The sequence below is a fragment of the Puma concolor genome, chromosome B1 (assembly GCF_028749965.1).
Source record: "Puma concolor isolate L17-30 chromosome B1, mPumCon1.1.hap2, whole genome shotgun sequence".
Classification (NCBI taxonomy): Eukaryota; Metazoa; Chordata; class Mammalia; order Carnivora; family Felidae; genus Puma; species Puma concolor.
Genome location: NC_141670.1, coordinates 174,973,828 through 175,118,006, shown reverse-complemented (window position 1 = coordinate 175,118,006; position 144,179 = coordinate 174,973,828). Strand labels below are relative to the sequence as shown.

At 40.4% G+C, this 144,179-nt stretch overlaps 3 protein-coding genes, 1 long non-coding RNA gene and 1 other non-coding gene across 10 annotated transcripts in view; 2 read left to right on the top strand and 3 right to left on the bottom strand.

Annotated features, from left to right (window-relative positions):
* Positions 1 to 42,580, bottom strand: part of TLR1 (toll like receptor 1) — a 47,440-nt gene extending 4,860 nt beyond the window's left edge. The window contains exons 1-2 of one of the 3 annotated variants that reach the window (XM_086705227.1): positions 12,549 to 12,689; positions 7,428 to 7,683 (exon numbers count right to left, since the gene is read on the bottom strand). The gene's annotated coding sequence lies outside the window, so the exon portion shown is untranslated. Of the gene's footprint in view, positions 1 to 7,427; positions 7,684 to 12,548; positions 12,690 to 42,453 lie in introns of those variants that run through there. The other 2 variants (XM_086705228.1, XM_086705226.1) reach the window with 2 other exon arrangements.
* Positions 11,787 to 13,851, top strand: LOC147582042 (uncharacterized). Its single transcript, XR_015250515.1, has 2 exons — positions 11,787 to 12,394; positions 12,803 to 13,851. It is a non-coding gene; the product is annotated as an uncharacterized LOC147582042 (long non-coding RNA).
* TLR6 (toll like receptor 6) lies at positions 23,574 to 42,583 on the bottom strand. Its single transcript, XM_086705225.1, has 2 exons — positions 42,454 to 42,583; positions 23,574 to 26,517 (listed from the first exon to the last, which is right to left on the bottom strand). The coding sequence occupies exon 2, from the start codon at positions 26,447 to 26,449 to the stop codon at positions 24,035 to 24,037; it is 2,415 nt and encodes an 804-aa protein (XP_086561351.1). The 5' UTR covers positions 26,450 to 26,517; positions 42,454 to 42,583; the 3' UTR covers positions 23,574 to 24,034.
* A 9,048-nt stretch (positions 42,584 to 51,631) lies between these two features.
* FAM114A1 (family with sequence similarity 114 member A1) lies at positions 51,632 to 127,623 on the top strand. 4 transcript variants are annotated; one of them, XM_086705232.1, is made up of 14 exons: positions 51,632 to 51,712; positions 62,138 to 62,490; positions 72,967 to 73,054; positions 86,359 to 86,472; positions 86,601 to 86,701; positions 89,537 to 89,671; positions 99,538 to 99,690; positions 105,861 to 105,984; positions 112,127 to 112,218; positions 113,912 to 114,073; positions 115,262 to 115,401; positions 118,783 to 118,855; positions 123,204 to 123,257; positions 125,083 to 127,623. In XM_086705232.1, the coding sequence occupies exons 2-14, from the start codon at positions 62,146 to 62,148 to the stop codon at positions 125,182 to 125,184; spliced, it is 1,683 nt and encodes a 560-aa protein (XP_086561358.1). In that variant the 5' UTR covers positions 51,632 to 51,712; positions 62,138 to 62,145; the 3' UTR covers positions 125,185 to 127,623. The 4 variants fall into 4 exon arrangements, with proteins under 4 accessions (XP_086561358.1, XP_086561355.1, XP_086561357.1 ...); XM_086705229.1 differs by having other exon boundaries at positions 86,598 to 86,701; XM_086705231.1 differs by lacking the exon at positions 51,632 to 51,712 and adding an exon at positions 58,770 to 58,863 and having other exon boundaries at positions 86,598 to 86,701.
* Positions 59,864 to 59,969, bottom strand: LOC112859123 (U6 spliceosomal RNA). Its single transcript, XR_003223442.2, has one exon. It is a non-coding gene; the product is annotated as a U6 spliceosomal RNA (small nuclear RNA).
* Positions 127,624 to 144,179: the final 16,556 nt, after the last annotated feature.

Genomic DNA, 144,179 nt, shown 5'->3' with positions numbered 1-144,179 from the left:
TTGCATTACTTTCCATTATTTACACATGGCTTCATGCCTAACTTTGGTATTATTCAAAAGGTAATTAGATAACTAAAAGTCTCTCAAAATCCATTTATTCATCCATTTGTTTATTCATCCAGTATTTATTGATAATCTACTGGCCATGTTTTAGGAACTAGAGGTAAAGCCATGAACAAAATAAAGCCCTAATTCTCAAGGGGTTTGTTCTCTGGTGGGTAGACAGAAAACAAATGACTAAATGTAATTTCATGTAGTAGTAAATGACATGGAAAACTTAAGCAGAGTAAATGAATCAAGAATAATGGTAGGAAGGGAGGATATAAGATGGTGGAGCAGCATGAAGACCCTCAGCTTGTCTCATCTCTGCAATGAAGCTAGATCAGCACCAAACCATTTTGTACACCTAGAAAATTGATCTGAGGATTAACACAATAATCTGCATAACCTGAGCCACAGAACTCAGCAGGTACATGGTGTGGAGAGGTGAACGGGGGGAGAGAAAAGCCACAGAGGGTAAGGAGCTCTTTTTGCAGACAGAAGATAGAGAAAGGAGGAGACTGCAGTGCATCAGGAGAGTGAAGGAAAAATACTCGCCCGAAAGTAGTAGGAGAGAGAGAGAAAGAGTGAAAACACAGAGGACTGAACAAGAAATGTGTTGCCCAAAACCACTGATGGGGAGAAAGGAGAGTTTCAATAACACCAAGATTCTATAAACAGTGGAGCACAAAGTCTGAAGTTCTGGAGTTCAGTGCCTGGTGATGCTCCGGTAAGGAAGTAGGGCGAATCCCCAGATGCAGGCAGCAGCGTCTGAGGAGTCCCTGTGCGATGAGGAGAAATGGTTCCCCTGCTTGGAAACCATTTGGTAGAGGCCATAAAGCCTCCCCAAAGGCAAAGTTCCCAGCGGACCCTGGAGAGTAGCCATGTTTGCTGGGATTGGGAAAATGACTCCAGAGTGGGATGAAACCTGGCACTAGTTGTGTGTTGTGATATACCCTAATCTCTGAACTTCTGCCACTGTGTGATCTCATGAATGTTTTCTGGGGCAAGTCAGTACCTGGCCATTGTTCAGCAAGACCCTCCCCCAGAGAGTCAGTGTGGATCCAAGCTGCATAGATCTCTGAAGTGTGGGGTTTTGAAACACAACCCCATCTAAGATAAAACTCTGCAGGGTGGTGCCAGCTGGGAGGTGGATGGCTTGGACACGGACAGGTTAGAGGCAGGGAATGGACAGAGGCCTGAGACAAAGAAGGGGTGCTTGATCATGGATCAGTGAGAGCGTGAAGTTACTGTGCCAGAGAATAGGGAGCTGGGTGAAGCCATGTCCACCTCTCCCATGCATGCACATGGGCATGAGCATGCCCGCCATGCTGATCCACGCCAGTAAGCTAAGCAGCACCACCTAGTGGAGAAGGCAGATGTTACACCAAGCCCCGCCCAACTGTGCTCTCCAAGAACAACCTCTAGAAGATGAGCATAAGTCACTCCATCTGCAAAGTGTCCAGTTCTAGGACATAGTTCATAGTTTCAGTTCTAGGGGAAACTGAATTTAACTTCATTCAAGTTTCACTGTGTTTGCTGGTTCATTTATTCATTTTTTTTTTTTTGCTTAAATTGTTTTTTTTTCTTTTTCTTTGTCTTGTATAAAGAGAAAATTTTATTTTTATTTTATTTTTTTAATTAAAACGTTTAATTATTTACTTTATTCTTTATTATTTTAAAACTTTTATTCTATTTCATTTTCTTGATTTCATTTTATTCTATTTTACTACATAATTTTTTGAATTTAAAATTTTCTTAACGTTTTTTCCTTTTCTTTCTTTTTTTTCCAATTTTTCTGTATTCTATCAAGCTTCTTTCAACAAGCAGACCAAAACACAGCTAGGATCTAGTTTCCTTTATTTGATTTGTTTTGCTTTTAATTTTTTAATTTTTACTTTATTTTATTAGTTTTTTTTCTTCCTCCAAAATGATAAAACAAAGAAATTCACCCCAAAAGAAAGAGCAGAAGAAATGACAGGAGCTTAATCAACGCAGATATAAGCAAAATGTATGAACTAGAATATAGAACCGTGGCAAAAAGAATACTAGCTCGGGTTGAGAAAAGCATAGAATCACTTTCTGTGGAGATAAAAGAAGTAAAATCTGGTCAGGATGAAATTAAAAATGCCATAACCAAGATGCAGTCTCAAATCCATGCCACAATGGCAAAAATGGATGAAGCAGAGCAGTGAATCATCAATATATAAGACAAAATTATGGAGTAATGAAGTAGAAAAAAAGAGGGAAACAGAGGCAAAAGTGCATGATATAAGACTTAGAGAACTCAGTGACTTATTAAAAAGGAATAACATCTGAATCATAGGAGTCCCATAAGATGAAGAGAGAGAAAAGGGGGCAGAAGGTTTGTGTGAGCAAATTACAGTGGAAAATTTTCCTAATCTGGTCAAGGACACCAACACCAAAATCCAAGAAGCACAGAGAACTCCCATTAGATTCAACAAAAATTGACCATCAACAAGGCATATCATAGTCAAATACACAAAATACACAGACAAAGAAAGAATTATGAAAGCAGCAAGGGGAAAAAAGTACTTAACCTATAAGAGAAGACATATCTGGTTCACAGTAGACCTATACACAGAAACTTAGCAGGCCAGAAAGGAGTGGCAGGATATATTCAATGTACTGAAGAGGAAAAATATGCAGCCAAGAATTCTTTATCCAGCAAGACTGTCATTCAAAATACAAAGAGAGGGGCGCCTGGGTGGCTTGGTCGGTTAAGCGTCTTACTTCGGCTCAGGTCATGATCTCACGGTCCGTGAGTTCGAGCCCCGCGTCGGGCTCTGTGCTGACAGCTCAGAGCCTGGAGCCTGTTTCAGATTCTGTGTCTCCCTCTCTCTGCTCCTCCCCTGTTCATGCTCTGTCTCTCTCTGTCTCAAAAATAAATAAACGTTAAAAAAATTAAAAAAAAAAAAGCAAACAAAATACAAAGAGAGATAAAGAGTTTCCCAGACAAACAAAAACTACAGAAGTTCATGACCACTAAACCAACCCTGCAAAAATTTTTAAGGGGGACTCCTTGAATAGAGAAAAGATGAAACAAAACAAAACAAACAAACAAACAAAAAAACGAAAGCAACAAAGACTAGAAAGGACCAGAGAACATCACCAGAAACACCAATTCTACAGGCAACACACTGGCACTAAATTCATATCTTAAGTACTCACTCTAAATGTCAATAAACTAAATGCTCCAATCAAAAGACATAGGGTATCAGAATGGATAAGAAAACAAGACCCATCTATATGCTGCTTATAAGAGACCCATTTTAGACCTAGAGACACCTGCAGATTGAAAGGAAGGGGATGGAGAACAGTCTTATCATGCTAATGGTCATTAAAAGAAAGCTGGAGCAGCCATACTTATATCAGACGATCTAGATTTTAAAATAAAGACTGTAACAAGAGATGAATAAGGGTATTATATCATAATTAAGGGGTCTATCCACCAAGATCTAACAATTGTAACAATTTATGTCCCCAACATGAAGCACCCAAATATATAAATCAATTAATCACAAACATAAAGACACTCATTGATAACAATACCATAATAGTAGGGAATTCAACACCCCACATACAGCAATGGACAGATCATCTAAGCAGAAAATCAAGAAGGAAAGAAGGGCTTTGAATGATACACTTGACTGGATAGACTTAACAGATACAGTCAGAACATTTTATCCTACAGCAGCAGAATACACATTCTTCTCAAATGCACATGGAATATTCTCCAGAATAGATCACATACTGGGACACAGATCAGCCCTCAACAAGTAAAAAAGATCGAGATCATACCTTGCATATTTTCAGGCCACAATACTATGAAACTTGAAATGAATCACAAGAAAAAATGGAAAGACCATGAATACTTGGAGATTGAAGAACAACCTACTAAAGAATGAATGGGTTAACCAAGAAATTAAAGAGGAAATTAAAAAGTACGTGAAAGCCAATAAAAATGAAAACACAACAACCCCAATCGTTTAGGATGCAACAAAGGCAGTCATATGAGGGAAGTATACAGCAATCCAGGACTTCCTAAAGAAGGAAGAAAGTCTCAAATACATAACCTAATCTTATACCTTAAAGAGCCAGAAAAAGAACAGCAAATAATACCCAAAACCAGAAGAAGAAGGGAAATGATAAAGATTAGAGGAGAGATCAATGATATCAAAATTTTTAAAAAAGCAGTAGAACAGGTCAACAAATCCAGGAGCTGGTTCTTTGAAAGAATTAACAAAATTGGTAAATGCCTAGCCTGACTGATCAAAAAGAAAAAGGAAAGGGCCCCAATAAATAAAATCACAAATGAAAGAGGAGAGATCACAACCAATACCTCAGAAATACAAAAAATAATAAGAGAATATTATGAACAATTATAGGCCAACAAATTGGGCAATCTGGAAGAAATGGACAAATTCCTAGAAACATGTAAACTACCAAAACTGAAACAAGAAGACGTAGAAAATTTGAACAGACCCCATAACGAGTAAAGAAATTCAATCAGTAATCAAAAATTTCCAAACAAACAAGAGTCCAGTGCCAGATGGCGTTCCAGGGGAATTCCACCAAACATATAAAGAAGAGTAAACACCTATTCTCTTGAAGCTGTTCCAAAAAATAGAAATGGAAGGAAAACTTCCAAACTCATTCTTTGAGGCCAGCACTACCTTGATTCCAAAACCAAAGACTCCAGTAAAGGAGAATTATAGACCAATTTCTCTGATGAACATAGATGCAAAAATTCTCAACAAGATACTAGCAAACTGGATCCAACAATTCATTAAAAGAAATATTCACCACGATCAAGTGGGATTTATTCCTGGGCTGCAGGGCTGGCTCAATATCTGCAAATCAGTCAATGTGATATATCACATTAATAAAAGAGAGGATAAGAATCACATGATCCTCTCAAGAGATGCAGAGAAAGCATTTGACAAAATACAGCATCCTTTCTTGATAAAAACCCTCAAGAAAGTAGGGATAGAGAGATCATACATCAAGATCATAAAAGCCATATACAAAAGACACACCCCTAATATCATCCTCAATGGGGAAAAACTGAGAGCTTTCCCCCTAAGGTCAGGAACACGACAAGGATGTCCACTCTCACTACTGTTAGTCAACATAGTACCAGAAGTCCTAGCCTCAGAAATTGGACAATGCAAAGAAATAAAAGGCATCCAAATTGGCAAGAAGGAATTCAAAGTTTCACTCTTCGCAGATGACATGATACGCTATGTGGAAAACCCAGAAGATTCTATCAAGTCCTGCTAGAACTAATATGTAACTCAGGAAAGTTGCAGGATATAAAATCAATTACAGAAATCGGTTGCATTTTTTTAGTGTGGTTTTATAAAAAAAATTTTTAATGTTTTATTTATTTTTAAGAGAGCTAGAGAGACAGAGCATGAGCAGGGGAGGGGCAGAGAGAGGGGGAGACACAGAATCCAAAGGAGACTCCAGGCTCTGAGCTGTCAGCACAGAGCCCAACACGGAGCTTGAACACATGAACTGCAAGATCATGACCTGAACTGAAATCAGATGCTTATTTGACTGAGCCACCCCTCAGTTGCATTTCTGTACACCAATAAGGAAGCAGCAGAAAGAGAAATCAAGGAATCGATCCCATGTTTTTGTTGCACCAAAAAACATAAAATACCTAGGAATAAGCCTAACCAAAGAGGTGAAAAATCTATACACTGAAAACTATAGAAAGCTTATGAAAGATATTAAAGAAGACACAAAAAATGGAAAAACATTCCACGCTCGTGGATTGGAAGAATAAATATTGTTAAAATGTCTATACTACCCAAAACAGTGTACACATTTAATGCAATTCCTATCAAAATACCAATAGCATTTTTCACAGAGCTCAAACAAACAATACTAGAATTTGTATGGATCCACAATAGACCCCAAATAGCCAAATCAATCCTGAAAAAGATAACCAAAGTTGGAGGCATCACAATTCCAGACTTCAAGCTGTATTTCAAAGCTGTAATCATCAAGACAGTCTGGTACTGGCACAAAAACAGACACATAGATCAAGAACCCAGAATAGTTTTCCAGAACCCAGAAATAGACCCACAAACCTATGACCAACTCATCTTTGACAAAGCAGGAAAAAATATCCAATAGAAAAGAAAAGTCTCTTCAGCAAATAGTGTTGGGAAAACTGGACCACTTTCTTACACCATACACAAAAATAAACTCAAAATGGATGAAATCCCTAAACGTAAGACAGGAAGCCATCCAAATCCTAAAGGAGAAAACAGGCAACAACCTCTTTGACCTCAGTCCCATAACTTCTTACTTGATGTATCTCTGGAGGTATAGGAAACAAAAGCAAAATGAACCATTGGGACCTCATCAAGATAAAAAGCTTCTGCACAGCGAAGGAAACAATCAGCAAAACTAAAAGGCAACCGACAGAATGGGAGAAGATATTTGCAAATGACATATTAGGTAAAGGGTTAGTATCCAAAATCGATAAAAAACTTATCAAAATCAACACCCCCCCAAAAAAAACCCAAATAATCCAGTGAAGAAATGGGCAAAAGATTTTCTTTTCTTCTCTTCTTCCAAAGAAGACCTCTAGGTGGCTAAAAGACACATGAAAAATGCTCAACATCACTTATTATCAGGGAAATGAAAATCAAAACCACAATGAGATACCACCTCACACCTGTCAGAATGGCTAAAATTAACAACACAGGCAACAACAGATGTTGGTGAGGATACAGAGAAAGATGAACCCTTTTGCACCGCTGGTGGGAATTCAAACTGGTGCAGCCACTCTCTAGAAAACAGTATGGAGGTTCCTCAAAAAAAATTAGAACTACTCTATGACCCAACAATCGCACTAATAGGTATTCATTCAAAGGATACAAAAATGCTGATTTGAAGGGGCACCTGCACGCCCATGTTTATAGCAGCACTATCGAAAATAGCCAAATTATGGAAAGAGGCCAAATGTCCATCAGCTGATGAATGGATAAAGAAGGTGTGGCATATATATTCAATGGAATTTTACTTGTCAATGAAAAATAATGAAGTCTTGCCATTTGCAACAGCATGGATGGAACTAGATTGTATTATGGCAAGTGAAATAAGTCAAAGAAAGACAAATATACGATTTCACTTATATGTGGAATTTAAGATACAAAACAGATGAACATAAGGGAAAGGAAGCAAGAATAATATAAAAACAGGGAGGGGAAAGCTGGAGACAAAGGAAGGGTGTGCAACTGCTGGTCGGAAAGAGTACAGAGACAAACTATAAGTACAGAGTTCTGATACTAGAGACTGGGCAGCTGGGTGATGCCATCTTCACCCCTCCTGTGCATGTGCATACACACCTACAAGTGCCACAACAATCCATCCCAGTAAGCTACGCAGTGCCTTCTAGTGGAAAATGGAGCCATTACACTGAGCTCTGCCCAACTTGGCCAACCTCACTCTTCAAGAACGACACAAGTCTCTCCACCTGCTTTGTTTACAGATTATAAAGTGCTTCATAGTTCGACTTCCAGGGGAAACTGATGTAATTTCAATCATACTTCAGTCTTTTTGCTGGTCCATCTATCCAATTTTTTTTTCTTTTCTTTTCTTATTCTTGAATACAAAAAGAGAAAAAAATTATTTTTAGTTTCCATTCTATTAAAATATTTTTCTTTAATTTTTTCTACTATATCTTTTTACTTTTTTTGTAAAATTTTCAAATTTTTTTACTTCCATTATTTCATTTTACTCAATTTAATTGTATTCATTTTTTTTCAAATTTACAAGCATTTTCCTCTTTTCTTTTCTTTTCTTTTCTTTCCCTTTTTTTTCTCTAACCTATCAAGCTCCTTTCAACAACCAAATCAGGACACACCTAGGATTTAGCATCCTTTATTTGATTTTTTTGTGTTGTCCTTAATTTTTTAATTTTAATCTTTTTTACCTTATTAATATCTTTTCTTCCTTCAAAATTACAAAATGAAGGGATTCACCCCAAAAGAAAGAACAGGAAGAAAGGACAGCCAGGGACTTAATCAACACAGATACAAGCAAGATGTCTGAACCAGAATTTAGAATCATGATAATAAGAATACCAGCTGGGATTGAAAACAGATTAGAATCCCTTTCTGCGGAGATAAAAGCTAGTCAGAATGAAATAAAAAATGCTATAACCGAGCTGCAATCTTGATGGATGCCACAGCAGCAAGGATGAATGAGGCAGAGCAGCAAATCAGCAATAGAGAGGAAAAACTTATGGAGAACAATGAAGCAGAAAAAAAGAGGGAGACTAAGGCAAAAGAGCACAATTTAAGAATTAGAGAAATCAGTGACTCGTTAAAAAGGAACTACATCAGAATCAGAGGGGTCCCAGAAGATGAAGAGAGAGAAAAAGGGGTAGAACGGTTATGTGAGCAAATCATAGTGGAAACCTTTCCTAACCTGGGGAAAGACACAGACATTAAAATCCAGAAAGCACAGAGGACTCCCATTAGGTTCAACAAAAACTGTCCATCAACAAGGGATATCATAGCCAAATTCACAAAAGACTCAGGCCAAGAAAGAATCATGAAAGCAGAAAGGGAAAAAGAGTCCTTAACCTACAAGGGAAGACAGACCAGGTTCACAGCAGACCTATCCACAGAAACTTGGCAAGCCAGAAATGAGTGGCAGGATATATTCAAAGTGCAGAATTGGTAAAATATACAGCCAAGAATTCTTAATCCAGCAAGACTGTCATTCAAAATAGAAGGAGAGATAAAAAGTTTCCCAGACAAACAAAAATTAAAGTGGTTCGTGACTACTAAACCAGCCCTGTAAGAAATTTTAAGGGGGACTCTCTAAGGGAAGAAAAGATTAAAAAAAAAAAAGACCAAAGCAACAAAGACTAGAAAGGATCAGAGAACACCACTAGAAACTCCAACTCTACAGGGAACATAATGGCAATAAATTCATATCTTTCAGCACTCACTCTAAACGTCAATGGACCGGATGCTCCAATCAAAAGACACAGGGTAACAGAATGGATAAAAAAACAAGATCCATCTACATGCTGTTTACAAGAGACCCATTTTAGACCAAAGAAACCTTCAGATTGAAAGTAAGGGGATGGAGAACCATCTATCATGCTAATGGTCACCAAAAGAAAGCTGGAGTAGCCACACTTATATCAGACAATCCAGACATTAAAATAAAGACTGTAACAAGAGATGAAGAAGCCCTTATATCATAATTAAGGAGTCTATCCACTAAGAAGATCTAACAATTGTAAACATTTATGCTCCAAATGTGAAAGCACCCAAATATACAAATCAATTAATCACAAACATAAAGAAACTGATAGATAACAATGCCATAATAGTAGGGGACTTCAACACCCCACTTACAACAATGGGCAGATCATCTAAACAGAAAATCAACAAGGAAACAATGGCCTTGAATGCCATACTGGACTGGATGGACTTATCAGATATATTCAGAACGTTTCATCCTAAAGCAGCAGAATACACATTCATGGAACGTTCTCCAGATCAGATCACATACTGGGACACAAATCAGCCCTCAACAAGTACAAAAAGATGGAGATAATATTGTGCATATTTTCAGATCACAATGCTATGAAACTCGAAATCAACCACAAGAAAAAATGTGGAAAGACAACAAATACTTGGAGACTAAAGACCATCCTACTAAAGACTGAATGGGCTAACCAAGAAGTTACAGAGGAAATTAGAAAGTACATGGAAGCCCATGAAAATGATAACACCACAGCCCAAAACCTCTGGGACACAGCAAAGGTGGTTAGAAGAGGGAAGTATGTAGCAATCCAGGCCTTCTAAAGAAGGAAGAACGGTCAGAGATACACATCCTAACCTTACACCTTAAAAAGCAGGAAAAAGAACAGCAAATAAAACCCCAAACCAGCAGGAGACAGGAAATAATAAAGATTAGAGCAGAAATAAATACTATCAAAACAACAATAACAAAAAACAGTAGAATAGATCAGTGAAACCAGAAGCTGGTTCTTTGAAAGAATTAACAAAATTGATAAACCACTAGCTACTTTGATTAAAAAGAAAAAGGAAAGGATCCAAATAAATCAAGATTGAAACAGGAGAGATCACAACCAACACAACAGAAATACAAACAATATTAAGTGAATATTAGGAACAATTATATGCCAATAAAATGGGCAATCCGGAAGAAACGTACAAATTCCTAGAAACATGTAAACTACCAAAACTGAAACAGGAAGAGATAGAAATTTGAACAGACCCATAACCAGTAAAGAAATCGAATTAGTAATCAAAATTCTCCCAACAAACCACAGTTCAGCACCAGATGGCTTTCCAGGGGAATTCTGCCAAACATTTAAAGAAGAGTTAGCACCTACTCTTTTGAAACTGTTCCAAAAAATAGAAATGGAAGAAAATTTTCCAAACTCATTCTACAAGGCCAGCATTACCTTGATTCTAAAACCAGACAAAGACCCCATTAAAAAGGAGAACTATAGACCAATTTCCCTGATGAACATGGATGCAAAATTTCTCAACAAGATACTAGCCAATAAGATCCAACAATACATTAAAAAAATTATTCACCACGACCAAGTGGGATTTATACCTGGGATGCAGAACTGGTTCAATATCTGCAAAACAATCAATGTGATACATCACATCAATAAAAGAAAGGACAAGCAAGAACCTCCTCTCGGTAGATGCAGAGAAAGCATTTGACAAAATACAGCATCTTTTCTTGATGAAAACCCTCAAGAAAGTAGGGATAGAAGGAGCATACCTCAAGATCATAAAAGCCATATATGGAAGACACACTCCTAATATCATCCTCAAAGGGGAAAAACAGAGCTTTCCCCCTAAGGAACAAGGATGTTCACTCTCACCACTGTGGTTTAACATAGTACTAGGAGTCCTAGCCTCAGCAATCAGAAAACAAAAAGAAATAAAAGGCATTCAAATCAGCAAGAAAGAAGTCAAAGTTTCACTCTTCGCAGATGACATGATACTCTATGTGGAAAACCCAGACTCCACCACAAAATTGCTAGAACTGATACGTGAAGTTCAGGAAAGTCACAGGATATAAAAATCAATATGCAGAAATCTGTGGCATTTCTATACACCAATAAAAACAAACATTAAAACATTTTTTAGTGTTGATTTACTTTTGAGAGACAGAGACAGAGCACGAGCAGGAAGGGGTGGAGATAAAGTGAGACACAGAATCCGAAGCAGGCTTCAGGTTCTGAGCTGTCAGCAGAGTCCAAGATGGGGTTTGAACCCATGAACCATGAGATCATGACCTGAGCCGAAGTCAGAGGCTTAACTGACTGAGCCACCCAAGTATTCCATAAAAATAAACATTTTAAAAAAGATAGATTTAGCCTCACTTTATATGAGACAATGCATCGATACATTTGAATTATCTTTAGAGACTTTGGGGAAATTGAATGGATAAAATCCATACAATCAGTCTGGCACTATTAAGTTCGGCACCACAAATAGTATTTACAAGTCTTCTCTACACAAGGCCAACTAGCTATTAAGTTGAAAAGATCAGAACCAGTTCAAGAGTTTTTTGGCTTTGTTTCCTAAGTGGTTTTGTAAACTTTTCCTTTTTATTGTAAAGATGAACTTCCTTTTTTTTTTGTTGTTTTTTTTTTTTTTAAGTTTACTTATTTTGAGAGAGAGAGAGAGAGAGAGTCTGCACTGACAGCCTGAAGCCCAACACAGAGCTCCATCTGACCAACCAGGAGATCGTGACCTGAGCTGAAATCAATAGTTAAAAGCTTAATGGACTGAGGAGCCACCCAGATGTCCCAAGATGCAGTTACTTTCGACTCTTTTGATCAAAGTGGGTGTAGCCTGGGAAACATTTTCAAGATCTACAATTCCATCTGACTAGTAGCACCCAGAATGGTTTCGGTGGCTTGAGAAAACAGAAAAGAAGATCTTGTGGAACAGCCCAGAGAAATAAAATAAACCTGTCCATAGAGGGCTTCTAGGACAGCGCCACCTCCAGGACTAATTTACCTACACCCCCCTTTTCCGCAGCATTCTCACTGCAAAGGGAGAAACAGGGAAGGACGGGAAGAAGAACGATGCCATCTGAAACCAACAGAGAGAAGCTCTGTAAGAAAACCGTGAGGTGTTTGCGACTGGAATATTCATCCTCCAACTCACATAAGTCTCCTGAGAGCCAGCCATGCATGCGATGAGGTGTCATCCAAAGAAAAACAAAGACACACCAAAAAAACCCTTTCTCTGACTTAGGATGAGCAGCTGATAATTAAACACTAGTGCAAACCACAGTAAGTACGCATCAGAAATAACTCACTTAGAAAAACACCCCAAACCCACAGTGTCTCTTAATCACAGAGACTTTTGAGATTTTTGTGTCTGATCACTAGTTAAACCATTATTTTCTTTCTATAGGATATTAAAAATATATATATTGCTGCTTACCAACAAACCTGCCAGTCGGTCGCATTGGCAATCTGTAGGAAATTTAAGTACTTCCTGGAACATTTATTTCACTAGCAACTATATTTAAATGTTGGGGGTGGGAAGAAAAGCTCTTTTGTGCCATCTACTGAATCCCACTGAAATTACACAGGAAGTGTAAACCAATTTTCTCCTATTCATATGTAGAATAGGGGCTGGTGGGTTAATTGATAGGCCTGTATTAAAATAGAATTTCTGTGGCTCTTTCATTCTAGACAGCTGACTGCTGTTTCTGTGCAAAGTGAAAAACATGCTGTTGATAAACCACAGATGATTACTGGCTGAATTCAAAATGCATATTGTGGCGGCTGGGCTGAGAAAGGAAGAGCAGACCTGGCTGTGTCTCAGATGCTTTGCTTCTATTCTTGCGTTTTGATCAGTCCCCCATTAAAGAGGGAGGGGTCAAGATCAGCACTCTGCTAAAACTCCTAGAGAGAAGATCACTCATGTGCTAATAGAGAATGGATGCTAACTAGTCCCTTGTTTTTAACAAACTTGTTTTCCGAGACAGTCTGGTGCTTGAATTTTTTGCCATTGATATTTTCAAACTTAGTTCAAAAAGTGATTTTTTAGGGGCACCTGGGCGGCTCGGTCAGTTAAGCGTCTGACTCTTGATTTCACCTCAGGTTATGATCTCCCGGTTCCAGGGGATGGAGCCCCGAGACAAGTTCTGTGCTGACAGCACAGAGCTTGCTTGGGACTCTCTCTCTCTGCCCCTCCCGCACTTGTTCTCCCCCCCCCTCTCTCTCTCCCTCTCTCTCTCTCTCTCTCTCTTAATAAATAAACAAGTTATTTTTTAAAACTCCATGTGAGAAACATACTATCTAACAGTAAAGTCGAAGACATCTCTTTCTGGTTAGTTGTCTGCACACTCTAGGAATTCATTCTGATAGTGCCATTCTTTTAACATAACAAAAGCAACAACTGATGTGGGAAACAAAGGCAGAAAGAAATGGCAGAAAAAATTAAATTTCCTTGTAACCTGCAGCCCAGACAAATACTTGAGGCTTTTTTTCCAGGGACTCCCTATTGTCTTAATGCTAATGCTTTGCTAGAGGGAAAACAACCTTAGTTTGACAATAGCTAGGCCTCCAGTATCCTGGGAGTCTTTAGCGTATGAAAATCTCATCGGAAACTTCCCCTGGACTTTACCTCCCCCAACTCCATAACATATAACCAGTCTCTCCTCATGGTCCCTGGGCAGCACTTACTGCCCATGGGTCCTGTCCCCATGCTTTAATAAAATCATCTTTTTTGCACCAAAGACGTCTTCAAGAATGTTCTTGGTTGTCAGCTTCGGACCCCCCACCATCACCCCAAAACCTCATCAGCAACCACCACAAATGGGCAAATAAAGTTAAGAAATGCCAGCTGTCTGCCTCAGAACTTGTCCCCAGCCTAGTATTGTATGACGGGCAGTCATAGACTGGATACAATTTTTTGCTGTGATCAGCTTCTTTTTCCCCAGTGAGCAAGGCCAACTTCCCTTAACTCAGAACTTGGGGTTCTTCTAATATTCTGTGTATCTCTCTGTTTCCTCCTACCACGCCCCTACACTTTGTTTAATAGGGGAAATGTATCTATAAATATATTTCTGAAACTGCAAGAATGAACCTCCCCCTCCTCCACTCTTACCATTTCTTCCCTCAGACCCTTCACTGGAGACGAGGGTGGTTTCTGAGTAAGAATTCAGCTCCCAGACGTATTTGACTTTGAACCAGGTCTGGAGAGGAAAGCCCACAGGGCAGGAAGCAAAGCCTGTGAGCACTCTGAAGTCCTGTGATTCCCTTCAAATTTCCTCCCACCACTCTGATTGCCCACCCACCTCCTTCTTTCCTCCCTATTGCCATTGGACGAGCACACACTTGTAATCATGTACACCCATGCATTGATCCATGTGTCCTAAAGAAAACTTTAATTCTCAGGAATATAATTTCTTTGTAAAAAATTTTTTTAAATGTTTATTATTTATTTATTTATTTATTTTTGAGAGAGAGAGAGAGAGAGAGAGGCAGAGCATGAGCAGGGGAAAGGCAGAGAGAGAGAGAGACAGAATCCCAAGCAGGCTCCAGGCTCTGAGCTGTCAGCACAGAGCCTGATGTGGGGCTTGAACCCACGAACCATGAGATCGTGACCTGATCCAAAGTCTGATGCTTAACCGATTGAGCCACCCAGGCACCCCTCTTTGTAAAATGTTTAACATTTTACTTTAATAGCTGCAAAATATTATTTCCACAGGTAATCAATATCAAACATTATTAATGAGATATTTTATATGTGCTTTATTCTAAGTCTTCAGAATCCAGTGTGTGTTTTATACCTACAGCACATCCTATTTGGACTACCCGCACTTCAGGTGCTCAGTGGGCTGGAGATATTGGAAAGCCCAGGTCTAGATGGAGTGTCATCACAGCCATGCAAATAAGCACAAACCTAAGCCCAGTTAATAGCAGCCCAGAGAACTAACTTCAAATAGAGCTCCCATATCTTACACTCCAGGCCTCTCCTCACCTTCTCTCAATAGCAGTTTCTGCCCATCCCTAATTCCATAACCAGGCATTCTCTTTGGATCTAGGGCATTGTAAATATCCTGCCTCTAAGATATGACCTATAGTTGTTTTTTTTCTTCTTTTTTAAACAAAAGCTTTATTGAGATAGAACTCACATACCATAAAAAAGTTTACCCACTTAAAGTACACAATTCAATGGTTTTAAATATATTCACAGAATTATGCAACTGTTACCACAATCCATTTAGAATATTTCATCACCTTAAAGAGAAACACCATACGCCTTAGCTGTCACCGGCCACACCTGCATGTGCTCCAACTTTAGAAAGCCACTACACATTATACTAATCCCTATAGATTTGCCCATTCTGGACACTTCATGTAAATGGAATCTACAATATGGGCTTCTTTGTAATTGGTCTCTTCACTTAGCTTGGTGTTTTCAAGATTTATCCATATTAGGCTGCTATCAGTGTTTCATTTTTTATTGCTAAATAATTTTCCATTGTATGGATATACCACATTTTATTTATCTACTTGACAGATGATGGACAATTGAGTTGCTTACACTTAACAGCGTTTATGAATAATGCTGCTGTGAACATTTGGGTACAGGTTTTTCTATGGACACATTTTCTCTTGGGTATGTACTTAGGTGTGGAATTGCTGCATCATTTGGTAGCTATGTTTAGCCTTTTGAAAAGTTCTAGGCTGTTTCCAAAGCAGCTGCACCATTCTACATTACCACCAGCAGTGTGAAAGTCTTCCAATTTCTCCACATCCTTGCTAACACTAGTGATTGTCTGACTTTTACTATAGCCTTCTTAGTGGGCATGAAGTGGTATTTCGTTATGGTTTTAATTTGCAATTCCCTGATGCCTAATGATGTTGAGCTTTTTTTCAGTGTAGATTGGCTGTATGTATATCTTCTCTGCAACCTTGCTACACTTGTTTATTAGTTTTAATTAGTTTTTTAGTGGATTCCTAAATATTTTCTACAAACAAGATCATGTCATCTGCAAAATGTCATCTTCTTTCTTTCCAATATGCATGCTTTTTTATAACACGTGCTTGCCTTATTGTCATGGCTAGCATTTCCAGGACAATGTCGAATAGAGGTGATGAGACCAGACCTCCTCATCTTGTTCCTTATGTTAGGGGGCAAAGCGTGGAGTATTGCACCATTAAGTATGATGCTAGCTGGGAATGTTTCACTGATGCTTTTCACCAGGCTGAGAAAGTTCCCATCTAGTCCTTGTTTGTTGAGTGCTTTTATCAGGAAGGGGTATAGAGTATGGTTTCTTAATCAGTAAGGACAAGAACAATGCTATGACCACAGTGCCTTAGTTTGGGGGGGGGGGAGTGCCTCTGCTTCCTTCCCTCCCTCCCTACTCTCCCCCACACCACCATTCCTCCTACCCACCTGATCCTAGAGCTCAAATTGTGTCCTATCAAGCTGGCTAGGAATAAAAAATGGCATCACCTGGACATCTGCCTTTTCATTAATTCTCCCTTAATTACTGAAAGTTTTCCAGCCAAATTTTTGAAACTGTTACCTGAGTAAATCGTAGGCCAAGGCCATCCTTGTCTCTAGCTATTTACCTGGTAGGAGGTTCCCTCTTTCAGTTTCATAAAATGTCAACAAGCACTTTGTACACAATCTTGGTTGGAGTTTTCTACTGTTGTCTAGGATATATTTTTGAAAGGAATTAACAGGTTAAAGGGCAAGGACAAGTTTATGTTCTTGACACATAACTGCCAAGTGCTCTCCATTAAGTTTGTGCCAATCTGCCTGCTCCCAAGGGGGTCAGAATACTCACTCTCCACATTCTCCACAAAAGTAGCATTTTGGAGACAATTTCATACATGAAGAGTGATATCTATGTTTCATTTTTATTTTCTTTTATTATAAATGTATCAGATAGTTATTCACGTTTATTGGCAATTTGTATCTTTTAGTGAATTACCTGTTCATGTCATTTGCCTATTTCTCTAGCAGGGTTATGTTTTTACTATTTAACTATGCATTCTATTTTATGTCACTGACACTGTCTGTCAGACTTTTTGCAAACAACTTCCCCCATTGTTTACTTTTCATTTCATGATCTTTTGAACCAATAAATGCATATATTTTTATCTAAACAAGAAAACTGACTTTCTCTTTGCTAGCACTGTCATTCAGTTGTGTGCTGGTAAACCAGTTTACTCACCACCACCACCACTCCCCCAAAAAGCCTGATTGGTAGCATTTGCCAATACCTGCAGTATAAATATTTCCACTATGGTTGATTTCTAGCTGCCAACTGACATGATTGCAAAATTCCTGAATGTTTAACAGGAAGCTCTCACAATCTATACAGACAAGTTCCAGCAGACTACTGTTACATTGCTTTTAGGTTTAGAAAGTTCTTCTCTACGACAAGGTCAAGCAAATATATGTGTATGTGTTCTCAAGAAAAGTTTCTTCGTTATTTTACTTTTTTTATTACCCAAGGAATATATGTTAACTGAATAGAATCAAAAAATATAAATCAATAAAAAGGAAACAAATCAATGGTAATCTCACTGTATACAGATAAGCCAATATCATTTTTGTAGTAACCATGCAAACTTTTTTAATGTAAATGAACATGATTTAGTCTCTTGATGCCTGCTGCCAAATTGCTGTTCAGAAAATTTGTACACACACACACACACACACACACACACACACACACACACTGATAGCATTAGACTGTATGCTGTTTTGTTATCTGCTCTTCTTAATTTATAACACATTATAAATATCTTTTCATGTCAGTAAATATCTATCTATGATGTAATGTGGGCCAGGAGTGAATGGTCAAGAAAGAATTCTTGAGACACTTTTGCTGCAAAAGGTGTTTTTATCAAAGCACAGGGACAGGACCTGTAGACAGAAAGAGCTGCGCTGTGATTGTGAGGAAAGATTGATTATATAGTTTTAAGTTAGGGGGATAAAGACAAAGAAATTTCCAAAAGGATTTTCATATGTTAAAGAAGATTTACAGGATCCTGGAGATCAGGCTATTGTCAAGCTAAGGTGTTTGGCTTCTAGCAAAGCATTAAAGTTAGAGCAGTTGTGAATTCCTTGAGTGTCATGTTCTGCCTGTCTCAATATTTGTCAACGGGCTGCAAGTTGTGAGGAAATTTAATTTTATCCACATTTATTTTGCCTCTGTTCTCCTCATCATCTACAATTTTAGTACTGGCTAAATAACATTCCATTTTATTTACAATGCATATTTTTTTTTAACGTTTATTTATTTTTGGGACAGAGAGAGACAGAGCATGAACGGGGGAGGGGCAGAGAGAGAGGGAGACACAGAATCGGAAGCAGGCTCCGAGCCATCAGCCCAGAGCCCGACGCTGGGCTCGAACTCACTGACCGCGAGATCGTGACCTGAGCCGAAGTCGGACGCTTAACCGACTGAGCCACCCAGGCGCCCCTACAATGCATATTTTAATTAACAATGTATTTAACCAATCTTCTGATGTTAGGTATTTAAGTTGTTTTCAATTTTTGCTATTATAAACAATTCTGCCATAAGCAGCATCTTCATGCATTTCCTTAGGATGTGTCTGAACAATTATTTCTTTAGGATATATCCATTAAGTGGACTTTCTTAGTCAATGGACATAAATCCATGCTATTATTCTCTGCTTGTTCTTCTACTACTATGAGTGATATGTCTTTTTTATGATTATTTAATCCAAATTTAGGATAGAATTTTAAGTTGCTCATCTTCTATGTAATTCAGTAGCCCACCAACAATTTCAATTTCCCTTCCCATCTATTGGTTCTACTGATTACATAACAGGGTATTGACTGGAACTTTCCCTACGATTTGGATCCAAAACCAAAGACAAGAAAGTGTTATATACCCCTTGTTCTTAAGAGAGCTGCCAAAGGCCAAGGACTTCCACCAGGGCATTCTAAAAAGCAGCTGAACCAGACAATGGCCCTCCCCACCACTGCCTCACTCTCATACTTCCCAGCCACCTGAGAGTGCTGGGGATGGCAGCAAGTCAGCAGCACTGGGATACCAGGGTTTATGATCTTAGGCTGCACCCTCTTCTCCTCAGGGGAGAAGTAACATCCTCTCTCCTTTTCAAGCCAAGTAAAGGGGCTATGCCAGTAGAATCATTTATGGAGACTGGACAGAGAGACTAGGCATTTGTTTCCTCAGGTGAATGCTGGCTTTGATACACAAATGTGCAGGACACCCCTCCCCTCACCCAAGGGTTGTCCCTCTCTGAGGAAGCTCCCAGGGAGTTTAGGAGTGTAACTAAACAGAGGACCCGGCATCTACTCTCATGGAGGTTTCTGTTGGAGTAACCCTTGCCAACAGGTAATTAGAGACCTGTGACCATGTACCTGGGAGAAGGGGTACATCTCCACTCACCTTCCCTTGGTCCACATACTCAGAGAAAGCACAGGAGGACTTCATTCATCCCAGTGACTCCATGTAAAAAGAATGGAGGCAAGAGCTATGGAAAACAGAGCCAACTGGCCAGTCTGAGCTCTTGAATGACTTTGTGGAGTAGACACAGCTACCTATCCTAGACCTCCTGACTATATTTGTCCTACATTTAAGAAAGAAAGAAACTTCTATCTTATTTAAGCCCTTGAGTTTGAGGTCTCCTTGTTCTGTACCTTAACCAACACAATTATAGAAAAGGACATCTGCCTTCCAACCCCTCATTCCTGGTCTCTACATCAGGTCCAGAAGAGACAGCGCACGAGCAGGGGAGGAACAGAGAAAGAGGGAGACACAGGATCCAAAGAAGGCTCCAGGCTCTGAACTGTCATCACAGAGCCCAACGTGGGGCTTGAACCCATAAACTGTGAGATCATGACACGAGCCGAAGTGGGACGCTTAACCGACAGAGCTTTCTTGTTGCCCCAAATTGCACTTTTAATACGTCGAAGGGCTAGAGAGATATGAAATCTGCTTGAGATATCACTAAGGGATGAGAAGAGGAGAACTTTAGAATTCAGTTAACTGAGTGGGGAAAAATAAAAACTACTTCATATTTATGCTTGGCTCTGTTTAGATTCCTTATAAACTTACCATAACTAAAAACCTCTAGAAAGTCCCTATGGCCTTAGAAATCCCTCCAGGTCTCTTTGTGATTTATTCTCATTCTTTTCTAATCAAATCACTCTCAAGAAATCTAGACAGAAACTGACTTCCTCCTTTCTCAGCATTGTTTTTTGTGTTTTCACTCTCATTAAAACCCAGACTCTAGCCCATGTATATTCCAGTCACCCACCATCTCTTTCCCATTCTCCCCCACCCATCCATTGCAATCTCTTTACCACTATCTCTCATTTGCACCTCGGGACTTCCCAAGCTGTTTCTTTCATATTTTTCCCTCTCTCCAAGATAGCATTTACTTATTCTACTGCCACACCCAGTTGAGTCTCCAAGCCACCAGAGACAGTTGTGTCTTCCCCAGGGTGGTGGGTTGAATAATGCCCCCTTCCAAAAAAAATTCCTGTGCACTTGAAACCTCAGAATGTGGCCTTGTTTTGAAACAGGGTCTTTGCAGATACAGTGAGAAGTTAAGACAAGATCATACTAGATTAAGAAGGGCCCTAAATCCAATGAGAGTATCCCTATAAGAGACGGAAAAGAAGACAGGAGAAGGCCATGCGAAGATAGAGGCAGGGACTGGGGTGATACATCCACGAGCCAAGCAATGGCCAGGATTGCCAGCAACCACCAGACACTGGGAGAAAGGCATGTGACATTTCTCCCTTAGAGCCTCCAGAAGGAAGTAAGCCTGCTGACACCTTGATTTTGGACTTCTGGCTTCTGAAATTGTGAGAGATCAACTTCTGGTGTTCTAAGCTTTGTGGTAATTGGTTATGGCAGCCGTGGAAACCTAACACATCCAGTAAGGCTGCCAGTTGGATGCTTTCTTTGCTCACGGCTCCCTTTCAATTCCAACTTTGTGCCCACTGTGCCTTCCCTTTGAAGGGCCATCCCCGCCACAGGCTGAGGGCCTTTATGCTGAACAAGGCTTGCCCAAAACCTCTGAAGCCAGAAGGACTCCCTAATCATCTTTGCCATGTCCCATTCCTTTGAACCTGTCACCTTATTGACGTGCTTAGTTTTTATTCTCATCATGGCATTAATAACTAAAAATATATTAAGGCAAACTTCTCAACTTGTGGCAGTAGATTTGGAGCATGGAAAGGCATCACACAAATATGAAGGAAGGGGACATTCTATTTGCATGGAGTTCTAAGATAAAAATGAGGATTTCAAAAGCATTTTATGCTTGTGGCCATTCAGAGCTATTCATAAATGTGTGATATAGTTTGTTGTTTGCTGTTTTGTTTTGTTTTATTGGTTTAGAAAACAGTCCAACAGAGGCAAAGGAAAATTTACAACTTGAGAGAGGTCCTGTGAAGGAGAATTAAGTGCTCTCTTGAAAGGCAGAGGAGGGCTAATGCCAATAAAAGATGACTCTAATAAAATTCCCTTAAAGCTTATTTCTTTACAACTATTAATTATGAAACTGGTTTATTATTAAATAAACTCAGTTATTATTGAATGAGCCAACTCCAGAAGGAAAGGACTTTATTTTTTTCTCTAACCACTGCCTTACAACCAGGTTTTGTGGAATCTTTCTCTATCAGGATCTATTCAGAATCTACCCTGAATCTTGGGCAGATGCCATAGATTTTATTGACAAGTCATATTATAATAATTGCACCTCTATCTCAGGCATTAAAATGTCCAGGACAGTCCAAGTATTATCATTCTCACACCTAATTTAAAATTTTGCTTGGCTCCATCTCAGGTCTTTCTTGCAGTGAATCAGGGAATAAGTGTGGTCAGTTTCTTTTTTCTTCCACCATCTTCTCTGCTTTCTTTATATTCTGGATGTGCCCAGACCACTTCAAGGGAAGAGTATTTTAGACAAAGAGGAGCAAATATCCCTGCATTTAACTATTGGGTAAGGCAGACAAGCCATCATGTCGGCTCTTATTATGGCAGAGTCCAACTGTTGTCTCTTTCACAGGATGTATCTGTTGGTTATTCAGAGGTCTCAGGTGGATACCCCATTGCACAGTTCCTTGATGCAGGGGGCATATTCTCTGGCTGATCGCTTGCAGCAATTCCCCCCATACATCTCTTCCGCCTAACCCCATGGCTTCTATTACTATAGTCCCTTTGCAAACAGGTTGCCCTGGTAGCTGAAGTCCCATCATGACAACTCAAGCCCACCTACCCTTCCCATAGTCAACATGGTCTACAAGAAATTCACAGACTTTGCCATGACAAAAAATGGAAGTCAGGTTGCAATCACTGCTTCTCTTCTCTCCTCATTTTCCCATTTTGGGCTATCCACATCAACCTCTCACCTACTGAATTCTCTAGGTGGGTAGCACTCATCCATTCATTTCAACAAAATTTATCAAGCACCTATATTTTCAAAACATTATTTACCAGTCTTTATGTGCACAATCCCCACCCCTGCCACAAAACTCCCAGGGACACTCATCAGGCTCTTCCAAGAGCTCTCACATCATGCACTGAATTTGTGTACTCTTGTTATTCTACAAGCTGCAGGCTGAGAGTGGGATGCCAGGATACTTTTATATTATGCTTAGAGACCCTCTCATTTACCTTTGGAAGAAATCCAAAGCAATTTCCCCATAGGTCTAGAACCTCTACTTAATGATATCTAACCACCCTTTTGAATCTATTCTGGAGATAGGTGGTATGTGTTGGTAGTTACAAGGCTCTTTCTGCTATTCTTTAATACATCCAGCCTGGCTATGTCTAGTATCTCCACTTAAAATGTGGTGGCATTTATTACCTTTTGTCAGCTTTGAGGCATTTGCTAAAACTAAGACAACCAGAAAACTCCTATTCAATAACCAGTTACAAATAAAGTTGTCTCGGAGTTTCCTTTGCAAACAAACAAATCCATGTCTTTGTCCTTAACAGCCTGTAACTAAAGGCTATACAGTTGACCCTTGAACAACATGGGGGTTAGGGGTGCTGACCCCCTGTGTAGTCACAAATCTGTGTATAACTTTTAACAACCCCAAAACTTAATTACCTCAATAACCTCAACTTACCTTAATAACTTCAAAATGGCCTCCTGTTGACCAGAAGCCTTACCGATAACATAAATAATTAACATACATTTTGGATGTTACATGTATTAAATACTGTATTCTCACAATAAAATATACTATAAAAAAGAAAACATTAAGAAAGTCACAAGGAAGAGAAAATATAATTATAGTACTGTACTGTAAAAAGTCCATTAAAAAAAAAAAGAACTACAAGCAGATCCATGTAGTTCAAACCCATGTTGTTCAAGGGGCAACTGTATTTTCCTTTATATATATAAATTATTATGTCATGAGTCCCCACTGGTTAATTGCATATTTGTGTGACAGCGTCATAAATTCAATAATTTCCTCTGATGTGAACAAAAATTCTTTATTTTCCATAAATGGTCTAATTTTTTCCCAAGCTCCAAAATTGAACAGGATGATAAAGCTCACCCAGAGTTCAATGAGGCTCCATAGGACACTCCAAGGGCCATTGGGTACACTTCTGAGTTTGACTTTCCTTGCTGCCATAAAGTCCCATAAACTCCTGCTCACACAGACTCTCTTTGGGAAAGGAGAAGGGAGAGGAAAGGTCCTTGAATGACCATTTACTTGTGTGTTTCCACTCAAAACTGAATGGTTGAACCAGAAGAGACTGAGCTACCTGTAATAGGCAAGTTTGAGCACCACCTCAGCCTCCAGCCTTGGTCCTCAACTTTGGTAAAACCTAGTTTTCATTTAGTCTTCCAGAATGTGTAGATATAATAGACGTATCATCTAGACAGAAACTTAAAATCATCATGTTCATCAGAATCCAAGTTAATGATGGTTTCTTAAACTGAATTTCCTGATTTTTTATAAGTTTCTGCATTATTGTTTTCAGCAATTAATGTCAACTTCATGTTAAAAGCAGCTCTAATATTAGCCCAAAAAAGTCCGTGTTTGCTCTTCTCCTTGGGCCATTCCAAGTAAGTCCGCTGTGTCATGAGAGCCTTCAGCTTGTGATACTTGCTGGGAATGCAGTTCTGTGGAATGGGTTCCAGCAAGATCAGGATTAAATTATTAGATCCTTCATGAAAGAGATTGTGATGAGCAAAGTAGAGTTCATAATGACACCATTCACTCTGAACAAAGTTGGGAGACAAAACAAAAATGGACTTGTAACTTTTCTCAATGCAGTTGATGATATTTTCCACAATGCTCTTGCCAGGAACAAAGTTTCTCTCATGGAGACAAATCCTTAGGTCTTCTTTTTCTAGGTAAGGTACCAGTTCATTCTTCACCCAGGCAGAATCGTGTTCACTGTATGAGATAAAAGCATGGAACTGAAGGGTTCTTTGGAGTTCTTCTAAGGGTAGGTTCCTTGCCCTGTGCCGGGTCTGGGTCCACTGACACACCATCCTGAGATACCAGGGCAGATCAAAGTACATACAGAGGACAGTCACAGTAACAGTCAACACCAGCACAGTGACCCCAATGGTGACAAGCAGCAGAGCTGTGTTGCAGGATAACTGAGACACATGAAAGTCCTTTAGTGGGGTTCCCTTATAACTTTCTGGATTGTCACACTTATAAGAATCAGGCCAACCCTCTACCACTTCACTTGATACTTGGCCTATATTCTGGATAAATTCTCTTAGCTCACAGGTGCATTGGAATGGATTGTTTCCTGCTCTTATGGACCTAATCTTCTGGCAGCTGTGGAAGAAATCAGCTGATGGGTTGGAAATTGAATTATGGTCAATGATCAGTACAGAAAGGCTGCTAAAAGCTCCACAGTCAGGAAGGTGGGCTAAGGAATTGGAGGCAACATTGAGTTCTTGCAAAGCTTCTAGTTTCATGATTAGTTTAGGAATGCTCCTTATTCGGTTATCATAAAGATCAAGTACCTTGACCTTAGGAGGTAAACATCTGAAAACAGAGTCAGTAAGTATATTTGAAGACAAATTTAACACCACTATACTCCCACCCCAAGTGCAATTTCCATCATGTCTATCATATTCCAAAGAATTCCAACTAACATCCAATATTTCCAAAGATGTCATATGCTTAGTCATGAGACCTATATTGTAAAGGCCTTTTAATTTATTCTTTTGTAAGATAAGGGTTTCCAATCTAACTAGTTTGGAACAGTTTTGAAATACACTGTCTGTGAAAACATTCTGGGTAAAGTTCAAAAATTTAAATGTGCTTGATGTCTGAGGACAAAGCATGTGTATAAAAGGTGTATCTGATAGAGTTAACATCATAATGTTCATCTCAGAAAAAAATGTATATAACACCGTCTGTGAATAAATAAAAACTCTGTTTGTAACATGCTCTATTTTCAATGCTTTCAGTGCCGTTTTAGAATAAGTAAAATCTTCTTCATCAATGCTTTCAACTATTATTAAATTGTAAATATTGAGATATTCTACAGGTTTGGGCCAAAGAAATTGAAAAACTCTAACCAGGCATTTCCAAGTTGTTTCCACATGTTTGAGAGTAAAATTCAGTAAAGTTGGGCCTCTAATGAGTTCTGATAAAAATTTAATTAGAATTTGACAGTTGTCGTTATTCAATTTAATATTAGTCAGTTGTAAGCACCTTAAACTGTTAACTGATATGTTCACTTGGACAGAGAATAACTGATTTGGGTGAAAAACAAGGTGAAGTGTTTTTGTATTCAGAATTTGAAGACTTTCTGTTTCACTTTCTTTTGCATAATAACCTTCTAAATCCAGAAGGATGTGACTTAGATGCAAATGAGCAATTGGTAGCAGATCTAATTGTCGTAACCTTGTACCACTTAATCCTAAGAAATTCAGTTGCGTCAAGTTGCCAAATTCCTTACAGATGGGCAGGACATCAAAGTCATTGAATGAGAGGTCTAAATGCTTGAGACTCCTGATAAGGTGGCAAGAGGTCTTCTGCAACTGATTGTGAGATAAATCCAAATATTCCAAATCCTGGTTGAACTTGAAAATGCTAAAATCGAGGCACTGGAGTCTATTATAGGAAAGTATCAAAACTTCCAGCCCTAAGAGATAGCTAATGTCAGAGATGTGAAGCTTAGATATGTAGTTTTGAGATATATCTAAGACTTTGGTTTTTGGTGACAGGTCTTTTGGAACATGCGTAAGTTTCATTTTCGACATGTCTACTGCAAATTCACTTTCATCAGAGAACTGGATTATGGTTCCAACTATTAAGGTCAAAATGTACACAAAGCAAAAGCTTCTGGTGATAGATTCTTTGTCTTTGGTCATGATGTTTAAAAGGCTATTCCCCAAAGGGTTGTGCTGTTCTTCAGGGCATCTTGATATGTGTCCAAATTCTAGAAATACAATATACATTAAGACATATAAGTATTGGATGATTGCTCTCAGACCTCCACTTCCTAACACAAAATCCCAGTGACCTTTTCATTCACTATCAGAGTCATTTCTGTTTGCATAATTAAATGTGATATATTCTCCACTTATGCAGCTTGCTGGTACCAGGGGAGGCAATACAGACCTTATCATCAAAAAATTGTGCTTCTGTGTTTTAACCTGTCTAGGCATTCTCTGAGGGATGCACTCAGGGGCTTGGCTTTGTTTCACCCTTTTCAAAACTTTCTCAGGGCTGGAGAAACCTCCTGGGTAATGTTTACTGAAAATCTTTATAGGCAAATATACTAGCCACAGGCACTGGAACAAGGAATAGCAAATGTGACAAACAGCACACACATCAAAAAGCCAGGGAAGGAAGAAGCTTACAAAAGAGATACGTGGTAGATAAGAGTCTTTGGAAATCTCCATGTGAACCAGGAAATCTAGAAAGCCACCCATGTCTAGGGCTGGATGCATGTTCAGAAAAGAGCTAAGAAAATCCTAAACTTTCACCTTTGGTTGCCCTTTGGCTCTGTGAAAGCCAAAAGTGAAAGCTAGGGCAGAGTTGTAAACAGCCTGGATAAACATCCAGGAAATGTTTCCACACAGAACCAATCTACAAAAATCCAAAGTTTTGTTTCATTTTATCTCTAGATATTTAAGAAAATCTCTATCAAAGCACTAGCTGGCCACTAAGTGAATCAAGCACAGAATACAATGGCCACACATAACAAAGAATATAGTCTTTACAAAATAGTTTAGAGCAGTCACTAAACAAACAGCCAACAGTACTCCCACGACAATCAGCAACAGCAAACCCTGGGAGACAGGAGAACCTGAGTTACCACATTATAATATTCAAAATGCCTACTTTAAACAACAGAGGCATGCAAATAAATTATAAACTATTACCCATTTGTAGGAGAAAAAGGAAAAGAACAAAATTAGAGAACTAACACTACCTGGGGCATCTGGATGGCTCAATAGGTTAAGCATCCAACCTCAGCTCAGGTCATGATCTCACAGTTCGAGTTCAAGCCCCGTGTTGGGCTCTGTGCTGACAGCTCAGAGCCTGGAACCTGCTTTGGATTCTGTGCCTCTCTCTCTCTCTCACTCTGTCCTTCCCTGGCTCATGCTCTATCTCTCTCAAATATAAAATAAACAAACAAAAAAAAAAGGAAACTGAGAAGTGACGTTACCCAACTTCAAGACTTCCTATAAAGCTACAGTAATCAAGACAGTATGATACTGGTGAAAGAATGAACAGATCAATGGACCAAAATGAATAACTCAGAAATAGGCCTACACAAATATAGCCAACTGGTCTTTGACAAAGAAGCAAAGGCAATTCAGTAAAGAAAAGATAGTCTTTTCAACAAATGGTGCTAGAACTACTAGACATCCATATGCAAAAAAAAAAAAAAAAAAAAAAAAGAGAGAAAGAGAGGATCTAGACACAGGTATTACACTTTTGACCAAAATTAGCCATAAATGGATCATAAACCTAAATGTAAAACATAAAACTAGAAAACTTCTAGGGGATAATATAGGTGAAAATTTAGGTGACCTTGGGTTTGGAGATGACCTTTTAGACACAACATCAAAAGCACAATCCATCAAAGAAAACATTGTTAAATTGGACTTCATTAAAATTAAAATTTTCTACTTTGCAAAAGACACAATTCAGGCAATGAAAAAACAAGCCACTGGCAGGGAGAAAATATTTACACAACACATATCTGATAAAGGACTTGTGTCCAAAATATACAATGAACTCTTGAATTCAGCAATAAGAAAATTACACAGTTTAAAAATGGGGAAAAGATCTGAACAGAGACCTCACCAAATAGCAAATAAGCATATGAAAAGATACTCAATATCAGATGTCACCAGAGAATTGCAAATTAAAACAATGAGATACCATTACACACCCATTAAAATGGCCAAAATCCTGAAACAACACCAAATATTGGTAAGGGTATGGAGCAACAGTGATTCTCATTCATTTTTGGTGGGAATTCAAAATGGTACAGACATTTTGGAAGACAGTCTGACAGGTTCTTAGGTGCACTCTTACCATATTCTCTGGCAATTACAATCCTAGGTATTTACCCAAATGAATTGAAAATCTAGTCCAGGGGTGCCTGGGTGGCGCAGTCGGTTAAGCGTCCGACTTCAGCCAGGTCACGATCTCGCGGTCCGTGAGTTCGAGCCCCGCGTCAGGCTCTGGGCTGATGGCTCAGAGCCTGGAGCCTGTTTCCGATTCTGTGTCTTCCTCTCTCTCTGCCCCTCCCCCGTTCATGCTCTGTCTCTCTCTGTCCCAAAAATAAATAAACGTTGAAAAAAAAAAAAAAAAGAAAAAGAAAATCTAGTCCACAAAAAAAGCTTGCATGTAGATGTTTGTAGCAGCTTTATTCATAACTCCCCAAAACTGAAAGCAACAAGATGTCCTTCAGTGGGTTGAAAGGTAAACAAACTGTGGTATATCCAAACAATGGGATGTTACTCAGTCCTGAAAAGAAATAAGTGATCAAGCCACAAAGAGTCATAGAAGAACCAGAAGGCATATTTCTAAGTAAAAGAAACAAATCTGAAAAGGCTACATGCTGTATAATTCCAACTCTATGACATTCGTAAAAAGGCAAAACTAAAGATAAAAAGATCAGTGGTTTTTAGGGTTTTGGAGAGGGAGGGATGAATAACCAGGGCACAGAGGATTTTTAGTACAGTAAAACTGTTCCTTCCATATGATATTATAATTGTGGATATATGACCTTATGCATTTTTCAAAGCCCACAGAACTATATAAAACAAAGGCTGAATCCAAATGTAAATTATGGACTTTAGTTAATACTAATATATCTATTATATAATATACCACACTAATGCAAAATGTTGTAATAGGAAAAACTGTCTAGTGGAGAAGGGGTACATGAGAACTTTCTGAACTATTTACTCAATTTTTCTGTAAAACTAAAACCGCTCTAAAAAAATAGAGTCCATTAATTTAAACAGAAAAGTATATAGAAATGCATCAAAATTTCTGTATATTAATTTTGTATCCTGTGACTTTACTGAATTCATTTATCAATTCTAGTAATTTTTGGTTGGACTCTTTAGGGTTTTCTATATATAGTACCATGTCATGTGCAAGTAGTGAAAATTGTACTTCTTCCTTGCCAATTTGGATTCCTTTTATTTCTTTTTCTTGTCTGATTGCTGTGGCTAGGACTTCCAGTACCATGTTGAATAAAAGTGGTGAGAGTGGACATCCTTGACTTGTTCCTGATCTTAGAGGAAAATGTCTCCGTTTTTCACCATTGAGTATGATGTTAGCTGTGGGTTTTTCATATAAGGCCTTTATTAGGTTGAGGTATTTTCTCTGTAAACCCACTTTGATGACAGTTTTCATCATGAATTGATGTTATACTTTGTCAAATGCTTTTTCTGCGTCTATTAAGATGATCCTATGGTTTTCTCCTTTCTCTTGTTGATGTGATATATCACACTGATTGATTTGCAAATACTGAACCACACTTAATTCCTGGAATAAATCCCATTTGATAGTGGTCAATGATTTTTTTTCAGTGTATTATTGGATTCAGTTTGCTAATATTCTATTGAGGACTTTTGCATCTATGTTCACCAGAGATACTGGGTTGTAGTTCTCTCTTTTTTTAGTGTCTTTATCTGGTTTTGATAACAGGGTAACATTGGTCTCATAGAATCAATTTTGAAACTTTTCTTCCTCTTCTATTTTTGGAATAGTTTGAGAAGACTAGATATTAACTCTTCTTTAAAGTTTGCTAGAATTCATCTGTGAAGCCATCTGGTCCTGAACTTTTGTTTGTTGGGAGTTTTTTGATTACTGATCCAATTTTATTGCTAGCAATCAGTCTATTCACATTTTCTTCTTCCTGATTCTGTTTCAGTAGGTTATTACAAATGGATTTTATCCATTTCTTCTATGCTGTACAATTGGAAATTAAGAATAACAATACCATTTATAATTGTACCAAAAATAATAAAATACCTAGGAATAACCTTAATCAAGAAGGTAAAAGGTCTGCACTCTAAAAACTATAAAACACTGATGAAAGAAAGTGAAGATGACACAAAAAAATTAAAAGATATTCCATGCTTATGGATTGGAAGAATCAATATTGTTAAAATGTCCATACTACCCAAGGCAATCTACAGATTTAGTGCAATATGCCAACATCATTTTTCATAGAACTAGAACAAATAATATGAAAATTTGTATGGAACAACAAAAGACCCTGAATAGCCAAAGAAATCTTGAGAAAGAAGAACAAAGCAGAGGTATCACAGTGTTAGATTTCAAAATACACTGCAAAGCTTTAGTAGTAGAAAGAAAGAAAGAAAGAAAGAAAGAAAGAAAGAAAGAAAGAAAACAAAAAAACCCAAAACGATACTGGCACAAAAATAGACACATAGATCAATAGAGCAGAATAGAGAGCCCAGAAATAAACCCACATTTACATGGCCCATTCATTTACAATAAAGGAGGCAGGAATATACAATGAGGAGAAGACAGTCTATTCAGCAAATGGTGTTGGGAAAACTGGACCACTTCTTACACCAAACACAAAAATAAAATCACAAAGGATTTTAAAAATTGGATAAAAAAGGAGAAGAAGTTAATATAAATGGTTTCTGAAGAAACATGGGCATTGACTTACTAGACAAAGGCTTAAGTCAACTGTCTTAGAAGTTAACTATGTGACTATGGTCTCTTTTCTTTGGACTCAGAGAATACTTTATTCTCTTTTAAAGGGCAGTCCTTTTATCCCTCCAAAATATTATATCACTCCTTTTGAGAATCTAAAATTGTACAAAAGGGCAATCAAGGAGCTATTGCCAGAAACTACAAGACATTCTCAAGAGTCTACACCAGTATTCAATTTGGCCATAACTCTGCCTTCTGCTACAACCCGTGACTGCTCATGGGTGAAGGGTTAACAAACCCATTTATCTCTTTCTCTAGTGACTAATCTTACATAGGATTAACTTTCTAGCTCTTTTCTGAAAATCTGACACATGTAAAATGTCCACTGTGTTACCAAAAACATTACTTTTGGGTAAAATGACTCTTGAATGGTAAACAGCATCCATGCTAAAAGGACCGTGTATGAACTAGAAGTACGAAAGTACGAAGCCTGTGTTGTATTTCCTCTCCTATATCTTTCTGAGAAAAATGGACCAAGTGTGGCCTATTGGGGCTGTGAGTCTGAATGACTAGGTGAGCCTGAGAAAAACTCATCATGGTCATTGTGAAGCCATGCCCACCACTGGCCAGACTTTCAGATCCTCAACCCAGTTTGGCCAGGGCAACATGAGATAAAAGGAACAGAGAGGAAGGTGGGTGGCAAGTTGGAAAGCCAATCTACCTGTGGCTTGATGGCTAAATCTCTGTGGCACATGACAGGATAAGTCCTTTTGTGAGGGTGAAGATTAGAATAAGGCCAAGTTTGTGTCACAAGGAAGAACCACCTACTCCCTCCACCTCCATGACTTGCACCTCACCAAAACCAGTTGTGGCTGGGCTGGCACAGGTGATACCACTGTTAAAAAGATATGATTAATATAGTCCAAACTGGGCATTCATGACTGGTGAAGGGATGGAAGCAGACACACCAGCCCACAGATCCCATGCTTGTGACTGAGACAAAGGGGTGGGGATATAATTGTGCAAAAGGGCAAGCAAGAAGCTAGTCTCAGAAACTAAGAAATACACTCATGAGTCTATACCATTCCAGCTCTGATCTGCGTGGAAAATAATTTATGAGCTCCTGCAGGGAACACAAGCTAGCAGGACAGATGGGGCTCCACAGCTGCCTAACTCCAACTGCAGTATCCTAAAAGAAGCAATGGCAGCTGGGATGGCCCCTGGGCAGCATCCTGCACATACACTGGAGCGCCCACAACCACACCTGCCTAGGAACCACCTACAGGTAGACGTTAGAAGTATTCTTACAAACCGGGAAAAGGTAGACAAGATAACATATACTCTACTCTTTGTGGACACAGGAATTTTTTTTTTTAGTCATAGGATCTCATTCATTGACACAATTCCCATAAAAATGGATATGTGTTTTTTCCAACTCATATCAGACCGAAAGCAACAAGTTGAGAGAGACATGATAATCTGAATACATCAAGTTCCTACAGCTGACACACTGAAAAAACAGGAAAAGATAGAGAGATATTAAAAAGTACAATGAAGAAGTCAGAAAGCATGTAAATTTGGAGCTGCTGTATATAAGAGATAACAGCTTTTCCAGAGCCCAGAAAGTTTCACTGTACTATGACAAATTACAGACAATGATATTCATGACACTGATGCTAAGTGAATGAGGAAAGATTACTGTCTGAAGGGTGGAGGCTGGTGCATGAACCCACAGACCCCATACTTGGAACTGGTACAAACGGTTGGAATGTGAGGTTCACTCTACCCCATTCAGGAGGTGATCTGCACAAGTAAATATCTAGAAGCTCCCAGGAGACAAGAGCAGACAACAACATTTCTTAAGTAGGACCTCGTGTAGCAGGAATAATTAAAAGCAGATTTTTGACTACTTGTTGCTCCGTTTTATTAACAAAAGGATCCACTGTTCATCATCTAAGGGTATATTGGAAATAGTAAAATAGTTAAGAGATAAGTAGTGTTTCAATTAACCAGTCTTTGAAAAAAGTAAAACTCTTCTGGGTTGGAGAATTTCATTACAAAATGGCATATGGTTAAAAGTCCCTCACTTCTTCTCTTGTAGAACCTCTCCCAATTGCCAGCAAAACAGCCATGAAAACACAGAAACTTTTAAAACTCACCTTGCCACCAAAAACAAAGAAGGGTAGAAAATTAATGGAGGGATCCAAAAGCATCTACACTCATGAGAGGTATCAGGAATATATTAAGGAAAACATGGTATACTCTACCTTTGTCTCAGGAAAATAGACTTCCTGACAAAGGGTGGGAAAGAATTTTATTCCTCTTTCTGTTCGCATATGTCTGTTTGCAGATGTATGATCTTTCATTTAGAGAGTCTGAAAGACTTCATAAAAAAAAAAAAAAAAACTCCAAGAACTATTAAATTCAGTAAAGTTGCAGGATACAAAACCAACTTACAAACGGTCGCGTATCTATTCATGAACAAACTATTTGAAAAAGAAAGAAATAAAACAATCCCATTTACAAATGCATCAAAAAGAATAAAATACCTAGGAATAATTTTAACCAAGGAGGTGAAAGACCCATATACTGAAAATTATAAGACTTTGATGAAAGAAGTTGAAGAAGACACAAATAAATAAAAAGATACCCATATTCATGGATCAGAATTGGTAAATTCTTCAAATTGTTAAATTGTTAAAATGTCCACATTACCCAAAGTCATCTACAGACTCAGTGCAATCTCTTAAATTTCCAGTGGCATTTTTAACAAAATCAGAAAAAAGAATTCTAAAATTCATATGAAATTACAAAAGACTCCAACCATCCAGAGCAGCCCTAAGACAGAATAAAGCTAGAGGCATTACACTTCCTGATTTCAAACTATACTACAAAGCTGTACTAATCAAAACAGTATGGTATTGTATGTTATTAGCATAAAAACAGACAAATAGTATGGAACAGAATCAAGAGTCTAGAAATAAACCCATGCATACACAGTCAACTAATATTTGGCAAGAGAGTTAAAAATACTTGATAAGGAAAGTGTAGTCTCTTCAGTGAATAGTGTTGGGAAAACTGGATATATGCACATGTAAAAGAAGTGGACTCCTATCTTACCCCACTTACAAAAAAAATTACTCCAAATGGATTAAAGACTTAACTATAAGACCTGAAATCATAAAACTTCTAAAAGAAAACATGGAGGGAAATCTTCCTTACATTGGTCTTGGCAATAATTTTTGGGTTCTGACACCATCTGCCTATGTTTTATAGGAAACAAAAACAAAAATAAACAAATATATGATAAGGGATTAATATCCAAAATATATAAGTAACTCATACAGCTCAATAGCTAATAATAATAATAATAGTAATAGTAATAATAAAAATTTTAAAATAATTTTATTAAAAAATGGACAGAAGACCTGAGTAGAGATTTTTCTAAAGAAGACATACAAATAGCCAACTGGCATATCAGAAGATGCTCATTGTCACTATCAGCAGGAAAATGAAAATCAAAACCACAATGAACTATCACCTCACACTTGTTTGAATGGACATTATCGAAAAGACAAAAGGTAACCTGTGTTGACAAAGATGTTGAGAAAAGGGAACCCTTGTGCACCATTGGTGGGAATGTAAATTGGTATAGCTATTGCGGAAAACAGTAAGGAGTTTCCATTTTAATGTTTAATTTTTTCCTCAAAACATTAAAAATAGAATTACCATCTGATCCAGCAATCCCATTTCTGGGCATATATCTGAAAGCAATGAAATCACTGTCTTGAAAATCATGCATCCCCACACTCACTGCAGCATCGTTCACAATAGCCAAGGCATGCAAACAACATAGGCATCCACTGACAGATAAATAGGTAAAGAAAATGTGAGATATTTAGAGAAAGATAGAAATAGATATAATGGAATATTATTTAGTCATTAAAAGAAAGATATTCTGCCATTTTTTACAACATGGGTGGACCTTAAGGGCATTAGGCCAAGGGAAATAAAGTCAGACAGAGAAAATAAATACCGTATGATCTCACCCATATGTAGAATCTAAAAAAGCCTAACAGATAGTAGAAAGGGAAGGGGTTGCCAAGGTCTGGGGGACAGGGGAAATGAGGAGATGTTGGTCGAAGGTTAAAAACTTCCAGATATAAGGATGAATGAGTTCTGGGGATCTAATGTGCAGCCTGGTGATTATAGTTAACAGCAGTGTATTATATACTTGAGAGTTGCTAATAGAGTAGATTCTTACAACCAAAAATAAAAGATCATTATGTGAGGTGATGGATGTGTTGACTAACGTTATTGCGGTGACCATTTTGCAGTGGTCATATATACACAATTATGTTGCAGATCTTAAATTTATAGTGTTGTATGTTAATTATCTCAACAAAACTGGGGGGAAAAAAGTAGGGAGGGACTTGAGGGTACATATTACATTCTGAGATGTGCAAGTCATACAATACTTGTAAAGGGGTTAAAGATAAGAACACTAGGGAGCCGTATCATCAGAAATTACAGTTTGTATATATAATACTCCATTAGGTCAAAGTATCAGAGAATTGGGCAATGAGAATAAAAGAGGCCACTACTTCATGCTGGTAAAAATAAATAGCCCACAATGAAAATATAACAGATAAGAACACCTACACAGTGAATAACTGCATCAAAATTTACAAAGTAAAAATGCTAAAAACACAAGGAGATATTGATAGTGAAAACATTTAGTGCATTTCTTTGGGTTACAATTAGATCAAACAGCATAAGACAATCATAGGAGGATTTGGATGAAATAATTAATAAAGGATTTAATAGAGACTTAGACTCTATAAAAAAAAGTATATTATATATCTAAGTCCCCAGGTTTCATGGAGCATTTACTAATATTGATTCTTAAGTCAAATTTTTTAATAAATACCCCAAAGCAGAAATTGTCAAAGTCATATTTTTGGGTAAAAAATAAAATTTTTTAAAAAGTTTATTTATTTTTGCGAGAGAAGCAGCGAGAGTGAGTGGGGGAGGGGCAGAGAGAGAGGGAGAGAGAATCTCAAGCAGGCTCCACACACTGTCAGCACAAAGCCCAATGTGGGGCTAGAACTCACAAACGACGAGATCATGACCTGAGCCAAAACCAAAAGTCAGACACTTAACTGACTGAGCCACCCAGGCACCCCACAATAAACTTTTTAAACCATTTTTTTAAATGTCCTAAACATTTTCTGCATCAAAAACATTGTGTTTTCAATTGCAAACATTAGAAAGTCTTTAGAGTCAACATTAGAGTCAACAGGGTGATATGCACATACTCTAATCTTCTCCTCTTGCTCTAAATCCCCAGAATGATTGTGGAAAAAATACGCACACACAGGAAGAAAAGAAAGAAAAGTCTTTAGGGAAACTGAAACCAAGAAAAGTCTCTGAGATCCACAAGCAGATTGGACTATGATAGAGTACTAACTTCCAAAGGATGTCCAACTCTTCATCCCAGAACTTGTGAATATTCTATTACATGGAAAAAGGGAATTTGAGTTGAAAATGGAATTAAACTCATTAATCTGCTGACCTTAAAATAAGAGGGTTATCCTGGATTATTCAAGTGGAACCAATGTAATCACAAGGGTCCTTAAAAACTAAAGAGGGAGGCAGAAGAAGAGGTCAGAGTGATATGATGTAAGAAGGACTTGAGCTGCCATGAGGAAGGGGCCATGACCCAAGAAATGCAGGTAGCATTCGGAAGCTCAAAAAGGCAAGTAAATGCATTCTCCTCTAGAGCCTCCGGAAGAAATGTAATCTTGTCAAGACCTTTATATACGCCCAAAAAGACTTATGTTGGAGTACTAACTTACAGAGCTGTAAGATAATAAATGTGTTTTTTAAGCCACTAAGTTTGCAGTAATTTGCTATAGCAGCAATATAAAATTAATACAGACTACTTTGGTCCACCCTCCTGATAAATAGGCTGTGAAAACAGATCAAGAAGCAGTGTGATATGGAGCCTCAACCACATTTTGGGTTGCACAATAAAAAAGCATGGCACTTACAAAGCAAACGCTATAATAGAAAGTAACCAAACTCAAGATACAAGAGAAGTTAACACCCAAGGAAACTATCAATGGTATCCTCAGATACTGAGGATTGATTGATAATGATATCCTAAGAGAGAGAGAAGAATTCTAAAAAAGAATGGAGTAGGAATCATAGAAATTAAAAACTTAATCATTGAAATAGAAAACTCATTAAATGAGTTGAATTGTAGAGTAGCAATGCTGATGTGAGAATTAGTGAGAAGACCAAGAAGAGGAATTTCCCCAAAACATAGTACAAGAAGCATAAGAGACGGAATATATGAAAGAAATACTAAAAGACATGCAAGACAGATCCACCATCTGAATTACCAGAGGATAGACTATCCTCTGAAAAATAAGCTGATAACTTTACCACCCCATCCCCAAAAAAGCCACAACAGGGATGCTAGAACGAATATTTTGCAAAGAAAGTAGGAAAGTTTATTGCTAAATTCCAATAAGTATTGATGACAAAAAATTTTAATAATGATCTGGAACTAAAATTGCCAATAATTACAAGGGAATTAGTAGACAGTGGGGGAGAGGGAAAGAGTGAACTACAAGTATGTTGTGATCCTTGCCTGATTGAGGAGAATCTATAGATAGAGACAAGTTAATTCAAAGTGTTAATTCAAGAAAAATACAAGTTTAAGTATGTATATTATAAAATTAAGAGTAATTATTAGAAAATACAACAAAAGAGGGGCGCCTGGGTGGCTCAGTTGGTTAAGCGTCTGACTTCGGCTCAGGTCATGATCTCACAGATTGTGAGTTCGAGCCCCACGTCGGGCTCTGTGCTGACCGCTCAGAGCCTGGAGCCTGTTTCGGATTCTGTGTCTCCCTCTCTCTCTGACCCTCCCCCGCTCATGCTCTGTCTCAAAAATAAATAAACGTTAAAAAAAATTTTAATAAAAAAAAGAAAATACAACAAAAGAGACAAACTCCAATCATTTGAGGGTGGGGAGAAGCTTAGAATGAAGAAACCCTAATCCATCTAGCACTGTACTGAAGGAATAGCACATAATGATTAATTAATATGTTTCTAATATTGTAAGAATGGCTTATTATTAGCAAATCTATGACAATAACACATCAATAGATAAAAGGAAAAGAACAGATGAGCATCTCCATGGATGTTAACAATTTACTTGTTAAATTTAGCATTCATCTTTGACCAAATATACAACTTTAATTAAAGTAGATATTGAAAAGATACGTTGAGGGGCACCTGGGTGGCTCAGTGGGTTAAGCATCTGACTTCAGCTCTGATCATGATCTTGGGGTTTGTGAGTTCAAACTCTGCTTCAGGCTGTGCTGACAGCTCAGAACCTGGAGCCTGCTTTCGTTTCTGTGTCTCCCTCTCTCTCTGTCCCTCCCCTGCTCACGCTAGGTCTCTCTCTCTAAAAAATAAACATTTAAAAAATTTTTAAAGAAAAAAAGGGCGGTACCTCGGTGCCTCAGTCAGTTGAGCATCCAGCTTTGACTCATGTCATGATCTTGCGGTTTGTGAATTCGAGCCCATATAGGGCTCTGTGCTGACAGCTAAGAGCCTGGAACCTGCTTGGGATTCTGTGTCTCCCTTGCTCTCTGCCCCGCCCCCACTCACACTCTGTCTCTGTCTCTCTCTCTCTGTCTCTCTCTGTCTCTCAAAAATAACATTAAAAAAAAAAAAAAAAGAAGAGATACTTTGAAAACCTGATGAAAAATATATATTAAGTATCTAACTTAAAGGCATTTCTGTTACATTCAATGTCAAAGATGCCCAATGTTATTTAACACTGTTCTAGAAGTTCTAGCCATTGCAATTAAGGTGAAAGGGAAATGAGAGACAGAAATACAGGAATGCAGAAAATAAAAATATCACTCTTTTTAGATTATATAAGAGAAGTAATGGAAAAACTGTTAGAACCAGTAAAAGAGTATGATAAAGCAGTCAGTACAAAATAAATTATTTTTTGAAAAAGAAATCTAACTGTCTAAAAATAGTGGGTTGTCAAATAAATCATTACTATCTCCATTTAACTAAATATGACTACATGGCCTTTAAAAATAATGAAAATCTAATTCCATGGGAAATTGCTACTATCTTTATGTAAGTGACATAAAGTTTATTTTTTAAACAGGTAGCAATAAATACGTGTAGACATATGTGGAAAAATTAAGATACATATCAAGATATTAATAGTAATCATCTCTACATGGTAGGATTATAAGGGAATTTTATTTTCCTTTTAGCTGTTACCTGTATTTTTTTAATTTTCAATGATCAAAATTAAGAAGAACACATTATTTGCTCAGAACATTTACCAAAAAATTCAAAATCAATAGTTAATAATATGAATTATGCCCAATCTCACAAAAAATAAAAATGCACTCTATGTTTATTGCAGCATTATTTATAAAAGCCAAGATATGAAAGCAACTCACGTGTCCAACCATAGATGAATGGATAAAGAAGATGTGGTATATTTATACAATGGAATTGTGACTCAACCATAATTATTACTTGACATTTGCAACAACATGAATGGATCTATAATGCTAAGTGAAGTAAGTCAGACAGAGAAAGACACATACCATATGATTTTACTTATATGTGGACTCTAAAAAACAAAACAAATGAATAAACAAACAAAAAGTAGAAAACAGACCCATAAATACAGAGAACAAACTGGTGGCTGATGGGCAAATGGGTGAAGTGGAGTGGGAGGTATTGTCTTATAGTTACGGAATGAATAAGTCAAGGTGATAACAGGTACAGCTTAGGAAATATAGTCAATGTTACTATAATAGGGTTTTATGGTGACAGATGGTAACTACACTTATAGTGAGTATAGCATAACATTTAGACTTGTTGAATCACTATGTTGTATGCCTAAAACTAATGTAACATTGTATATCAACTATACTTCAATTTTTAAAAATGCACATTAAAACAAAATAGGACATAACATCTAGATGAATCATGATCAGTTTAGACAGACCCAGCAAAGAAGGCACTTGAGTAACAAGGGGAGAAAGGATTTTAAGATGAACCCAGTATTAGATTCTATTAAAAAATAATAAATGTTAATTTTTTATAATGTTCTTTGGTCATGTAGGAAAATGTCCTTCTTTTAGAGATATAAAATGAAGCACTTACAGATGGAATGTTAGGATGTCTATAATTTAAGATTTTTAACCGTAAAAAGATAAAGTGAATCAAATGGGATTTTTTATTTCTTAAAGATTAAAAAAAGAGGTATTATTGTTACCTGCCAAATTTGAAATATTCAAAAATATAACAGCCAGTGTTGGCAAGTGGGACTAAAATAAGAACTCTTGTTTACTACTGGCAGAAATGAAAAATTAGTACAACCTTTCTGAAGGACAATTTGGTCACATATATAAGTTCCTTAAAAACATGCCTACCCTTAATTTAGCAATCCCACTTTTCAGAATTTTCTTCTAAAGGAATTATCAGAAATACACCTAAAAACATTGCTATGAAAATGCTCTTGGCGTGATGAGGAATTGAAAAAAATGATAATGTCTGCTGTAGAAAATAGTTTCATCAATTATTAAACCTATAACATGGGATAGCATGCAGCCTCAAATATTGCACTTTTGAAGCAATATGTTATATAAGTATAATTTCTATTTCTATTTATTTTAAATATAAATTATAAATAATATAATGTTAAGTGAATAAGAGAATACAAAATTGTACATGTAGGAGGATCTAATTTTGTAAAATGTGATAACATCTGACAAAATACACAAAGCCTAGGGAAAAAGGATGGGAAGAAATATATCAGATGTTAATAGTCATTATCTCTGCATCTCTGAATCATAGGTACATTTAATTTTCTTTCTTATACTTTTGTGTGTATTTGCAAAATTTTTAATTTTGAACTGTTTTTAACTCAAAAGATTTACCTCAAATATAGCTAATGTAAAAATATTTTATATTTAAAGAAGCATGCTTGTATTATTTGGGGTATCGACATATACAGAGAACGTCTTCCACACGATGCTAGATGGTTGACGCTGTGGATGGGAACCCACCCAGAGGTCCCTCCACGGTGTCTGTTCAGGGGACTGAAACTTAGCCACCTTGTCGGAAAGCTGACCAGCTGCCCTGTGAGCATCCTGCCCCCCAAACACAAATATTCCTCCAAAGGGCATTTATATCCTCAAGTGATTCCTCGTGTATACACTTAACAAGCCAGTCAGGAGCTTTTCTGTTTAAGAAAAATAAAGGAGAGGGGAAAAAAGGGAGCAGAAGTTCAGAGAGTTCATCATTTGTTTTAAAAGGAAGTAAAGAGAGATAAAAGGTAAACTTTTTTTTTTTTCTTTAATGCATCAAATAAAGAGGGAGAAAAAAAGACAGATGGAAGAAGCCCTGTTTCAAGGGGGAAGAAACTGTGGTGGATAGGATCCATGAAAATTCAGTCTATGAAAAAGACAAGATGAAAAAATATTAAGTGAGGTTAAGTGTGAGTCCGTAGTCAAGTTAGCAAATACGCAAGAAAGACACTGCTTTATTTGTCAACGTTTAGATAAGAGACCTGGAAGAAATCAGGGCTAGACCCGTCCCTGCCACTTCCTCCATTTAATAAATGTTTATTCAGAGGGCACTACGTGCCAGCACTGTGCCAGGCGGCAGGAGCCAGGGATAGAACTATGAACAGCACTGCTTTCAAAATACTTCTACATTAGTGACAGAGACCAAGGAACAAATACAGTGCCGTGTGCAGGGAAGATCAAATGCCCATGCCTACTACAAAAATACGTTAAGTTGAGCGGCAGAAACTGCTGCGCATGTTGCTGAAAGAGACCAACTGGAGAGAGGTGATGAGAAATGTAGACGAAAACAGAACCAACATCCTGTTTTTCCCTGAACTATGGCTGCAGTGCTAGTGACTTTTATACCTTTTCAAGACAGTCATAAAAAGACCCCCTACTTTTTATCCGCCTTGTGAATCCCAAGGACGTTCACAACATTTTTAAAAAGACACCTAAAATCATCTTGCAAATATTTCAAAGAAACATTTTTAGTACCTGTTTCCTATGTAATTGTTGATATTTTCCTGCATATGTGAAGTAATTATTCCACAATTTGAAAAAGCCATAAAAGCCTTTTTACTTACCAAGGTGTTTCCTTCTCAGAAGAAGAGAAAGTAACTTCTAAGTGATCAGGAAGATAAAAGTGCTTGACAAACTGCTCGTCCTTCGTGGAAGTAGAGCAGGACCATAGAAACCGTTTTCTGCCATCTGGTGGACCTTCCTGGAATTACTCCTAGACAGGAATTTCCCTTTCAACAGTCACGTGACAAGCATGTGGGCCAGCAGGTTTTCCTGGGCTACAGACTAAAACAGCAATCCAATTTTTAAATTCGTATGAGCACACGACTTAGGACAATTTCAATGTGAAGAAAAAATGCTTTTTCTAAGGTAATGTTTATCTGCAAAGTGTGCAGCCAGAATGTTAAATTGTCACCCAGTGGAGAAAGTTACTGAACACTGCCTGTTTTCCATGATCAGGATATTTAACATTTCCAAAATCATTGCAACCCACCATTATCAAGCAATTTTGGAGCATTATTTTAGCTGGATGAGATACTCTAAAGCAGAATAAGCTCAGGTCCAAGATTTGTTTTTTAAAAAATCAACTTTCAAGGAAAGTTTAGTAGTTGATACATAATATAGCCACATCTAGGGGAAGTTGTGAACCTGTTTCTCCACATTCTGACCACATTGGGTATTATTATCTTTTTAAGTTTATTTACTTTGAGAGAAAGAGAGAGAGAATGGGGGAGGGGCAGAGAGAGAGAGAGAGAGAGAGCTAGAATCCCAAGCAGACTCCACCCTGTCAGCAAGGAGCCTGACATGGGACTCAAACTCATGAACTGTGAGATCATGACCTGAGCTGAAGTCAAGAGTCTGATGCTTAACAGACTGAGCCACCCAGGCACCCCCAACATTTTGTATTATTAAATGCATGAATTCTTAATTCTAGAATAATAAATAACACAGATGCTGCAGGACTAAAAATCAATTTTCTAAAGGCCATTTAGTATAATTTTAGAACAATCAACAAAGGTTAATACAAAAAGAAGGTGTCTGGTTAAGCAGATACTTTAGGCAGCCAGGATATCCAATTCCCCAGACTTTCCACTTAATCAAGACTAATATGTAAAGAAATGAACATATGAGTTAAATAACCATTCTATAGTCACTGTCTGGCATTACCTCATCTATACAAAAAACAAGTTAAGACCCTACAATCTGACCCATAACGAAGTGAGACATTTGGATAAGAATCACTTCTGCTTTCAGGAGAAAGAGAAGGCCAGCTTCTTACTATTCATTCTTAGTCATCAAACATAACAGGAAGTCTTCCTAGGTGGGGAGGGTCAGCAAGGAGCCGATGGGTCTCTGATGGACCAACCAAAGGAAACAGCTAGGGAGTAGTGGGTATCTGTGACACTGGGAAACCAGCTTTGTGCAACAGGCAGAGGAGAAAGGGGCCAGCTGGGGTTTTAAGGGAGTTTTAAGCAACACTGGACTAAAGCCTTGAAGAAAACACACACACGTATTTACACACACAACACGTGCGCACACACAGACACATCACTGCAGATTTGGTCACATTGCACAATGACTTAACAAACCCTCACTAGGACATTTCATAATGCTGCTATTCGGAGCCGTTATAATTCTGAGAAACATCTTTAAGGACATGACAAAACCCACAGAAGTCAGGTAACATGGAAGACAGGACGGCAGAGGAACAGATCATACTGGGCTGAACTCACAATGCCAAATACTAGCTGTGTGGTCTTGGGCAAATTTCTTAACCTCACAAAGACTCCATTTATTTATCTAAAATGGGAGTACTTACGATTTTTAGGGAAGATAATGAATATAAAGTGGGTGGGACAGGGAACACAAGAGAAGTTACAATACTAAGGAGCTTTGGAATTCTACATAAGCCTTACATTTTTCCTTGTTGAGATGAAAAGACTTCAGGATATACTAATAAGTGAAGAAAAGCAAGGTGCAGAAGTGTATGGAGAGCGTGCTATCATTTTCATAAAATCTGGTCTATTTACTTAGGTTATCTCCTTGCCAGGCATTGTTCTGAGTGCTTTACAAATATTACCTCACTTAACCCTCATAAAGATGCTGTAAGTACTATCATTATCCTCACTTAAACTGGGGGAGGAGCAATCAGGTAACTGTCCAATCAACGTTGTGCGTGCTGGTCACCGGTGGGGCTGGGGTTTGAATCCACACGCAGTCTAGCACCAGCATCTGTGTGCTTCAGCACTACCCCAGGCTGCCGTCCACCTATCCTTAAGAGACACACAGAGGAGGGAAGGAGAGAGAGAGGAGCAGGCTAGAAAATGGGCAGAGATTGGAGTTTTGCATCAGAAACCAGTAGCCCTGTCAACACCTTGATTTTGGACTTCTGGCCTCCAGAACTGTGAGAGAATGAATCTGTTTTAAGCCACACAATTTTATGGGAAATTGTTATGATACCCACAGGAAACTAATACAAGAATCTACATACCTATGCTGATATATGCATAAAAATATTTTTTTTTCTGAGAGGATAATTAAGAAATCGTTACCTTTGAGCAGAAGAACCAACAGAGAGCTTTATATTCACCATTTTATGCTCTTTTGTCCCTTTTGAATTTTTTATTACTATTTGCATGCATTTTATTTTTTAAAAACAAAAGTGTCATAGTGGGGTAGGTAAAATAACAGTCTAAAAATGGCAAATATACTATCCCAATAGAGAAGCAAAACATTATTTTGATGATTTTTACTTTTTAAAACACTGGCCTTCCTTTCCCTGGAAAAATCAATCAACAATTACTTTTGTTTACCAACAGCTTAAAATTTTTTTTTAATGCTTATTTTTGAGAGAGAGAGAGAGAGCACGCACATGCGCGCGGGTGCACGTACACATGAGCTGGGGAGGGGCACACAGAGAGGGGGACAGATGATCTAAAGTGGGCTCTGTGCTGACAGCAGATAGCCACATGCAGGGCTTGAACTCACGAACCATGAGGTCATGCCCTGAGCTAAGTCAGACGCTTAACCGACTGAGCCACCCAGGCACCCCATCAACAGCTTTAAAAACAGGTTATATTAAAATTATATCATAAAATATACAAACCATTAAAAATAAAATTGATAACTTAAAATTGGTATTAAAATCCAAAAATGCTGGGTCACCTGGGTGGCTCAGTCAGTTAAGCGTCCAACTTCGGCTCAGGTCACGATCTCGCGGTCCGTGAGTTCGCCCAGTGTCGGGCTCTGGGCTGATGGCTCAGAACCTGGAGGCTGCTTCTGATTCTGTGTCGCCCTCTCTCTCTGCCCCTCCCCTGTTCATGCTCTGTCTCTCTCTGTCTCAAAAATAAATAAACTTTAAAAAAAAATCCACATATGCTGAATTAAAAAAAAAAAAAAGACAAGTCACAGTCTAGGAAAATTATTTGCAACACATGTAACCACAAAAGTATTAATATCCAAAATATATTAGGAATTCTTACAAACCAATAGGAAAATGAGTAATAAGCCCAATGGTGGGAAATTAGCGAAGATATAAACAGATGGATAACAGAAAAGTAAAAAGAAACAGATTCAACATATAGTAAGGAATGAATCCTTATTAGAATATGGGAAAATACAAAACAAGACAATGAGGAGACACCATTGTACACACCTGGGATGGACAAAAATTAAAACATCTAATACCAAATGTTGGTCAGATCATGAGGAAACAGGAACTCTCATACATGTTCAGAGATTCTGACTTAAGTGGTCCGGGATGGCACCAGGCATCAGTATTATTTTAAAAGCTCTCCAGGTGATCCAGTTCAGAAGGATCAGGGCACTTAGATGTAAATGTCATTCTAAACACATCGCCCTCTAGTGGCTCCTGTTTTCGTCAACTGCACCCTTCACACCTCAGGCCTGGAAATGGTGTAGGTATCCTTGACTCTCACTGCTACCTCCAGATCAGTCTTTGAAACCTACCCCTCCTGGTTGCAATTACCCACAGAGTCCCATCAATTCCTTCATTCACTGAGTATTTCAGCAATGCTCACCGTCCAAGTACAATACCACCCCTGCCATAATTCCAGTAATTCCAATAACTATGTAGAGATACTTTCATTCCACACACCCCCACTTCTTAGTTCTTTGATATTCTCTCTGCTAATGATCTTATACTGCAACCCACCTCAGCCATTCATTCCCTCATTATACCCTAAATATTATTATTGCCAATGGCTGTACCCTCTCCATAATCTCACTTGCCAGCATCCCGCTCTCCAGCTACGACCTCCCTCTGCTCTCTCCCTCTGCTGCCAACAAGTCCTCAGCCCCGCTGCATTGGACTGAAAGCTCATGATCCATCCTTTTAATCATCCCTCTACATTTACGCTCAGCTACCTTATTCCACTCTCCTCTACCCAGGTTAAATCCAACTCACCACTGGACTATACGGAGCCTGAGCAGCTCAATGCAGTTGGAGAAAATACCCATGCTGACTGTTTTACTCGAAATTCATGACTGGGTCCCAACCTCAAGAGGAAGCAGCAATCCTACTACCCTATCTACCCCCCCCCCTTTCCCAAGCCTGTTCACGCTCCCCTATCTTATACCTCCTTTCCTCTCTTATGCTGCCAACACCCCCTTCCTTCCTCTCTCTCAGCAGATGATGCTTCATTTTTCATGCAGAAAAGCAAAGCAAGCAGAAGAGCATTTCCACATCCTCCCCCAAGACTCTACTAGCCTACTTGTATGTGTCTACCTGTTGTACATGTCTTCCTTTGTTCACCTGAATGAACTCAGTCAAGAGCTTCCTCCCCATTGAGCATTGACTTCCATCCCTGCTTGTCCACTCAGGGAAATCACTCTCTCACTCTTGCAATGATCTTTTCTCTACTACATCATCATTTTTTTTTTTGCTCTAATATATGGTTCTAATTAGCATATAATGCTACAACTTCTCTCATATTTGAACCCTCAGTCTCTTCATCTTTGCTCCCCTTGAAAGAGTTGTACTCACTGTCTCTAAAGTCTCCTTCCAGTCTCTCAAACCTACTCCAATCAGGTTTCTTCCTCTATCACTCCAGAGAAATCATTCTCGTTAAGGTCACCAATGACGTCCACATTGCCAAATCCAATTTTCAGTTGGACTGACCAATTCTCAGTTTTCATCAGATCTATTGGCAGTATTTAACACAGTTAAAAGATCTTGAAAAGTTTTCTTACTTAGCTTCTGGGACCCCATACTCCCCTCCTCCATTGCCATTCCCATACACCTCCCTCCCAACTTCTTGCTAAATCACTGCATTCCTTCCCAGTCTCCTTCTGGGTTCTCCTTATCTCTCCGACTTGGCACAGCTAAGACTCAGTCCTGGGCCTCTTCTCTTCTGCAACTCTGTGCATTCTCATCCTGGTTCATAGCTTCAAAACTATTGATTTACTGATGACTCCCCAGTTACTATCTCCAGCCCCGACTTCTCCCCTGAACTCCAGATTCTTACACCCAACTGCCTGCTAAACATTTGCTAAACTTTTCTTGTTGCAAATCAAGTGCTTGAATCTTCACTACCTCAAACCTCAAACCTGTCCCTTTTGCATCCTTCCTGACCTCAATAAGTGATACTTCTGTTCTTGCAGTCATTCAGGTCAAAACCCTTGGACTAATGTATGACTTTTTTCTTTTCCTCCAAGTCTACATCCAATCCTTGAGCAAATTTGGCTGGGCTTTTCTTTGAAACATCTCCATAAGCAAAACACCCCTCGTGCCCTCCACCGTTCCAAAGTGGCCAAAACCATAGTCATCTCTCACACAGATAACTGTAATGACTTCCTAACTGGTCTGTCTGCTTCTGCCCTTCCTGCTACCCACCAACCTTCACCCTATCCCAACCCAATTACAATCAGACACTAGAATCACGGCACACTCCTACTCAAAATCTGTAAGGGTTCTCATTTCACTCAAAGTATAAGCCAAAATCCCTATTATGGTTTGCAAGGCACTGCCTTATCTGCCTTATCTGCCTCATCTTTTAGACTTCACTATCTCGATGGCCTCATTCCTTCCACTCTGCCCCATCCTCCCTCTGCTCCAGCCACACTGGCCACATTACCATTCTCTGAGTGCACCAAGCATGCCCCCACACTGCTCTTGCAGTCCTCTCTGCCTGAAACTGTCCCCACATATCACCATTGTTCACTCCTTTACTTCCTTAAAATCAACACTGAAATGTCACTTTATTGTCAAGACCTTCCCTGACCACGGTTACTCCCACCCATGATATTCTAGACCTATGGACACTATACATTGCTTTATGTCACCACCTGATATGTTACCTAGTTAGAGTCTATCTCCTTTTCGACAGAATGCAAGTTCTAGAGCAGCTAGAGCAGATCTAGGCACATACTCAAAAAAAGTTGGGTTTAATGAATGGTTGTGATATAGGCAGGCTGGGGCCATGGATCCAGAGGGGGTCCCACAGGACCAGCCAAGAGGGTCCTTGGCTACACACTGGATAGAAATAGCCAGGATGGAGTGAGAGCAGAGTTTGTTGATGATACAGAGACAGTGCACATACAGATAGAGCATCTGGAAGACTCAGAAAGGAAAAGGAAAGAGAGTCTCTTCTTTGTTCCCGGTCTGAAGTTTTTATTGAGGACTGTGGTCTGGTGTATGTGTCCTCTCAGGCATCCAAGAACTGGTTACAAGAAAGACAAGTGTCCAGGTATCCTCCATAACTCACTTATTCCTTGGAGCCAAAGGGTCTTGGCATTGAGATGCCTAGCACCAATGGTCTGGAATAGGCACATGATGGGTTTATCCGATCATTCTCTCCCAGTCCTTTCTTCGATGTTATCTATTATGTTGGAAGACTAAAGAAATCATTAACTCCTTGTCCCGTACAAGGAGGGCATGCATTATTTGTACTATGAGGAACATGTATGAGTGCAGGTACTAGCAAGAATAGAAGCAAGAAAAAAAGCAAGAAGGAGATTTTTATGGAGTCCTTCAGCTTCCCTCAGTTGAACCAACTTGGAGGACAATTTCAAGTATCTAAAAAAGGTGACCTGGCTATTCCATTTCTAGCCTGCAATATAAGACAATATACACAAAGGAGGCCATTGCAGCACTATGTGTAATAGTGAAACATGAAATACACTAAATGTCCATCAATTGGGGAATTGATAAGTTGTGGATAATCGTGCAATGGAATCCTATAAGGACTTTAAAATGAATGTACTAGATCTACAATCTATGAACATAAATGATTCTCAAAAATAAAATGGCACATAGGATGTTATTTATACAATTTTAAAACATTGAGGGGTGCCTGGGTGGCTCAGTTGGTTGAGCATCTGACTTCAGCTCAGGTCATGATCTCGTGGTCGGCGAGTTCCAGCCCCACATGGGGCTCTGTGCTGATAGCTCAGAGCCTGGAGCCTGCTTCGGATTCTGTGTCTCCCTCTCTCTCAAAAATAAAATAAAAACATTTAAAATTTTTGAAAAATATAGTATTTGTGGATAAAGAGATGTGCAGTATAGAAATATGGGTGGGGAGGATATACAACAGCTGGAGGATAGTGGTGACCTCCAGGGAAGGTGAAGAATGGAAGGGAGTAGACTTCAAACATATCTGTAACATTTTTTTTTTCTTTTAAAAGAATGCTCTAGGGGTACCTGGGTGGCTCAGGCCGTTAAGGGTCCAACTCTTGGTTTTGGCTCAGGTCATGATCTCACGGTTGGTGAGTTTGAGTCCTACATTAGGGTCTGTGCTGATATCATAGAACCTGCTTGGGATTCTCCCTCTCCCTATCACTGCCTCTCTCTCTGAAGAAAGAAATAAATACACTTAAAAAATAAATAAATAAATAAATAAATAAAAGAAGGTTCTAAAATAAATATGACAAAAAAGAAAAGTTATTCAATCTTCATATTGTCATATTATCTACTTTTTTCTTATACAAACATTTGTCCTATTATTCTCTGCTTTCCAATATGTCTTAAAGAGTATTTTATTCTTTAATACTCCCAAATATTTTTAATGAATAAAAAAATTTTAAGTTGCAAAAAATAACAACTTTTGAAATAAATCCTGGTGGGCTTAGAAGCAGCAGCATTTCAGTAAAAGAGCATAATTTGCAGTCAGCAACAAAACCTGTTGCTGGAGTTGCTTGCCCCGTATTCTGTTATCGGAAAGGTGTGGTTTGGGTCAAAGGCGAAAAGGAAACCAGCGGTGAAGAGGGAATGTTTGATCGCGCCGCTACCGTTCAGCGTAGCAGGGAGGGCAGGTGTGGCAAAGGTGCTTGCTGTCCTTAGGCTCAGAAGTCACAAGCATGGTGTTTGCGTCCATGGTTCACCGAAACACGCCTGTCACACCTCTCAAACAAAATCTGCTAACACTCACAATTGCAGAACTCAGAACGAATCACTGTTTTTAAAACTGCATTGTCCCTAACTTATATAAAATATATGTGCACGTATATATATTTACAAGAAAAGGTTTATACCATACATGACACTTTTGTAAACTTCCCCTGCCCTACACTTAATATTCGGCTATGGCCTGCCTTCTTTGCTGTCAACAAATCGGATGTAGAGTTATAATTTTTAATGGCTACAACATATCTGATTGTTTGAAGATGCTATGGTTTACTTCACCAATCCTTTATTGTGGGACAGATTATGACCGGGTTTTCTCGGGCACAAACAACTGCAATAAACATCCTTGCACATACATACTCGCACATTGGCTTAAGACAAATTTCGCAGACGTGGAACTCCTGGGCCAAAGCTACTGCTTTTGAATTCTGATCCCCATTTCCAAACTGGCCTTCTAGAAAGTGTTTTTTGCTTAGTTGGCCGATTTTAAATCAAATTACGCTCCCACAAACAAGGAAAGGGAAAGCTGTTTAACGCACAATCGAGGCATCAAAAACTGGCCGAACTTGAGCGATCCCTTCCCGGGGAAACAGTCCGCAGGGTTTTCCAGCACTTTTAAAGGTAGGAAATGGATGCGGAGAACCCCAAGACCTGCCCAGGGTGGGGGTGGGCGTCCGTCCGGCTCTTCCTGCGGCCACAGAGCTGGAAAAGCCTAGTTACCCCGCGAGGATCCCGGCCCGGCGGAAAAAGGTGCCCGGGAGCCTCGGCTGCGCTCGGGCGCTGGGGCGGGGCGCCCGCGGGGGCGGGGCTCCGCTTGGGCCGGCCGCGGGGCGGGGCAGCTCGGCCGGCCGCCCCCTTGTCCCCCCTCCCGGCCCGCCCTCCGGCCGCGTCCCCGCCGGCCCTGCCGACGTGGCGGGGCGGGACCCGCCCGGCGCTCCCGCGCGCACTCGGCCGCCGGAGCGGTAAGAGCCCCGGGCACCCTCTCCCCTTCCCCTTCCCCGGGAGGGCGGGGGAGTGCGAGGACAGCCGCATCTGGGTGATGGGGAGACCCTGCCGTCTCTCCTTGTCCTGGTCCCCAAATTCTGCCCTCCGCTTTAGTGGGAAGCCATCGATAGGGACTTGGCACCGCGCGCGGGACCCGGGAGGACGGGACTTGGGGGGGTGAAGGTCTGGGGAGGCGCGGGAGGCGCGGCCGAGGGCCCTGTGTGGGTGCGGGCGTGTGAGTGTGTGTGTGTGAGTGTGTGTCGCTCCGGGTCCACGCTCATGCACACACCCACACGCCCGCACTCGGGTTCTGCCCCCTCGGCTGGCCTGAACCTCCGCGGAGACTGCCTTGTGTTCTCAAAGTATCCGGTCGCGGCACCAAGCAAGTCTGAAAAAGTTTCTCCAGTGCCCCAGGTCCGAGTCAGAGGAGGCTGCAGGATCCCTGCCGCCAGGGGCACAGAGGGAGCAGCTCCCCATAAGGCAAAGTCCTCCATCCCGGGGTTCGCCTGTCCTTGGCCCCGGAAAACCGAGCTCTGGCCTTGACCTCCTAGCCAACTTCGGCTCTCTCTTCCTTCAGCTTCACACGCTCTTCCACCCCAGCCAACACCCTAAGCTAGTGCTACCTGGATTCACATCCCCCAGGCGGAGCCTACCCCCTGTCCCCCGCCCCTCCCCAGCCCCCCACGCGCTCACTCACTGATCTTCCACCATGGAATCTGGTGAGTATTTCCAGCCATCTCAGATCTGGCACCTGAACTTCACCGTCCTTTCCTAGAGTAGGAAGGCATCTCTGTCTGGGCTAAAAGCAGTATCTGTGCCCCATTCATCCCATCAATTCCCATCCTGAGAATTAGAGTTACAAGCAGGTGGCTTCTAAAATCAGTCTCTCTTGAACTCCAATTTGAGATAACTAAGGAGACAGCCTGTCTGTTCAGAGGCCTCTTTCTGTCCTCTTTTCCTCCTAGTGCCCCTTTCTGACCTCACCCATATTCATTCCCAGTTCTCTCTGTCCTTTCCTCCCTCAGAACCTGAGCTCAGGAAAGAATCTGCTAACTGCTTACTTACATTGTAAGCTTTGAGCGAAGGAATGAAACTTCCAGGGTGGTATTTGAAGCACAAGAGAGCCAGTGCAGAAGGAATTTGAGGGTGAATGGGGGCCTTCTAGAAAATCAGATTCAGTTCATATAGGTAGCCCTTTATTTAGAAGTCCAGCATATATCAAATATTCTTCCTTAATCAATATCAAACAATATATCTCAATTCCGTAAACATCTGAGGGTTAGAAACCAAGCTAAGTGCTTGCTGGTCACAGTCCCGAAGGAGGAAATGACACAGAAACAAATACTCCTTATAAATGCCATAGAAGTTAGTGCAAAGTATCACTGTCTCTCACACACACACACACATACAGCATGGAAGAGGGAGCAATTAGTTTTTTGGAAAGAGTGGGGCAAATTAAGGAAAATTTCAGGGTAAGAAATACACTAGACATGGAGAGACAAATAGGAGTTTGCAAAGCAGTTGAAGGTAGGGCAGCCGAGGCAGAGGAACCAGATAGGCAAAGGCATGGATGTGGGAATGTTTACAGGCTTGTTGGTAATGATGGGAAGTGTGGTGAGGCGAGTGAAGGGTGCATTAAGAGTTACAACAGGTGGAGAGATGGGAGCTGAATTATGAAGGCTCACAGATGTCATGCAAAGGTGTTTAAACCTAATGGTTTTTAAACGAGAGCAAATAGGTCCCATCTGTGTTTCAGAAAAATACGTAGGAGACAGGTGGAGGCGAGACCAGAGGACAAAGAGGCTGGGGCTCGGGCCCACCACTTGTTAAGCTTCATAGGTGGAGAACTCTTAGAAGCTAATTAACCTCTCATCCAGAGGTTTTTTGTTCCTGCTCCTTCACTGACCAGCCCCTTTAAAAATTTTTTTTAACTTTTTTTTTTTAATTTTTTGAGAGAGAAAGACAGAGTGTGAGCAGGGGAAGGGCAGAGAGACAGGGAGACACAGAATCCAAAGCAAGCTCCAGGCTCTGAACTGTCAGCACAGAGCCCGATGCGGGGCTCGAAATCACGAACTGTGAGATCATGACCTGAGCCGAAGTCAGATGCTTAACTGACTGAGCCACCCAGGCACCCCAGCCCCTTTATAAAATTGGGGGCAGTGATTTTGCAGTCTATCCTGTTACCAAACTCGTATCTTGCCAAATGAGACCATTTAAAAAAATCTATCCCCTGCACTACTATTTCATAAAATGAAAGACATTTTAATACCAAGGAAAGCATGCAGGCTAAACTTGCAAGATGAAGGCAGTCCTTTAATTTAATAAATTTAGATTGACAAAAAAACTTGCTATCTTGTCCTCATTTTTCTCTATCATCAGGAACTGGTCCCAGTCCTGCAGTTTTTGGTGTTCGGGAACCAAGTATCCAGGTCATTTTGTCCAGTTTGTCTAAGAGCAGGAAGTGAGGAAGCCCACCGAGAGTGCGTTGTGTACCCACAAAGAGAGGGTGGGGCCATCTTTCCACCTCAGAATACTGTCTCTCTCTCCCCCCACTATTCCTCCATGCTGCCTCCTAGCCCAGCCACACATTCATCCTGATTATCTAGAATTCCTTCCTGATACTGGGCATTTGCACATACTCTGATCCTATCATGCCTGAGTTACCATAGCAAAACCATTTTCAAGGTTCTCCCTTGCACAAGGTCAGTCTAATTCGGGCACATCGTTCCCTTATTGGATGTGCCGTTTTTTGTCATCTCTTACCCATTTCATGTTAGCTGAAGTTGTTTCCTGGACCTTCATTGACCAGGAATAAAATGAAAACAGATTATTCATTTTCTGAAGGGTAGTAGTCATGGCTTCCGCTTTAAACTTATTTTTGGAGCCTATGATGTTGCTGCTCCAATACCTAGCATAGTTCTGGGAGCGTTTTAGGTGATGAATGAATTTACTCATGAAAAACTAACTTATTCCCGGCCCACAAAGCCTCCTTTATATGCCACTCTTCCTCTCCTTGAAGTGTTCTAAAGAAGCCTCCTTGTTTCTCTGGGTTCAGTTTCGCTAGCATCAAAGCCACAAGACATGGCTGCAGTGATCAATGTTCCAAACCATAAATCAGGAGAGATTTATAAGTCTGATTGCTTCTGGGGCCCCCAGGCCGACATGGGGACTGTCCTAGGAAACACAGTGTGTATCACAGCTGTGGTCCTGGTGCACTCTGACAGTCACTGTGCAGACACAGCTTTCTATTTAAAACACAACAGTTTCTAATGGCCTCAGATAAGAGGGCACAGTGTTAAAACTGATTTCATCTCTCCTATCACAACACCCAGAGGTGTTATAACACCCAAAGGTCTATCAGAACAAACAAATGAAAACAAGTTTTGGTTTTGGTTTAGAGAAAATACAGACCTGTAACAGGCAGAAGTCAATATAGATTGAAGATACATACAGTTAGAAGTTAAAGGGCGCCTGGGTGGCTCAGTCAGTTAAGCATCTGACTCTTGATTTCAGCTTGGATCATGATCTCTCGGTTCATAAGTTTGAGCCCTGCATTGGCTCTGCGCTCAGAGTGGGGAGCCTGCTTGGGATTCTCTTTCTTCCTCTCTGCCCCTCCCCTGCTTACACATGCTCGCTCACTCACTCTTCTCTCTCTCTGTCTCAAAATAAATAAACATTAAAAAAAGAAGTTAAAGTAGGGTAAATATTATGGTGACCATTTTGACTCTCTAAACGGATGTAAAAATACAGTCTTTTTGAAACTTGTAAGTTGTCCATAAATATTTTAACCAGTATGGGTTCAATACCTTATAGCTAATTTGGGGCATTTCTGAAGGAATGGCTTCCTGTGGCTGGTGGAATGCAGAGCAGCTCCAGGGAAGAGAGGTTTCTGTCTCTGCAGTTTTTCTACAATTGACCTAAGGCAATTTGGCCATCAGCTTGTTCTGAGAAGCTTGATGAAGTCCAAGCTCTCTGACCTTTAAGGCCTCTGGCATGGACTGCTCTACAGGCAGGACTCGGCTAACCCAGTCAGGTTTTGGGGTTCTCCCGAAAAGCATAACTAGAAGATCTCTCTCTCAAAGACCACTAAACTGCTGAACCCAATAGACTCTTATGCCCTGGTAATAGAAGGGTGGATTGCACCTGTATGTTATTATTTGCCAATCCACATATCTCAGGCATCTTCTGTTTCACGGGTGAAAAATGGCTTCTAATATCCCTTGTGCTAATTAGCACATCCTGGGGTTCTGATTAAAGGGGATGATGGTTAAACCGTCTCTAGAAGTGGACACTGTAATTCAAAATTACAGATTTTGAATGCTAACTAAAGTCTTCTGGAGAGGACATTCCTGAATAGGGCACTTCGGTGTTACCCAGCCACCCCTAGACTGTAAATTGCAGCAAACCTGCATACATGTCACACGATATATGCAGAAGTATTTTAGAGTACGTTACGAACAGCACTGCAACACATTTAGGGCAAAGCAGAATCAACAACAACAACAACAAAACAACGCTTTTTTATTTGCCCATGAACGTTTATTATAGCCAGGTTTATCCTTACGTCCCTGTTTATAGAAAAGTGAAATAGTTTGGAGTGCCTTAATAATCCAGATTAATAATAAGGATTTTCAAATTACCTTACAAAGAAATGAAAATATCAGACAGTGTCTATGGCCAGCTATTGATGAATAAAAAATGGGAACAAAAGTGATGTTGAAGCATTATTTATTCACAGGGCCATTCTCCTAATGCCCCTAGGACCCAGGCAAGGATAGGACAAATTAAAACAAAAATTTCTAGATCATGGAAACCAAGCAATGTTCTAGACCATGGGTCAGCAAACATTTTTGTAAAAGGCCAGATAGTAAATATTTTAGGCTTTGCGACTTTATGGGCCATATGGTCTCAGCTACTCAACTCAGCTGTTGTAGTGCTAGAGAAGCCACAGACAGTACGTAAACAAATGAACATATCTGTGTCCCCATAAAATTTGATTTACCAGAACAGGCGGAGGGCACAATCTGGCCAGCAGGCTATAGTTTGCCAACCCCCAGCCCTAACCCAGTCCTGCCTCTGAGATTTTCAGGAAGATTTTATTAGTTTACAAAAGGACAGCAGCTTTTCAAGTACCATCACTCAGTTCTGCCTTCCTCCCACGAGCCACAGCAACTGCTTTTTCTGGGCAGTGGCCTTGTTTCATTCTTTACTATTTCAACTAGGCATTGGCTTAGTCATTGACACAGTATCTCCAACCTTAAATATCCTAAACTTTATATACCAGCTAAAGGGAAGTATGCTTTTTTTTTTTTTTTTTTTTTTTTGCTATTCCCACCTATAGACTTGTTTATAGGAGTGTTATTACTGAATCCAAGGATTTTTCTTTAAAAGGAGACCTTCTAGGGGCATCTGGGTGGCTCAGTTGGTTAAGTGTCTGATTCTTGATTTTGGCTCAGATCATGATCTCGTGGTTCGTGGGTTCCAGCCCGGTGGTGAAGCTCCATGTTGGTGGTGCAGAGCCTGCTTGGGATTCTGTCTCTCTCTTTGCCTCTCACTTGCTTGCACTGTTTCTAAAAATAAATAAATAAACTTTAGAAAAATAAAAGAAAACATTCTAACTTAGTTAACCTGGAGGTTAAGGAACAAAAGAAAGATGATATGGATCATTTGGAACCATTAGCTGTAAGATAGCTCTTGAGTAGTAAATGGGGTAAAGGCATTTTCTGTTTGCTTTCATTTCAAATTACATTTAAAAAAACTTTAGGGGCGTGTGGGTGGCTCAGTCGGTTGAGCGTCCGACTTCGGCTCAGGTCATGATCTCATGGGTGAGTTCGAGCCCCGCGTCAGGCTCTGTGCTCGGTTGAGCGTCCGACTTCGGCTCAGGTCATGATCTCATGGGTGAGTTCGAGCCCCGCATCAGGCTCTGTGCGGAGCCTGGAGCCTGCTTTGGATTCTGTGTCTCCCTCTCTCTCTGCCATTAACCCATTCTCACTCTGTCTCTGTCTCTCTCTCTCTCAAAAATAAATAAACATTAAAAAAATTTTTTTTAAATAGTAATAAAAAATATAAATAAATAAAAAATTTTTAATTCCAATATTGTTAACATCCAGAGTTATATTAGTTTCAGGTATACAATATAGTGATTCAACAATTCCATACATCACTGGTGCTCATCATGGCAAGTGCCCTCCTTAATCCCTATCACCTTTTTAACCCATCCCCCATCCACCTCCCTTCTGGTATCATCAGTTCTCTAGAGTCTGTTTCTTGGTTTGTCTCTCTCACTCTCTTTTTTTCTTTGCTTGTTTGGTTTGTTTCCTAAATTCCACATGTGAGTGAAATCATACAGTATTTGTCTTTATCTGACTGACTTATTTCGCTTAGCATCATACGCTGTAGCTCTATCCAGGTAGTTGTTGCAAGTGACAAGATGTCATTCTTTTTGGGGGGTTGAGTTATGTAAGTATATATATGCCACATCTTCTTTATCCATAAATCTACTGATGGACACTTGGACTGCTTTCTTGGTTTGGCTATTGTAAATAATGCTGCTATAAACATAGGGGTACACCTTCAATCTAGTTATCGTACTACTGGGTATTTGCCCCCAAAATACAAAAACACAAATTCAAATTACATTTTAATCTCAAACCTCTGAAAATATTCATCAAACAACACACATGTTTGTTGAGCTTCCCACTAGGTTCAAACAACCATGTTAAGTGCTGCATAAAATCTGAAAACAAAACACGGGAGCTCCTTGTGTTCATAGAATTTACAATATACTGTGATAGGAAAACACTCAAGTGACTCTAAACCAAAGGCAAGTATAACTGTCCAAGGTGAGGTAGTTGCAAAGCACTCTGGCAGTTCAGAGAAAGAAAAATTCTATCCAGTTGGGAAGAACAAAGAATGGAGGCAGTACTTATCTTAACTGGGTCTTGAATGTGTTAAGACAACGTATTGAACCAACAGCCACATGAGGGTCTTTTGTGAATGTCAGGCATTGCATGGATACTTACATTGTCTTGGTCCAGGTTTTGGAAGGGAATGGTGGGAGATACACACAGTGGGAACAGAGTACAGAGGTGCTTGGATGCCAGCTGAAGCTTCTCACCTCCTCCCAATAGTAAGTGGGAAACCCCTAAGGATGTATGAACAGGAGGGTGAGGGATGGGGAAGCAAAAGGGAGAGCGACAGTAGAGATCTGAGTCCAATGTTGAAGTCATCAACATGAACCATAATGAGACCCTGATCTAGAGTGGTGGCAGTGAATAGAAGTAAAAATAAAAGAAAAGGCATAAGTTCTGAATAAAGAGCCTCTAGGATTTGGGCACTGGGAGAGAAGAGGCTGGTGGCACTATAGTTGGGCTCTGACATGGTTCAAATCTCAAATATGTCACTGAAAGTGTGACTTCTGAGCCTCAGTTGCCTCGTCTGTAAAATAGAGCTCATAATATCTAACTCACAGGAGACAATACATGTAAGGAGCCTAGACTTAATAGGCGCTCAATAATGATAGGTATCGATATTACATATTCTTGAGAGAGTGAAGGTTTAGTTAATGACAGCGCTGAGGTTTTAAGCCTAGGTTATTGGGAAAATCTAGGCACCATTAAAAGGAACACAAAAGTCAACAGGAAGAACTAGTATTAACAGTAAGACCACAGGTTTCCTTTTGGATGGGAACAGTTGTCCAGCTGGCCACTAGAACTACTTATCCAGAAGTAGATTTTTTTTTTATGAATATAATTTGTTGTCAAATTGGCTTCCATACAACACCCAGTGCTCATCCCAACAAGTGCCTTCCTCAGTGTCCATTACCCACTTTCCCCTCTCCCCTACCCCCCCCCCATCAACCCTCAGTTTGTTCTGTGTATTTAAGAGTCTCTTATGGTTTGCCTCCCTCCCTCTCTGTGTGTAACTATTTTTCCCCCTTTCTTTCCCCCATGTCCTGTTAAGTTTCTCAAGATCCACATGAGTGAAAACATATGAAAGCTGTCCTTCTCTGACTGACTTATTTCACTCAGCATAATACCTTCCAGTTCCAGCCACGTTGCTGCAAATGGCAGGATTTCATTCTTTCTCATTGCTAAGTAGTGTCCCATTGTATATATGAGCCACATCTTAAAAATATGGAAGCTTCATGAATTTGCGTGTCACCCTTGTGCAGGGGCCGTCCTAATCTTTTCCGTATTGTTCCAATTTTAGTACATGTGCTGCCGAAGCAAGCACTAGAATTTTTTTTTTATTAACAGCGTTATTAACATATAACACTATAGGTTATATGTATTATATATATTCTTAATATATTGAGATATAATTCACCTACCACAAAATTCACTCAGAGGAATTTTGAAAGTTCAGTGGTCTTCATATATTCACACAGTTGTACGGCCATTACCACGATCTAATTTTAGAACATTTTCCTTGTGGACAAAAGAAATCCATACCCATTAGCAGTCATTCCCTCCTCATTCCCCTTCCCTTCTGTCCCTGGAAGCCACTAAATTACTTTCCATCTCGATGGAATGAGGTAAATATTTGAAACTCACGACGTAAGAGTGGTGTGTGAAACTGTGAGAAAGGAATGTGATTCACCAAGGGAGAGAATGTAGTACAAGAAAAGGTAACAGCCAGACAACCTTGGGGAATGGCTGTGTGAGGGGACAAGAGGGCTACATGTGCACATGATCCTAAGCCCGTACCTCCATTTGGCCAGTATGTTAAGTGGTTTCTTACATACTGTGGGTTTCGTGACAACTTGAGGGTTGACCAATTGGTAAACACTGAGGTCGACAAAAATACTCACTGATTTGACGGAGACTTGACTTCTGGTATAGTGAGAACTCTGTGTTTTCATTTTAGCCTAAGAAAATTATCATCTTGGGGCAACTGGGTGGCTCAGTTGGTTGAGCGGCTCTTTTTTTTTTTTTTTCACCGTTATTTTATTTTTTTATTTTTTCAATTTACATCCAAATTAGTTAGCATATAGTGCAACAATGATTTCAGGAGTAGATTCCTTAGTGCCCCTTACCCATTTAGCCCATCCCCCCTCCCACGAGCGTCTGACTCTTGATTTCAGCTTAGGTCATGATCCCAGGCTTGTGGGATTGAGCCCCATGTCAGGCCCCATGCTGAGCATGGAGCCTGCTTGAGATTCTCTCTATCTCTCCCTCTACCCCTCTCCCCTGTCCTCTCTCTCTCTCTCTCTCAAATAAAAATTTGTTAATTTTTTTAAAAAATGAAAATTATCATCTTGAACTAGCCTTTTAGATCTGTACTGTCCAGTAAGGTAGCCACTAGCCACACATGCCTATGTAAAATATAAAATTAAATCATTTAAGAGTTCTGTTCTACATGATACACCAGCTTGCAAACTTGGTAAAGAGTTTTCTGCTTTGTAGGTAATTTCATAATAGTGACATTCCTCATTTGACTTAATACCTTACTTCTTTCCCTTCCAATTCATCCTGTGTTTCCCTGTGTCAACTATTGTTCAGCAGAACCCAGGCCTTCACCAGCTGGTGTCCAACAAAGCACACTTATGTGTATATGTTGCTTTCTCAATGTGAATCTCTGATGACATCACAAAGCTAAATGTCAAGTCATTTTTGATCAGCTCCCAGGTATTTTCTATGCTTATTCTCATTATTGCTGTGATTATAATTACTACAGTGATATTAAGTAATTTCACAGACACAGATAATACTCATAGTTCCCACATACATATCCCTGCATACCAGGTACAAGATCCATGAAAGTTTAGAGATAGCATTGCACGGTTGCATTAGTTTCCTATTGCTGCTGTAACAAATTGCAACAAACTTAGTGGCTTATAACAACACAGATTTATTCTATTACAGTTCTGGAGGTCAGAAGTCCCAAACTGGTTTTCACTGGGCTAAAGTCAAGGTGTTGGTAAGCCTGGTTTCTTCTGGCATCTCTGAGGGGAGAAAGGTTTCCTTGACTTTTTCAGCTTCTGGTGGCCGCCCATATTTGGCCTGGCTCACGGCCCCTCTTTCGTCTTGATCACCCCAATCTCTGCTCCTGCTCTCTCCTCACCTTTTCCTCTCTGTAATCATATTTCCTTCTGCCTCTCTTGGAGGACACTTATGGTTTCATTTAGGACCCATCCAAATAACCCAGGATAATCTCCATCGCAAGATCCTTAATTTAACCATATATGTGAAATCCCTTTTGCTGTGTAGGGTAACATTCACAGGGTCCAAGGAACAGGACATAGATACCTGTGGGGGCCATTATGCAGCCTACTCCAAGGTTATGTAAACTTTCTTATTGGTAGAAGAAAGTTTATTCCTACCAGATTTCATTATTGGGGGCTTTGAACAAAGTTTAGCAATTCCGATTAAAGCAGAAAGTATTTGTAATCATGTTGACAGATATTAAAATGTCTGACGATGCCGGTGACACCTCAGCCACTGGAGACAAAGCAGAAATTACCAAGATGCCCAATAGCAAGTTTTTACCCAAAGAGACAGAAGCACACTGTGATTCAGCTACGATTCCAAATGAGCCAACACCAGCTGACGCCACAGAAGATGGGCATGAAAATGCAACCACTCAGCGTGCAGAGACTGCAAACACCCAGCACCCTGAGCCCCAACACCCCAGTGCCACGCAGCATCCCCCCAATGGAGAAGTGACTGAGGATGCGCTTGTTGAATGCATTGACTCCGTCAGCCTCGAGGCGGAACCTGGATCTGAAATACCCCTGAAAGAGCAGAGTAATCCGGTAGGAGCGGTTCATTCGATTCGGTTTAACCTGGGTTCTTATTGACACCTACCGTGGGCACAGATTTGTGCCAAGCTCCATGGGTGGGGGTTGGGGATTCAGAATATACTATGGCATCACCTCTGTCATCAAAAGTGTGTTGGGTGGTGAGAAAAGGCATACATGAGAATAATTGGTCATTATGTTATTTGCATTTTGATAATTACAGTAATACTAATAACAGCCACCAATGACTGGACACATCATTATGCCAGGCACCCCACTAGCCACTTTCGGGTCAGGTAATTCACTCCATACGACAGTTCTTTGAGGTTTTGAGATGGATATTATTAACCTTAATTTATAGATGAGGCAATCAGGATGCAGCTTAGTGAGATATTAAGCTACTTGGTAATAAATGGAAGATATTGAAATATTGGACATAAAGAGTCCAAGTTATTAACAAGCCTGATTCCACCCTAAAGAAGTCAGTGTTTCTTTAATACCACTTAAATTTTAACACATATTTACAGATCTACTGTGGGATCTTAAACATTCAGATCACTATTTGATCATCAGCTATACCGCCTTCCAAAGGACCAGAGGTAGAGCATGTTCATTGCCCCTTCCCTTCAGTGTCCACATCTGTCTTTTGAGGGATTAAGATAGACCAGTGTCTCCAAATTGGTACCTTGTACAACGTCAGTCTGACCAACGAGCTGGATTTTCTTGGCATTTTTACCTTCATCCATGTGGGGACTGGTGGGGATGGAGAGGCTCCCAGCATGAAAGAGGGAGGCAGGCCACTCCCCTCCAGTCCTGTGCTTTCCACAGTGATGGTACAGGTTGGGGGGCGGGGGGAATAGTGGTTTTCCTCAACCAGACCCCAGCCCTGCTCATCTGAAGTATGCCACCAGAGACCACCTCCGTGTCTGTCCTTAAAGGGACACTACGACATGCAATGAAGGGGGGAAACTAAACAGAGAACCAGTGCTGGGCATTCCCTCTTGAACCTATCATTAACACTATTAACTTGAGCAAGATACCTAATTTCTCTGTGCCTCAGTTTTTCCCTCTATAAAATGAAGAAGTTGCACATGAAGAGCACTAGGTATACTTCTGACTAATATTTTGTGATTCTTTTATTCAATATCAGGCTTCTTGTACCTCTGCTTCTTCAAAGGGTTTGACTTTTAGAACTGTTCTAAAATGAGATGGACTTCCTCAGGGAGGAGGGGGTTTCCCACGTCTGGAGATGTTTAAACAAAAGCAAACAGTGGTTTTTTAGGGATGTCATGGAAGGGATCTGAGGCCCAGCTGAGAGTTTTTATGAGATATGGTACACATACAAGGAAAATTGTGTTTGTGAGTTCCAAGAGTTCACAGACTTCAGAGAGCCTCCTAGACCAGAGGCTCTCAACTCTAGTTGAACATTTCAACCACTGGGAAATGTTTAAAAAAATGCTTGGGGCACCTAGGTGGCTCAGTAGGTTAAGCATCCAACTTCGGTTCAGGTCATGATCTCACAGTTTCTGAGTTTGAGCCTCGCGTTAGGCTCTGTGCTAACAGCTTGGAGTGTGGACCCTGCTTCAGATTCTGTGTCTCCCTCTCTCTCTGGCCCTCCCCCACTCGCACTTTGCCTCTCTCTCAAAAATAAATAAACATTTAAAAAATGCTGATGCCAGGGTCCGTATTAGTCTGGGTTCTCCAGAGGAATAGAGCCAATTGGATATATATTTAAAAATCCTATACCTATATATACCCATATGCCTGACTCTGGAGACTGGTTTCCCTGCACGCTTTCTATTGTGGGAAACACTGGTTCTCAGTTTTTATTATAAAAGCAACTGTTATTAAGTATCTTTGTACATTAAGAAAACCATATTTTCTGCACCATTATGACCTGACATGACCTAAAGAAACTATACTAGCTCCACTAATTCAAAGTATATATGTTCCTAATGGGTAGATTATACATTCCAATTTCAGACTTCTAATAATGATAACAAGACTGCTAATAAAACTAGTACAAAAAAAAAAACTCAGTATGCTCCTACCTATCCCCCTTCTTAATTTTTTTGAGCACACTGCTTTTGAAAGCACTTTATAAACCTCCTTCATGCCACAGGGTTAGAGCCAATTAGTAGACAGGTATTGCCCTCCTTTCCCTACATGACACTGATAGTTTTCAAGGACTTGGAAAGGAGAGCATTTCTTCATAATGAAGCATCACAAAAGTATCTGGATGGAAGTGCAAATATTGGCGGCCGGGTTGGGCCTGTGGCTCTGGGTGTATGTGTTTGGCATTGCACCAGAAGCTCAGTGAAACCAAGATGTGGGAGGAATGCCCATCAGTATGTTTGTTCTAAGAAGGTAGAAAGCCGATATGGCTGGTGGGAGGGCCTTGAGGAAAGAGGGTATTTCTTCCACCAAGGTCATATATAAACCCCAGGTCATATATAAACCCTTCTAAGTAGGTGCAAATTTAGTCTCTTTCTAAGGATTACCCAGAGAGGGGGTGGGTGCTTCAACTATCTCTCTTGGTAACCTATCCTTTTAAATTAAAATTGGAAGTCACTTTTGTGTCTTGTCTTCAAGCATTGTTCATTTGCTATTTTATTGCCCTTGTTGGATACTTATTAAAAGAAATCCTTAGCAATGATGAAAGCAACTATTTTTCTGTTGATCCAGAAGAGAATTAATTTTGCAGAAAAATCTTGAATCGAAAGTTCATTTACAAGTTGGCTGTTTGGATCTTGAACACAGGTCCCTTGAGGAATGGCGGGTCCAGTAGGAAAACACCCAAGAAAAAAGCTGACTTGATCCCAGGCATATCTGAGCCTAAAAGAATCTCATTATCCCTTTAAACAGCTTCTATGGGAAAATAACACTTTTAACAGAAGAAAAAAAAAAACCTGGCAGAATAGCCTTTGAGAATGTATAAACCAGTATCTTCTAGGACACACTGGATTTTGCAAAAATATGCTCAGATATGTATATATTTTTTCTTTAAGTGACTTGTATCTGCATAGTTATTTTGGGTCTGAGTCCCCTTAAAATCCCCATTATTAGCTTCACCTTTGCCTGAGTCAGTCCAGTGGTTGTAACCCGGCAGGTAGGGTGGTGTGACCAGGAGGGACAAAGAGAAGAGGAAGAAGCCAGTGGTTCTGCCAGCTGCTTAGCTGGCACCTCTGCTTTGAAGGACCACACCACTGACAGTTTATGTACTCAGAAAAGACATCTCTGTCTTTGATGTTACTTCTTTTTCTCATCCATTCTGATGTACAGACTAGAGGTCACTGAGTTAAGACTTCCTGCGGGATCTACTCTACAACATCCATGAGTGATGACCCCCAGACTTACTTGAACGTTGGAGATTAGACTAGACTCTCTAAGGCCTCTACCAGCCCCATGACACCACGTGTTGTGCCTAGGAATCTGAGTGGTGCAACTATCTTCAGGATGCCTACAGTCTAGTTGGAGAAAGGAGTGTTGTATAAAAGTAATTATGGCATGTCTTATAGTACTAGATAGGACAGACACAAGGGAAGCCTTAGATGGGGAACTTAAATCGGTCTTCAGGAGGTGGGGATGTCTTCAGACTCAATTTAGAGATGTTTTTCTTAAGTGCTAGTCAAGAGTGACATTTATTTCCAGAGATTTTCTGGGGAGTTATTATATACTGGCCCATCAGCTCCTGTAAGATCCAATCTAGACCAAATTTCCCTAAGCTCTGAACACCAAGAAATGTTACCCAGAGTGGGGAAAAAAGTCATCTCTACTGTTCAACGCCAATACATAAGGCCAATTATGAAAGTAAAGAATTCTAATGTTACCACTAAAGGTACTCGCAAAGGAAAACATAGACTACCACTGGTTAGTTCTCTCCCTAGGAAAGGAAAAACAGAATATATTACGAACCATAAAATTGCTGTCAAGGGAAACAAAGAAGAGAGAACATAGACCAAGACTCACAGATGGCAGATTTTTGCCACTTAAATAAGTAGAGTTTGCTTCTGTTTTTGTTGTTGTTGTCGTTGTTGTTTTCTTGTTTTGTTTTTGAGTATTTCCTCCTTGAAGACTACTCTACCTGATGGCACTCAGTTTTTGGCTTTGGTGGATGCTGGTGCCATTTGGCCGTAGAGGGCAGTACCTCCTAAATCTGGTGGTATATTGGAATAACCTGGGGAGCTTGTTAAAAATTCAGATTCCCTGGCTCTGCACTGAGATTCTTATTCAAAAGATCACAGTGGAAGCTAAGACTGTATTTTAGAAATGTTTTTTATTTGTTTGAGAAAGAAAAGGAGGAGCAGAGAGAGAATCCCAAGCAGGCTCTGCACTGTCAGCACAGAGCCCCACAGGGGGCTCAATTCCATGACTCTGGGATTATGACCTGAGCTGAAACCAAGAATCAGATGCTTAACTGAGCCACCCAGGCTCCTCAAGACTCTGTATTTTTAATAAGTTCCTCCAAATGATACTCTTGCAGTCTGTAGACCGGTGTTTGGGAACCACTAATACTAGGACATGGAAACAGCTAGTTGAAGAATTGGGTGAGATTGAGAAGATGGTGAGTTCAGTAGTGAACATGCCATGGGACATCCAAGTGAAGGTATTGTGTGGGCAGTTGGTTATAACAGCCTGGAGCCCGGGAGAGAAATTTAGAAGCCATTAATATTTGGATGTTATTTAAGAAATGGGAGTGGGTGAGATTGTCTAAGTGGTATATGTAAATAAAGAAACACAGAGGCCAAGGACTTGGCCCTGGAAGTTTCCTGCCCCTGAGCCAACTTGGCTCTTAGATTCTTTTTGATATGTCGTGGTAGCCAATAAAGTAGTTGAGACAGCGAGAGTTACCTCTTGTCTTCACGATCTTACCATCACATTCTATAAGGGAAATCAATCACAGATCTCATTGTACCACACTGACATTTTAAAATTGAACATTAATTAATAAGAAAATTAAAAACAGATTATGAGAACTGTTTTCATGTAGACTTGAGAATGTCCCATCGTTCTGTCCTTTCAGGTGCTTTGATCACCACCCTGGATGAGTTTCACTTAAGACAAATGCCTAGAATTCTAGAGGCAGGGTTTTCTTCCCTTAGAGCTGGCATCAAAAAAATAGAATTCCCTGATGTTCAGAGTTGGCTAAAACACCATTTAGCACAGGACAAAAACCTTTCTTATGTGCTATTAATAAAAAGAGAGGCTCTAAAATAAATGTAACCATTTGTAAACCTTGAATACCTTTAATATCACCATGTAGAACCCCTTTCAGATATTCAGAATGCTATTTAATAAATAGTTCATCAGTTAAAACCCACTTCTGCAATTCAGTATGCTAATTAGCAAAGCATCAGCTGTTAATAAAGACACAGATAATGGAAATGCTCATTATATATGTCTCTGGAGTATGGCTTTCATGATTAGGATGCCAGCTGACCACCCTGAACTCCAGCATATTTTATTAGGATGCGGGAAGCACTTGGATTGTAACTTAATTAAGGCATTCCCCCTAATATCACAATATGCATTTGGCGACTTTCTAACATAAACTGAAATCATAAAAGATGGACCAAAAAAAGTAAGAGTCAGAAGATAGAGCATGGAAGCCATGAGTATAGAGCATTTTAAGAAGGTCAAAGTAGTTAAGCTTCAGATGCTAGTGAAAGGTCAAGAAATAAAATGACTGCAATGACTCCATGACTTTGGCCACAAGAAAGCTATTGTGGCATTGATGAGAATGGTTTCATGAAGCATGGTGGCTGTGGGAGAATACTGTGGCAGGTGGAGTAATGGAGGGGGGTAGATACAGCAGGTAGGCACTTTTTGTAAAAAGTGAAGAAGCAAGATGTGGGGCAGAAACCAGATAAGTTTGAGACAAACTTTCTGTCCTTGTGATTTTCATTTGTAGGTTTAGAGATGGAGGAAGCACGTACATGGTTAAATATGGGAAGTAGCGGTAGAGAAAGGTTGAAAAGCCAGGAGAGAAGGGAAGACCAACCTATCCAGGCCCAGCGGTGTTCATGTGGAGGTGATAATTTTAACTGAGAAGACATCACTTCCATAATGCTAGATGGGAAGGAAGTAATTGTGAGTGCGGGGTGCAGTTAGGTCGACTTTGTATTTAGATGGGTATTTGGTGTAGGCCAGTGTGTATTTTGTGCATAAAAAGGACTACTCAGGCTTTTAATATGGTTTTAAACAATTAGTGTTCAATGTATTAAGGTTATAAATTCAAAAATGCAATTCTTCCTAGACTTTATGTTCATCTCACGAATCTTATTCTATTTGGAAGTCTAGCAATATTGAACACTTTCAAGGGACTTTTGATGAATGGTTTGTCCTTTTTACCAACTTAAATATGTTCAAATATCTTTAAATTGTGTCTATACGAATTTAATGTATTCTGTTTTCTGTTTAAGTACCTCATTTATCTACTCAAACAAAATCTTGCTGAGTCCATAGGAAGTGCTATAAATCTATTAAATAATGGGTTGGACCTAAAGACCTGTTAGATGCCAATACTATGCATCAACTTAGGAAGATTTCAACTTAAAATCATAAGTCTAATCATTCAATTATTCATTTTAAATTGTCTTTTTAAAGTTTCACTTTAATTTCTTAAACAATCGTGCAGAAAAGACCAAATATGCATAGAAATATTAATAGCATGACTTTGATGCTTTAAACCTTTCTATATTTAATTTTAAACATTCTCAGAGTTGAATGATGCATACTCACCAAGGAAAAAAATTACCTGGAAATAACTGAGGCCATTTTTAAGCAAATATTTTGACAGAACTTCAGGCATCCAGAGCAATTTACATCTTCGCTGAATGTCACACTGAGCCCCTTTTTAGAGCAGCTGTGTCATGAGTAACAAAACTTAAAAAGGGTTTGGTCTCACAGATGCAAGCTGTGTGTAGTACCTAATTCTTGATTTACTTAAGACATAGGATAACCAGGTTGATCTTTGATCTTTACAACAGGTACCTATGTTACTATCTAATTGTTAAAGTCCTTTGAATTCAATGGAATTCTAATATTTGTACATTTTTTATGTCTAATGATACATGTAAATTTGATAGCGTAAAATAAATTAACGTATTTTTTATTTAATGATAAGGACCTTTAAATGGAACACCAGATATGTAAATATCTTTTCTACTTAAAGAACTTTGAACGTGATGGAATCCTGCATTCTTTGTATTCTTAGGACCACACAACAGCTGTGGATGTTTAAATGATCTCCAGTTGAGGGGTGCCTGGGTGGCTCAGTCGGTTGAGCGTCTGACTTCAGCTCAGGTCATGGTCTCACGGTTCGTGGGTTCGAGCCCCACGTCAGGCTCTGTGCTGACAGCTTAAAGCCTGGAGCCTGCTTTGGATCCTGTGTCTCCCCTCTCTCTGTGCCCCTCCCCTGCTCATGCTCTGCCTCTCTCTGTCTCTCACAAGTGAATAAAGATTAAAAAAAATTTTTTTTTAATGATCTCCAGTTGAGTTTTGGGTATCCCTCTTGATCAAGCCAAGTCTGATTTTGCTCTCTAAATGAAGTCATAATGTTCTGAGAGTTTATGAGCAGGAACAGGAAGTTAAGAGAGTTTCCATCTGGTGGCTTCTGTGTTCTCTGTGAATTAGGATGTGAAGCTGACTGTTTGCTTTAAGTTTATTTATTTATTTTGAGAGAGAGAAAGAGAGAGAGAGGACAAGTGTGGGAGAGGGGCAGAGAGAGACAGGGAAAGAGAAATCCCAAGCAAGCTTCATACTGTCAGCGTGGAGCCTGACACGGAGCTCGACCTTGAGATCATGACTTGAACTGAAACCAAGAGTTGGACTTAACCAACTGAGCACCCAGGCACCCCAAAGCTGTCTGTTAAAGGAGGTGAGGGTTGCATGGGGTGAAGGTGAGAAAAAAGTTTTAAAATAACCATATTTGTTTAATGAAAGATCTGAGTAGATCCATGCCCCCTACTTTATAGACCCATAAGCCATTTAAAGCAGAGACAATACTCAAGATGAGAATTCATGTTGAACATTTAGTTTATATGGTTTTTATATCAAATGTGCACATTTAGTCATTTGAGTATTTGCCATTGATAACAAATTTTCTTTGCAGCTGATCACGAGGTCACAGCTCAATGTCAAAGGAGCTTTATTAATAGAGCAATTGAAGCATTTATACTGCAAAATATTCTAGACTCATTTAACATTTATTTTCATTTGCTAGTCAATTACCAGCTGTCAGAGCATATTAAGTATTATAAATCTGAGTCAAAAGCTGTCACCCCTAAGTGTATTAACTCTCCCTAATCACATAGGTAGTGATTTGTCCTGTAAAAGAATGATATTAATCACCAACTTACATCTGTCTTCATGATGGTATAAAATTGCCACTGGCTTCCATTGCAAAAGTGAAGTAAATCAATGTAGACACCAAAAATGAAAGCAGACAGTCATGAATCATGAGTATTTCCATTCATGTTAACAAGCTCCTCATTGTTTCCAGGCAGAAATAAATGTCAGCCAACTTTCAAAGCTTTTTTGCTCCTTCGTGTTAAAAATGTAGATGATGATGATCACTAGTTAACATTGATGGAGTTTTTATTATGTGCCAGGCATTATGCTCAAAGTTTTATATGAATTATTTCTTTTAACATTGACAATAATCCTGTGAGTTTATTGGCTCTTATATTTATGGTTCTTACACTACCATACCTTTCATTTCGTAATGAATAAATGATAGCTTGAAAGACTTGAATAACTTGCCCAAAATGGGAGAGCCTGGAGTCAAACCCAAGCAGTTTAATTCCATAACCTCTCCTCTTGACCAGTATTCTACAGTGATGGATGGTGTTTGATATTTACTAGGTGAATTGGTTAAGAATGCATTTGGGTACAAATAACTAAAATCCAACATATAGTAGCTTACCAAATAGCAACTTATTTTTTCTGGCTTAACAAAAAGAATGAAGACAGGCGGCTACTCATATTGGTTTAGTAGCTCAGCAACGCCAGGACCAGTGACTCTATGATTCCCTGAACTTTCTCTCATGGCAGCAAAAATGGCTGCTTCAGTTTCAAGTACCACGTTTATATGCAGGGCAGGAAAAAAAGGATGACGGTAAGAGTTGGCACCAGCCATAACTGTGTAGTTTGTCATGAAAGCAAAAGCTTTCCCGTTTATGTCTCATTGGCTAAAACTGTTTGACATGCCCACCCTCATCTGCAAAGGTAGAAGGCAGCAGGGAGAAAGGGGGGGCGGAGGCTGATGGACCAGCCTTGGGTCCAAAGTTATAGGCTCTACAACCTCCGTAGGAATATTTCACTGAACTTTCTCTTTTTTTGGAGTAAAGAGCTGTGATTCTCTAACACCTCATGTATTACTCCGAATGTATTCTTGCCTCATTTTCTAGAATGTATTCCTAAATAATAAGGGAAAGCTGCAGTTTCGCTAATTGAGTCAGGGCTCATTGGTTACAAGCAACAAAAACTATTACACACTGAAGAAAATGGGTGAATTTCAGTCATTTATTCAACAAATAAATGTATTAAGTACTCATTGTATGCCATGTACTCTTCCAGGCCCTGGGGATATACCAGTGAACAAAACATTTAAAAAAGAAAAAGACGGACAGACTTAATATGCAGGAATCTCATGGAACCCAAAGATAGCAATGCGGTAGGGCCTTGAAGAGGGACAGGAACCAGGGGCCCAGAAGCTGTCAGGAATTCAACAGCTTCTCTCCGCATATCTCCTTCATCTGCTCACTGATTTCTCTTAATCTGTAGTCACCATGATGGATAGAATATGGTCCCCTACACGGCCTGACTTTTCATCTTCTATTCAAGCAGCCAGCTCAAGCTGAACCAGAGTCCCTCAATCTCAATCCAAATACTTAGGCAGAAGGAGTTGAATCCACAGAGCCCGGGGACAGTGAGAGATATAGTTACAGTGGTCACTGTGAGTGGAGTGGACACCTAGAACGGCATCTACTTCAAAAGGCTACCTGTTGCTGCTGCCCATCCCCCAGCTTATTGGTGCTCTTCTAGCCACTTTGCCCGTCATCCCTCAGAACTCCCTCCTGTCACCCCAGAGGTTAGTTACCTCTAACCTGGAAGAGGACATTTGCTTACCTATGTTAAAGTTGCCCAAGTTTTAAACTTTTTCAGATCACTTTGCACCCTAATATAGTAAATGTTTTCCCCCTCACAAGCCTCGTCCCTATCTTCCAGATAATGGGATATTTGGGTCTTTGTTAACATCAAACTTACTTCAAGCAGAGCCCTCAGAAGCCAACACCACTACTAATCAATTTTGTTCCAAAGTATGCATTGAAATGTGGGTCGGTGTATTCTGTTATGGCCCTTATAAATGCGAAGCCAGGGAGATATGGTTATTTTTTTTAACTTTCTTTTTGTTTCAAACCAATGGATGTTTTTTCACTCATGTGTGTACTGAATTGCTAACCTTGGGGCTAATTTGTTTTTCTACAGGCTGTGGATTCCCCATCACATGGAGGGGGATGGGCAGGCTGGGGCTCCTGGGGCAAATCTCTGCTCTCATCAGCATCTGCCACAGTAGGTAAGAATTATATGTTGCATTTGAATGGATAAAGTTCAGAAGCCTAATAATAGCATTTGACATTTTGATCATACCATGTACTGATAGAGTTTAACATTAGCCCATGAGATAATAAGAGCAAATCATTTTTAGTGCTTGCAGCTCTAAGTACTTCATGTATATTGATACATTTTTTCCTCAGAATAACTCTACAAAAGAGGTATTTTGGGGGAGCGTCTGGGGGGCTTAGTCGGTTATGTGTCCAACTTCGGCTCAGGTTATGATCTCACGGTTCGTTTGTTCCACCCCAATGTCAGGCTCTGTGCTGTCAGCACAGAGCCTGGAGCCTGCTTCGGATTCTATGTCTCCCTCTCTCTCTGCCCCTTCCCCACTTGCACTCTGTCTCTGTCTCTCTCTCTCAAAAATAAATAACCACTCAAAAAATAAAATAAAATCTTTAAAAAAAAAAAACAAAGTCAAAAGTAGGTGGGCTGAGATTTGAACCTAGTAGTATAGATTTAACCACTATATTATATTGCCCCTTAAAATGTAAGATTTGAGCTCTTATAATATATTCTTAAAGTTTTGTCCTTATCATCCCACCAGAATGTTTTAAAATATACAACTAACCTACTCTGTGAAAAGATTTGGGGTATTTCAATAAAATATGCAGGTATGAAGGCTAGAGTAAATATCCCAAGGCTGATAGAGTTAACTGTAATTGAGCATTGACCTTGACTCTGAGCTTCTTGGCTGCCAGTAGATTATCAATATTTCATTGAATGATAAACCAAAACTTAGTGTATCTAGATAAATTTATTTTCCGGTGTTAAATTTTTGAAGACATTTCTTGTATCAGCTCTGTGTGTACAAAGAGAAAATATAATGGACAGTGTCTTCATCAGCATAGGTTTGGCAAGTATTCTTCGTGTGACCAATTCTTTTTTTTTAATTTTTTCTTTTAGATTTATTTATTTTTGAGAAACAGAGTGAGACAAAGGGTGAGCAGGGGAGGGGCAGAGAGAGAAGGAGACACAGAATCTGAAGCAGGCTCCAGGCTCTGAGCAGCACAGAGCCTGATGTGGGGCTCAAACCCACGAACTGTGAGATCATGACCTGAGCTGAAGTCAGACGCTCAACCGACTGAGCCACCCAGGTGCCCCTTGTGTGACCAGTTCTTATGTGCATCTTTCATGAAAACGGAAGGAATAACAGCAACATGTCTAAGATAATTTAGCAAAGGCATTTCATCTTGAAGGTGGAGCAAATGAGGAGCAGGACAGGGAAGCAGCAGGTAATGTGGCTTTCAGATCATCTAAGTCAAGTGTTCTCAAGGTGTACTCCATGGCTGTAAGGATTTTGTAATGGGCCATAAATTGGTCCAATTCACTGGATAGGAGGGATAGAAAGGTCGAAGGTCTTTTGCCCCACTCTGATGGCCCATGGTCACAGTTTAAGGGCCAGCTGTCTTGATAGAATTTAGACTGTCTGGAAGAATTAGATAGACTTCATTCCTCTCTTTCCGTGTCTGGAATATCAGGGAACTCTGGCAAGAAGGAGATGGTGGTCAAATAAATGTTGCCCTTTGGGGAGGGCCTGGAGAGCAGATTTTTTTCTGTTGCTGATTTAAGGGGCCAGGTATGCTGTGGATTCTACATACGCAGATGGAAAAATCAACCGAGTTGAAGTAGAGAAACCTGTTTGGTTTTCCAAACAGGAAAGAGTCTCTTCAAGAGAGTGAAGACAGGTACCTGCAGCCATCTTGCTTCCTAGGGAAAACATTTGAGCTTTTAGTGGCTCTCAGATGGATCTTGCCACTGACAATATGTAGGAATGACATGCTTTCTGACCCCAAAACTAAAAATGTGGAGTCCAGGAGCGCCTGGGTGGCGCAGTCGGTTGGGCGTCCGACTTCAGCCAGGTCACGATCTCGCGGTCTGTGAGTTCGAGCCCCACGTCAGGCTCTGGGCTGATGGCTCAGAGCCTGGAGCCTGTTTCCGATTCTGTGTCTCCCTCTCTCTCTGCCCCTCCCCCGTTCGTGCTCTGTCTCTCTCTGTCCCAAAAATAAATAAATGTTCAAAAAAAAAAGAAAATTAAAAAAAAAAAAAGTTCAAAGCTTTAAAAAAAAAAAAAATGTGGAGTCCAGAAGTTTTTGACATTTGTTAAATCGTGGAACAGTAAATAATATGGTTTCCAAATTACACAGCTCTCCTCACGGTTTATGTCATAAAACATTACAGTCTCCTGGATGCTTCCAATAGTGGTAATGGTGTCCACGTCTGCCCTGGCTTACAATGAATTTGGTGCTTTGAAAAGTTCTATTATAGACAAAGGATTTGCTTTCTTGTTAAAAATTTAAATATAAGTTCCTTCCACAGTAAACACTGAAATCAACTGCCCTGTGGGGAGCAGTTCAGGTGTTTTTTGTACACTTACAAGTGCACCTACCTGAATCTGCTCTGCCCCCAGTTCAGTCTGTCATTGTTTCTCACCAATCAGTGGCTACACCTGATCATTTGACTTTGTGCTTCACTGGATCCATATGAAGTTTTCTATCCACCAACCGCCAGCCTGTTAAACTTACTACTCCGTTATCTTCTTAGGTGTCCTGTCGTAATCTGACCTTTGCACATATACAGCCTAGTGCAGCTGTGGTCCAGTGGACTATGTTCCAAGGCCTCTGGGATTTGTTGCCCAGTTCATATGTAACCAGTAGACGATGCTGGCTTTACTGCTTAAAAAGCAGGATGTGATTCTTGTGGCAGGTCCCACCCCATACTGGTGGGCACTCATCTTTTAATTTGACCTGAAGTCAGTGTGTTAATCTATAACCTATGCTTGTATTTGGTGTTACTCTTGAAGTTTCCCTGTGTCTAAGGCACCACAAAGATGATAGATGTTGGATCTTGTTAATGTTACCACCACTTTAAATTTCTGGTGGTTCTCACTTGGCTTTGTACACTGATTTAAAAAAGCCTAGAGGCGCCTGGGTGGCTCAGTAGGTTAAGCATCTGACTTCGGCTCAGGTCATGATCTCACGGTCTGTAAATTCAAGCCCCGCATCGGGCTCCATGCTGACAGCTCAGAGCCTGGAGCCTGCTTCGGATTCTGTGTCTCTTCTCTCTCTGCCCCTCCCCCGCACTTGCTCTGTCTCCGTCTCTCTCAGAAATAAACATTAAAAAATTTTAAAAAAAATAAAAGAAAGCCTAGAGATATAACTGCTATGGACCAGCAGGATCGCTGTGCCAGTCACTGTGGCCACTTTCTCTTTTATGGTTAGTGGAGATATGGTTCATCTGAGATTGGCATTTGCACATTGCCCCATAAAATAGTGGAATGAAGTTCAGTATAACCTCTTGTATTCGTTTCTATTGCTGTATAGCAAATTACCACAAATTTAGAGGCTTAAAACAATGTATCTTAATTATCTCGGTTTCCGTGGGTCAGGAGTTCAGGTCGGGGATTCCTGGGTTCTCTGCTCAGTGACTTTACCAGGCTGAAATCAGCTGTGCCAGCTAGCTGCATTCTCATTTGATAGTCAGGGTCGTCTTGCAAGGTTGTTCAAGTTGTGGGCAAAATTCAATTCCTTGAGGTTGTAGGGCTGACACTCCCATTTTCTTGCTGGGGATTGGCCAGGGTCACTCTCAGCTCCTCCAGGCTGCCTTCAGGGCCTTCTTCAAAGCCAACAGAATAATCTCACCCACACTTCAAATCTCTCCCGTTAGGAAGGGCCTAGTCCCTTTTAAAGGCTCACCTGATAAAATTCAGGCCCACCCAGGATGATCTCCTTTGATACACTCAAATTCAACGGATTAAGGACCTTAATTATAACTGAAAAATCCCTTCACCTTTGCCATACAGCTGTCACCTAACCATGGGAGTGAAAGCCCAACATTTTCAAGATGACCCTGTAGTGCTCAGAGGGGAGGGGATTACCCAGGGTGTGTACACCAGGGAGCAGAATCTCGCCCTTCCTATCCTACCCTACCACATTTCCCTTTTCTGTTTGAAATCCTCATCATTTACACCACTAAGTCCAGAAACTTCATATTTTTTGTGCCTCTAGCGACATGCTGGAATTGTTAGAAGCATTTAAATCTTGGCATTCTTCTCATTTGCAACCAGCAATGGCCAAAAGGCACATGAGGGAGCTCAAGCAAATTTTGAAATGTTGATGCTTCTCCTTAGAATCCTATTAGATAAATTGGCACTATTTTTAGAAGAGTAGAGCCTAAACTGGTCCATCACCACTGGTCATCGCACCCCCAATAAATGCAATAGCAATAACACTGAGTACCATCCCTAAGTTACTCCTAAGGCATATTTTGGAGATTTCTGGCCAAATCTCTCTGGAGATGCTGTGACTCTGTGTAGTAATAGTACCTAAAATAATAGCAATACATACTTTAAAACTGGGTAAGTATCTCCATGGATGTGATAGAGAACTAAAACTTGTAGCATAAGGGGGTGGGGATGGGGGGCTGAAGTTACGGGTTCCAAGGCTGGAGACAGGCAATGGTGGTAGTTGGGAGATTGACTCCCAAAAGATAATATGGATCACAAGTATCCCACAAATGGAGAAGTGCCATAGCCTGGCTCACAGCCTGAAACACAGGGTTGGAGTAGAGTTTAAAAAGTCCTGGGTGCCATCCTGGATTGTCGTCTATATTAAGCTGCTACCTAGGGAATGAGAGAAGCAAGTCAGGGACACCTTCTGTTATGTATGGCATAATATCCACCCAAGACTTTGTAGCACTAATAGTTTATTATCACAAGGAAAAGAGACATTGGAAAACAGAGCACTCCCAGCAGTAGATGAGCTCTTGAAGGTTTATAAATTGTCTGTGGAAAGTAAAGAAAGAAAATAATCACACATTCCATTGCAATTGACTCCCGCTCAGAAAGCTCATGTTACCCCCAGGGTAATTCTGGTTGCAGACACAGAAGTGCAAAACACGTAGTTGGTAACAAAACACAGAGCTGTCAATTGAGCACTAGAAATAGAAGCCAATACTTCATACACTTGTTGAAAAACTGCAGTCACAGTAGTTGGAACTGTTCAGAGTTTGCAGGAGAGTACTTGGAGAATTGAAACATTGGAAGGTGGTTCTCTCTTAGAAAGGGCGCTGGACCAGGAATCATAAAGATCTGAGACCTGGTCCTGGCTGTTACTAACTTGTGATCTCAGAGGACAGTCACTAACTACAACACCATGCACCTTATTTGGATTAGATTCCTTATTTGGAAAAGTATGGGTGGGGGGACTTAAGAAATTCTAAGATTCCTTCCACCTTCCAGAATATGATGATTCGTTAGTCTATGACTATATATAGAAGGAGAAAGATATTTATAACCCCTATGCTAAATGGGAAAATACAAAAAATGATTCACTTTTTGCTACTTTGTATTTTCATATTTGGTCTTTTGCCTCACTACTTTGACCCCAAGGTTAAGGGAAAATGAGAAAAAATGGCCTCCCAATGCTTGATATAAAATCAAACAGTTCTCAGCCAACAATTATTTCTGGAGAGACTATAACTCTTACGTTAGCTCCATCCACAGCTACACTGTCATCATGTTCTAAGAAGACTTGATCACATGCCACCCGTGTCTTTGGACAAGTTCATAAAATGAAATTAAAATTGTTATCATTTGAGATCCAGGCCGAAGCTGGAATGAAAAAGGAAAATATAAAAAATAATGATTTTGATGACCATTTCAAAGCGATGCTGTGAGAACCAGATGTGATTTCCCACCAGCATCTGAGAGGCCTGACTTTTTCCTACACGATAGACTGGTAATCAAAATGAAAGTCGACAATGCTGAAACATATACAGATAGAGCGAGGTACAAATTGTATAGTAGAATACAGCAACTTGTTTCTAGATATTACAAAAGTCCTAAATGGTTTTTTTTTAAATCTAGTTTTGACAGTTTTATAAGTCTAAACACCCTTTGCAGGATACCTGAGGAGAGAGAGGTGTATCTGATGTGTATATTTTTATCTTTTCAAAATTACCATTGTTCCCCTTTCCCATCCTCTTCCAAGTTATACAGTTTTCCCCTTTTGCACATTTTAATGAAACCCTTCCACCAGCACTGTCAGAAATAATGACAGCGTTTATTCCAGAGAATGGCAAACTAGTCAAAATGATACTACAGTGAGAACCCTTAACTGGGTAAATCACTATCGATATCACATGGATTCATTTCTGAAGGTGACATCACTGATCGTGTGAAAATTCTCCAGGATCATTAATACAGACAATTATAGGATGATAGGTCAGTGCATAGAGTTTGTTCACAATCTATGAATAAGACCGAGGGGTTAATGAATGTCTGTTTAACTGCCAGGCACGTGCTATCGGTTCAGAGACATTTCTTGTCAATTTTGAACCTAAAAAGAAGTGAGTATCTGACTACGGAGTGGACACCAAGCCTTAGAAGGAAGGCTTTCCCAGAAGGAAGGTGGAATGGATCCTCTTTTTGCTGCACTGATGTTTGGTTTAGTTGAGCACAGCCAACATCATCTGTGTTTTTCCGAACAACTACTACTCACGACTTTTTATACTATCTTGAATTCCTTGATAGAAGTTGGAGATGCAGCCAATATTTTTAAACTGTTGTATTTCTCAGGGCACCTGGGTGGCTCAGTCAGTTAAGCATCCGACTTTAGCTTAAGTCATGATCTCACCTTTGGTGAGTTGGAGCCCCGTGTCAGGCTCTGTGCTGATAGCACAGAGCCTGGACCTGCTTCAGATTCTGTGTCTCCTTCTCTCTGCCCTCTCTCATTTATATTCTGTCTTTCTCTGTGTCTCAAAAATAAATAAATGAACAAACATTGAAAAAAAAATTTTAACTGCTGTATTTCTCAAAAACTCGCCCAGAGTTTAAACTGATACAACTTTCAGAAGAGCAATTAGCATTATCTGTAAAATTTTAAATGCACATACCTTCTAGCCCAGTAGTTCTACTGCTGATCCTTTTGAAAAAATTCATTAATATATAAAAAGATGTTCAATACAGAATTCACTCAGCAAATGCTTACTGTTCCAGACACTATTCTAAGCACTGGAGATAAGGCAGTGAGCACATGACACAACGACCCTTGCCCTAGCAGGGCTTACATATGACTGGAAGGAGACAGACAATAGACAATATACATAATAAATAGGAAATTATATAGAGGGCTAGAAAGTGTAAGTCTCTGAGAAACATAAAGTGGAGTAGGGAGCACAGGTTAAGGTTTTAAAATGGTGGTGAGGGATAGGTCTCAGGGAGGTGATAACGCAGCAAAGACCTGAAGGAGGTGAGGGAATTGGCCGGGCATATATGAAAAACTTAACACACCTCAAGTATCCACCCACAGAGCATGTTAGCTATTTGGATGTAGTGCAATGTAGATGTTCGGAAGAATATATGCAACCATTAAGCTTTTTTTAAGGCTTATTTATTTTTCTAGAGAGAGAGACAGAGCACAAGAGAGGGAGGAACAGAGAGAGAGGGAGACACAGAATCTGAAGCAGGCTCCAGGCTCGCAGCTGTCAGCACAGAGCCTGACATGGGGTTTGAATTCACAAATCAAGAGTCAGATGCTTAACTGACCGAGCCACCTAGGCGCCCCTTTATGCAACCGTTAAACAGAATGAGGTAGGGACACCTGGGTGACTCAGTCGGTTAAGCGTCCAAGTCTTAATTTTGGGTCAAGTCGTGATCTCACAGTTCGTGAGTTCAAGCCCAGCATCGGGCTCTGCACTGACAGCACAGAGCCTGCTTGGGATTCTCTCTCTCCCTGTCTCTCTCTGTTATTCCCCTGCTCGTGTGCTGTCTCTCTCAAAATAAATAAATAAACACTGAAAAAAAAAAAAAGAATGAGGCAGATGAGTGTTGTAGGTCAGATGCCTGGGGGAGACACAGGCAGAAGTTAGGCTGTGGGAGTTTCACTGTGAAGTGCTCTCAGGATCAAGCCTTGCAGGAGAGTGAAGGATTGGGAAGCAGAACTGGGCCATCAGAGAAGCTGAACTGCAATGCAGGTTTTTCAGAGGCCTCAGTTTGTCCCCTAGGGAGCGGCGGAGGGGGTGGGGGGTAGGGTCAGGATGACTCTCCAGAGATGTCCCCCATAATGCACAGGGCACCACACTCGGCCCCTACCACCACCTGCATGTGCCGTATATTTTGAAGTAGAAGAAGCCTGGTCCGGAACACTTCTACATAGGTATATGCTTTTTAAAAATGTTTCATGAAAAAAAATCACAAGAAACAAATAAGGGTTGTTATCTTTAGAAGGAAATGGGGGACCAGGGGCGCAGAGAGGAAAGTAGGGTCACTTAAAGTTTTTTAAGAGCTCCAAGCACTTTTCCTTTTTGAAGTTCCTCTTGTATCACAGCAAATGTAATGAAACACAGCCATATGCCTCATTAAATATATAATTTACAGGGGCGCCTGGGTGGCTCAGTCAGGTTAGTATCTGACTCTTGGTTTCAGCTCAGGTCGAGAGCTCACGGTTTGTGGGATCGAGCTCCACGTTGGGCTCTGTGCTGACAGTGTGGAGCCTGCTTGGGATTCTCTCTCTCAACCTCTCCTTCTGCCCCTCCTCCTCTTGTGCTCAAGCACTCGCTCTCTCGCTCTCAAAAATAAAATAAACATTAAAAACTTCTAAAGTAAATAAATACATAATTTACATATGACTATGTAAGAGTTGAATTCATTTGAACTGTAGCTGACCCATTGACCTAATATCACATTTTGAATACATTTAAGTAAGTATTGATTAATTTCTATTTCCAATTTGCATATTTTCCTTTCTGTTGTTTAGAAGCAACATTTTTTTTCAGGTCTTAAACGTTTCCATAGGCTTTTATAAACTCATGGACTCTACTGTCTATTATGTTAGTAAGTCACCAGAAGTAGTCTAGGGAGAAAGAGGCTGGCCCACCTTCTGTTGTCTGTGATTCTAAACTCTTTGAATTTGGTCATATAAATGTTTTTGTTTTAAAAATCAACCAGATATATCAGGAAAGTGAAATTATGAGTTTTTTTTTTAAGTTTCTTTTATATATATCCATTTCTTAAAGAAAAATAAAGAAATGGAAAAGAAGGAAACATTGTATTAAAAATTAAAATAGGGGGAGTCCTCTGAATGAGTTAGCTGGTCCCCTGCGTGCATGGGCTTTACCATATGGGACCAGTAGAAAGTACTCATGGAGGGGCACCTGGGTGGCTCGGTTGGTTAAGTGTCTGACTTTGGCTCAGGCCATAATCTCAAGGTTCATAAGTTCAAGCCCCACATCGGGCTCTTTGCTGTCTGTGCAGAGTCCACTTCGGATCCTATGTCTCCCTCTTTCTCTACCCCTCCTGGCTCACACTCTGTCTCTCAAAAATAAATAAACATTAAAAAAAGAAGAAGAAGAAAGAAAATACTTGTAGAGTTAGCCAGTCATCCAGGGTGCTGCAGAGAACTACTCTTGCTTCCCTAAGTTACCTCTTGGCAAGAAATTAGTTTCTTCCTCCACAAAGAGGGGAGACCTCGCTTTAATGGGTTTTAATCGTGGTGGAACTCACAAAATAATGGTTTGGTGATATCATGTGCTTTTTGAGGGGAAAAAAATTAAACTGGACGTATAAGATAACACCACACAGCATCTAGGATCTGTGCCTGCACAGCATGGGGATGATTCTAAAAACATCACACCTGCCAACCCCTGACTGAAAGGGGCAGAATTAGAAGAAGATTTCACTCCAGAAATGGCCTTTGCCTTGCTGTCTAATCAAGGTAAGGGAAGTCCAGTAATTTTAGCATAAGCTAGTTTTTTAAAAATAAAAAATCAGATCAAGGATCTGATTTCCAAGAAGTTATAGAAATGGGACTAAAATGACATTTAATCCACTGTAAATGGCATATAAAACTTTCTTAATATAGCATAGTGGTTAAGCGTGTAAATTCTAGAGTTAGGACTGGGTTCAAAACCTGCCTCTGCAGGTTTGGGACCATGGGCAAATTATTTCATGTCACCAATATCTCAGTTTTCTCCATTGTGAAACAGGCATAATAGTATCCCTTATCTCATAGTGAGAAGATTAAATGAGATAATTTACTTTACTAGAAATAACTAGTCCAGTGCCTGGGACATAGTAAGTGTTCAAAAAATGTTGGCCGATACCAAGGGTATCATGTATTTCTCCTTGGTGATTTTATAGAACCCTGGGAGATAGATGTTACAATCCCCCTTTCAAAGAAGACAACAGTAGAGACTCGGAGGGTAAGTAACTCATGTAGATCACACAACTAATAAATGATGGAACCAAAATTCCTCGACAAGACTCTAGACTCCTAAGTTTAAGATGTTTACCACTAGGGTATAGGTGAGAAATTAAACACCAGCCAATCATTTAACATTTGCTTTAAAATGATACCATATCACAGCATATGTACAACATTATTTTGTTTTTCATTTATTTATTTATTTTTTATTAGAGAGAGAGAGAGAGCAGGGGAGAGGGGCAGAAGGAGAGAGAGAAAATATTAAGCAGTCTCCATGCTCAGCTCCAGAGCCGGTCACGGGACTTGATCCTACAACCCTGGAACCATTCCCTGAGCCAAAATCAAGGTGGGGTGCTCCACTGGCTGAGCCACCCAGGTGCCTCATTGTATAACATTCTTATCTTCTTTGCAATATTCACCTATTTTTGCTGCAATAAGTCCAGGGGTAAAGGATATTCCATCTTTAGACCCATGGAGTTTGAAGGAATTTCATTTCTTTGAGGATATTTAGGGTTCACAATGAAGTGTGAGGAATCCATGATTATACACTATAGTATTATTCGTATTTGTTGTTGTTGTTGTTTTTCTGCTATTGGTAGAACCTAATCAGTATCTCTGAGAATGAATGACTCACAGTCAAAAGGCAAAAATGATTCCATATATTACTTCCTTGTTCTGGGCACTAGATGTCACACTAAGTAAAGTTTTAGAAGTTATTCTTCAAAGTAGGGTGTGGCATCATTAAACCTTATCTGTGAAGAACCATAGCTTTCTAATTTTAGTAGAATGCACTAATGATGTACTTTCACTAACAAAAGAATTCAGAAAGAATTGTTTATCAGAAAATATAATTGGGGCAAACTTAAATACGTGCAATTCTTTGTATATCAATTATACGAAGGAAAGCTGTGGGCAGTTTTGGGTGGGGGGAGTATGGATGGGTGTGTGTGTGTGTAAGTGAGTGTGTGCATAGGTGTGGGTGTGTGGGTGTTTAGGTATGTGGGTGTGTGAGTGAGTGTGGGTGTATAGGTGTGTGTGTGTGTAGGTGTGTGTGTGTACGTGAGTGTGGGTGTATAGGTATGTGTGTGTGTGTATGAGTAGCTGGAGTAGCAACGTAGTGTCATGTGTATTAAACAGACACATCCCATTTATCTGAAAACAAAAATGGTATTTCCTTCCAGAAACAAAGTAACTTTTCTAGAGGCAATTTATGGGGACATACCCCTAATCATGTATGTTCTGAGATGGTGAGAAGCTGTTCTTCCCTAGGAAAAGAATCAGAGATGGTCCTCACGTGAAAGGGGTCTAGAAGGCGAAATAGGAGATAATGACAGTGTGGTCCATTAAATCCTGCATGTTCTCAAGGAAGGATGTGGAATCATCTTTCTTATATGGCTTTCTCAAAGAGAATGTAGCAGACTCCTCCCTGTCTTCTCCAACTCAGTTATGCCTTTATGTTAGCCCTCAGAAATCTCAATGTGAATCCTATGTGAGATTTGTATGTATATTCTTTCCTTTTGGAAAATATGTGTGTTTTTAAAATATGGCAAGTAATATGGACTCATACGTAAATAGGCTAGATGGTATCTTGTAACTTGAAGGTGTTACTGAAACTTCAATAAATTTCCATTGGAATGCTTGGAATTTACTAGAAGCTAAAGAGAATGAGTTCAAGCCTTAGTTTTAGCAGTTATAGGTCATGTTTGTTCCAAGTAACTTGATAATGAATTTGAACTGTATCTAATGAGCTGCACATGAATATAGGCATATGTTTCTTGTGAAATTAATGTTTTAAACATTGTAAATAATGTTATTTAAGTTTCCCTGTTTTCTAGATAGTGTATAATGACAGGTGGTTTCCACTGGATGTAATTAGTCCTCTGGTAATCAGTGCCCTGATTATGTTAAGATCACTCTGATAAATAAAGTTACAACTGATAAAATACTACTATTTGGGTTTGGGAGTCATCTGTGTCTTTCTCTTATTCAGGAGATGGACAGTGGGTCATTTTAATGGTGCTTTCTAAGACTAGGTGGTTCTCTTTGGCTCTCAAATCCTGCCATGACTTGGGATTTTTTTTCCCCCACATATTAATATTGCTGCTGCCTTTGGTTTTAGCAACCTGATGTTGCCTGGGTCCCTGGTGAAATCGTTTTCCCTTTCTTCCTGCGATGTTAAGGGGGAGGTGAGTGCTGGGACAGTGGCATCCCAGGCTGTTTCTCCAAAAGAACTCAAAAAGCCATGTTAGGACAGTCAGCAGACCATTAATTTTTGTGTTCAGTGGGAACTTGAGAAAAGCTGTGGTTCATCATGGGGGCCTCTAAGGAGAAAAATTAATTGCTCCAGAATAAAATGTAGCCAAGACTATTTCTCTGTCAGGCCAGGGGTTGTTTGTGTGTGTGGCACACGGTGCTTGGATGAAGAGGTCAGCTCTGTGTTTACCAAATAGTTATTGAACACCCACTGTGCTGGGCTCTGGAGACTATAGGCATCTTGGCCCTGCTCAGATGGCGTAAAGCCAGTGACCTTCAGCCTGGCCGACGACTGTAGGAGCTTGCATGCGGACCGTTACTGCTTAGGACAACTGGCAGAGCCACTGGGTGCTCTTCCTAGTTTGCTCACTGATTGGACTTTTGATTTTGACATGTCAGCTCCAGACCTTGCACTCTCCGCTCTGAAAGAATGACTAACACTTTGAAAGAGCATGCTGGGCCTCACCCGATTTCAGTTCGGTGACTATTAATTGAGTGTCTGTGACCGGGCTAGGCCTGCAAGTAATTCAAAACTGAATGATGCATGCCTGTTTTGAGGAGTTTAGAAAAGAGTAAAGAGGAAAAGACAGGGATCCTATTCACAGATATCTTGGATTTGGAATCCCAGGTTGCTAAGCAGACCGTCTGAGAAACAAATGAGAGGGATTGCAAAGTCCATGCTGTTAACCACTACATGCTCTTACAACCGGGGTATATGCCTACAGCTTACAACAGCTCTGGAACATGAGCTATCAAATTGCAGACCGTGGGTTTCTATTGTATTGGGAACGGTATTTTTATTTCCTGGCAGGTCATGGATTGACAGCAGTCAAGGAAAAAGCAGGAGCCACACTACGGATTCATGGTGTAAACTCCAGCTCTTCTGAAGGGGCCCAACCTGATACCGAAAGTGGAGTCCCTCAAAGTGAGCGATCTGTTTATCTGGGGGCTTCTTGGACTTCAGCTGTATCGCACTATGTGCGCAAACAGAAGATTTCTAAGTCCGGATCAGTAGACTAAACTCTAAGAGGATGTTTCTCTCCTTACTAGCAGATGTGGCCACAGATCAGAGTCCCACAGAAAGCCCACCCACTTCTCCCTCATCCGGGTCTCGGGGCATGCTGTTCGCCATCACCAATGTGGTTCAAAACACAGTAAGTCGTTACTGCTTCCTCTGTTTTCCCTGGTCTCTCCCAGCGCCTTCTTTTGATATCTGTGTTTACCCGTGACCTAGATACATCAGAGAAAAGATGGTCTTGCTCATAACTTCGGACTATGGTTTTGTTATGCTTTCTCCTACAGAGTAGGTGTAACCTTGGCACCAAAATAATAAGAGCAAATGAAATACATTTTATGTTTAAAAGAAAGGACTGCTCAGAAGGAACGTTTTCAGTCTGCTGTAACAGTGTCCTTTCCAACAGCTGCAAGGACAGCCTCCGGCTGGGGAGGAGAGAGGGCTCTTTCTTAGAGCGGAGACAGCTGGTTTTCTTCGATGGTCTATGTTTCTTTTTTTAAAAAATTCTTTTTAACGTTTATTTATTTTTGAGAGAGAGAGAGAGAGACAGAGCATGAACGGGGGAGGGTCAGAGAGAGGGAGACACAGAATCTGAAGCAAGCTCCTGGTTCCGAGCTGTCAGCACAGAGCCCGACGCGGGGCTCGAACTCAAGGACCGCAAGATCATGACCTGAGCTGAAGTCGGCTGCCCAACCGACTGAGCCACCCAGGCGCCCCAGGTCTATGTTTCTTAATCTTCAATTTGAAGATTATAAAGCCATTCAGAAACCAAAAAAAAAAAATGCTGGTAAGGAATTGGAAACAACATCCTGAGATGTTTCTGAAGTGTTTCCAGATAACTAAGACCAACATTCTTCCCCCATCTTAACCTCCCATTCCTACTCTCCCCATTCCTTAAATAACCCTAAGTTTATCCCCTGCCCCAGATCCCTGTCTGCCTCTTCAAGAAGCTTATTATTGGCAGCAAAACACTGATGAATAATGAAAAAGTGGGGAGGCACCCTAGATGAGATGATACAGCTAGCCGGTCTTCCATGTCAGGAAGAAAAGGTTTCTTTTCTGCTGTGTAAAAACCAACTACTTTTTCTAGAAGTATAGTTGATGTCCAATTTATTCATTCATTCATTTAAAAACAAAAAGGTGGGGGCACCTGGGTGGCTCAGTCGGTTAAGCGTCTGACTTTGGCTCAGGTCATGATCTCACCGTTGGTGAGTTCGATCCTTGTGTCAGGCTCTGTGCTGACAGCTCAGAGTCTGGAGCCTGCTTGGGATTTTCTCTCTCTCTCTCTCTCTCTCTCTCTCTCTGCCCCTCCCTTGCTCACGCTCTGTCTTTCTCAAAAATAAACATTAAAAAAAACTTAACAGAAAAAAAGGTAATCAGTCCTCACTATGTGCCAGGAACTATGCTAGATGCTGGGCATATGTGGACAAACAAAAGGGCACAACATCCTGGAAGACAGAGCCAACTCAAAGGTGAGTACAGTGCAATGTGGGAAGAAGAGGAAGCTGTGGACACACATGTGAAGTCATCTTACCGGACTTTGGGGTCAGAGCATGCCAGAATTAGAAAATGCGTGCTCTCCTCCTTGCAACTCAAGGCCCTCTAGACTAAGTAGGCTGAATGAGAAGCAGCAAATGTGTTTTAGGAGTCAAACAGCAACACATGTCCAGTATGCCTACATGTGGAGGGGGTCGGGTTGGGGATGGGGCGGAGCTCTTTCATATCCCTGGTTATGAGAAATGAGTTCATCGTCTCCCTGAGTGACAGCGCAGGGCACTCTGAGTTTGTCTTCAGCACCCTCAATTCCTTTCTGTGTTCTCTTCTACCTTCTGATACTTACTTTTCCCAAGTTCCAGACACTCCCACCAGCTTTGCCCTTAATCAAAGTCTCCATGTCCTTCTTTCTCCCATTTTATTCTCTACTGAAGTAATCCCTCGTAGAATATTAAAAGACATAAATCAAATCATGCAAAAGCATGAATTGTGATATCCCATAGTCCTTCCACAATATACATGTGTTAAAATCTGTTTTCTGATGTGAATATTGAATGGCCCCCAAATCTGAAAACAGCGTCTAAATGTCCAAGATGGAAATGCCTACTAAAGTATATTAATTCAGCGAAGTCTAATATTGCTAATGAAGCAATAATTATGAAGATTGGAAAATGTACACAGGCAATAATATCTTAATAAAATATAATGTGTATAGTTCATGTAAGGCAGAAAAAACACAGATGTGTGCATAGTATAATTGCAGTTGTGTAGTTGGAGTATATGAACAGAAGCTATAAAGAAATGTAAGCAGTTCTACTTATATGAACAGTTTATGTGAGTAAATCTTGGTTGTTTTAATCTTTCTTTTTTAAGGAAAACAATGGCTGACAAGAGGATTTGCAGGATCATTGTATGATGGAACAGTTTCTAAAGGCAGCCGTATATGGAAATCAACCTGTCTTATTTCATGAATATACTAATTATAGGCAGTTATTGCTAGTTTCTGAAAGTATGCAAGGGCCATCTGAAACAGCCTGAGGGTCCCATACTCCAAGGCCCTAGATTAAAGAATTTGCTAAATTGGCAAGAGTATTTGACATTTTAATAGACTGCTCCAAACAACTCTGTTACTCAGGTTAACATTCTTTCAAACAAAAACAGTAATGGGATCACCTATTAATTTCATGTCTTAGATACGTATTCTATTCATACACATAGAGCCAGTAAAAATTAATCCCAAATATGCTTTGGTTTTTCCTAAGCGTCCTTTTTAAATAATATTGTATGCCCTACAAATTATATGCCATATGTCCTTCCAAGGAAAAGAAAACAGCATTAAGTGGATGTTAAATCCCTGATGAGAAAAAATTGCGACTTCATATTGATTTTAATATTTGCACATAGTGCCTTCTGCGAGTTTCTGACTGCTGTGAAATTGCAAAAGGCAAAAGCTAATCTCATGTGATTATCTCATCTGCAGGGTAAAAGCGTCTTAACGGGCGGTCTGGACGCTCTGGAATTCATTGGTAAGAAAACCATGAATGTCCTTGCGGAGAGTGACCCAGGCTTTAAGCGGACCAAGACACTCATGGAGAGAACCGTTTCCTTATCTCAGGTGGGATTATATACTTTTGCCATCCTTTCTTTCAGTCAGTAAAGTAAATACCTTTTTATTTATCTTTTTTAATAGGTATTTTAAAGCATGTGATTTAAATTCAAATGACCTAAGACAGTAGAGAATGAAAATTGAGTTTCTAATGCACCTGTTCCCCAGCCACTGGGTTCCTCATGGGAGGCAAACGCTGTTAACAGCTTCTTATGGATTCTGTCAGAATTATCATATAGCTATAGATATGGGTATAGACATAGACAGAGATACAGATACATATATACTTTTGCAGACAAATGGTAGCATGCTAACCACACCCATTTATACCTTGCTTTAATCACTTATTAATTTCTTGAAGATTATTACATTTTTGCCATTTGTCTTAGTCCACACAGGCTGCTACAACAAAATATAAGACTAGGTTTCTTATAAGCTACAAACATTCATTTCTCATAGTTCTGGAGGCTGGGAAGCCCAAGATCAAGGTGCTGGCAGATTTCAGTGTCTGGTGATGGCCCATTCCTGGTTCATAGATAGCCATCTTCTCGTCTTCTCACTGTGTCTTCACATGGTAGAAGGGGCAAGAAGCCCTGTGGGGGCTCTTTTATAAGGACACTAATCCTATTCATGAGGGCTCTACCCTCATGACCTAATCCCCTCCCAAAGGCCCTACTTCCAAATACCATCACATTGGGGATTAGGTCTCAACCTATGTATTTGGGGAGCGGGGCACCGGGGTGGCTTAGCTGGTCGTGTCCAACTTCAGCTCAGGTCATGATCTTACAGTCCTGTGAGTTTGAGCCCCATGTCAGTCTCTGCACTGACAGCTTGGAGCCTGGAGCCTTCTTCAGATTCTGTGTCTCCCTCTCTCTCTCTGCCCCTCCCCCACTGTGTGCTTTTGCACACATGCACACTTTCTCTCTCTCTCAAAAATAAATAAATAAACTTAAAAAATGAATTTTGGGGGGACACAAGCATTCAGTTGAAAGCATCATTGTATGTATTCCAGCTCTACTACTTTCTAGCCACATGACCTTGAGCAGGTTACTTAATTCTTCTGTGCCCTGGTTTACTCGCCTGTGCACTGGGTGCAACATCAATACCTACTGATAGCTTTGACGTAAAGATTCAATGAGTTGGAAGAGTACTGGACTCTTAGCAAACATCAGGAACGGTAGTTATTGTTGTTGTATTACTATGTGTCAATATAATAAGTGGAAATGGCATCTCATTGTAATTTTAATTTATAGTCCTCTTACTATATGCAAGGATGGGCCTCTCTTCTCACACTTCAAGTTTTAAAGTTTTCCAACCCTCCTTGGGAAATACGATATGAAGAATTGAATCTGTGGGGCACCTGACTTGTACAGTCGGTAGAGCATGTGACTCTTGATCTTGAGGTCATGGGTTTAAGACCCATGTTGAATGTAGAGCTTACTTAAAAAAAAAAAAGAGAGACTCTACTTGAGGAGAGAGCGGAAGATGGCGGCGTAGGAGGACGCTGGGCTCACCGCGCGTCCTGCTGATCACTTAGATTCCACCTACACCTGCCTAAATAACCCAGAAAACCACCAGAGGATTAGCAGAACGGAGTCGCCGGAGCCAAGCGCAGACCAGAGGCCCACGGAAGAGGGTAGGAAGGGCGGCGAGGCGGTGCGCGCTCCACGGACTGGCGGGAGGGAGCCGGGGCGGAGGGGCGGCTCGCCGGCCAAGCAGAGCCCCCCAGTCTGGCTTGCAAAAAGCAGAGGGGCCTGACGGACTGTGTTCCGACAGCAAGCGCGACTTAGCGTCTGGGAAGTCATAAGTTAACAGCTCTGCTCAGAAAGCGGGAAGGCTGGAGGACAAAGGGAAGGAGAGCTGCTGAGCCCCCAGACGACAGAGCTCAGTTTGGTGGGGAACAAAGGCGCTCGCCAGCGCCATCTTCCCCGCCCATCCCCCAGCCAAAATCCCAAAGAGAACCAGTTCCTGCCAGGGAACTTGCTGGCTCCGCGCGCAAACACCCAACTCTGCGCTTCTGCGGAGCCAAACCTCCGGCAGCGGATCTGACTCCCTCCTGCTGCCACAGGGCCCCTCCTGAAGTGGATCACCTAAGGAGAAGCGAGCTAAGCCTGCCCCTCCTGCCCCTGTGCACCTTGCCTACCCACCCCAGCTAAGACGCCAGATCCCCAGCATCACAAGCCTGGCAGTGTGCAAGTAGCCCAGACAGACCACCCCACCCCACAGTGAATCCCGCCCCTAGGAGAGGGGAAGAGAAGGCACACACCAGTCTGACTGTGGCCCCAGCGGTGGGCTGGGGGCAGACATCAGGTCTGACTGCGGCTCCGCCCACCAACTCCAGTTATACACCACAGCACAGGGGAAGTGCCCTGCAGGTCCTCACCACGCCAGGGACTATCCAAAATGACCAAGCGGAAGAATTCCCCTCAGAAGAATCTCCAGGAAATAACAACAGCTAATGAGCTGATCAAAAAGGATTTAAATAATATAACAGAAAGTGAATTTAGAATAATAGTCATAAAATTAATCGCTGGGCTTGAAAACAGTATAGCCGACAGCAGAGAATCTCTTGCTACAGAGATCAAGGGACTAAGGAACAGTCACGAGGAGCTGAAAAACGCTTTAAACGAAATGCATAACAAAATGGAAACCACCACAGCTCGGATTGAAGAGGCAGAGGAGAGAATAGGTGAACTAGAAGATAAAGTTATGGAAAAAGAGGAAGCTGAGAAAAAGAGGGATAAAAAAATCCAGGAATATGAGGGGAAAATTAGAGAACTAAGTGATACACTAAAAAGAAATAATATACGCATCATTGGTATCCCAGAGGAGGAAGAGAGAGGGAAAGGTGCTGAAGGGGTACTTGAAGAAATAATAGCTGAGAACTTCCCTGAACTGGGGAAGGAAAAAGGCATTGAAATCCAAGAGGCACAGAGAACTCCCTTCATACGTAACTTGAATCGATCGTCTGCACGACATATCATAGTGAAACTGGCAAAATACAAGGATAAAGAGAAAATTCTGAAAGCAGCAAGGGATAAACGTGCCCTCACATATAAAGGGAGACCTATAAGACTCGTGACTGATCTCTCTTTTGAAACTTGGCAGGCCAGAAAGAATTGGCACGAGATTTTCAGTGTGCTAGACAGAAAAAATATGCAGCCGAGAATCCTCTATCCAGCAAGTCTGTCATTTAGAATAGAAGGAGAGATAAAGGTCTTCCCAAACAAACAAAAACTGAAGGAATTTGTCACCACTAAACCAGCCCTCCAAGAGATCCTAAGGGGGACCCTGTGAGACAAAGTACCAGAGACATCACTACAAGCATAAAACATACAGACATCACAATGACTCTAAACCCATATCTTTCTATAATAACACTGAATGTAAATGGATTAAATGCGCCAACCAAAAGACATAGGGTATCAGAATGGATAAAAAAACAAGACCCATCTATTTGCTGTCTACAAGAGACTCATTTTAGACCTGAGGACACCTTTAGATTGAGAGTGAGGGGATGGAGAACTATTTATCATGCTACTGGAAGCCAAAAGAAAGCTGGAGTAGCCATACTTATATCAGACAAACTAGACTTTAAATTAAAGGCTGTAACAAGAGATGAAGAAGGACATTATATAATAGTGACAGGGTCTATCCATCAGGAAGAGCTAACAATTATAAATGTCTATGCGCCAAATACCGGAGCGCCCAAATATATAAAACAATTACTCATAAACACAAGCAACCTTATTGATAAGAATGTGGTAATTGCAGGGGACTTTAACACCCCACTTACAGAAATGGATAGATCATCTAGACACACGATCAATAAAGAAACAAGGGCCCTGAACGAGACATTGGATCAGATGGACTTGACAGATATATTTAGAACTCTGCATCCCAAAGCAACAGAATATACTTTCTTCTCGAGTGCACATGGAACATTCTCCAAGATAGATCATATACTGGGTCACAAAACAGCCCTTCATAAGTTTACAAGAATTGAAATCATACCATGCATACTTTCAGACCACAATGCTATGAAGCTTGAAATCAACCACAGAAAAAAGTCTGGAAAACCTCCAAAAGCATGGAGGTTAAAGAACACCCTACTAACGAATGAGTGGGTCAACCAGGCAATTAGAGAAGAAATTAAAAAATATATGGAAACAAACGAAAATGAAAATACAACAATCCAAACGCTTTGGGACGCAGCAAAGGCAGTCCTGAGAGGAAAATACATTGCAATCCAGGCCTATCTCAAGAAACAAGAAAAATCCCAAATACAAAATCTAACAGCACACCTAAAGGAAATAGAAGCAGAACAGCAAAGGCAGCCTAAACCCAGCAGAAGAAGAGAAATAATAAAGATCAGAGCAGAAATAAACAATATAGAATCTAAAAAAACTGTAGAGCAGATCAATGAAACCAAGAGTTGGTTTTTTGAAAAAATAAACAAAATTGACAAACCTCTAGCCAGGCTTCTCAAAAAGAAAAGGGAGATGACCCAAATAGATAAAATCATGAATGAAAATGGAATTATTACAACCAATCCCTCAGAGATACAAACAATTATCAGGGAATACTATGAAAAATTATATGCCAACAAATTGGACAACCTGGAAGAAATGGACAAATTCCTGAACACCCACACTCTTCCAAAACTCAATCAGGAGGAAATAGAAAGCTTGAACAGACCCATAACCAGCGAAGAAATTGAAACGGTTATCAAAAATCTCCCAACAAATAAGAGTCCAGGACCAGATGGCTTCCCAGGAGAGTTCTACCAGACGTTTAAAGCAGAGATAATACCTATCCTTCTCAAGCTATTCCAAGAAATAGAAAGGGAAGGAAAACTTCCAGACTCATTCTATGAAGCCAGTATTACTTTGATTCCTAAACCAGACAGAGACCCAGTAAAAAAAGAGAACTACAGGCCAATATCCCTGATGAATATGGATGCAAAAATTCTCAATAAGATACTAGCAAATCGAATTCAACGGCATATAAAAAGAATTATTCACCATGATCAAGTGGGATTCATTCCTGGGATGCAGGGCTGGTTCAACATTCGCAAATCAATCAACGTGATACATCACATTAACAAAAAAAAAGAGAAGAACCATATGATCCTGTCAATCGATGCAGAAAAGGCCTTTGATAAAATCCAGCACCCTTTCTTAATAAAAACTCTTGAGAAAGTCGGGATAGAAGGAACATACTTAAAGATCATAAAAGCCATTTATGAAAAGCCCACAGCTAACATCATCCTCAACGGGGAAAACCTGAGAGCTTTTTCCCTGAGATCAGGAACACGACAGGGATGCCCACTCTCACCGCTGTTGTTTAACATAGTGCTGGAAGTTCTAGCATCAGCAATCAGACAACAAAAGGAAATCAAAGGCGTCAAAATTGGCAAAGATGAAGTCAAGCTTTCGCTCTTTGCAGATGACATGATATTATACATGGAAAATCCGATAGACTCCACCAAAAGTCTGCTAGAACTGATACATGAATTCAGCAAAGTTGCAGGATACAAAATCAATGTACAGAAATCAGTTGCATTCTTATACACTAACAATGAAGCAACAGAAAGACAAATAAAGAAACTGATCCCATTCACAATTGCACCAAGAAGCATAAAATACCTAGGAATTAATCTAACCAAAGATGTAAAGGATCTGTATGCTGAAAACTATAGAAAGCTTATGAAGGTAATTGAAGAAGATTTAAAGAAATGGAAAGACATTCCCTGCTCATGGATTGGAAGAATAAATATTATCAAAATGTCAGTACTACCCAAAGCTATCTACACATTCAATGCAATCCCAATCAAAAGTGCACCAGCATTCTTCTCGAAACTAGAACAAGCAATCCTAAAATTCATATGGAACCACAAAAGGCCCCGAATAGCCAAAGTAATTTTGAAGAAGAAGACCAAAGCAGGAGGCATCACAATCCCAGACTTTAGCCTCTACTACAAAGCTGTCATCATCAAGACAGCATGGTATTGGCAGAAAAACAGACACATAGACCAATGGAATAGAATAGAAACCCCAGAACTAGACCCACAAACGTATGGCCAACTCATCTTTGACAAAGCAGGAAAGAACATCCAATGGAAAAAAGACAGTCTCTTTAACAAATGGTGCTGGGAGAACTGGACAGCAACATGCAGAAGGTTGAAACTAGACCACTTTCTCACACCATTCACAAAAATAAACTCAAAATGGATAAAGGACCTGAATGTGAGACAGGAAACCATCAAAACCTTAGAGGAGAAAGCAGGAAAAGACCTCTCTGACCTCAGCCGTAGCAATCTCTTACTCGACACATCCCCAAAGGCAAGGGAATTAAAAGCAAAAGTGAATTACTGGGACCTTATGAAGATCAAAAGCTTCTGCACAGCAAAGGAAACAACCAACAAAACTAAAAGGCAACCAACGGAATGGGAAAAGATATTTGCAAATGACATATCAGACAAAGGGCTAGTATCCAAAATCTATAAAGAGCTCACCAAACTCCACACCCGAAAAGCAAATAACCCAGTGAAGAAATGGGCAGAAAACATGAATAGACACTTCTCTAAAGAAGACATCCGGATGGCCAACAGGCACATGAAAAGATGTTCAGCGTCGCTCCTTATCAGGGAAATACAAATCAAAACCACACTCAGGTATCACCTCACGCCAGTCAGAGTGGCCAAAATGAACAAATCAGGAGACTATAGATGCTGGAGAGGATGTGGAGAAATGGGAACCCTCTTGCACTGTTGGTGGGAATGCAAATTGGTGCAGCCGCTCTGGAAAGCAGTGTGGAGGTTCCTCAGAAAATTAAAAATAGACCTACCCTATGACCCAGCAATAGCACTGCTAGGAATTTATCCAAGGGACACAGGAGTACTGATGCATAGGGGCACTTGTACTCCAATGTTCATAGCAGCACTCTCAACAATAGCCAAATTATGGAAAGAGCCTAAATGTCCATCAACTGAGGAATGGATAAAGAAATTGTGGTTTATATACACAATGGAGTACTACGTGGCAATGAGAAAAAATGAAATATGGCCTTTTGTAGCAACGTGGATGGAACTGGAGAGTGTGATGCTAAGTGAAATAAGCCATACAGAGAAAGACAGATACCATATGGTTTCACTCTTATGTGTATCCTGAGAAACTTAAGAGAAACCCATGGGGGAGGGGAACAAAAAAAAAAAAAAAAAAGAGGTTAGAGTGGGAGAGAGCCAAAGCATAAGAGACTGTTGAGAACTGAGAACAAACTAAGGGTTGATGGGGGGTGGGAGGGAGGAGAGGGTGGGTGATGGGTACTGAGGAGGGCACGTTTTGGGATGAGCACTGGGTGTTGTATGGAAACCAATTTGACAATAAATTTCATATATAAAAAAAAAAAAAAACTGGACATAAATGTATAAAACAAAAAAAAAAAAAGAATTTAATCTGTGTTTTGCTTACTTATAGTAGTTAAAGAAGTTAAAAGTAGTATTTATTTTCTTTTCCAAGTATAAAACCCTAATAGTGAACTTGCTTTTTCAGATGGCACATGCCCAGTTCATGCTCCACAGTGCAGACATGCTCCTGGTCCCTTCCTCCGTAACAGGCAGATACGCCAGGTCTGTCTCTGCCTTCCTGAAATCAGGAGCAGCTGATACAGCCCCAGATTTCATAAATTTCATAGGCAGGACAAACATACCTTCTCCTGGCTCAACACTAGGAAGCCACTAAGGAGCCATCACTGACATCATGTTAGTGGCATTTCCTGAAAAGCTTTTGTTTTAAGCTATTTCCTCTGGTCTCTTCCAGAGTAACCTTCATATAACCACTCTGATATTATAGCTCAGGTCAGGACTTGGCAGGATCATCTAAACCACCAGCCTACCGATCCTGCAAAAGAAAATACATTTGTATTAATCAGATAATTAATACCAGATGTTGCAAAATGAAAATGAAACTAAAACACCAACCCCCAAGGATCGATGTGGCTAAGAGCAAAAAAATCTAACTTTCGCTCCTGCAGCGTGAATGTCCCTGTTCAGGGACTCTCTAGATAGCTCTTTTCTGAGTCCATTATCTTGTGGATCTGCCATCCTAAAATCTTTACTTCCAGCCTCATAGAAGGGGAAGGAATATGGGAGGGCCCGGTAGGTAGGACACTTTAGGACTTCTCCCTGGAAGTGATATATGTCACTTTACCTTCATTCCTTTGGCCAAAACTTCCACAGAGTCTACCTAATTCAACTCAAGGGGCTGAGAAATATAGTTCAGTTATGTGTCTAGGACGGAAAGGGTATTTGGTGAGCATGTAGGAATATTGTTGCCACAGGACTTATATATAAAATTTATATAGATACATACGTACATACTATATATTATATATACACATGTACCTACCTATAAGCCTATATATGTGTCTATATATAAGCATATATGTATAGATATAAATTTCATTCTAGTTAAGAAGGTGATAATGTGGGGGAAATGTGACCAAGTCCAGAAACTGGCTAACTATGCTTCTTTGGCTGAAATTCACATACCTCTAAAATGGAGAATTTCAGGGCGCCTGGGTGGCTCAGTCGGTTGAGCGTCCGACTTCAGCTCAGGTCATGATCTCACAGTCCATGAGTTTGAGCCCCGCATCGGGCTCTGTGCTGACAACTCAGAGCCTGAAGCCCACTTCAGAATCTGTGTCTCCCACTCCCTCTGCCCTTCCTCCACTCATACTCTGTTCTCTCTCTCTCTCTCTCTCTCTCTCTCTCTCTCTCTCTCTCTCTCAAAATAAATAAACATTAAAAAAAAATTTTTTAAATCCCCAGTGGTAATTTGATGAGATTGTTTTGAAAATTTAAAATTCAGAGCTTGTACATATTAATGTTAAAGACAGATAGAGGGGAGAATTCTGTCTGCAGCCCAGTGAGTTTTTGGCTAAGCGCCTCAAGAACCCAAAAGGAGAAATGGGGTCGATTGTTTTATTGATGCACATTAAAAACCACGGTCTGTTCTTCCATGATCTTTCCCTTGTGAATTTGTGGTGGCCACTGTGTTTATGGTGCTCTCCATAGATACTAAAGAACCCTATAAACTTAATGCCCAGTAAACTTAATGAGGAATCAAATAAAGGATGCTTAGAATCACAGAAAGCAAGTGCAGGAAATTGGGAGTGACTGGGGGACTCGGTGTTCACTTTGCTCTCTTTATTTAATCAACAAAAAAAATAACTGGAGAGAAATGATCAACATGGAGAGGAACTCCATTCACAGTCCTACTTCTCCAGCATCAATAAGCTAATATTCTTCTTTATACTTAGTATCTGATGAGAAATACGTTATGAGTTTATATTTTATTAATATTGTTCATCAAAGATGGTTAATAGCCACCCACATAAAATTTTTTAAAATAACGCAACTCAGATCAAAGCAGACCAGCTTATGACTGCCTTGAGGTCTGCCTGGGTGCCAAAGTTGCAGTGAACCCTATCACAATAGATTAGACTTTCCTGGTGTGCATCGATTTGCTCGTTATAGATAATTTGGATATTTTAGAAAATAAGAAAATTAATCACACACAGAAAACACTTCAGCGGAAACCACGGTTCAGCTTCTGATGTGCTTCTTTCCAATCCTGTTCCCAGGCATAGAATTTTTGCTTTGTCTTTTCATGTATATAATGAACATGGAAAACTCAAAGTAGAATATTATGTAAAAATTGTCAGTAGGATCAATCAAAGAATCATTGTGTTAGAAATTCCCAAGTAACTAAAACCTACTCTTCACAAATACAAAGCCAGCCCTATCTCCCCTGATTCAGGAAATGAGGCATCCCAGCATACACCCAGGGCACAAACACTGTGTATTTCTGCAGATGTTAAGAGAAGCCAAGGAGAAAGAGAAGCAGAGGTTGGCCCAGCAGCTCACGGCCGAGAGGACCGCACACTACGGGATGCTGTTTGATGAGTATCAAGGTTTGTCACACCTGGAAGCCCTGGAAATTCTGTCCAATGAAAGTGAAAGCAAGGTATGTCAGCCCTGCTCATGTATAATACCATGTTCACTGGGGCACCTGGGTGGCTCAGTTTGTTGAGCGTCTTACTCTTGATTTCAGCTCAGGTCATGATCTCAGGGTCATGAGAACAAGCCCTGTGTCAGGCGCTGTGCTGGGTGTGGAGCCTGCTTAAGATTCTCTCTCTTCTTCCTCTGCCCCTCCCCCTGCTCATGCTCTCTCTCTAAAAAAAAAAAAAATAATAATAACAATAAATAAAATAAAATACCATGTTCACTAATTTGTTTTCTTATACATGAGAGAAACTGGAAAATCTGCCATTAAAATATCTCATGTTTAGGGCCTTGTTAGTAGTGTGCTAGGGTCACAAATATGATACAGTTTGATGACCCCTTGTGCTCCATATTATTTCCTCTCTGTCCTATGCTAAGCTATTACCCCTCCCCGCCCCCAAGAGGGCCAGCAAAATAAGAGTCATCACCACCATACTTCATGGTGCCAAAGGTTGCTCAGAAACTTGCCTGTCAGGCTCCTGGCCCTGTGCTTTCTTTTGGTGATGTACCAGACCAGCGATGCCCTACTAGGCCACATTGCCATATCCACCCAATGAAAACAAAGCAGCTGATGTTTCTTCCAGACTGCAGGGTTTTAATAGAGTTTTATGGGCTAAATAGTGATGTGTTCACCCATTCGTTAAAAAGCTTGGGCCACAAAAGGCAGGATTATCTTGCTGGGGGTTAAAGGTCTATTGGGGGGGGGGCACCTGGATGGCTCAGTTGGTTGAGCATCAGTCTTCAGCTCAGGTCATGATCTCACCATTCGTGAGTTCAAACCCCATGCTGGACTCTGTGCTGACAGTTCAGAGCCCGGAGCCTGCTTCAGATTCTGTGTCTCCCTCTCTCTCTCCCTCTACCCTGCTCTCACTCTGTCTCTCTCTCTCAAAAATAAACAAACATTAAAAAAAAAAAAAGTTCTATCTGGGAATGTTCCAGAATGGAAACCTGGGAATTACCTGATAGCCCTGTACATTCACATCCCCATCACTGTGATCTCAAGAAACAAAATAGAAACAGTAGAAATCAGCAGGGTTTGGGGATTTTTTTTTTTTTAAAGGATCTACGTGGGGGGTGGGGGAGGGTAGTTATTTAGCAAATACTCATATGATACTTATATAGTCACTATTCTAAGTGCTTTAAAACTATTAATTCACTTAGTTATATATACAGCTCTTTTGCCTGGTGTCAGGCTGATTGTACTTTGGGGTGTTTTCCTGGCGGAGCCATAGGGTAGCACCTGCTGAACGTCCTGGGAGGGGCCATAGTTCATCTCAGTGACGTTCACTGGGGACAAGCAGGACCCCTGATGGCAAGAGGAACTTGGAAGTGAGCCTTACAGTAGAGGAGTGATTCTTGACTCTCTCTTGGCCATGTCCTCCATGTTTGCACTTGGAGGGGATACAGACATTCTTGATGCCCACCTAAGCCAGGAAACATGGCCTCTGCCCTATAAGAGGCAACCAAGAACTAAACAGGATGGAAATCCCCCTCCTTCCAGATGATTGAGTTATGTGTCACTTTTCTGTGTTTATTTCTTTTTTATTGTTGTTATCCATGAGCCATCAGGAACAGTCTTGTGGTTAAACTGTTAAAGAGGGTAATTTTTTAAGAACAAAATCATGCCTCATATACAGTTACAAAATGAACGTGAATTAAAGAATTTATTTAGCCTCTTAATTAAATGAAAGAACCAAGCAGATATTATAATTGGTTCAGGGGAAAAGCCAACACACATATTTACGTGGAGTAAAGCAATTTTGAAACCAGTGTGCAAATGGTCATAAACCACAGGAGGTGAGGCTGTTCCTCTGCTGGACAGAATCTATTCATACGTCTATAGACTAGAATTATTTTGCACTGCTCTCAGCTCGTGCCATCCAAAGAGTTGTGAAGTTGCTCCCATAGACTCGGAATCAGATAACCTGGTAACGTGTGCTCTAGAAAATGTAGTTTTCCACTGAATCACAAATCTTTCCCTATAAAAGCTGGGCTTCGAGTCAGACATTACGCGATCAAATACCACTCAGTAGTAGCTGTATGATTTTGGACCCATCTTACCTCAATCTCCTTATCTGTGAAATGGGATTAATAATAAAACCTACCTCATAGCAGCATTAAAGAATTAAATGAGATAATCCACGTGAAGCCAGTTGCAGCTTGCTGAATAGATAATAAGTACTCAATAAATGTTAGCTGTCTTTTTATACATGTTTATGTATATGCATATATAAGGTTGATGACATTTTATTTTTACATGCATTCTTATATGTGTGTGTATGTGTGTTGTTTTAATTAAAAACATAACACGGATGTGTGGTCTCTTGTAGTTATCATAGTGGTAGAGAGATTCCATTCTGGAGAGTTCCATTGCAATTTTCAGCTGTGAAAGAGTCCCAGGTCCTTAGAAAAGAGCCCCAAACGACTGACGTTGCTCGGAAGGAGGTTTGGTCCCTGGAGGGATACATTTCCCTCTGTTTACACACTGTTCTACAAGCTCTGCTTTTGTTCCCCCAGCCTAGAGATTTTTATAGATTCATAGTAGGGAATGCAGAACTTTTTCTTGGATTAGTAATGCGTTACTGGGTGCTATAAAAAAAAAGTCCTAAAAATATATGGGTCAAATCAGTAGGCATTATCCTCATTCTAGAACCATCCAAGATGGGAGTGCCTGGTCATCAGGCAGCTTTCCTGAATTAGGGGTTCAGGAGCCACGCTCTGTCCATCTCATGGCTCCACTAGATCCGTCCTGATGTTCACCTGCCTCAGGCAAGAATACAAATGGAGACCCTTACTGGGGTTGTCAGATTTAGCAAATAAAAATACAGGATGACAAGATAAGCTTTAACTTTTAATAAACAATGAATACTTCTTTTTAAAATGTTTTTAATGTTTATTTTTGAGAGAGAGAGACACACACACACGCAGAGTATGAGCAGGGGAGGGATAGAGAGAGAGGGAGACACAGAAGCCGAAGAGGTCTCCAGGCTCTGAGCTGTCAGCACAGAGCCTGATGCAGAGCTCGAACTCACAAATGGTGAGATCATGACCTGAGCTGAAGTCAGACGCTTAACTGACTGAGCCACCCAGGCGCCCCAACAATGAATACTTTTTTAACGTAAATATGTCCTCTGCAATATTTGAGACACACACTTACACTAAGAAAGTATTCATCATTCAAATTTAACTAGACCTCCTCTACACACCAAATTCTTGGAAGTTAAAGGAGTTTTGAAACAAACTGTTAAAAATATATATATATTCTGTCATCCTACCCTAACAAATACACTTTTATAATGACTTTGAAGGCCTGGTTCCCATTCAGACTTCTCACACTCCTCACATTTCCGTACTACCCTCCTGCCTGCTCTCCTGTCTTTATTTCCAGCTATCTTTCACTTCAAGGGCTTTATATGTACATGTGAGGATACCCTAGTTCAAGTTCCATCCACGCCACTGCTAACAGCCACCTCTTAGACCTAGGGGTGCACCCTCCAGTGGATGGTCCTGCCATAAGGAGCACATCCTGAGTAGAGATCCATACAGGCTGAGGGAGGGAAACTTTAGCAACTTTAGTACCTAGAGAGTGGTTTGGAAGAAGGAGTGTGGGCTCTGGGTGGGCACATCCCTTTGGCCCTGTGGACTCCCCTGTGTCTGAGTCTAGAGCATTGGATTTCACCATCTTCTAGGCCCTCTTTGTTGTCTTTATCCCACCAGCACAAGGACAGAAAGGTGTAGAGGGTACACTCCCATTTTTTAAGAGCCTTGACCTGAAAATGATACACATCACCTCTGCTGACCTTGCTATTGGCTAAAACATAGACACATTATATGGAAATATAAGGAATTATTATCATTACTACTCTACTAGATTGACTCTAGGATGGCAACAGGCATGACAATGTGGTATACTATAAACCTTATGAAAAAAACTAATCATTTTAATTGCTATTATACACAATAGCTCACAAGAACAGTAAGCAAGAATCTTCAAAATGGCACTCTATACTCCCTCTCAGGGAAAAGATTTACAAGGCAGACTGTCTACCCTTGTGTTCCCATCAACACTTAGCAGAATGCCAAGCATATAGTCAGCATTCTATGAATATTTATTGAGGAGTGCATGATTATTTATTATTGGATTGAAATAAAGATTCAACGCTCATCACCTTGGCATAATGGAATGAACTAGGAGGAAGCAAAAGAGATACTGTAGTAGAAAGATGCTGACAATAGATTCCTTTGTTAAAAAGAATCCTTTCCAAAGGATGCCCAAGGCATACAACCCCAGTGCATTCCCTCCCAGAGGATGGCTCCCCTCCAGAAGACATGAGGAAACCATAATGCCCCACATTTTCACTAAGTGTTGTGCTCAAGCACATTTATTCAATAATTACCTTTTTTATTTTACTCTTTGAAAACTGCTGTTTAAAAATACATCTGAATTGTAGGAATCTGATGTGGGCCTATCTTGGACCCTGAGACCTAATCATGAATATCTGAGCTGAAAAGAAGCTCTTAAAAGGTCAGAGCCAAAGGACGTGGGGGCAGCCATCATGCAGGGTGCGTTTGCCTCCACCTGCTGAACTCCATGACTGATGGGTTTGTGTGGATGCCTTCCTGCCATGCTTCCTTCCGGAGCTCCTTCCCATTGCATTCTGTCCTCCTGATATACATGACAACTTCTAAGAAAATGTTTTCCTGGCATCCCTGATGCCCTCTCTAACCCTCTCGCTTACCCTGATGTGTGAATCTACAACCATAATGAATACGAAAACATATTCCAGGGGGCATTGCGGCTCCTCTGCTGGTTCTGGCTCCAGAGCAAGTGTTTGACCTGCAGAATGAAAACTTTACTACTTTACAGTCTTATGTCATTTTTTGTATGGTTTTTCCATGCACTATGGCCATTTTGAAAGTTCAAATCAGTCTTCAGATTCACAGAGGATGGCTGGCCATGTGTGCAAATAATTTTTAAATGTTTACCGCGGTCAGTTTCAAAAGAGGGTCTCTGAAGACAGTGAACAGGGAAGTTGTCAGCTCAAGCATCATCCTCTGTGAAGTCTCCCTGCCCACCCTCTTGTCTCCCCAAGTGGGACTGAAGTCGCCTCCCTGGTGCCCCACTGCCCCTCCATTCACATCTGTCATGGCCGTTAGCGGTTAGCCTGGGCTTTCCTCCAATAGACTGCAAGATCTCTGAGAAGAAAAATGTGTCTCATGTGTTTTTGTAGCCCTGGTGTATAACCCACATCTAGCAAGTAATAATGTATGTATATCTGTATATGTAAAACATTTCTTTATGTGTTTGTTTATATGTATATGTATTATACATACATATGTTAATATTCTTTTATGTTAACCTACATGAAATATATGTAATTTCTTGACTGTCACTGTAAGTACTTTTAAATACATTATCTCATTTAACCCTCAAAACAACCTTACAAGGGAGATGCTATTAGAACCCATTTTACAGATAAGGAAGGAAAGACATAGAAAGGTTAAATAAATTATCCCAGGTCACACAATTCATAAGTGAGGGACTCATATTTGTTGTTTTTTTTTTTTTTTTAAGAGTGAGAGATAGCAAGCAGGGAAGGGACAGAGGGAGAAAGAGAATCTTAAGCAGCCTCCATGCTCAGCACAGAGCACAGAGCCCGATGTGGGGCTCAATCCCATGACCTTGAGATCATGACCTGAGCCGAGATCAGGAGTCAGTCGATTAACTGACTGAGCCACCCAGACGCCCCACGGGGCTCATCTTTGAATTCAGAGTTGACAACATGTGTGTTTTTAACCACTTGGCTACAAGAGCTGCCACCACAATTTACTTAGCGTCTGCCTTTTGCACCCGTGTCTCGTACTTCACGGTCACTATTTCATTTACGTCACAAAGGATCACAATGAAGTGTGGCTCTCCCTTTAAAGTTGTAAAAGCTGAGGCCCAGGGAGCTTATGTAACTCACCCAAAGTTGCAAGGTTCATAGGCAGTAAATCCAGCGTTCAACCTGGCATTACCCCCCGCCGCCCCCCCCACACACACCACCAATCGCCTGAGTCCTGGGAGAACTGGGGACGGCCCTGTGTAAATGTGAAAAGATGACAGTTACACTGACCTATTTCTGTTTTCAGGTTCAGTCATTTTTAACATCGCTTGATGGAGAGAAGCTGGAACTCTTAAAAAACGACCTAATTTCCATTAAAGACATCTTTGCAGCCAAAGAATTGGAGAATGAAGAGAATCAAGAAGAACAAGGTAAAAGAAAATAACCGGTTAAACAGCAAAACAAAGTGTTGGTATGATCCTTCAGAAACGGCTGTTAATAAACCCAGCCCTTTGAACAGGGGATGATTTAATGCAAGTGCCCCTCCTCCTCGCTTCCAGAACACTCTGTACATCTGCTCTTGTTACAGGAGCTGGTCGCATTGATCTGTAGGGCGGGAACTCCTGACTGACGCATCTTCATTTCTCTGGTGGGCAGCACAGTTCCTGACACATCACGGCACACAGTAAACTCGAATGGTCACATGGACCAAGAACGCAGTGCCCTGAGCAGGGCCCTGATGACTGGAGTTTATGCTCTGATATCTAATTTCGTATCTGCATGCAGTGGGCAGGGCTTTTCATGGATTTCTTCTTGTATTTTTCTTTTCTTTCTTTTTTTATTTTTTAAGAATTTATTTATTTTGGAGGGGCAGAGAGAGAGAAGGAGAGATGAGCATAGAACCCAACGTGGGGCTCAATCTCACAACCCTATCATTACTTGAGCTGAAATCAAGAGTCGGACACTTAACCAGCTGAGCCACCCAGGCTCGCCTGAGAGTAATTTCTTACTGAGGTCATCACCTAGCACTGCAACCACAGTTGTTCAGGTTATGCTAACAGACAACCATGACCACACAGGCTGACTTCTCCTGGGACTCTCTCAAGGTCCCATTTGAAACATTTCCACCATTTACTGGCTGCATGGCCTTGAACAAGTTAGGTAACCTTTCTGAAACTCGTTATCTTCACCTGCTAAATGGAGACAATTATACAGATTCCCAAGGGCTGTTGTGAGGCTCAAGTTAGAGAATATATGTAAAAATATTTATTACAGAGCCTGGCACACAGAACTGCTCAAAAACATTAGCTGGTATTGTTATTTAAAGTGCTAAAACAATGCCGGGACAATAGTAAAGGTACAATCAATTGTAGCTTTTATTTATGATTGTATTTGTTATTACCCACACAGCATAGCGATCATGTGCCTTCATACCCATCAAAGAGCCGGAAGTGTTCTGTGCCCAGGTGTGTTACGTACCTTTAATCAAGGCTCAAGCACGAGAGCCAAGCGCTTCAGCCTCGTTGCTCAGGACCAGATTATTCTAGGCATTTGCAAACTTAGTTAAATACCATCTCCCACTTTAGTCCTTCATAGAGACCTTATGTGCCTTCAGTTTAATGAGGTTTATGCTCATTGCATCAAAATAGAAGACTCAGTTATAGGGGCGCCTGGGTGGCGCAGTCGGTTGGGCGTCCGACTTCAGCCAAGTCACTATCTCGCGGTCCGTGAGTTCGAGCCCCGCGTCAGGCTCTGGGCTGATGGCTCGGAGCCTGGAGCCTGTTTCCGATTCTGTGTCTCCCTCTCTCTCTGCCCCTCCCCCGTTCATGCTCTGTCTCTCTCTGTCCCAAAAATAAATAAACGTTGAAAAAAAAAAAAAAGACTCAGTTATACAGGACAATAGAAAGAAGTCAATATCAAAGAGACTATTGGAGAAGAATGTTTTTGAGATTTGTGTGTTTCTACAAAAGTCACAAAGAATGACAGCCTTGTCTTTGTTTTAATAATGAGAAACTAAGACACTAGCTGTCAAAGTTCACGCACATGGTATTATGGGCCCAAGATGAACCAATAGGGATGCCTGTTTTCCAGAGTAACAATCACCAGAAAGATCCAGATTATTTCTCTTTGGTTTCATGATGCCTAAGGTAGACCTTGATCCTAATGGGGGAGTCATTGAGAACGACATAAAGAAGATCCCAGATTTCCCCTAATGTCAGTACTGTTGCCAGTGCAACTTAAAGCAGCCCTGCATCCCCAACTAGGGTAATTTCTTAGAGAGGAACCTTGGTTCAATACTGTTAATACTGTTAATGCTACCATATATGATGTGTTTCAGTCAATACAGAGCTTTAGTAAATTGGGCTTTTTTCATATGACAAAAACAAAAAACAAAAATTGAAGTCCTGGACAGCATGCTTAAGAAATGGTAGACTTTCTCTCCTTAAGTGACAGAACTCTATTACTGCCCATAATACATCCATTTTCCCAAAGGGCATCTCCAGATTATCAAAACACTATTAATTTTAATTAATTTAATAGATAAATGTAAAACACGTAAAGAAAAACTGGGAGAAAAGAGTAGCGGGGTTGCCATTAAATCAATCCAGTTATGATGGAGCATGACAACTCCATAGAGGTGGACAGATTATCTAAAAGCTGTAAAGAGTTATCTCATCAGTGGGGGTGAGCGGACGAGCCAGGAACACTCTGAGAGAAACCAGAGCATTCGCATCCATTTTTTTTTTTCTTGTAAGCATTTACATTCCTAAAGACCCCTTAACATGTAAATAATTTATTTGCAAGTCTTGGAAAATATAACAAATTGTCGTTTTCGGCTAAACTCAACATCAGGCTCCTCTGCCTTTGATAATATTAGCTAATGATTTGCATGATTGTCTTTCCAGCAGTGTGTAATTTTATCACACTACTATAGGTCTCTAATTTGGTTTACCGCTGTCGTGAAGAGGTTCTAAAAGGCCATTTTCTATTTTTATCGCTTCAGTGAAGATCTTGACCACATGTACGAACCAAGAGTTGTAGTAATAGATATTCTTTGTTGCAACAGTATTGATCATCAGTTTTTATCTACTTCTGTTTTTCTCTACTTCCATTTTTCTCTGTGGCTTTTTTTCCCCTAAGATATCTGCTAAAAGTTATTGGTATCTTTTTCTGTTGTATAGAACAAATGCACATTTAAAAGCTGGAGAGGGGTACCTGGGTGGCTCAGTCAGTTAAGCATTTGACTCTTGATCTCAGTCAGGTCTTAATCTCAGTGTCGTGAGTTTAAGCCCCGCACTGGGCTCCATGCTAGGTGTGGAGCCTGCTTTAAAAAAAAAAAAAAAAAGTGGAGCTACACAAAGTATTTGCATCCTAATTTAGCATTGATGATTCCCAAATATTTTTAATCTCCCTATGTTTTTTTTTAATGTGTATTTATTTATTTTGAGAGAGAGAGAGCAGGGGAGGGGCAGAGAGAGAGGGAGAAAGAGAATCCCAAGCAGGCACTGTGCTGTCTGCACAGAGCCCAATGCAGGGCTTGATCCCATGAACCATGGAATCATGACCCGAGCCAAAATCGAGGTTGGATATTCAACCGACTAAGCCACCCAAACACCCCAATCTCCCTATGTTTCTATCTTTGTAGCACATAACAACATAGTTGATAATATTTTAGTGTTTACAAATACTTTCACGTTTGTTACATTATTTGATCTTTACAACAGTGCTACAGCAGAGATGGATGGGTTTTTTTTATCTAAATTTAGAGGAGGGTATGGAAGCCAAGAAGACCCATGACTAGCCCCAGGCCATATATTCTCTAAATGCAGGAGCTGGGGTAGAACCCATGCCTTCCACAACTAAGTCCAGGGCTCTAACTTCCCTGCATCATTGCCTCACACAGAACAAGAAGTGAGAAGAACCAGGCAGTTTGGCAATGAGCCCTTGCTGATGCTGCACAGATGTGTGCCTGCCCCTCTTACTTTGCCTACTTAGGGAGGGTGAGATCAAGACTCCTGCCCAGCAGAGAGAGAGAATCTCAGCTTTGTCTCTGTCTCCCTAGCCCTTCATCTCTCCTTTCTTGCAAGTAGTTAATGAGAAGGCATTAGGTTGAAGACTAGGTTCAGGTAATCACCTCCTCCAGGAAGCCTTCTTAATACCCCTCTCAGGGCAAGATTTGGTGCTGTAAAAGCCTTCTCAATTAGTGCGCTTACCTCTTCGGGTTAGAACGATGCTTGTGTCAGCTTCATCCTGAACAAAGACAGCCATCTCTCTCTCTCTCTCTCTCTCTCTCTACCGCCAAGGTACACACCTCCCTGTCCCTGCTGCAGCCACCCTGGCCTCCTTGCTGTCCCTGCGCAAGCCGGGCACACTCCTTCTTGGACTTTTTTTTTTTTTTTTAATTTTTTTTTTCAACGTTTATTTATTTTGGGGACAGAGAGAGACAGAGCATGAACGGGGGGAGGGGCAGAGAGAGAGGGAGACATAGAATCGGAAGCAGGCTCCAGGCTCTGAGCCATCAGCCCAGAGCCTGACGCGGGGCTCGAACTCCCGGACCGCGAGATCGTGACCTGGCTGAAGTCGGACGCTTAACCGACTGCGCCACCCAGGCGCCCCTCCTTCTTGGACTTTGTGTTGGTGGTGTCTCTGCCTGGAGATCTCTTCCCGTGCCCCATCTGATGTTGCTCACCATCTCCTCCTCTGTCATTACTCAAATGGCACCTTCTCAGTTGCCCTCTCACTTCCCGACCGCCAGCCACCCCCATTCCTCTTCCTTGGTTTATACTTCATAAAACTTTCCACCTGACACATATGTTTTACCTCTCTATTTTGTTCATGAATCTGTCTCTCCCCTGAGAATATATGAACTCGGGTGATGATAAACTGATCAAGCCAAATGTTTTAAATAAAGACATACAGGGGCGCCTGGGTGGCGCAGTCGGTTAAGCGTCCGACTTCAGCCAGGTCACGATCTCGCGGTCCGGGAGTTCGAGCCCCGCGTCAGGCTCTGTGCTGACAGCTCAGAGCCTGGAGCCTGTTTCAGATTCTGTGTCTCCCTCTCTCTCTGCCCCTCCCCTGTTCATGCTCTGTCTCTCTGTGTCTCAGAAATAAATAAACGTTAAAAAAAAATTAAAAAAAAAAATAAATAAAAATAAATAAATAAATAAATAAATAAATAAATAAATAAAGACATACAAGTTACTCCGGCTGTCTTCACGAGCTGCTAATTAGCCATTTTGTCTATAAAACAGCAAAGGGCACATGCACACAAGTATTAGATACAGTTTTTCTCACATGGCTTAGTTATCCCTGAAGGTAATGCCTTTCCCCACTGACACAAACCACAGGATTTTCTACTCAGAGGGTTTTGAGATCATGTAATCAGGCCGATTAATGATGCTTTTATTCTCCCCCAAACTGGTGGTAAACCCATTGTAGAATCAATTCTTTGGCACTTAGAAAATTCAAATATGGTTTCAATTCATACATATAAATGAGAAAAAGAAGTAAGATTATAACTTGTAAAAAATCGTTTTTATTGGGACACCTGGGTGGCTCAGTGGGTTAAGCATCTGACTTTGGCTCAGGTCATGACCTTGCGGTTCGTAAGCTCGAGCCCCGTGTCGGGCTCTGTGCTGGCAGCTCAGAGCCTGGAGCCTGCTTCGGATTCTGTGTTTCCCTCTCTCTCTGCCCCACCCCTGCTCACAATCTTTCTCTGTCTCTCTCAAAAATAAATAAACATTAAAAAAATTTTTTTAATCTTTTTTATTGACCCTCAATGACATTAATTTATTTTTATTTGATGGTATATATGTGATCTATATATTATTCTATATGGTATAGTTTACCACCAAACTGTTTATTTAATAAATACTCAGTTTAGTACCTATTATGTCCCCGGCCACTGTGTTGGATGCTCTGGATTCAGGAATGAGCAAAAACATATACCATGTCTGTCCTTAGGTAGCTCCCATTCTGGAGGGAAGATATACCGTTAAGAAGTAGTATAGGACCAACAGGTGTCCTCGGAAACCTTGGGAAATTTCCCAAGAGATACAGTGTAGTTACATCAGGTAGTGTATGACCCACGAGACTAGTTCTGCTTGCTCAGCACTATGACTCTGTGGACAGAAAAGGGTGCCCTGGGTATTATTAGAGTTGCAGTGCTAAGCATAACAATACTCAAGGTCATAAATACAGTGTTGTCCCAGGTCTCTTCCACCATTCGTTTGTTCATTCAGTCATTCTTTCAACAAATAGCTACCGATCACCTATAGCTGTCAACAAGACAGATAGGTCCCTTCCTGCCCTCACGCTGCCTTCAGGTCAGCCTGGGGGCACCCCAGCTACAGCTTTGAGCAACGAGGCTGGGGCAGCCCTCACGTGGCACTGCCCGAGCATCGTGGTGCTTGGGAGCGAGCAGCTCATAAGCTGCCCTCTGGCAGCCGGGGAGCAGGCTGCTGCAGCCCTCACTTTCACTTTGACTGCGGGCTGTAAGGTTCGGGGAGCTGCCACATTCTGAAGGAGGAAAAATAAATCACGTTTCTTACTTCTGTCATTTTCTATTTCCAGCCTTAGAAGAAAAGGGAGAAGAATTTGCTAGCATGCTTACAGAGCTTCTCTTTGAATTACATGTTGCAGCCACGCCTGACAAACTCAATAAGGTCAGCACTGTCTAAGTCTCAGTTTTTATTGTTGTTGTTTTTAAAGTTACCGGTTGTAAAGTTCAAGAGATCCACCTGAAATGGAAAAACCCCAAACCCCAAATGGCACATGGTGATGGGGGAAGGAGAGTATGAGGTCACTAATTAAGATTCCAGGAGGCAACATAATGAAATGTGATGGGAGAGAACATGCTAGACTGTGTCAGGAGACCTGCCTTTTAGTTGCAACTTCACCAGTAATGACCCTGTGACCTTGAACAAGTCACTTCTCCTCAAAATAGAATTGTAAATCAGAGCAGTGGGTATCTTCAGCATAGGGGAGGGGAAAAGGGTACAGAATCACCAAGGGGTTTTTCAAAGTCCGTCTCCCCTCCCACGCTGCAGTGATGTGCCAGAATCATGCAGACAGAATCCCCTCAGCCGGGTCAGCCACACGCCCCCTCCCGCACAGAATGCTGGTGCCGCGTGGAGTCTAAGAACCATCCAGCTTTTTCAGTCTGGGTTCTTCTAATTGTACCACAGCATGTTTTGCAACTTAGTGTAAGGACTTGCCGTGGAGTTTGTTAATGAAGACACTGCGTATTAAGTACTTAAAACTGTGTTATTTTTCCCATTCTCTTTTTTTCCCTTCTCTTTAGCAAGCAGTAGTTGATGTAGGCCCTCACTTAATCAAGGTGGGTGAGGAAAGGGCAGGATGAGGCAGTGAGGGGGAGACATGAGTAATTTCTTTATCTCAGATAGAGGTCACCGATTCTGGCAGGTCAGTGACTTGAACACAGTGGGAAATTGACTCATTTATCTCTGTGCAGCACCTGCCACTGCTGTGTGTGTGTGTGTGTGTGTGTGTGTGTGTGTGTGTGTGTGTGGTGTCTCCAAGGTCCCACTGGCTTGTGGACATAGTCAGCTAAGCTTTAAGATGAGAAGTAAGTTTAACATAAGCTCAGATACAACTTTCACTTAAGCAAACAGCTTTAAACCGTAATGTAAAAACTCGGTGAGTCTGCCCTTTCTAAATTCAGGGAATGACAGATGGGGAAGAGGGGTTGTTCTGCTTGTTCAATTTAGCCATAATTTTTTAGGCTTACAGGTTTCTCAGACTGCACTCATGTGAGATTAAACTAGTCATGGAGCAGCTCCAGGTCTTTCCCACAGCTCCTCTCCTCCCCCCTTGAGGTCTAATGTCTCCATGACGAGGGAAGAGAGAACAGATCCATCCTTCACCTTCACTGCATGATACATTACTAGGTTCATGAAACATTAAGGGTTTCATGAGCCCTATCAAATGAGGAAATTTGCTTTAGCAATGACCCTGGCTAAGTCTCTAACCTATATATAAAAAAGTACTGTTATTCTTTTATAGTTGGTCATGAAAAGTGAAAAATATACTATCGGTCTTTCAAGGTGACTGTCCTTTTTATTCTTACCCGTGTATCCTTTCACAGTGTGTTTTAAAAAGGTCCTGCAGTGTTCTCGCCATACTTTCTATCCTGCCCCCTTTTCTTACTTTATATTCACCAGAAAGCACCAACAAGGTGCTTTTAAGGGGACTAAGGAATTGCCTCATCACTTTTTGAATGTACAGAGAATCACCCTTGAAGGTTTAGGGCAACTCTACTGTAGTCTGGGGATTGGAATTTCTTCGTCTCCCAATTTGCATAATAAACGAATTGCTTTGGTTGGGGGGCCTTTGCAGGCCATGAAGAAGGCTCATGACTGGGTGGGAAAAGATCAAGCTACCGTATCAGTAGATATGGCAGAAGAGGCAGAGGAGAACACCAGAAAGGAAGAAAAGGAAGAGAAACCAGAAAATCCCGAAGAAGACAAAAAGGAAGAGAGAAGAACTAAGACAGTTGAGGTAAATGTATTTGAGATTACCTAAAGAGCAGTGATATTACCTTTATTTCACTAGTAGCCGAATTTCAAGTGAGGAGAAAGCACTTCATTTTCATTTGTATCCTGTTTCACATTATAGAAATATGAGTATTAATGGGATAAACACTAAAATTTCTCGATGCCAAGACAATTCGTGACTTAGCATAGATATTGTAGTTTTTCGCCAGAGCTTTACAATGATAATTTAAAGGAAAGAAGATCTTTAAGAACATAGTTGATTTATCGTTAGGATAAAACTCCATCTTATATGCAAATTTGTAACTATAAAAGGTCTTTATGCCCCATAAACTAATGAGGTAATTGAAGCTTTTTCCAGAAAAAAACTTCATAGCCATGGTTTCTATTCTATAGTTTAATAAATTTATGTGAGCATAATTTATAACCTGTGTTCAAAAATGAGTTTGCAATAACTTCGCTTTTACATTGAATTTTCATTTTAGAGAAAGTAGATTTTAAATTTGACCACTATAAAGAAAAATGTCCAGTGAGGTTGACTTATTCAGCCATTCTTCCACAAGCATTTTTGAGCAGCTGCCTGTTGTGTGCCCAGAACTGCTCTGAGAACTAGGGACACAGATGTGAGTGTTGCCGTGACACCGGGGACCCGGCAACACCTCCATGTTATGGCAGCCTTTCTACTTAGAAAAGTCTCCGATACACCCATTCACCTTTGGGTAAACTTGTCAGGCCATTTTTTCCCCAAGAAATATATATATATATATATTTTTTACAAGTTTATATATGTATGTGTATGTGTGTGTATATATATATATATATATACACACACACACACACACACACACACACACACACACACACAAGTTTATATGTATATATAAACTTGTCAGGCCATTTTTCCCCAAGAATTTTATATATATATATATATATATATATATATATATATATATATATATATATATATGGAAAAAATTTATATATATTTTATATATATAAATTTTTTTTTCATTATAGGGTTGTTGTTGTTGTTTTAATTAAACTCTACCCCCCATTGTGGGGCTTGAACTCATGACTCAGAGGTCAAGAATTGCATGCTCTACCAACTGAGCCAGCCGGGCCCCCCACATTATAGGATTTTCAACAAAGCTTCTGCTCCATGAATAATTTTCTTACTTGCATTTATCTGTTTCAGGAAGTATACATGCTGTCCATCGAAAGTCTGGCAGAAGTAACAGCACGTTGCATTGAGCAGCTGCACAAAGTAGCAGAGTTAGTTCTTCATGGGCAGGAAGAGGAAAAACCAGCTCAGGACCAAGCAAGAGTTCTGATAAAGTAAATGTTACTTTTAATTCTTATTTTTCCAATTTTACATGTATGTGCCATTCAGATACACACCCGTAGAGGCATACACACACCCTAGGCTACTAAAGATTTAAATTATAAGGCAACTAATTCTATTGTTCCGTGGTCATCTTTAAAAATAGACTCTCTTGGGGCACCTGGGTGGCGCAGTCGGTTAAGCGTCCGACTTCAGCCAGGTCATGATCTCGCGGTCCGTGAGTTCAAGCCCCGCGTCGGGCTCTGGGCTGATGGCTCAGAGCCTGGAGCCTGTTTCCGATTCTGTGTCTCCCTCTCTCTCTGCCCCTCGCCCGTTCATGCTCTGTCTCTCTCTCTCCCAAAAATAAATAAACGTTGAAAAAAAAAATTAAAAAAAAAAAAATAGACTCTCTTAAGAATCACAAGATTCTTTGCTGAATCATGTTAATAAGAATAAGAACAATTAAGTAGACATTCTAGGGATTATTTATGAAGAGATTTAAGGAAAGAAACACTAAATCATTCAAGGATAAGTGTTTATTTTAATAGATCAAAGTCTTTTTTTTTTTTTAATTTTTTTTTCAACGTTTTTTATTTATTTTTGGGACAGAGAGAGACAGAGCATGAACGGGGGAGGGGCAGAGAGAGAAGGAGACACAGAATCGGAAACCGGTTCCAGGCTCTGAGCCATCAGCCCAGAGCCCGACTCGGGGCTCGAACTCACGGACCGCGAGATCGTGACCTGGCCGAAGTCGGGCGCTTAACCGACTGCGCCACCCAGGCGCCCCAATTAATAGATCAAAGTCTTAAAAGTACAGACCTTTGAGGATAATTGCATTTTTAACGTACCATAAGAATAGAGAAAGGACACCTTGATGCGGCTTCTCAGCTAGCTTCCCAAAGATATTCAAACGCATCCCCATGGTTCCTAGCGACTTATACCAGCTCTGCATATTCTGAATTCTGGCAGTGATGGTTGTTGATGCAAGCCAGTTTCCTGTGGATTGCATGTGTGTGCATATGTGCTATCATATGTTACAGTCTTCCAACAAATAGTAGCTATTATTATTAGTTTATCTAGTGGAATAAAATGTAACCGTATGCACATGAAAATAGTTGGTATGGAGCTGAAAAACAAGCCATCAGCTTTTACCCGCATGTCTGTATGCCGTAGTGTGGAAAATTAGCACAGATCCAACACCTTCTCATTACTACACAGACACAGGAGCCGAAATAAGAGCCTCCTAAAAATACACAGGTACACAACACACACATCTCAATACACTCATTCACTTTGCTAGCTAACTAGTCTTTGCTTATTACTGTATTTGGCATTGTAGGTGGGGAGCAAATGTTTAGACAGAGAACTTTCCAAAAAGTCGACATTAGCATCTTTGTACTACTGGTAGCATTTTTCCTCACTTGTAAGGAGGTGTCATCTAGTCTAGATTTTCCTATCTAAGCATGTGAAAATGAAAGGTGATCTAAGAACCACACAATCCTGCACGTAATAGGTTTAGGAAGAATATGTAGTTACCTCAGTCTATAGAAGGAAGAGGAAAGGGAAAAATAGGAAACGTTTAAAATATTGAGGAAGACGTCGAAGTGGTATTTTATATTTGTGGTGTTTGTTTGTAAAGGGAGAGTGTTCACAAGTCCCTAAGTATGTATAGCAGGACCTTATTCTTAGCATCTCTGATTTCCAGTCCAGATTATACCAACCTTACCAAGCTGCACCAAGCGAAAGGTCGTAAGGCCTCACATGTGTCTGTATAATAAGTGCCTTTCCACCCACCTGCCCAAGGCCATAGACAAAATGGCTCTGGGCTATCCCCGGACCTTTCTCCTGACCCTTTCTGCAGATAAGTTTTGCATGGATGGATGGAATGGTAGACAGATAGATATAGCCCGACAAACCTAAATACATAGCTTACACAGAACCCCTGTTTATCAAAACAAAGCTCTCTGCTCCTGACTTCACTAGATCTTAACATGTAAGAGTCTTAACTTGGAGTTACTATTTTTCTAATAGAATTTTAACCACTATTCATAAGAGTCGTATATACTAGTTATAGAAGGAAATAGATAATATTCACATTGTTAGGTTAATTGGATTGTTTTTGGTTTTTGTCATCATCTGTGATGTTATGACAAATGTTGCTTTGTTAAATATTTGTGCCCGTCTAGCATTATTTTCCTGAGGTAAAGTCCTAGTAGTCAAATGGCTAGAATAAACTTGGGGTTTTGATAGAAGTCTTTAAAAACAGATTTTATAGGGACGCCTGGGTGGCTCAGTCAGTCAAGCGTCTGACTACGGCTCAAGTCATGATCTCACAGCTTGTGAGTTTGAGCCCCACGTCGGGCTCTGTGCTGACAGCTCAGAGCCTGGAGCCTGCTTCGGATTCTGTGTCTCCCTCTCTCTCTGCCCCTCCCTGCTCATGCACTGTCTCTCTCTCTCTCTCTCAAAAATAAATAAAAACATTAAAATTTTTTAATAAATAAACAAAAACAGATTTTATAGGATCTTTATTATGAGGTACGTAATAAAAACTTAATCAAGAAATTAAGAGACATCTGAATTTGAATTCCAGCTCTATCACTTATTACTGCATGTCCTAAGCAAGTTACTTAATCTCCTTGGGGCACCTGGCTGGCTCAGTCAGTAGAGCATGCAACTGTTGATCTCCAGGTCATGAGTTCAAGACCCAAGTTGGGTGTGGAGCCTACTTCAAAAAAAAAAGTTACTTAACCTTCTTAAGCACCAGTTTCACCATCTATAAAATGGGGATATTAATGTAATCTTTAAGATCACTATGAGGATTAAATATGATTATGCATATAAAAACACTTAATGAATGCTCATTATTATTTCAAAATGACCAAAAAGCTAGAGAAAAGCCACTTGGCAAGAAGCTTATACCCCTAAACCTATGGAGCTCAAGCCTCAAATTTTCCTGCATATGCTTTTGATTCTAAAATGAGGTAGGGTGAGGGTGCCTGGGTGGCTCGGTTGGTTAAGTATCCAACTCTTGATTTCAGCTCAGGTCATGAGCTCAGGGCTGTGAGTTAAAGCTTTGAGCTGGGCTCTGCACTGAGCTGTGAAGCCCACTGGGAAGAAGGGAGGGAGGAAGAAGGAAAAGGAGAGACAGAGGAAGGGAGGGAGGAAGAAAGAGATAGGGTGATTATTCATTAATTATGCATGCAGAGAAAAACCAGGATTAGATTCAACTATGATTGTGAACCATGAAAGATTACTGAGGGAAACATTTCCGCAGAGCATCTTCAAACTTGTGTGTGTTCTTTTCAATGAAGATGGTATCAGTATCAGTAATTTTCTTGATTTTTAAATTATTTTATCTTATGGAAAATCCCCCCAAACCTCCTATTTTCTTTCAGATTAACTACTGCAATGTGTAAAGAAGTGGCCTCCTTATCAAAGAAGTTTACGAATTCTTTAACCACTGTTGGGGTAAGTTTATCATAGTGATTTTTTTTTCACCTGTTTTGGGAGATGAGCCTATGAGGAGCTGTGAGAAGTGCAGTGCCTTCTTTGTTGGCTCCGTAAAACAGAAGCCGCACCATGATGTTTACTAAAACCAGGCCAGGAGCACTTGTTAGAACAGGTAACTTAGGGCTCTCATCTGACTGGGTTCTATCCTGATGCTGCCATCTCTGACTTACAAGGTATTAAGTGGGTCTTGAAACATCTCTGAGCCTCATTTCCTCTATTTGTTTAAAAAGAAGTCAAATAAAGGTTCCTTTCATTGCTTAACACTTGTGATATATAATTCTATCTATCTATCCTAAGAAAATAATTTTGAATACTCACATTCACTATTGCCCTCAGAACCTGTTGTTTATGCCACCCCCACCCACTGTGAGAGGTTTCCTTATTATTACTCTTCAACTTTAACCAAAAGAAAAAAATTCTACCTGTTGGCATAAGTGTTTCTATTCTCAAGGTAACAAGTTTGAAAGGTTTGGCGTTTGGAGGTGTGGCTTCTGGTTATTTTCTTCAGAAGCCAGTCACATTATATAACCCTACCTTAGTGGGATTGGGAAGACAAGTGGAAAATATTCCTTTTTAACCTTTCTCTTTTTTAAAAAAATTTTTCCCCTTTTAAAAAAAAACGTTTTTTAATGTTTATTTATTTTTGAGAGGGAGAGAAACAGAACTGAGCAGGGGAGGGGCAGAGACAGAGGGAGACAGAATCTGAAGCAGCCTCCAGGTGCTGAGCTGTCAGCACAGAGCCTGATGCAGACAGAGCTCCAACTCAGGAACCCATGAACTGTGAGATCATGACCTGAGCTGACGTTGGATGCTTAACCTCTGAGCCACCCAGGCATCCCCTCCTCCACTTTAATCTTTCTACTTTTTCTTTTAAGGCCCTGGATTCAAGGGCAGATGATTCTTGCCATGAGAAACAGCAAATTTTATTTCCTTTTTTTTGTTAGGGTGTTTTTTGGTTGCAAATGTGTTAGTTTCCCAGGGTTGCCATAATGGGTACCATGCAAAGGGGGGGCTTAAACAAGAGAAATTTATTGTCTCACAGTTCTGGAGACCGGAAGTCTAAAACCAAGGTGCCAGCAGGGACATGCCCTCTCAAGAAGCCTCTAGAGGAGAATCCTTCCTTGCCTTTTCCAGCCGCTATAGCCCCAGGCATTCTTTGGCTCATGGCAGTGTAACTATAATCTCTTTCTCTGCCTTCACATCATCCTCTCTTTGTTATTTCTGTGTCCAGATTTCTCTCTCCTCATAAGGACACCATTCATATTTGATTAGGGTATGACCAGTGGGACCTCATCTTAACTTATTACATCTGCAATGACCCTATCTCCAAGTAAGGTCACATTCTGATGTCTTGGAGGTTGGGATTTCAATATATCTTTCTGGGAGTACATAATTCAATCTATAACAGGAAGTGACAGAAACAAGCTGTACGTAATCTAGACAGAAAAGGGACTTTATTAAAGGCAGTAGAGGAATGTGAGCAGCTGTGGGGATCCAGCACCAGAATATGTATTCCCTCTCTCTCCAAAACATTGCCATTAATGTGACTCAGTTGTAGCATTTCCCAGACCCCATGTCTCTCCATTCAGATTCTGAGTTCCTGGGTGAGACTACTGAAAGGCTCATCAGTGTGGGTCACATGTCCGCTTGGTATCACCCGTAGTGACTGGGGACAGGATCATATCATGCAGACCTACCTGGCTGCTGGGGTGTACTTTCCCCCACCCTGCTACCCACCGAGGCCAAGGTCAGTTCTCAAAAGAAGTGGAAATGATTGCGGACCTGACTGTCAGGAAATGTGTGTTTCCCACACTTCTGTAAGCGACTCGATTAATCAGGGATGAACTACATACCACCTATCCATTCTGTTGTCGAGGAATCTGGTTTGTTTCTCTTATTTTGTAAAACATCAACCCTTATACTTGTATAATTTGGGGGCTTCTACAATAAGAGCTTCTGTATGTAGACAGAGTGAAGAGGGAGACAGAAGTTCATTGATAGAATAGGCTTGATGAAATGCACGTGTGTGCTCGGTGTTGTCTGAGTGACAGACACCCAGGGACTTTGGTGTAACTGCCAGATTCACAGGGAGGTGTGAGGTCCTAATCAGGATGACATGGCCTTGGCGACTCAGCTTCCCAAAGCTTCTCACTCTTTCCCCAGTTCACTAGGTGGGAAACTGAGGCCCAAAGGGGTGAGACAGATGGCCAACTGTTTTTCTATGGCTGCCTACTGATGAGGATATATCTGTCTGTGCATGTGTGTGTGTGTGTGTGTGTGTGTGTGTGTGTGTGTGTGTGTTGTATATTGTATATGATTCACGTTAAACATTCACTTGTTTACGTTAGTTGGTAATATTCACAGCATTGCTTCCCATTTCTCTTGACATGCCATCTTCCAGTACAGTGCTTCTCAAATCTTAATGGGAAGGCAGATCACCTAGAGAACTTTTTAAAATGCAGGTTCTGAGTCAGTAGACCGGGGATGAGGACTGAGTTTCTGCATATCTAATAAACTCTCAGATGAGAACAATGTTCCTGATTCACAGTGTACATTTTGAGCAGCAAGGCTCTAGTTATTGGGCATGTACTTGAACGTATACATATGTACACACTTACAAATATGCACATGTGTACAAATGTTTGCATGCACAAAATCAAGAAGACACACGTTACCACTTTGGAGAAGGAAAAAGCTAAAGCTGAGTTTACTGAAATGCCGTCCCATCCCAACACTACCCCTGATCTTGTGCTAAGATGAATCATTTATATCAAGTTTCTGTTTTCTAAAACAGCCGTTATTCATAACTTGAAGTTAATGAGTGCGTATTGCTCTCCAGACTCCATTTAAATTGCTTGCACATCTCATTGATTCTGAAAGCCAATGTCATTTTATTGCCCTCGTTTTGATTATATTTTAGAGGTTTATTGATAATCAAATAAACATGAAAGCAAATACCATAATGGATTTTCTGGTTAGTTACTAAAATGACTGGGGTTTTAAAGAGTTTTTCCCCAAGACTCCATTATGGTCTCCCCAGTAAGACATTACTTTGCCCTCAGTAAAGTAGTGTCAATGAGAGTGGGCTGCTCTGGAAAGATCTATCTCATTTATATATTTTTGTTTACCATAAAGTCATCTGGATACAGTAAGGAAAACCAGCCTATTAAGATTGCCCTCTGTCTTTCCAGTCCCTTTAGTTATTTATTGTCTAAGAGTAAAGTGAACAGTTAGATAGAGAAGACTGTTGATTGATAGACCAATAGTGGAAATAATGATACTAACTAATACTAGCTCTCATTTTTTGAACACCTACTTAATATCAGGCTCTGTATTTTGTGTGCTTTACATATATTCATGTTTTGCAAAATGGAATCTCCAGATCTGTCTGTAAGTTGTACTTAAGAATGTGTTAATTTTCTACTAATCTGGAAGACGCACTTTGTAACCAAAGACCCATGTTTGCACTTAAAAGAAAGAAAATAAGTCTAGACCAGGGTCGGCTCTAGGGTAGACTAGTAAGGTGCTTAACTCACCCACAAATGTGAGAGCTTACCTTGCCCCCATGCCTCCCCAAAAAGACAAGGAAACAACTTCAGTCATCTAGATGCATATTTTCATGTAAAATTTAAAAAAGCGGGGCGCCTGGGTGGCTCAGTCGGTTAAGCATCCGACTTCGGCTCGGGTCATGATCTTGCAGTTTGTGAGTTTGAGCCCTGCATCGGGCTCTGTGCTGACTGCTCAGCCTGGAGCCTGCTTTGGATTCTGTGTTTCTCTCTCTCTCTCTGACCCTCCCATGCTCATGCTGTCTCTCTATCTCTCTCAAAAATAAATAAATATAAAAAAATTTTTAATCAAAATGAATGCAAAAAGATCATGATGAACCAAATATCAACATTTTAAGTAGAGACAAGATCCAACCCTATACTTGGGCAACTCAGCCTCACTCACCTCCCCATAATCCCAGACGTGCTACAAACTTTCAATAGTTAAAAAATGTCTGAGCTTAAATTTCTAGTTATGTGACCTTAAACAAGTTACTCAACTTTCCTGATTCCTATTTTCTCATCCTTATTTTAGGTTATCATGGTACCTACCTACCTACCTACCTACCAGGATTTCTGTCGAAATTAAATGAGATTAGATAGAAGCAGCACCTAATGTGAAGTCTGGTCTATAATAAACATTCCACTTCTCCTCTTCCTCTTTAAGAGATCCCTCTACAAAGCCATCATATGACATTTTATGTGGCAAGCTTTATACTATGAGCACCTAATCTGTCAATTTCATCCTTTTGATTCCACAGAGCAACAAGAAGGCTGAGGTTCTTAACCCCATGATCAATAGTGTATTGCTAGAGGTAAGTGGCCCCCAGAGAGAAAGTGCTTCTGAATCAAAGCAAATGTTAGAGCTACTTGTTTTGTTTGTCTTTTTCCCAGGCAGCAAGTGTTATTCCAGTTCTAAATCTTATCATCAACAGTCGCTTTTGAGCACATTTGTGTAGCTCAACCAGCTGTAAACCCTTGGGTGAAGCAACAATACCTAATTTTCAAGAATTCCTGATTATAAAGAGAAACGCTAAGCTTGCACGTTATTTCTGTTGCTGTTTCCTCCAGCAGAAGCACATTTCTGCTGCCAAGTTTGACACCAGATTTAACACTGTGATTATTGGCTGCAATGAGGGATTCTTGCTCAATGGTGATTTTTGTAAAAATGAGCCCTTGTCTCCATTCACGATCACCTTTGGTTTAGCCGGGTCTAAGCTTCAGACTAACAATATTGACAAGTTGACTGTTTAGCCTCTGTCTGTTCAGTGACCAGAGGCACTGTCCTCAGAGATCACTCACTCCCTGGCCTGTCGGCTCACCAGGACTTTGTAACACTGATACGAAGCTGTCCCGATACTGCTGTGGTTTTACCAGAAGCCAGTGACGGAAGAGAGAAGAGGCCCCGGAGGCCACATTCCCGAGTCATAGTCACGGTGTCCTACCTGTGGCTGGTGGAGGAAAACCTTCCATCAGGGGCCCAGCTATAAGGACCTGGCACATCTATAGCCCCAGGGCACCCAGCTGAAGCCACGGGTATTAACCAGTTTGAACACGGGCAAATGCATATACAGTTTTTTGTTGTCTGAAGTGGCTGTCAATTGCAGCGTTTGGAAATTACCAAATACAAGTCAGGGAAGGCTACCTATATATTTATAATGTCTGTAGAAATTGTGCCTCACTGTTAGGGAAAACTACCAAGGTACAAAAGTAACAAAGTGGTGACATCAAGTGTTACCATTTAGGACACAGCCACGCAGTGGGATGAAGTCAACCAGAAGGGACAAGGAGCTATAGGGGCAGGTTCTGGAGGACACAGCTAAGAGGAAGGCCAGGCAGTCAGATGCAGAATATGGAACAAGAAAATGTCTCCCCTGGCCACCCAGAAGGCATCGGCAGATTAATTTACTATGTCAGTCATGAAGAATATGAAGTCAAGTGTTTATTTATTTCCCCGGTGGGAGTTTTCTTATGTTTTAGTGACCTGAAACATTACATAGCCTCTCAACCGACCGTGGTATGCAAGAATACCACAGAGCGTTGCTTCACTATATGCTAACTAATTTGGATGTAAATTTAAAAAAATAAAAAATAAAGTTAAAAAATTTCTTAAAAAAAAAAAAAACAATACCACAGAGCATGAATGGCAACATCAAATATCCAAACCAAGTAGAAGGTACCCATATGCATTCAAGGATTTGCCATGAATGATTACACAGTACTATCTCCAGTTCGCTTTATGTAGCCCATTCCTGTTTATTCATCTCTAGGTTAGGGCAAACTAGAGCTTCCTTCATACTGTGCTTTTGTGTTATTTCAGGACAGTGGGGTTGGTCTGGGAGAGGAATAGGGAAGACTGGATATATTTGGTCATGAATATACACATATCGATGTAGCCTCAAAGTCCATGGAAATGACTTGCCTCATGTGAAGTGAATTCTTCTATTAGTATAGATAATTAAGAGCTGAACGCATTTCATCCAAAGGACTGTGTTTACCATTGCCTTAAGCACCAACATTAAAGGAAAAATATTTTAAAATATTGTGAGGTTTGCAAGGAGGGACCATTATCAAACTGGAAGGATTGTCCAGGTTGAACTCTGCAAACAACCCTTGAGCCACATTTCTCCCTTCTCCCAGGGCTGCAATAGCACGACATACATCCAGGATGCCTTCCAGCTGCTGCTGCCTGTGCTGCAGGTCTCACACATCCAGACCAGTTGTTCAAAAGCACAGCCGTGACCTGGCCAGACTCCCATCTAGTGAAAGAAAAGGCAGGCCACATTGCTTTGTTATATATCAGTGAAGGGGATGTTCTCTGCACATCTGGCCACAGACGCCCCTTTGAGGACTCTACAAGCAATTTTGCACGGACAGTATGGAGAACGCAAGTTGAGAGAGAATATCATTTCTCTTAATGTATATGGTTGTTTTTACAAATAAGTGTATTTCCTTTATGTTAATTTAAGTTTACAAGGCTTTATATTGATAATTTCCTTTAATTTGAAGTTCACTCACCAATATTCATTTCCATTTTCCTGGTCAAGCATGCTATATTTAGAAATTCATGGGTAGATCCTATACTTTTTATTTAATCCTTTAAATTCCCACCTTTAAATGTCCCATTCTTATGGTATTACTTTAAATCAAATCTTATACTGAACTTAGTTTTGTTACATAAATATGGCAAAGATAACACTACTTACAGATATTACCTATTATAGTAAAAGAGAAACATAAATATCTCTTTATAGTAATTCATTCTGAAAACAAGCTTTCATTGAACTCCTACTGCGTGCTCACAATAGAAGAACATGATCTGAACCCAGGAAAAGAGTAGTTAGGTACTCTAAGTAATCTTTATGCCCAATGCGGGACTCAAACTCACAACCCTGAGATCAAGTTGCAAGCTCCATCAACTGAGCCAGCCAGGTGCCCCTAGACAGATGCTCTAAAAGAGGATTAATAATAATTCTTAAAATGCTTAAAAATACTAATAAATTTTCCAAACCTTAAGAGGTTTGATGAGCAAGGCAAAACTAGTGTTTTTGTTTTTTTTTAATGTTCTGCTCTTCGATGTATTCTTGTATTTTTCCATACTCCTTGGACTTTTTGATCCCAAACTTTATATATGGCGTGAAAATATATATGAAAGGGGGGTACTAAAGAGTATTCAGTTTAAACTAGACTTTTTGTGACCATAAGTACATGATAGCATAATTACAAAGCCTGGAAATATCCGAATAGAAAATTAAAGGGATTTGAACACAACACACCCCCAGACTGCATCTTTAACTCCGAGTCAAGCTATTGTATAAATACACACATCACACTTCCCAGTGGTAAATACCATCATTGCTTCTAAAGGGCAGAAAATACTGATGTGTGGCTTGACTAACTGGTAGATTGATCCATGACAGATTTCACTGAAGACCCGGTGGCCAGGAGAGGCATTGTCTGTGAACACTTCTCCTGAGCTCCATACACTCATTCTGGTGGGGGTTCATCCGAGCCCCATCAGCATCCCGACGGGCATTGTCACAAGATGTCTTGCTCCCTGGTTCTCTCTAAGGCAAATGAAACTTGTACTTTTATAGGGGTGAAAATCCTTTGTTCACATATGCTTTCCCTCCCCTGATAGAGTAGACTGCCTATGTTCCATACAGGCAAAGTAGGAATATTTTAATATTATCCTATGTCTTATTAGCATTTTACTTGTGTCCTACATTTCATTTTGTGTATCTCCTGAAACAACCAAATAGAAAACATAAGAATAATTATTTACAATCTGGAAAAGAACTCTCTGAGGAATCAATTAAAGATGCTTTTTTTTCTATTGTTTTTTGATTGCCTGAAATGTTTCTGATATTAAGTCTAGAGAAAAACTAACTGCCAAAAATGCAATTACCTCTTCATAAATTTTGTAGGTATTGTGTACAGAGCAGAGGAGAGGACTTAGATTTACGATTTCTCCACAACAGATTTTTAGCATCAGATGGATTTATAGATGTTAACTGGAAATGTAATAGAAACAAGTAGTTTCAAAGGAACTAGATACCCAGAAACAGGCTTTAAGCCCAACTTCACCCATATAGTTTATAGAAAAATTTTTAATCACAAAATGAAATAGAAATCCGTAAAAGAATAAAAGAAATAATTGTTCTTTAAAAAGTGGTTGACGTTGTTTACATTGCATTTACATACCTTTTAATGATAAAATATCAAAGGTTGCCAGGTAGAAACATAGGTTGACAGATGATTCCTGGGGCCTAGCTCAATGGTCTGTGAATTACATTATTTAACAGAGAATAATCACTTAAAATATATCCACCCTCCAGGATTGCTCTCTTTCAATACTGTTTTTCATCATCACTTTTAAATAATTGCTTCTTCGCTTTGCTTTAAAACCTAGCAAAGCACAGGATCCAAATCTGGGCAAATGTCAATCAGTTACTGAATGAATGATTTAGCAGGCTTACTTTGGAAGTTTTGTATTCCTTCAATAATCCTTTACATAAATTGGGTTTGTTTCACTCTTTGCAATTACCCTGAACAAGTGTGCCAGTTTTTTTTCTTACATCAAGTGCAAACTAAGTTCCAGTCTAAATAATGAATGTAGTCCTATGCCTGTGCCTTATTAAATAAAAAACATCAAAAGTGTATTTCCAATTCAAAGCAAAACGCATCCAAGAAAAATTGCTTTGGGGTATTGATACATACAGCTCTAAAGGGTAAAAATTGAGTCCCAAATCTTAAAGCGGAGGCGTAAGCTTGAATATTCTATCCCACTGAGGACAGAATTCTGTCTTTTCTCTGGGTCTCACACTGGGCTGCACATCACACTCATGATTAAATGCGTAGTGTGACAAGCTGAGGCGGTGGCAGGAGTCAGCTGGGGTATGCAGCAGCCTCACCAACACCAACTAAGGAACCATGGACCTCAGCAGCAGAGCTCAGAGGGGATGAAGAAGCACCAGCCTGGGGTGGGTTAAAGGAAGCTGCTAAATGTAGAAGTCTGAACCCAGAAATGAGAGCATTTCCTGTGCTTTGTAGAAGTCAGCTGACCCACCAGGAGCTCTCCTATCTGGAAAGTCACCTTCTGCACAGGCCAGCCATGCTGCACTTTTTAGAAACAAGAGCAGGCAGATTTCAATCAAAGCCATCCCAGAGGTCTAGGAATAACATCTTAGGGAAGTAATTTAGCAAAAATGCAAAAAAAAAAAACAAAAAACACAAACCTATTTCTCTTCTTTTGTAAAAAAAAAAAAAATAGGGAGAGATGATAGATAGATAGATAGATATAGGTAGGTAGGTAGGTAGGCAGATAGAGTGTATGCTGAACAGATGGGGTGGATCATAATACATGATTTCAATCCATGTTTAATTCTGTAAGTGAAATTATTCTTCAGCATCAAGGTAATTTTTGTAATGTAAAATTTGCCCTTTGATCTTCCTCTTAAGGATGCTGTACATTCTGGGGGCACCTGGGGGGCTCAGTCAGGTGAGCATCTGACCTCCGCTCAGGTCATGATCTCACCATTCCTGAGTTCGATCCCTGCATCAGGCTCTGTGCTGACGGCTCATAGCCCAGAGCCTGCTTTAGGTTCTGTGTCTCCCTCTCTCTCTGCTCCTCCCCCACTCATGCGCGCGCTCTCTCTCTCTCTCTCTCTCTCCTTCAAAAATAAACATCCAAAAAACTTTTTTAATGAAAGATTTTTTTTTTTAACTTAAAAAGGATGTCCTGAATTATGATACTCAGATCCAGGCTCAACTTGGTTTCTTAAATGATTGTGTTTGTGAAGGCACATCAGAAGAGATCACACTGAAAACCCGTCTTAAAACTGCAATTTTGCCTTCACAGCCACCCTTCACATAAAAGAAAAAATCATGTGGTTCACCATGTGTTTTGTTTTTCTAGATATCTCATAATTTATTCAGGTTTATGTTCATTTTCTGTATGTTCACCCATAATAGATATTCCTCTACAATATCCACTATTAAACAAATCTGAGGAGAGGCATCATTCTTTTCATCTTTTTTTTTGCTTAGATCTGAAAATAATCCGAGTTATCCTGTCCTTTGAGCATCTTACCTTTAGTAACTATTAAATTATTACAATCCAATGGTAAGAGATGGTGTATTTGCTATTTCTGGCATCTAGGGTCATCATCGACTGGGAATAGAAGATGAATATAGTTAGAATTTTGTGTTGGGATTTAAGCTACATTTGCCTTTGTATGGATCAGAGAATATTTTCCTCTGCATGAGTTGTCAGCCAAAAAGCAATGGGATTATGTCTGCCTTTGGTCACTGCTGACTCACTTGACAGGCCTGTCTCTTCTATTAGTCTCAAAGGAATTCTATACTGCAGAAGAATAATACGTACAATTTTTATATGCCTACAATGAGTACAGAATTTAGGGTGATTCAGAGATGATCCATCTCCCTGCCCTGGGTTTCACCGCTGGGCTTCTAGAACTGCCATTTGCAGGAAAAAGCCAGCGTAGAAGCCAAGGCCAGATGGATGGAACCTTGGCAAAAAGCAAAGCTAAGCCTCTGCCTTTGAGTCCCTGCCATCTTTCTCCTTTTTCTCTCTCAGGATTTTTTTTTTGACAGTTAGTAAATGCCTCTCTTCCAGGATCAGCTTTTACAGTCCTATCTCTTCTATATCTCTTCTTCCCTTTCCCTTTCTCTATGTTTATGCTATCCTTTTTCCAATTACCTCATCAGAAAACAATCCATCCAAAAGATTGCAATAATAATAAATAATATGTATTTACTATCTGCAGGACACTGTGCCGAGTGTTTTATAAGCATTATCCCATTTAATCTCCATAATTCCACTATTGGGTAGATATTCTTACAATCTCCACTGCCCAAATGAGAAGAACACTGAACCACAGAGACATTATATAATTCATCCAACGTTACACAACTAGTAAAACAGAGCCAGGATTCAAACCCAGGGCAGTTTGACCTAACTAGCTAGCACCTGAAAGTATTATGCACAGCCTCCAAACAAAAGAAACATAATCTGTTATTTTTAGAGACATCTGAACACTTACATGTTTAGCTCTCTTTACACCATGAAGTGGATTTGTAGCTGAAAGGTTTGGTTGTCAGCTTTGGTTGTTTCCATGCAACTGAGGACAAACTGGGACTAAAGAGACACAGAATGAAGCCACACAAGGTCACCCCCCCGGATGATTCTCACCCCAGGCTAGCCACAATACTGGCTTCACAGACATTTACATCAAGCAGCTTCCTGGCCATCAACACAGCATCCTGTCTCACAGGTGCCTTTGATATGCCTAAAATGGCTCCATTTCCTCCTCCCCCCCCCCCTTTCCCTGGTGCCAGGGAAACCCGTTTGTAAATCACCACCCTTCCCTTCCTGAAAATCCTTAACCCTCTACTACCTGCCTGGAGCATTGGGACTTCTTTTCTTTTTCCTTGCCTTGAAGATTACCGACTCATCTAGGCAGCTGTTTAGCTGATTCTTTAGTACCAGGTGCTGTGAGATATAAATAAATGTTTTAAAGATGTACTAAATAACGCCTTCTTTTCTCTAAACTTGGTGTTGTTCTCTACAAAGCCCAAGAAATGGTGGTGATGGCAGTAGTGGTGGCATTCTTATTTATTGAGTGCTTACTATGTTCCAGACACTTTACCTCTGTGATCTCATTTAATCCCCAATGTCAGTCTTATGAGATAGCTACTATTACCGTACCCATTTTGCAGATGAAAAAGAAAGCTCAAAGGGGTTAAATAATTTCTACGTTATCCAACTAGTAATTGGAAGAGCCAAGGTTTATGTCCAGGCACTATATAAAATGCTAGACAGAGCCCATGGACAAGCAGATATCTGGTCATAAAAAGGACTCTCCCTTGGGTTGAGTTCTCTTCAGCCAACATCTGGGCTCTTTTCTTCCCATCCTGTGGCTCCAGGCAGAGATAAATTGTCCCACAAATCTCCCAGTCAGAGGCCTAACCACATTTTTTTCCTGCCAATGCCTCTGATTCCAAGAGAAGGTGGGCAACCTATATACATCCCATTCTCTCTCATGTGATAAACCTCATATTGAGTGATCCATTTCTCACTGAAACCAATGATTGCCTTTTTTGACACTTGTGTAGAAAAGCTCTGGTTTGCTATCTCTGCAGAAAAGAAAAAGAATCCATAACTAGGAAATGTGATAAAGGACAAGAAACCAAATGATGAACAACAGGGCAGAAAGACTGGCCAAGCCATTTATGTCAGAAAGAATTATTTGGTCCTAGAAGGCATCTTCTGTCAGGGATGTATAGGATACTTTCCAGAAAGCCTCACAGCTCCCTCCCTCACTTGTTCCACATCTTTATTTAAAATCCACCTTCTCAGCAAGATCTCTCCAGGTCGAATTTCAGCCTTCCCAATATTTTATATTCCCTTTCCCTCCTTTGTTTTTTTCTCCATAGGATGTATCATTAGCTAACATCCTTTGTATCTTACTTGTCTATTATATGTCTCTTGCACTAGGATGTAAATTCCATAAGACAGAGATATTTTTTTTTTGTTACCATATTCCCAACACCCAAAGCTGGTGCTTGGCACATAGTAGGTGCTCAGCAATTATTTATTGAATGAACAAATACATCAAAGTCTGTAAATACTGAATGAGAGGATGGAAACAACCATATTATAGGGCAATTAATGAGAGAATGTCTGGTTGAGTTACATTATAAACTGTTAACTATTGAAGTCATTGTGTCCATTTTAATGGTATTTGATGTTTTAGGAAAAATGGATATGATTTGGAGGCTTAGAAATATATGAACATTTTTTCCATTAAAGTGAATGAAATTTACATTTTTTACTTAGAAGAATTCACTCTATGAGAGATTTTTCAAGACTCTTTGTCAGGCATGGATAGACTATGATGAAAAATTAAGGCCACTTAAGGGCCCCTGGTGGCTTAGTCAATTAAGCATCAGACTCTTGGTTTGGCTCAGGTCATGATCTCATGGTTCATGGGATCAAGACCTATGTCAGGCTATGCCAACAGTGTGGAGCCTGCTTGGGATACTCTCTCCCATGCTCTCTACCCCGCCCCCACTTGCATGATCTCTCTCTCTCTCTCTCAAAAATAAACATTTAAAAAGAATTAAAACCCAGACACCTGGGTAGCTCAGTCAGTTGAGCATCTAACTCTTGATTTCAGCTCAGGTCATGATCTCACAGTTCAAGCCATGCATCTGGCTCTGTACTTACAGCCTGGAGTCTGCTTGGGATTCTCTCTCTCTGCTCCTCCCCCACTCCCATGCTCACTTGTGTGCTCTCTCTCACTCTCTCTCTCTCTCTCAAAGTAAATAAACAAGGTTAAAAAAATTAAAACCACCTAAATAAGTAACTATGGTATACTGATGCTGTGGAATAATATGTAACAGTTAAAAAGAATAAAAAGAATGTGCCTTAGTCATTTTGGACTAGTATAACAAACTCAGCATAGACTGCCTAGCTTAAAGAACAAACATTTATTTCTCCAGTTCTGGAGGCTGGGCAGTCCAAGATCAGGGTGCCAGCAGATCCAGTGTCATGGGAGAGCCCACTTCCTGGTTTGCAGATGGCTGTCTTTTCATTGTATCCTCACATGGCAGAGAGCAGAGAGAGAGCCAGGAAACAAGCTCTCTGCATCTCTTCTTATAAGGGCATTGGTCCCATTCATGAGGGTTCCCCTCTTACCACCCTAATACCTCCCAAAGGCCCCATTTCCAAAACACTGGGGATTAGGCTTGAACATATGAATTTTGGGGGACACAAACATTCAGTCCATAGCACAATGGAATAGACCTCTGTACTAACAGATCTCCAAGATGTATTATGCAGCGTAAAAAGAAAGTCACAGTATGGCACTTGTAGAAAGTCTATCTAAAATAACACATGCACCCACATCCCTAAAGAAGATCTAGAACGATACACGTATAACTACAACAATGTTTGTGACCAGGGGTGGAAAAGGTTGTGATAAGGTGGAGGAGAACCTCAGAATTTTGTAGAGTGATTAAAGGGGACTCCAGTGTTATTTGTAATAATTAAATATTTTTATAATGAAAATGTATTAATGGATGACTTATGTAACAACATTTTTAAAAATCAAAACAAGAAGCAAAAGAAAATTGCTTCTGATCAGGGAGTTAGGGGATAGGACCCTGCCAATGACTTCAAGTATAGAACACACAAATTATTTTTCAATAGAAGAGCCAGAAATGTGAGTGAAGGCATCTACATGCTTTGGATTTCTTCATCATCAATATTCCTATAAGGTTCTAAGACAAATTTGATGACCATGCAAATTTCTTTTTCCTTTCCTCAGAGAAGCCCAACCCAAATGCGTAGTTTGTAAAGGCTGTGATGATGTAAACAGAAAAATTTGTCATTTCCATCCCATTGGAGAAGGACTCCAAAAACTTTCTCAGCCAGATAGTCTCTGTAATCTTCCTACTAAACCCAAAACAGCTCTGAGATACATAATGGCCAAAGAAGCAATTTCAAAAACTTCTGGAGGGACACACCACACAAATGAACGAGTCTGTGGTTCAGAGTTATTAGCTTGATGCCCAAATGCATATCATATTTGCAAGAGGCAGTTTACAATCTGCTCTTCTTGACAAGTGTAGCACAAGGGGATTTAAATCCCTGCATTTGCAATTTCTGTCTCCAAATTTATGGCAAAATTGTAGACACGAATAATGTGTCAGGGTTGAATGAATTGAGGTCTCTGCTCTCCTATAGCTCCATTTCATTCAAAGGAGAGTAATAAATGGAAAGTAAAGCAAAGTCTCAGTAGATAACGAATCCAAGTCCTAATGACCTTCCTGAACTACAAAATGGATTTGTAACTTATTTGGCATTGCCCAGACTATTTGGTGCCTGTAGTGAGGTGTGAAAACATTTGGGCCATTTTGGGCCACAACTCTGCATTTTAAGCATTTCCTCAATGATTCATGAAGGGTCAGAACTACCTTTCCCTGGCAAGGTAAAAATCTATCAATGGTAATGAAAGACTCGTTTCCATCCTGCCCTGTACACTACCTTGATGAGGTTGTGATTGATTATTAAGGAGTCTTGATCTGTTCTGCAGCCCCTGGGACCATAGCATGACCATTTATATAAGATATGGGTGTTATAAGTTAATGCCTGCTATGCCATACCTCTCTTTCTTTTAAAACCACTTCGTCTTTGGCAAGGATTATAAAGACTCACATTTACTCTAGCGAGGTCATGTGCAGAATAACATATTTGCTTGCTGAACAGTACCCAGTCTGTCACTTGGCTGGTCATCTCTATCTGGATTTGCTGCAAATACAGCAGTTGGTCAGTCATTGCTAGGTCATTGATACCTAATGAGAATAATATATGTCAAATGGTCTGAAATTAGTTGGCTGAAAAAATGAAAGACTTGTTGATTTTTAAAAGCAGGAATAAAGTCCTCCATGTTTTGCATCCAAATATTGCCTTTTTGTCTCTTTGAGGTAATCATGTTTTTTCTTTCCAGGGCTAAAATGGAAACAAGTCATGAGGTAAAGAGAACATCTATTGATTTTTATGAACCTATACTGTTCGTTCATTCAGTCATCAGCCATTCATATATCTGTACTAGGTCCGCAGCATCTATTGTGTGTGTTCAATTTGAAATTCACTTTGCCCTTCTCTCATCCAAAATAATGTAAATCAGTTTGAGCGAAGAAATCCAGTAGGTATATTCATGGTTTCTGCGAACACCCTACTCTATGCTAATGACACCCAAATTTCTACCTTGAACCCTGACATCACTCCTAAATTCCAACCAGAGTCAACTTCCTACCAGACATCTGTACATCAGTATTTCGTATCCCACTAAACTTAATCTGAATATGTCCAAATTAAATTCATAATCTTTCCTTCTCCTCCTACATTCTCTGTTGGATGCAGTGTTACTTCTGCCAGAAGCCTAGCTGTCACCCTAGGCTGCTGCTTCTCTTTACTGTCAACACCTAGTTGCCAAGTGCTATTGCTTACTTTTTTGTGTATCTTCCTCCATCCCATTGCCCCTGTCTTTTTTTCTTTTTTTTTTTAGAGAGAGAGCATGCACACTAGTGGGGAAGAGAGGCAGAGGGACATAGAAAAACTTAAGCAGGCTCCACACTCAGTGTGGAGCTCAGCATAGGGCTTGATCCCATAGTCCTGGGAATATGACCTGAGCAGAAATCAAGAGTCAGATGTTTGGCGGGCACGTGCACCATCTGCTAGGGTGGTCATTTTCCACACTCTAATTTTTTGAGTAACGGCGCCATCTTATCCTGGGCATTTGTTCATTGAAAATCTGTGGCTCAGAACAGATTTACTGGTCGGCTCTGTCTGTTGTTCGTCTTTTGGTTACCTGTTGGCCATCATTTGAACTATACCTGGATGTGCAGATCTCAAATTCATGCCATTTACCACGGGGATCTCTGGTTTTGAGCTACTGACGCAGCCTTTCGTTCAGAGAATTGGGTTGAATTGAGCTAATTATCATTCAGACCCTCAAAATAAAAAAATACTTGACCTTAAAAAAAAAAGTCAGATATTCAACCAACTGAGCCACCCAGGCACCCCTCCATTGCCCCAGTCTTGTTTCACTTTTTTCTTATCTGTTCTATGAACTAGTGTAATAGATATTGAAGGGTAGCAGAATATGCCACCCAGTATATGACTGTAGGAGATCAGGATGTGCTACTCCAAAACATGCTGCTTTGGTATGTTGATTACTTTGAGCTGTAGGCACTTGAAAAACAGCAAATGCAGGAAGAAGTTTTTCTGAACTCCCCCTTATCTTCCTAAAGACAGATCCCCAAAAAGAAACTCAGTTGTCATAAATCCCTTCCCCTGGAGTTTCAACAGAGAAGATGGACTCTTATTACAGGACACAAGACTAGAAGTAACACCACATCCAAATGGACTTTGGAACAACCTGTCATACCTCATCTGTTCTTCTCAGTGCCCACTTATCTTTCCTAAAAATCATTTACTTTTCCCTGAGAGGCCTACATCTCCACCCCCTTTCCCTATTAAGATGGTATATAAGCCTGAATTCTAAGCCACTTCTCTGAGTTACTCATTTTCCCCTGGGTATCTCTAATGTTACGTGAGGTTACAAGTTAATAAACATCTGTTTGTTTTTCTCTTGTTAATGTGATTTTTACTATTAGGGTCTCAGTGAAGAACTCAGAAGGGTAGAGGGAAAATGATTTCTCCTCTTCCACAACACCAGCCTGATGTCAGGACAGGCCCCAGGCCCCCTCCATTAAGATGGTGTCAGCACAGACTCTCTGAGAGTGCAAATCTGGTTACTCCCCTGATCAAAACCTTCACTGGCTGGCCTCAGCATTCCTTTACAGTCTGGTCCTACATTTTCCAGCACCTTCATCAGTTCCTCATCAACTCAAGGATCAAACTCACAGAGATTCTTGCTGGCTGCCCCCAGCACCATGCTCCCTCTCACCTCTATGTAGTAGCAATTGAACATATGCAGCTACCACCATGCATTGGCTAGATAGAGCCCATGAAGGACCTTCATGGATTGAAGTATTGAACAATATTGATGACATCATAGAACAACACATTCCAAAATCAATACAGTATCATTAGCACAAATGAAAATGTGCTTTAGGGGCACCTGAGTGGCTCTGTCGGTTAAGCATCTGACTTCAGCTTACGTCATGATCTCGTGGTTCATGGGTTAGAGCCCTGCGTTAGGCTCTCTGCTGTCAGGGCAGAGCCTACTTCAGATCCTCTGTTCCCCTCTCTCTCTGCCCCTCCCCCATGCTCACTCTCTCTCTCAAAATTAAACATTTTTAAAAATGTGCTGTAATGGAATTTATTTATGTTGAAATGTTTATTTATTTATTTTGAGAGAGAGAGAGAGAGAGAGAGAAAATTCCAAACAGGCTCTGCACTGTCAGCACAGAGACCGACATGGGGCTCACACTCACAAACCATGACATCATGACCTGAGCCAAAAATCAAGAGTCCGCCTCTTAACCCACTGAGCCACCCAGGCATCTCTGGAATTTATTATCTTTGACTGGACTTTTTTTTCCTCTCATTTTTTTTTAATTTAAATTTTAGTTAACATACGGTGCAATATTGGTTTCAGGAGTAGAATTCAGTGATTCATCACATACAACACCCAGTGCTCATCCCAACAAGTGCCCTTCTTAATACCCATCACCCATCTGGCCCATCTCCCACCCATCAACCCATAGTTTGCTGTCTGTCATTAAGAGTCTCTTGTTTCTGTTTCCCTCTCTTCTCTTCCCCCACCTTCCCATATGTTCATCTGTTTTGTTTCTTAAATTTGACTGGATTGTTTTTTAAATTTGGCTATAGTATAACTGCAAAAGTGGGATGAAATTCCATAAAATCTTCCAGTGTCTCAATCTTCTCTTACTGCAATGATTCAAAAACTGGTATTTAGGGATAATCAGAAATTTTAAAAAAGGGTTTTCCTGAGAAGTGTGTTTAACCATTAATAAGCCTTCCCCACCTCCCCCTTTTATAAACCGTAGGGACTTCCCAAACCTTTTAGCTAGTTATTACGGACTGGAATGCTCCAAAAGGTGGATTTAAAGTGCAGTCTTTCTCCAGGTTGAACAGGGAAACCTGGTTTTAGAGTACCGGTTAACAGCAACCTGCAGTCATGCTCCTCTGATTGCAATCTGCCTTCCCTCTATTCCAATATCCTTTGCTGTAATAAATCATTCTTTCAGTTGTGCAGTAGCATGTAAGGGCTGCCTGCTTAATCTTTAATTGGTTAAGCAGTTACAAGCTCAAATTATATAGTGTGAAAAATATCACAATAGATCACAGTATTGTCAATTTCCCCCGAAGAACTCTGGCATTCTCAAGCTTAACAAAGCCCATCTCTGTCACACATTAATTATTGCAATGTCCTTGAAACCGAGAGTAGCATAGTTATTGCTATTTGCAAAGAGAGCATACTTCTGTGTCCTGCATGTCAGCCCGCGTGTGTGTGCGCGTGTGTGTGTGTTTGAAGGACACATAGATCTTGAATTAGGGCCTCCCTTTCTGTACATAATTGCTCAAGTGCCTTTATATGGGTTCCTTCCACCCTGGCCAACTTACCTTTTAAGACTCAGATTACATCCCCTCCCCTAGGAAGTCTTCCCTCACTTCTGTCTTCCTCCTTCATTTAGGTGCTCCTTGTCCGGGCTCCCATAACACTCATTCCAGGAGTCCACAAACACTTATCAGGTAATTTCCATATCAGGCATCTAGCTTGGTACTGGGAATTCAAAGATGGATAAAACCAATTTCTCAAGGAGTAAGCCCCAGCCCAGGCCTTTCCAAACTGTCTGGGTCACCTGTCTCTGCTATGGGACTATGCCTGGTATAAGGTAACTGTTATATTAATAAATGGATCAATAATTAAAAGACCTCCACTTCAGCAATATGTTAATAATCAAAAGCCTTAATGTGTAAGGTACTCCAATTAAATTTTACTGTAAACTGGTAATAAAAATTAAGTCTTGGTGCTGAGATGGTGGGGGAGGTTCTACACTGCTCAAGTATTGTGGTGGTATTAATTAAACAGGAAGGAAAGATGGAGTCTCAAACACTGGCTTGTTTCAGGCATAGGTAAGTCAACCTGGGTCCCAGGGCTTATACAATTGGTCCTCAAGAGAGGCAGGACAATGTCCTCTCGCCTCCTTCTCTGACCTCCCTTTTGCTCCCCCATCACCATCCGTCCCATCGAAATGAGCACAGTCTCTAGAATATGGCCTATGTGATTTGTCTCTGATGAAATTTCTTGCACTAAAACATGCCATTGAAAAAGATCATTTTGCTCACGTTAATCTAATTGTTCTGTAAAAAAGCAACGATTACTGAATAATGGAGAACTTTTCTTCTAGTATTAGTCTGTTATTTAGATAGCTAGAATAAAATAGACAAGTTTTTAAAATACTTTTTTCCTGCTGAATTTTTCACTCTGAATAAAGCATAAAATAAAGAAAATCTCACTATGATGTAATTATTAAGCACTGTTGGTTTGTTTTGATATCATGGAACTTTGTTATGATAAATTGTTTAAAAAATAAAACCTATATCATCCGTTTGCCAAAATAGGCGGGGGAATAGAGATGATATCCTGTCTCTGTGTAGCAAATTTCAAGTAGGAAAATGTGTTTGAACCCAGTAAGCAGAAAGAAACTTTCCAGGGACTCGATTCACAGCCTTTCTTCAACCATGTGTAGGTGTTTGTGCATTGTAATTACTATCTTTCACCACAGGGGATCTTGAGATGAGTTAAAAGATTTTAACGCCGATAAGTAATCTATTAAACAATTATTTGTTGAGCCTTTTTTTCTGTTTTTTTCTTTGTTCATTTGTTTTGTTCATTAAATTTCCACATACGAGTGAAATCATATGGTATTTCTCTTAGCATTACACTCTCTAGATTGATCCATGTTGTTAGAAATGGCAAGATCTCGTGCTTTTTTTTTTTCAAAAAAATTTTTAATGTTTATTTATTATTGAGAGACACAGAGATGAGCAGGGGAGGGGTAGAGAGAGGGGAGACACAGAATCTCAGGTAGGCTCCAGGCTCTGAGCTGTCAGCACAGAACCCAACGTGGGGCTCCAACTCACGAACTGTGAGATCATGACCTGAGCCGAAGTCAGTCGCCCAACCGAGCCACCCGGGTGCCCCTGTTGAGCCTATTTTATGAGCATCTAGAACCCAAAGCTTCAATCTGTGCAAGTCTTCTCACAACCACCAAATAATCCAGTTCTGCAAAGGTACTTTGATACATGGGTAGACACGAGAAGCATTGCTGCATAGCAATACTTGTGGTAGAGTATTGTTTGTAGCCTCCAAGCGTTGTTGGAACACAGAGATTCATGATACAAAACCCCCATTAGAAATGCTTATGAAAGGCATTTGTATTGGATAATTTTTTTCCCAAGAAAAAGAAACTTCCCTTCCCTACATAGAGAGTCCAAGATTAAGATGCAACAGAGGGTTAAGAGCATGGAGTTTGAAACCTAGACCACCTGGGTTCAAATCTCAACTCTGCCACTTAATAGCTATGTGACCTTGAGTAAGTTACTTAACCTCTCTGCCTTAATTTTTACACCTGTAAATTGGGGTGATAATAGTCCTTACCTACTGATTCAAAACTGGTATTTAGGGATAATTGGGAAGGAAAAAAAGGATTTTCCTGGAAACTGTGTTTAACCATTAATAAATCATTTTTTTATATTTTTAAAAAAATTATAGGGACATCACAAACATTTTAGTTTGTGATTGTGCATTGAAATGCTCCAAAAGGGGGATATAAGGTGCAGCTGTGAGTGGTATGATATTAAAACCAATTAACTAATAAGTACCAAGTGTTTAAAATAGTGGCTGGCACATAATTAGTGCTACAGTCGCTCCCACTTATCCGGGTTTCACTCTCCTCGGTCTCAGTTACGTGGTCTGGAGGGCAGATGATCCTCCTGATGAATCGCCAGAAGGTCAGAAGTAGCCTAAAACTGCATCACAAGGCCTAATTCATTCATCTCCCTTCGTCTCATCAAGGAGGCATTTTATCATCTCACATCACCACAAGAAGAAAGGTGAGTACAGTAAGCTATTTCAAGAGAGGGACCGGGGCGCCTGGGTGGCGCAGTCGGTTAAGCGTCCGACTTCAGCCAGGTCACGATCTCGCGGTCCGTGAGTTCGAGCCCCGCGTCAGGCTCTGGGCTTATGGCTCGGAGCCTGTTTCCGATTCTGTGTCTCCCTCTCTCTCTGCCCCTCCCCCACTCATGCTCTGTCTCTCTCTGTCCCAAAAATAAATAAATACGTTGAAAAAAAAAATTTAAAAAAAAAAAGAGAGGGACCACATTCTTATAACTTTTCTTATTTAATTTTTTTTTCAACGTTTATTTATTTTGGGGACAGAGAGAGACAGAGCATGAACGGGGGAGGGGCAGAGAGAGAGGGAGACACAGAATCGGAAACAGGCTCCAGACTCTGAGCCATCAGCCCAGAGCCTGACACGGGGCTCGAACTCCTGGACCGCGAGATCGTGACCTGGCTGAAGTCGGACGCTTAACCGACTGAGCCACCCAGGCGCCCCTCTTATAACTTTTCTTATAGTATATTGTTATAATTGTTCTCTCAGGATTATTGTTAACCTCCTACTGTGCCTAGTTTATTAATTAAACTCTAGGTGTATATGTGTAGAAAGAACATAGTGTACATAGAGTTCGGTACTATCCGTGGTTTCAGGCATTCACTGAGGGTCTCGGAACATGTCCGCCACAGACAAGGGGAGACTACTGAACCATTGTTAATACCCTCCCCAACTCCTACCCCAACATTTGGCCCTTTTGGCAGTGATTGTATGAGCTATGACTGCCCTAAAGCAACTGAAAAAATAGAGCAGATATATATATATATATATGTATATATGTATATATATCTGTATATATATGTATATATATCTATATATATATGTATATATATATGTATATACATATATATATGTGTGTATATATATATATATATATATATATATATATCTTTTAGTGTGAGTAAAGGAAGTCTCTCCCCAAATGCACATGGCTAGAAGTTAGACTTGGAAGTGGAAAATAATCACTTTGAGAACCCCACCCCATACGCTTCCTTAGAGCAAACCACTTCCTGTCCCAACATTATTTTCATGCAAGGGGAAAATAAACATTTAAAGACAGCTAGAAAGAATCAAGGCTCCATATAAGGATACAAACTGATGCCTGTCATTACCAGATGCCAAATCCCAGAAAGGACTATCTCTGAAACAAGTGTTTAAACTAAACAGAGCAAATTGTCAGTTGGGGGAGGGGAGGAGTGAAGGTTTTTTTAAGTCACTATTTTCTATTAAGCATTTCAGAGAGAGAGAGAGGAGAGACAGAGAAGGAGGCTCTGGTTTGTACTAAAAAGGAATTAAAATAAAAAGCAGACTCCAGTTCCCTGGGCAAACGAGCCCTTGTCTTAATCTCCGTTCTGTCACTGACAAGCTCTGTGATGTGAACTTGGGTGAAACCCTCAGCCTCCAGAGCTTCGGTTTTCCTCAGCTGTAAAATGGAGGAGTTAACCAGATGATCTATAAGATTTCCTACAGCTCAGACATCCTATGACTTTACTAAATAAAATAGATGTTAGATGTTATATTCAGCAGGCAACAGAAGCCAAGTCTGGAAACTTAAGCAGGAAAAGGATATTTTACAAAGATATTATTGGTAGCTCACAGAATCAAAGGGAAGGCTAGAGAACCAGACTCAGAACCAAGGCAGTTTGATGGGAGTTCGGGGTGTGTTGGGGAGTTTAAAAGCAGGAATGACTCAACTCTGCTGCTGGAATGAATAAGCTCCAGTCATTTTTTTCTTGCCCGTACATCATTGCACCTACAAACCAAAGTCCTGATCAAGAAGGTCAAATTGGTCTAGCTCTGGCCACATGTCATCCGTTGGCTGATTAGCAAGAAACTTTGATTAACAGTCCTATCAAGACATTGTTCCATGGGTCAAAGGTAATTCCCTAAAAGGAAATTGGCATACAGTTATGAAAGAAATATAATGCCTACTGTGTGGCTCTTCATTACAGATGTGCCTGCTTTTGTAATATCACACACTGATACCACTCTTCTGTGTGAAAATAGATGTGCTATTTTTACAGTCCATCTGAAAATAGACATAATTTTGGAGAGAGATAATGATGCCGTGACAACTTTGTGGAGACCCATCGTGAAAGTTTCGGCACTGAGACATGCTTAAAGAATAGCCTTAGCACACCTCAAGAGATTGTTCTGGGGGAAAAACCAAGCCTGTGTTTTATTTTTAAACACATCTCCCTGCACATCTCCTTGGAATTGAGGAGAAACATTCACAGAGGCACCTGACGGTTTTCTTCTTCCTCTTCCATACTTACGGAACCCTGTTTGGATTCTGATGCTCAATTCCTCCCCCCTCCTTAAGAACCACTCAAATCATGATCCTGCTATACTAGCCACAAAAGTGGCTGGGTACAAAAGCATATTTTATATACTTCAGTCTAGGACTGAATCCACATATTGTTCCTGAGATCACAGGCAAATTGGTGAGCTTCTCAGGACTCAGTTCCTTAGGGACAATGACACCTGTCTCCAGGAATCATTGTAAGGAAGAAGTGAGACTATCTGTGGCATGTGCCTGACATACAGAGGGGCTCAGTAAATTGTTCTTTATCCAAAAAATATGTACTAAGAACTTTCTGTAAGCCAAATATCATGCCAGCTTCCAGGAATATTATGGTGAGCAGAATCAGTCTAGAAAGGGAGGTAGACATTAATTGATAACGATGAAAATAATTGTAAAAAGCAGATATTGAAAGGGTTATGAGGGCTGAGAAAGTATATACTTGGGAAATTCCACCTCTCCAGAAAGATCAGAAAAAAACTATCTTCAATGCTGCTTAAAGCCACCTTCTTGAAAAGCCTACCCTGCTTACCCCCAGCTGGAAATGATTCTACTGGCCTGTGAATTCTCAGCAGGAAGCGTGGAGCCTGTAGATGACATTTATCTTACCCTATCTTACCCTTGTGTCTAGCATTATAACTAGGAGTAGTGTACCCTGTCTCCTCTACTAGAGTATAGATTCTTTGCAGGCAGACACCAGGCCATCCACATGTTTGAATGCTTCACAATATCTATTAAAGTCTATTATTTCCATAAATAAGTGAAATTAGCTTTCAGGAAGCTGCCACAATTTAACAGAATTTGAAGCTTAATTTATGCCTTTTGTAAGCCAAGTTCCCATTGATTTCCAAGTCATTTGTCTGAACATAATGGGCAATGTTCAAGGAAACAATAATTTGGCCTATTAGAAATCATATAATATCTATCCCTCAAGGGGTGTGATATCCCTCAACTCCTGCTGAATAGTCCCAGACCTGAACTTGACCTATTAATCAAGTTTACAGGGACAATAAAAAGTGAGACTAGTAGAATTCCATTTTCCAAATCTTCAAAGCCTAAATGCTATGATTAGAATCTCAGTTTGTGATCTAGAAAAAGAAAGGAGAGGAGAGGAGGGGAGAGGTAAGGAGGGGAGAAGAGGGGATGGGAGAGAGGGAGAGGATACCAAAAAACCCTCTGTATGCTGAATCATTCATTCCTGTTAGTTTGTTTAATATTAAACCTGACCCTGCCATTA

Bases quoted from the DNA above. Each gene is read 5' to 3' on its own strand.
- TLR6 (XM_086705225.1), bottom strand. From the start codon at position 26,449: ATGACCAAAGACAAAGAATCTATCACCAGAAGCTTTTGCTTTGTGTAC.
- FAM114A1 (XM_086705229.1), top strand. From the start codon at position 62,146: ATGTCTGACGATGCCGGTGACACCTCAGCCACTGGAGACAAAGCAGAA. The intron at 86,473-86,597 runs GTGAGCGATCTG...TCTCCTTACTAG, and splicing joins CGAAAGTGGAGTCCCTCAAA to CAGATGTGGCCACAGATCAG. The intron at 86,702-89,536 runs GTAAGTCGTTAC...TCTCATCTGCAG, and splicing joins CCAATGTGGTTCAAAACACA to GGTAAAAGCGTCTTAACGGG.